This window comes from Eschrichtius robustus, chromosome 6 (assembly GCF_028021215.1).
Source record: "Eschrichtius robustus isolate mEscRob2 chromosome 6, mEscRob2.pri, whole genome shotgun sequence".
Lineage (NCBI taxonomy): Eukaryota > Metazoa > Chordata > Mammalia > Artiodactyla > Eschrichtiidae > Eschrichtius > Eschrichtius robustus.
Genome location: NC_090829.1, coordinates 74481078 through 74586635, shown reverse-complemented (window position 1 = coordinate 74586635; position 105558 = coordinate 74481078). Strand labels below are relative to the sequence as shown.

The following is a 105558-nucleotide window of genomic DNA, read 5'->3' as shown; positions in this document are numbered from 1 at the left end:
CACTCCTGCTCCAGGGCAAAAGTCAGGAAGGAGCAGACTTAGGATGCCTTTCCTGCTTATGAGCACCAGTCCTGGTCCTGTTTTAGAAAGCTGTATTATCCTGCCAGCTTCAAAAACTAGGAAGAAATTCCCCCAACATGCATCCTGAACAAAGATCCCAAAACAGGAGAGAGGGAGGTGCTCTGCTTTCCACATTCCACACTGAAGGAGCTGTGGCATCACAGTTCTCCACCCACACCATCCTGTGTCTCCCCTTTTGAGCTTCTATTTCCTCTGCTGGGAAAATGCTTCCTTCCCTCTTTGCTGGGGTAACCATTTCAAGAATCAGTTCAGACATGACTGATGCCTTCCTTCATCTCTCACAGATCCTCTCCTTAGAGGTTCCTGGTTCCTTCAAGCTCTCATTACATCCTGGGTTGACCTCTAACATGGTCCCTACCATATGACATTCAAATTATTAGTAGATGAGTTTCCCTAATATGACCATGAGCTCTTCAAGGACAGGGCAGGGCCCAAGGGCAAGGACCATGTCTCAGTCATTTTTGAATTCACAGCATGCATGGCAGTGCCGAGCACACAGTGGACACTCAGTATATACCACTTATTGAACTGCACTGAACACTGGTGGATTAGTCAGCTCAGGCTGCCATAACAAAATACCACAGACCGGGTGACTTAAACAATGGAAATTTATTTTCTGGAGGCTGGAAATCCACGATCGAGGTGCCAACAAGGTTGGTTTCTACTGAGGCCTCTCTCCTTGGCTTGCAGATGGCTACCTTCTGGCTGTGTCTTCACATGGCCTTTTCCTCTGGGCTCCCATGGAGAGACAGATCTGGTATATCATCCATTTTCTTTTTCCCCACATCTCTTTAGCATATACTAAATTCTCACAAATATTTAGTTCTATCTCTGGGCTCCCTAGTCTGATGCATAAATTTGTCCATTTAATGTACTACACTGTTTGAACTATTGTAGGTTTATATTAGCTTTTACTATCTAGTAGAGTTAGTCCCACCTCACTGCCTTCTTCAGAAGTTTCCTGGCTGTCCAAGTTTGTTCATTATTCATGTGAACTTTAAAACCAGCTTATTCCATATCCTCTTCCACCAAATCTCGGTGATTTTATTCATCATGTTAAATTTATAGATTAGTTTAAGGGCCTTTATATTTTATGATGTTAAGTCTTCCTATCCAAGTTCATGGCATGCCTTTATATTTGTTCAAGTTTATTTTGTATCCTTTAGTAATATTTTAGTTTTCTTCAATAAGTATTTCACATTCTTGTTTTGTTGGTAACTAGGTTTTTTTTTTTCCTCTTTTGTTTCTAATGTAAACGGGAGTTCCCCATCTCCATACCTGTTAACTGCTTGCTGTTTGTATACATGAAGATTTTTGATTCTGTATATTTATTTTGTACCCAGACATTGTATGAAATTCTCTTATTGTTTGTAATATAATTTATTTGGGTGCACTAGATGTGTAATCATATTGTCTGAATATAATGATAACTTTACCTTCTTTCCTATTTTATATCTGTTAATTTCCTTTTGAATACTTGCTTGGGCTAATACCTCAAGAACAATATTAAATGATAGTGACAATAGTGTCATCATCTTATTTGCAACTTTAATGAGATTGTTTCTAGTATTCATTAGGCATGATGCTGACTTTTGAGTTGAGATAGATACGTTGTATTATGATAAGGAAGGACCTGTCTTTTCTCGTTTTCTTAAGAGTTTTATTAAGAATATATGTTGAATTTTATCAAATGCCTTTTCAGCATTTATGAAGAAAATCATTAGGATTTTTTCCTCCTTTATTAATATAGGTGACTAAACTTTCTGAAACTTAATCATGCTTTTATGCTGGAAATATACAATGTCATTTTTTTAGGTATAATTGACATATAACATTAGATTTATTTCAGGTGTAAAATATAATGATTTGATTTTTGTATATATTGCAAAATGATCACCACAATAAGTCTCATTAACATCTGGCACCATACATTAGTTACAAAAATTTTTTTTTTCTTGTGAAAGGGACTTTTAAGATCTATTCTCTTAGCAACTTTTAAGGATGCAATACAGTACTATTAACTATAGTCACCTTGTTGTACATTATATCCCCATGACTTAACTATTTTATAAGTGGAAGTTTGTACCTTTGACTCCCTTCACCCATTTCTCTCACTCCCCAGCCCCAGCTCTGGCAACCACTAGTCTGTCACTGTATCTATGAACTTGGTTTTGTTGCTATTGTTGTTTTAAATTCCACATGTAAGTGATATCATATGGTATTTGGCTTTCTCTGACTTATTTCACTTAGCATAATACCCTCTAGGTCCATCCATGTTGTCACAAATGGCAAGATTTCATTTTTCTTATGGCTGAAGAGTATTCCATTGTGTGTGTGAGTGTGTGTGTGTGTACCATATCTTCTTTATCCATTAATCCATTGATGGACACTTGGGTTGTTTCCGTGTCTTGGCTATTGAAAATAATGCTACAATGAACATGAGGGGGCAGATATCTTTTTGAACTAGTGTTTTTGTTTGCTTCAAATAAATACCTAGAAGTAGAATTGCTGGATCATATGGTAGTTCTTTTTTAATTTTTTGAGGAACCTCCGTACTGCTTGCCATACTTGTTGCACCAGTTTACATTCCCACCAACAGGGCACAAGGGTTCCTTTTTCTCCATATCCTCACCAACATTTGTTATTTCTTTCCTTTTTGATAATAGCCATTCTAACAAGTATAAGGTGATATCTCATTATGGTTTGGATTTGCATTTCCCTGATGATTAGTGATATTAAGCATCTTTTCATGTACTTGTTGTCTCATCCTCTTCTCATAAGGATGCCAGTCTTATTTGATTAGTGTCCCACTCTTATGACCCCATCTAACCTTAATTAGCTTCTTAAAGGTCCTATCTCCAAAGTCACATTGAGGGCTAGGGTTTCAACCTATGAATTTTGGGAGCACATAATTCAGTCCATTAAGCTAGTGAACTTGAATTTAGAAAGTAGGGGGTCAGGTATTGACTTTACCTGAACCTAATTGACTGCTTTTGGGCAGCAAGTCCATTATCCTCTAGGAGCCTCAACTTCATCTGTAACATGTGGCCAATTTTATGGGGCTTTTGAGAGGCTGAAATGAGATCATGGCTGGAGGACATTTTATGGACTATAAGTTCCTACACAATAATAATGATAATTATTTCTACTAATATATCATCTTGCAGTTTACAATGTGATTTTTTTAAATTAATTAATTTATTTGGCTGCATCAGGTCTTAGTTGCGGCACACGGGATCTTTTTGTTGCAGTGTGCCGGCTCTTCATTGCAGCGCGCGGGCTTCTCTAGTTGTGGTGCACAGGTTCTAGAGAGCGCGGGCTTAGTTGCCCCATGGCATGTAGGATCTTAGTTCCCTGACCAGGGATCAAACCCTTGTCCCCTGCATTAGAAGGCAGATTCTTAACCACTGGAAGTCCCTACAATGTGATTTAAAATGCATTGTATCATTCAACATAACATGCAAGGAATTATTATTGTCATTATTACTACATGACTACCTAAAAGGGAAATTTGTTTAAAATTCATACCCACTCTTGCAGAAAAGATTCAAGGCAGCTCATGATGAAAACACTCATATTTAAGAGGGAATTACCGGGACTTCCTTGGTGGCGCAGTGGTTAAGAATCTGCCTGCCAATGCAGGGGACACGGGTTCGAGCCCTGGTCCAGGAAGATCCCACGTGACGCACAACAGCTAAGCCCATGTGCCACAACTACTGAGCCTGTGCTCTAGAGCCTGCGAGCCACAACTACTGAGCCCACGTGCCACAACTACTGAAGCCAGTGCGCCTACAGCCCGTGCTCCACACCAAGAGGAGCCACTGCAGTGAGAAGCCTGCGCACCGCAACAAAGAGTAGCCCCCACTCGCCACAACTACAGAAAGCCTGCGTGGCAATGAAGACCCAACTCAGCCAAAAACAAATTAATTAATTAATTAATTAATTTTAAAAAAAGAGGGCGTTACCTGTTACTTCTCACAGAGGTTGCAGAAAAGGCCCAGGAAGCTGTTGATGAAATGAATGACCACCAGGAGAATCTGGAGGAGGCTGATGCACAGAAGGGCGGAGAAGAAGCACACGTGCCAAATGACAGCTTTAGAAGGCTCCAGGCAGACAGAGTTCCAGAGTGAATGGTCATACAAATAATTCCTATCCCCAAAAATAAGGAGACCAGGGGTTGGAATAAGTAAGAAAATCCCAGCAACCTTGTTAGAAACCTGGGTTCTCCCTCAGCTCTGGTCGTAGGACTAGACTTTTGAGGGTGACTATTGTTGTATTTGCAATTTTCTGAGCATCAGAGAAGCAAGATGCTAGAACGCATGACTAAAAGGAGTTTGTAGTCCATTTGTGTGTCTTTCTTTCTCTGAAGAGACTGCAAATCCAAGTTTCCATCCATTTACCTGTTATGCAGGTCTTTGAATGGGTAACCATGTTTCCAAGCCTGTGTCTGATTGAACGGTGAAACATCGAACATGCAAAAAGGACCATCTTTCAGGGCTACTCCAGAAGTGATAAAGCAAATCAAGGCTCCAAGAAAAGCCAGGCCACTTGACAGCAGAGCAGTAAGCATCTGCAGAAGGAGAGAAGAAACAGTGAGCCTGAGAGGGGGTCGTGACTTGTGGGCTGATCTGGACAAATCTAACTTCTCTGGTGCTCAGGCCTTCCCCAGTCATGGGGATGATCCTACCCACAGCACCTCCTTTAAAGCATAGTGAAGGTAGGGCTGGCTGATGAGGGGTCACTGGGTAGAGCCAGGAAGGGGTAGGAAAGAAGGAATGGAGAAGGGGGAGACACTGGCACCTGGTCCCAGCAGCAGGTTCAGCCTGATTCAGCAGGCTCTTCAGAGCTTCTCAGCAGATTGGCATCAAAAACTTTGTCACTCAGACTGCAGTCAGTCTCTGGCTTAAAGGATCAGACTGGTTATCGCAAGCCCCCCTCTGACCCTTTTAAAAGAAAGCTGTATTTTTTCAAAAGTTCCAAGCTGCCATCCCTGATTCCTCTCTTTCTCAGATCAAGCATGAAAGGAAGGAAGGGAGGAAGAGGGGAAAGAAGGAAGAAAAGGAGGGAGGGAGGGAGGTAGGGAGGCAGAGACAGAGAGAAATTACAGTCAACTCTGAAATGACTCTAGTTCTGTCATTGTACTTTTCTAGTCTGTGCACCACTCATTTCCTTCCCAAAAGACAGCAATGTGTTTATTTCCTTGGCAGGATTCTAACTTCCAGATTGGTTTCTTTCTCAGGATACTAGATTTTTTTTTCTCCTTCCCCCAAAACACATATTTTAAAATTTTAAATAAAACATATATGTGTGTGTGTGTGTGTGTGTGTGTGTGTGTGTGTGTGTATATATATATATATATATATATATATATATATATATATATATATATACATATACACAGTTTTTATACAGAATCAGAGTCATTTTCCCACTGATGTCAAACTGGTTTAGAACTCGAGAGGGGCCGCAGAAAGCTGTGTAGTAAGTTTTGACTCTAAGTTAAAAGATTCAAGATGAATTAGTCTGACATAAGCCTAGGACAGAGGTTCTCAAAATGTGGTCCCTGTCCCAGCAACATCACATCACCTGGAAACTTGTTAGAAATGTAAATTTCCCCCCCCTCCCCATCTTGCTCCACCCCAGACCTACAGAGTCAGAAACTCTGGGGGTGGGGTCCAGCAATCTGTGTTTTAACAAACGCCGCAGGGATTCTGATGCACACATTCAAGTCTGAGAACCACTTGCCTAGGGGAAAACCAGACATGACTGAGAACAGATAGTGAATGAAATGTGTGGGTGTTTATATTTAATTCTTTAACATATAATTCTGAATCAGCAGGGTTCCCACCCAACATGTGGGCTGTAGATATCAAAGCAGGATGCAGAGTTACTGTAAAAAGACCACAAATTCATGTGTCTGAGACTGAATGAGCAATATATCTTATACATTTATGTACTGAGATTTTTCAAATATATATATAGATGTTGCTGTAATTAATAAAGTGCAAATTTATTCTGGGCCTCAGCTTCATTACCTGTAAAATGGAGAGGTTAGACTAGAATCTAGTCATCAGATGTTCTCTGGAGAATCTTTCAGCTCCAAGAAAAATTAAGAAAAATAGCCAGGAAATTTTCTATCAATGACACATGACTACAATGTACATAACTCATGTCCATATTGTTCAATAGGCTAAAACTAATAAGAATAGTTCATGTATAGCTGAATCGCTTTGCTATATAGCAGAAATTAACAGGACGTTGTAAACTATACATCAATAAAATAAAAAAGAACAATTCCTCACATGTGTGTAGACATTTATGGTTCATTAAGCACTTCCTCCCTGGACTTGATCCTGTTAACTTTCATTTTACAGAAGGATCTGAGATACAGAAAACTTGTCCAAAAGCTTAGGGTTTTTAGACCCTTAGAGAGGTACGGTCAGGACCTGACTTCAAAGCCCAAGACTTCAAAGCCCAAGACTGAAATTGTCTCTTTATCACTCTGCCTCTAAAGTAATAGAATGTGGGGACATTCTAGGTATTAGAAGAGTGGAATCGGATGCTTACACTTCGGCAGGGCCCACTCTTACTGAAGCAGCCATATCTCCAGCCCGTCAAGGAGATGAGGGTAGCTGCAGTGAGAACCTGGGGGAAGAGGGAAGAGTGTTAAAAAGAGACTGGGTAATTTACATCTCTAGCTGCCACCTGTGGCTGTTGAAATAGAGTGGTTAGACATCTCACATGGACTTAATTACCCTACCTTTCCCAGAGGGCTTGGCGTAGACTGTCGAGACCCAGTTTTGGATGACTAGCCTGATGTGACTCTATGGATGGCAACGTTCACACCAAGCCTGCCTAGTCCAAAATTCAGCAACATTTGACCAGTCTTCCTAGAGACTTCTATCCCTTGGAGCTGCTATAGACCCCACAGTCAGCTTATTAGTTCAAGCTTTTTGTCAAGGAATCAAAACACTCCCCCCACCCCCACCTCGCTGCTCCACCCCTAAGGGGCACTTTGGGAGTTCACACCCAGGGAACCCCAGACACTTACCATGAGGCCTCCTCCCCAGAGCCCAGAGCCCAGCATGGCATGCCTGCCAATGAGGCCCCTCAACAGGTAGGTCACATCCCAGTTAGGAAAGAGGAGCACTGTGTTGGCTGCAGCAGCAAACAGGGCTGTAGTCCCGAGGCTCAGCCCCAGTATTTGGGAGCAGGTCCGTGAGCATGCCATCACACAGAGAGAGGACAGTGTCCTGGAACCAATGGAAAGAGGGTCATGGTAGCTCTGTTACTGGGAGCTGGTGGGTAGGGGAAACCCCAGGAGCATAGGGTGGGGAGGGGGAAATAGACCAGAGGCACTGTCACCTCCTAGGGTCAGATCAAGAAGAGCCAAAGAACTTGCTTAAAAACTCTGCATATTATAAATATTTCCCAATGGATGGGATTAATTGCTCCATTTTCTGCCAGCTCCCACTCACACGCACACACGCACACACACACGCACACACACACACATACACACACTCCTCATCCCATCATAATTTGCTTGTACCTCTATTAAAGCCAGTGATTATTTCTACTTGATACAGAAAAACAAAATTTTAAAGGTGTCATCCTCTTGCTTTAAAACACGTCATTTTAAAGATGTCTGCTGTTACCACTTCCATTCAACATTGTACAGGAGGTCCTTTCCAGTGCAATAAGAAAATAAAAAGCAGCAAAAAGCCACAGGTATGAAAGAAAGAAGTAAGAATATCATTATTCACAGTAACATGATTATCTGTGTAGAAAATTGTAAGGAATCTATCAAAAAGTTAATAGGTGAGTTTAGCAAGGTTACCGAATAAAAAATTAAATATACAAAAATTCTATTGTATTTCTATATACAAACAATGATAAATTATAAAAGTTAAAAAACAATATCATTTACAATAGCATAAAAATAGAAAATACTTATGGATAAATTTAACAAAATCTGTGCAAGACCTGTACACTAAAAATTATAAAACATTACTGAGAAAAATTAAAGAAGACCCAAATAAATGGAGAGATATACCATGTTCATGAATCAAAAGGCTCAATATCAGTGCAATCTCAGTCAAAATCCTAGCAGCGTTCTGTCGTAGAAACTGACAAGCTGAATCTAAATTTACATGGAAATGCAAAAGACCTAGATTTTTCAAAACAATTTGGAAAAGAAGACCAAAGTTGCAGGGCTTACATCATGTGATGTTAAGACATTACAAAGCTACAGTAATCAAGACAGCGAAGTAATGGTGTATACAGACATGCAGACCACTGGAACAGACTAGAGAATTCAGAAATAGAGCTATACAAATAGGATCAAATGATTTTTGAAAAAGATGGTATTTTAGTGGGAAAAGGAGAGTTTCTTCAACAAATGATGCTGGAACAATCCATATGCAAAACAAAAATATATACTTTGCCTATTACTGCAAACACTATTCAATAATTAACTTGAAATGGACCATGGATCTAAACCGAATAAAAATTTTACAAGAAAACAACAGAGAAAATCATTGGGATTTTCGGTTAGATAAAGATTTATTATATAGAATACAAAGTACAACCTATAAAAAGTGATGAACTAAACTACTTCAAAATTAAAATTTTGCTCTTCAAAAGACACCGTTAAGGAAATGAAGAGACAAAACACAGGCTGGGAGTAAATATTCACAATATATATTTTGTAAATATGTATGTGAATGTGACCACATATACATCTGACAAAGGATTTGTATCTAGAATACATAAAGAATTCTTAAGACTCTACCATAAGAAGACAAACAACTGAGGGACTTCACTGGCGGTGCAGCGGTTAAGACTCCACAATCCCAGTGCAGGGGGCCCAGGTTCAATCCCTGGTCAGGGAACTAGATCTCACATGCATGCTGCAACTAAGGAACCTGCGAGCTGTGACTAAGGAGCACGCCTGCCGCAACTAAGACCCAGCGCAACCAAATAAATAAAATAATGTAAAAAAAAAAAAAAAAGAAGGCAAACAATGGTTTTTAAAAACGGGAAAACGATGTGAACAGACTCTTCATTTCATCTCACAAAAGAAAAGCTATATGGATGACAACTAAGAACACGAAAAGACACTCAACATCATTAACATAGGGGAGTGCAAATTAAAACCAAAATAAGATCCTACTACATACCCACTGGAATTGTTACAGTTAAAAAGTTGGACTATACCAAGTGTTGGTGAGGATGTGGAACAACTAGAAGTCTCATAGATATGTGATGAGAATGCAAATGGTACAGCCACTTTGGAAATAAGCTTGGCAGTTTCTTAAACAGTCACTTACCAAATGATCAAGTAATTCCACTTCTATATATTTATCCAAGAGACATGAAAACACATGTTCACACAAAGACTTGTACTTGAATGTCCATAGGAGCTTTATTCATAATAACTAAAAATTAGAAACATGGAAACAACCTAAGTGTCCACCAACAGATGAATGAGTGAACAAAATATATATATACATACATATATACATATATATATATATATATATATATATGTATATATATATATATATGTGCAATGGAATATTATTCAGCCATAAAAAGAATGAAGTTCTGTTACATGCTGCAACATGAATGAAGCACGACAACATTATGCTAAATGAAATAAGCCAGACACTAAAGGACAAATATGTATGATTCTACTTATATGAAATGTCCAGAATAGGCAAATTCACAGAAACAGAAAGTAGATTAGAGGTTACTAGGGACTGAGGGGAAGGGGGAATGGGGAGTTATTGTTTAATGTTTACAGAGTTTCTGTTTGGGGGTAATGAAAAAGTTTTGGAAACAGGTAATGGTAATATATAGTTACACAACATTGTGAATGTAATTAATGCCACTGAGTTGTACACTTTAATATGGTTAAAATAACAAGCTTTAAGTTATATATATTTTACCACAATAAAAAATCAATTAAAAATGAGAAATACAAAAAAGTGAGAAATAACTCAAATGTTCATCAATAGGTGAATAGATAAACTGTGGTATATCCATACAATGAGTACTACTACTAGGCAATAAAAAACAATAAACTACTGATACATGCAACAACATGGATGAATCTCAACATCATGCTAAATGAAAGAAGCCAGAAACAAAAGACTACTCACTGTATGATTCTGTTTATATGAAATTATAAACACTAGAAAAGGCAGAACTAGTGACAGGAAGCAGATCAGTGGTTGCCAGGGGCTGAGAATAGAAGAGGGGATTAATGTAAGTACATAAGGAAACTTTTTGAGGTGATAAAAATGTTCTATACCTAGATTCTGATGAATATACAACTATATGTATATTGACAAAACTCATCAAACTACTCTTAAAATTGGTGAATTTTATTGTATTTTAATTATATATCAATAAAATTGATTACAAATTAAAATGTCATGTCTCGATAGGTTGTAAAATGCCTCCTCCACACCTTTACTTATAGCCATTTCTCCCTTTTAAATTTTCACTGATCTGTGAACTTTTTCTTTTTTAATATGAATTAGAATAGGACTAGTAATATTTGGGTAGACTCATGTCAGTGTGGATCTGAAAAAAATCAGTACCATGACATCCCCAAGAAGTGGTTTGTTGCCACTTTGCAATTCAGTTACATGTCTGGCTCAGCTTAAGGCTCTTGACGCTCCCCTCCTAACACACAGCTTTGCCCATAACCAGAAAATATGTATAGATCAAAGCCGCCACCTCAATCTCTCTTTTACAAATATACATACACCTACATATATAATGAAATATTTCAGAGTTAAAGAATTAAGCATAATGTATATAATATATTTGCTCTTGCTAGTTGTGTGGAATAATTGAACAACACCTATGTAAACACAACTGGTTTACAAAATAGATTCTTACCACTAACACTATTGAAGCCCCAGGTGTGCCCTCTCTATCATCTTCCTGTACTCCTTCCTGGGAACGACTATCCTAAATTTCGATTTTATCATACATTTTTAAAAACGGTTTTACAATTTATGAACTTAATTAAAAAACAAACAAACTTGATTAGCCTAGGTTTTTTTTGTTTGTCCAGACTTCAGCTTATATAGAGACTGGTGTTAGACACAGCACTGAGCAGGCCATTTGGTTGGGGCAGGAAAGGGGGTGCTCTTGTCCTGCCCGCCCCTACCCCCTTTCCCCAGCCTCCTCAGCCCTTGGTGACATTTGCTTACCTAATCTCAGAGCCCAAACTCATCTCAGCTGCTCCTCCCAGCAGGGAACTTTCTGACGCAATTGCTAATATTTTAGTGGGATGAGTTGCCTCCACCGTGTGCCCTCTCCACAGGGTATTTGCTCTCTAAGCCATGTTTCTGAAACGGTGAATAAAATAACTCATTCCTGATGAAAGGGAGTTCGGGTCTCTGTGGAGGGGGGCACACGCTGGAGGAGTTGGGGGTAGGATATGGAGGAAGAGTGGCCCTTACTCCAAGGATACAAGGGGCCTGGAGGGAAGAGGGGGCACCAGGAATCAGGAGGGTTGGTCTGTCCCTTCCCCTGCCCCCTCCCCCAGGGGCCCACCACAGAGACCTCTTTTCCTGAAGTGTCCTCCAAGCCGGTATGGTACCGGCTGCTTCCTCCACAGGTCCTCAGGGTGAGAAGCCTGCTCCGCTGTCAGCGGGCCGGGCATCTGTATGATAACAACACCCCCAAACAGGTTGTGATGCAGCCTCCCTCCCCAGACCTTCCTGCCATTGAGACCTGAGCTCTCAGTGTGTGTCCAGGGTGTTAGCAAGTAACGACTTTAACCCACATGCCTCTCAGATGACTGACATTTTGTCAGGGGCCCAAGAAAGGACTGGTGTGTGGTTGGACATTGAGGCACACTCTAGACCACCGGCTGGAAGAACCTTTTGTTCAGGAATGCCTTCAGCCTCCTTTGAATCGTTCCACCTATGAGTAAGGCCTGTCTAGACAATAGATCACCGACATGAACCTCCCCACCCCGACAATCTCTTCTTTGGAAATTATTCTTATCAGGAAAGAGTTTTAGAAGGGAGACTAAAAGATATGAACGTGCAGAGGGAAAACTAAGTTGAGCATGGCCTTTGGGATGAGTGGGATTCAGAGAATCCTGGCTGTCCTACTAATCTGCTAAAAGCACTTGCTGTGCTGCTGCATCCAAGAGGGCTGTGGCTCAGTTGGAGTTTCACTTCCTCCCCTTGATTTGTTCCCCTAGAAATCACAACATTCTGAGAAATGCTTCCACAAATGTGAGCCAGGAGATTAGCAAAGAGTTTGGCTAATTTGATATCTGAAGAGACAAGCAGGATCATAAGGTAAAACCTTACAACCAGGCTTTAAGGGGGCCCTGTTCTAACCTGAGATCCTGGCTGGGTGAACAAATCATTACCTAGATGTCTGGGCAACAGTTTAAGTGATCAGCTGAGTCATATAGAGGAAGAGACTTTAAATTCTGTGTGTCTCTCTACCTAACTCATCACCTAGCCAGACCTTTATCATTCTTTCATCAGTCAAATATTTATTGTGACCACTATCTGCCAGGCACTATTCACTCTGGTGAACCAGAGACAGACTCTTCTCTTGAGGAACTTAAAGTCTGGTGGGGACACTAACCAGGCAATGAGCAAGTGTGGAGCAGAACGGTCCAGCTGAAGGTGTGATGGAAGCACTGGAGGATTGCCTAATCCTATCTGCAGAAGCAAGGCGGAGCCTCCTGGAAGGAGTGTTGTCCGAGCTAAAACCTGACAACAAGGCATTAGACGGGCAAAGTTGGGAAGGGAAAAGTATTCTAAGCATCTGTAAAGGCCTGAAGTTGATAGACTGAGGCAAAGAGATGTTAAACAAATTTCCTGAAGTCACACAGCTGCTCGGTGGCTGAGCCAGATCTCCTTTGAGTTGGAAGTTTGTGCTCTTAACTGCTAGACCAAACTATTCCCTGGCCATCCCCTCACTGGGCCCTTCCATTTCTGCTTACCTGCATCCGGTGGCAAGAATCAGGATGGGAGAGAAAGAACCTGGAGAAGGGCTCTGTGTTCAGAGTGGGCCTGAACTCCTGTGGCCTCAGCTGGAACTCCTGCAGGTTTGGACGGGAGGCTTCTCTTTCAGGACTCCTACAGAGGGCCAGAGAGGCGCTATTTATATGTGGAAGTCACTCAGGCGTGTGTGTGTGTGTGTGTGTGTGTGTGTGGGCATGCATGCCCGCACACTGCTGCCCACAGGCCTGCAACAAAGGAGCTTTCCTCTTCCTGAAGAGCCCTCTCCTGATGACCCACCATCTACTCATTTTCATGTGACCCTAAGAAAGGAACCAGGAAGCATGGCCTCGTGAGCTAAAATGCCATGAGTCAGAGGATGCACCCATGAGAAATACCTTATCCTCCTTTCTTTCCCAAGCAGCAGCACTTTTTCACACACTACCAGCCCGTATCTGTTTCGCTCATTGCAGAGTTTGGGCTCTTTGGAAAAACAGCACCAAGCAGGGCAGCCATCATTTTTTCCTTATCATCTTCCTTATTTTGCTCTTAGCTGTGGTCCCTTTAATAGCTTTCTAACTTTTTTGTTCAAGCTCTAGGCCACCATCATCTGTACCACCATTTTAATGATACTGAAATGAGAGTGTCTGCTGTAAGATAAGCCATTGAGCTGGGAACAGAAATACCTTCTAAAATCTGAGCATTCTGTCATCTGGCATTCTGTCATCAAATCATTCTAATTGCCTAACTATGAAATGTTCTAACAGACACTGCAAATAAAATCCTTTTTGCTAAGCTGAGAAGAAAAGAGAGGACTAACCCAGGAGAGGCATCTTGTATCTTATTTAATTCTCAGAATAAACTTGTGAGGTAGGCATTATTTTATAAATGATAAACCAAGGCCCAGATTATTACCGAGGCTCAGTGAACTACCTAAGTTCACATAGCTAATAGGTATTTGTAGCAGAAGTTGAGACCCAGGTCTCTTAGGTGCCAAAGCACCATAGTACTGCCTCCAAAAAGATAGTTGGAATCTGGGTTGGGAAAAAAAAAATCTCAAGCATCAATATGTGGGGCTGTAGAGTGTAGAGTTAGATGACATAGGATCATTTTCCTTCAACTTCACTCACTGTTACTCTGAGCAAGTCAAATTTCTCTGGGCTATAATCTCTTTAGCTGCATGATGAAGCTAACCTAGTATTTATTTTACTTGCTTTAGGTCTGTTGTAAGGATCTAATGAGATAGTTTGTAAATGTGTTTTATAAGGTGAATAAATGTTTCTTCTTAATATAAAGCTTGTGAGCCCTCGCCTAGTAGCCTCTATCAAAATTCAATTCTCTGGGGAGATACAAGAATTCATTTGGGCTCTAAATGATTCCCTTTTATGATGAAAATGAAAACTGGATCCTATTTTTTTTTTTGAATTTCATTTTATTTTTTATACAGCAGGTTCTTATTAGTCACCCATTTTATACACATCAGTGTATACATGTCAATCCCAATTGCCCAATTCATACCACCACCACCACCACCCGCCCCCGCCGCTTTCCCCCCTTGGTGTCCATGTTTGTTCTCTACATCTGTGTCTCAATTTCTGCCCTGCAAACCAGTTCATCTGTACCATTTTTCTAGGTTCCACATATATGCGTTAATATACGATATTTGTTTTTCTCTTTCTGACTTACTTCACTCTGTATGACAGTCTCCAGATCCATCCACGTCTCTACAAATGACCCAATTTCGTTCCTTTTTGTGACTGAGTAATATTCCATTGTATATATGTACCACAACTTCTTTATCCATTCATCTGTCGATGAGCATTTAGGCTGCTTCCATGACCTGGCTATTGTAAATAGTGCTGCAATGAACATTGGGGTGCATGTGTCTTTTTGAATTACAGTTTTCTCTGGGTATATGCCCAGTAGTGGGTCATATGGTAATTCTATATTTAGTTTTTTAAGGAACCTCCATACTGTTCTCTATAGTGGCTGTATCAATTTACATTCCCACCAACAGTGCAAGAGGGTTCCCTTTTCTCCACACCCTCTCCAGCATTTGTTGTTTGTAGATTTTCTGATGATGCCCATTCTAACTGGTGTGAGGTGATACCTCATTGTACTGGATCCTATTTAATGAACTTTTCAATAGTGGCTTACCAGCTTTTGTGTCAGGAACATATACATCTGCATACATAGAAATTTCACACATAGAAAGCAGCTCACATACAGTTTAAAAGAATATTAATAACATAATTATTCCTTCTCATATATATGCATCAAGGGTTTTCTCAGTATTGTTTGCATCATTAGTAAAATCTCTGTGCACAGAGATGATGTGTGTTACTCCATCCAGTGCATGAATTAATTCATTAATCAAGTGATTCCTGAATTCCTACCATGTTCTAAGCTCTATGCTAGATTCTGAGTCTACAGAGCAGAATAAGATACAGCAGCCTCTACCCTCAAGGATCTCACAGTTGTGGGGAAGAGGCATATAAACAGCAGAGGTAAATAAAAATGCAGTGGGAAGTGGGCAAAGATTTTTTTAAACAAGACACAAAAAGCAGGGACCATAAAGAAAAAGATTGATAAATGGAACTTAAAATCAAGAACCACTCTTCATCAAAAGACATTGAGGGCTTCCCTGGTGGCGCAGTGGTTGAGAATCTGCCTGCTAATGCAAGGGACACGGGTTCAAGCCCTGGTCTGGGAAGATCCCACATGCCGCGGAGCAGCTAGGCCCGTGAGCCACAATTACTGAGCCTGCACGTCTGGAGCCTGTGCTCCACAAGAGAGGCCGCGATAGTGAGAGGCCTGCGCACCGCGATGAAGAGTGGCCCCCGCTTGCCACAACTAGAGAAAGCCCTCGCACAGAAACGAAGACCCAACACAGCCCAAAAAAAAAAAAAAAAAAAAGACATTGAGAGTGAAAAAGCAAACTATAGACAGGAGAAAACATTCATAATACATATATCTGACAAGTGTCTCATGCCTGGAATTATGAATGCCTACAAACCAGTGAAGAAGAAGACAAAGAACCAGTAAAAACTGGGCAAAACAACATGAGCAGTCACTTCTCAAATGGTCAGTAAGTATATGAAAAGCTCTAACTCGTCATGAAAATGCAAATTAAAACCACAGTGAAATACTACCAAACACATAACCGAATGGCTTAAATTAAAAATGTTGATGAGAATGTAAAGCAATTGGAACATCGCTGGTGGGAGTGTAAATTAGTAGGACCCCTTTGGTTAAATGTTTGGCAATATCATTTACCCAAATTAAATACTCACCTACACTATGACCCAGCAATTCCAATCTGAGGTATAACCCAGCAAAGGAAAATGATGGAATTTGGCTTTAACACCTTCAAGTGCCACACTTAGTTGGGGCTGGTGAGGGCAACATTAAGTCCTTGTTCCTTAGGGTAAATTTGTGACAATTAATTCAATGATTAATTTGATGAACAAGAGCCTTCTTTTAGAAACTATATGCTTGCAATAAAGTTTTACTAAGTAAGGTCAGCTTAGGTCAAATTCTTCATTCCCCTGTGGTAAGCCCTCTATAGTCACAGAGGCCTGGTCACTGCCATGAAAGAACTAAACATTACCTTCTTACAGATATGTTAATAATATTAGAATTTGGCTCTATTGGAGACACAGCTACTAGTTATCACTTGGTTGGTGATATTTCTAGGGGAAAGTAAATGGGAGTCTACGGTGGGCACAAATTAAGAATGGGGCCTGGGTGGGAAAACAATTTGCCTAATGCCATAAAAGGCTTCCCAAGGCCGAAAGGCTTGCGAAAACAGGATAGACAGATGTCCCATTCTGGGGGATATTGAGAGGTCTGGAGGTGGGATTTGAGCAAGGAATAGAGGAAGTTGAGAAAATGGAATTCACTGGTAGAGGGAAAGGGAAAAGATAACGACAATCAGGCCAGTGTTTCCCAAGTAAGACTGACAGACTAATCAGCTTCCTCGTGGGTGGGCTTCAACTTTGACTGACAGCTGACTAAACAAGAGAGCACATTTTCCTCAATTGGAGAGAGAAAAAAAGGAAGATAACTGATGCTGAAAGAGCTGCCATTTATACCAGTCCACTGAAGAGGAAGTTTGGGGTTTTTTCCTTTTTTCTTCATTAGTATAAAAATATCACAAACTTCAACCCACTCAAATTAGGCTTCCATCTCCAACATCCCATTGAAACTGTTCTTGGTCTCCAATGATTTCTTGTGTCTAATGAACACTTGGCCCCTAGGCAGAATTAGATAGTTGGCCACTAGATGCTTTTTGAACATTCTCACTCTTGGCTCCCTTGACAACCCACTCTGGTGTTTCTTCTCCCTCACTGGCCTCACCTCCTAGACGGGGCCTCTTCATGTTGGTCATCTCCAGGCCTGGGTTCTGGGCCCCCTTCTTTAACATTCTTCTGAGTGACCTCATTCTTTCTCATGGCACTGAACTCCATCTATAGCGCTGATGATTTCTCAAATCTCTAAGTCCAGTTCACCTCTCTTCCTAGCTTCAGAATCACGTGTCCAACTTGCTATACTACACCTGCACTTGGAAGTGCTGCAATTAACACATCCAAAATGATTTCTATCCCACCAAATCTGCTTGATCCCCCAGTCTTCCTGCCTCAGGAATGATACTACTACCTATCCACTGCATGAAACTTGAGTCATTCTTGATTTCTCCTTCCCTCATTGCCCCACATCTAATCCAACAGTTAAGTCTCTAAATTTCTACCTTAAAATGCATCTCTAATCTGTATACTACTTCCCAGTTCCATTGCCATGACGCTGATCCAGGCAATTTCTGTTTTGTACCCTGATCATTGCAATAGTCTTTACTCTTGCTCTTTTGCAATCCACCCTCCACACAACAATGGCTTCTTGTTATACTCTATATGAACACTATATGAACTCCTTACCGGGCCTAATAAGGTGTTGTATGATCTGACTTTTACACATTTTATGCCACTCCCTTTGCTCACTACATGCAAGACACATTGGCCTTCTCTCAATACCTCGGATACATCAAAAACTTTCCTGCTCCACAGCCTTTGCATTTGCTGTTCTCCTTGGAACTTTTCCTCCTACTCTTAGCATGGGCCACCTTCTTTTCATCCTTCAGGTGTCAGCCTAAATGTTAACTCCCCAACATCCTAGTTAAAGCAGAATTCTCTACTGGCTCCTTTTCCAGTTTTGTTCATAGTGTTTGAATCAAATCTGTATTTTTTCATTTGTTTACTGTCTGTATTCCTAACTAAAAAGAAAGTTCTTTGCGGGCAGGGGCTGTGTCTGTTTTGCTCATCACGATCTCTCATAACTCCTGGTTTTTCTCCCATTAATTTAGTAATTACTTTTTTTCCTTCACTTGAGTCCTTAGTCACTCATTAGTCACTGCTGGTCTGAAAGACTAGACTCTGCTTGAACTGCCAATATGTCAAATACAGAATCTTACTTTCCGTACAAGGCTAGCTAACCCAGTGATTTCACGAATAGTTCAACCAACATTTATAGAGCATTTATCATGAACGTTCAACATGTTAACTGAGAGCAGAGAAGAAGCTAACAAACATTACCCTTGACAACCGGACTATGAACTAACCTTTGTCAATAAATACTACAGTGTGCTAAACATGAGAATATGAGAGCAAGCAAACCTGAATTGTATTAACAAAAGTAGTATCCAGAGTCTTACCTCACAAAAACAATAATGCAAGAAAACTAATACTGAAAAGTTTTTGATTTTATTTCCAAGATCAAATATTACAACAGGACATTTACATGTATTTATAAAAAAATGCAGCAGTTGAATTTATAGATCAGAGGTTTCCTTGAGTTTGGTCCCTCTCTCAGCACAGTGAGCTGATGTCTTCAAAAGACTTCCCTCCCTCCCCAACCCCAAATGTCCCACCGCCCCCCTCCCCAATTCAAGTTGCAGTATCAATATAAAGCAACTGGGTACAACACAGCAAGAATATTCACAATTTGGTACAGCCAAAACCAGAGGATCACCAACTGAGAGAAAGATCCTCATTTTAGAAATTATTTACCTATAGACTATGTGTATCTATAGATATATCACACCCAGTTATCTAAGATTTCCCTGGTTTTAGAGCAAGTGGAAGTTCCATTGAGTCTTAGCCAGCAGTTACAGCTCTGCTTTGTCTAACGGCTTGTTTTTCTCCTCCTACAAGTTTAGATTTTCTACGGCCTCCATATGTCTTCAAATTTAAGGCTTTCCCTAGCACCTTTATTATCACTTACTAGAAATACAGGAGGGTCTATAGTGTGTCTTGAACAAAAAAATTTAGTGGATGATCCAGTTGCCCCTTTCTCACAGGTCCCAAAGCCTTCTTCCCACTCTTGAGAAGAACCGCAGAAACAAACATGTCGTAGCACCACGGGATTAAAGCCCAGAAAACTGAGAACTATACATATGTGCATTTTAGGGAGCACTTGCCAGAAACATTACAATAGAAGCACTGTCTCTGTCCATTATCTTCTTGGATTCAATAACAAAGTTACACTACAGATTAAATTTAGAGCCTGTCCTGCATTAAGAATGCAAATCTCACTAAGACCACCACTTTATCCAGAATAAGGTGAGTACACAAACATCCCAGGGAATTTCTAAACACTGTGAGAAACTGCTTGAGAACACTAAAGCAAATACCCTAAGTTGACTTCACTCAAGCCCCCAACCCACCCCCATCCCTATCCCCAAATTTCATTCCTTGGTTAAACTTCTCTGAATAAGATGCGAAGTGCGGTTTGGAAAATGACATGGAAAATGTTTAAAAAACACAGTCAGTGAAGACATGCCAGAACTGGACATCCCAAATGATTCAGAACGCATTGTTCAAACTAAACTCATACAAAGCATGCACAGAAGCCTAAAAACACTCCTGAGTGTTTCCATGGAACAATCAATACCTACTTTGTTTCTTAAAGGGTTAAAAAAAAAAAAGACACCAGATGCTTAGAAGTTGTTAACAATCAAAAGGAAAACCATTCTAGAAAGAAAGATTCTTAAGAGTGAATAAAATTGTGTCTAAAATTCATGCCAAAGCTTGGCTGGAAGCCCCTCAAAGTCTAAGTATTGTGTTAGCATCAACTGGTACTCATTTCTCTACATTTAAGACTAGAGGATTATCTCATAGCTTTACTGTCTGTTTCCCAGCAAGTTTTAAATACCCTTTCCAAACCAAAGTGACAAACCTAGGAAAGTAACAAGGCCCAAGTCCCCCAACAGGTAAGATAAACAGCCCCTACAAACTTCCTACTCATTAACTGAAAAGCAGAGGTCACATACTCCTTTCATTCTAATTAGCATGTAAAAGGGGATTTTCTGGTGGCAATGGTCACTCCACGTGAGGTTTAACTTACAGGGCAATAAATTATCAAAAAGCTACTGTTAAGAGCATCTGATTATCAGTGTCAAAAACCTATTTATATTTTGAATCACACCATTTATTGATATTTTCCATTATTAAGAACACAGAAGCTTTGAGAAAAGCATACTATAAAGCCATTTTGTTGAAAACAGAAAGATATCCAACTGAGCATCAACATTCCAATGTCATTAACTGAAATATATCCTGGTGACATGTACTTAAAGTCAGTGACCTTGACAGAGGGGAAAAAAAGCACAATGGCAGGGAATGGTTCCAGATCAAGAATTTCTCCCTTATCAGATAAGATGCCCATATTGAGTCTATGAAAAAAGCAAATAGAAAAGATTTTAAGGAAGGGAGAATTCAATTCCAGGTCCGAATTTTATCTAATTATTTGAAATGTTTCCCATTTTATTTACCATGTCTAATAAATGAGTGATTCATGGTGGCCCAGTTAGATTAACAACTTCTTTTAATGGAGATAAAATTTTTCTTATGTTAAGTCCAGCTTATTCTTCCAATTTGTAAACCCAAGTGACCTTATAAGGGATATAAAATCTTAGGGCATTTTGATCTCTGTAGAGGAAATACTATTAGGCAAACAACAAAAACTTGCTGTCTGTTGCAAGAGAATTAAGTACAACAAGGCAGCTTTCCATATTTATAGATTAATACGTGATTGTTCTTAGGCAAAATACTACCATCGGTATTTGTATCTCTAATCCTACAAATAAATCTGGTTATCTTTTGAAAATACAGAAATGCTAAATTATGTTTTATTAAAGTAGTTCATATTAGATTGCTCAACTCTACTTTGAGATCATATGTCAAAGCAAGGCCTGTACCAAAAACTATCACGTTTATGAGAATGACTGAGATTCTAAGCAATACAACTGCATTCCATAGGCCAAAAAAGGGCAGAGGGGTATCATGGAGCTAGCTATTCTATATTTGGAATAAGGATTCTTAGGTAGAGAGAAAATGAGTTATAAAAATGATGTTTGCCTCAAATTCTTTCCTTGTATATTAATTTATGAAAAAATGAAAAATGTTACATATTAAAATTTAGAAATGGAATTTCTTAAACACAGCCAATTTTCATTGAAAATCATGACATTTTCTGAGAACAGATGTCAAAAATCAAGAGAATGGAAAAGTAAAATAGAAAATTATATTAAAAGATTTTCTAATTTAAGGGTCTCATTACATCCAATAATTTAACCACGAGATCACTTCATGGGAAAACTACCAAGGTCATCATAATCTCTATTAAAAAAAGCTAGATTCTAAGCTGTCTCTCTAGCAGGATTGATACACAGGTGAATCAAAGACCAAAATAGCCATCACTGAAATACTGAATTTCTACATGTCAGGAGAAATCAATGTCAGGCTTGGTGTTCTCTGTTGGTTATTTTCAGTACTAAAGAACATTCTTACCACCATTCTAAAATGTGTACAGTGCAGTACTAAGCTGCATGGTGAGGCAGTAACTAAAATGCTAAGCAAGGCAAATCAATGAAGTTGAATATTCATAGTACACAGCTGTCTTTAAGTGGTCCTATTGGAAAACTGCCATGTTCACCAGAAGGGTGGGTTCTTCTTACTCTCATTTAGTTTTACACAAGACATTACTTATTCATCAACCCCCATCCCATGATTTACTATTGAGTAGTACTACTGAATACTATTTACTCTCTCTCTTTGGCCCTAAATGAAAGAGGGCCAGAGAGAGAGAGAATGACACCATGGAGATACACTCTATGGGATAAGAAATATTTTAAAAAGTCGACCTAATTGCATCTTGAAACACTTGTTTCTGTCAAAACCAAGTGTGAATTCTACAGCTTACACAAGTCAATTTCATAACAACTGCTCAGCCAGTAAAGTGCTTTGTTTAAGCACACATACAAAATAAAATTTAACTCTGGTGTCAGTGAAATATTTGGTTCTCATTACATTTTAGTCATACTCAACACTGATTAGGAACACAGCATTAAGTTTTAAAAGTAATGAATTATGTTTAAAAGATCATTACTAGATCTGTAACTATTATACTCTCCTTTTTGGAGATTACAGTCATCACAGTAGGGTAGATCAAGTTACTGGGCAAATGAAACCTGGACACAGAAAAAAAAAAGCAAGAACTGATTAACAAGTATACTTTTAATTACTCTAGGGATAATATATAAAATAAAGGTAAGAGACTAAAAGCATTAAATTTTGGAGTGGAAAGGAGTCAGAGATAATCTAATTCAGTGGTCTACAATCTGTAGGTTCCAAGAGTTTCTGCAAAAGGTCTGCAATTCCATATGCACATTTACATTTTCTCCACTTATGGAATTAATGATATTTATACTTAACCCCACAACTCCCCACCACTGCTGAATTTTAAAATTACAAGCCCTTTTACTTGAACAGACTAAGAATTACTGATCTAGTCCAATTCTCTGTTAATTAGAAGCAGAGCTGTTACCCAAGTACACTTATTGCCTCCATATAGTGCCCTTTCTGCATATCATATATAATATATTGTACTATACATTTAATTTGTACCTGGGTATAGAAATTAAATCTTTCCTTCACTTTTCAGTAGCAAGTGGCTCCCTCTGGTATTTTCCTAAGTATCCAAGTGAGATCCCTGCTAGCTAAAATCTTTAATCCTGGGATCAATAATTCTTTCCTACTTGGGTACTAGTTATGCCTTACTGTTAAAACATCATGCCCTAAATCTAGTAGTTACAAAAGCTGGAACTAAAGAATACAGGTAAGTCAAAAGAAAATCTGAGCCACAGTGTTTGCCACTTTCCAGTTTTATTTTCCTAACTAAAGCCTACACTATTCTTTACCCTTTCTAAACTTCTAGTGTAATTATGGTTCAGTCTCAGAAAGGTAAGCATTTACATATTCTCCTATTATCTCAAGTGTAGTGTGTCTCTCCAACTGGATAAAACAGGCAGGAACCAGATCTTGGATTTCAAGATTTTTCCAACTTTGATTAAGGACTCAAATAATTGTTAACTTATAGAATCAAGGAAGTAGAATTTTATAGGAGATTTTAAAATATACACATAGAAGTTTCAATAATCTAATACAGATGGGATATAGAAAAGATAATTGTATCTTTTCTGAGAAATGGTTAAAAATTTGATAAAATTCTTTTTTATCCTTTCCATTTTTTCTTGGCAAATAATGCCACAGTTATTTTCCTCTTACATTTTCATCACTGCATCATTTTAAAAAAGCAATCAGTAATCTGCCCCTCAAAATAATGGTGTAAATAAGAATTTATAGGCATAGCACAAATCTCACAAGCTTTAAGGAAAAAAATCAAATGATAACTTACAGAGCCAAACAATGGGAAGATAACCTTTTGAGCAAATTGATTCCTATTGCAGGAGACTACAGCATGGGAGTGAAAAGAGCATGAATGCCAATTTTGATTTTGCCACTTACTTACTAGCTGTGACATCCTGAGCAAGTTCTCTGAACTTCAATTTTCTTCCTTATCTATAAAATGGGGAAAATATCCATTTGGTAGAGTTCTTAGGGAGATTAAAGGAGAAAATGCACATAAAGTACTTCACACATGTTAGTTACTCAAAATTAGTTCCCTGTTCTTCCCTCATTTGGCTGTTCTCTTCTCTGGTTCCTTCCTAAATCAAATTCGAAAGACTTCCTGTTACTTTTCCCTCTTTATATTTGTCTCCTGTCATTTACTCTCAAAGTCTATCTTGTTCTTTTCCTCCCTACCTTTTAAGATCTCTTTCAAGCTGTTTCCAATACCTACAAGGAATGACTATTTTTACCTATCTTACTAACTTCATTTTATCTATTCAATAAAACCTCTCCTCCAAAGAGCTAAGGAATTTGCAGAAGAAATAAGACATACTACCTAAGTGGATTAAGTTCTTGAACAAAGCACAATCCATACTCTTCCTGTGTACAATCCATAATGCCTCCCCCATGGGCCTCTATGTCAAGGCCAGGATAATTACACTCCTGCCTCAAAATAAAATAAAATCCTCTAATCTTGTACTCTAAACACTCCAGTTTTATCTAAGTTGGATCAGTATCTCATGCCCTACCTCTTTGATATGCTTACTTATATCACTTTGATGTGGTCATCTCACAGTAATTGAAGTTGAAAAAGTCACTTTGGTTTCTCATAAATGGATATGCCAGGGCTGAGCTTATCAGAAAGAACTACATCCTATCATTAACAAACACGTTGTCTCAAGTTCTCTAGATATGTTTTATAAAGAGAAACTAGTAGGTAAAAGAATGAAACAGAATCCTATGGGGAAAATTCTTGACTTCATATTTTTGACAGATTTGGACTTTAGCTGTGACTTTGCTGAGTGGAGATAGGTGCCATGACAGCACCAAAGCTGAGCATAACCTTATTTCTTACCCTGTGCCTCCCTGAATTTCTAGATTTCTGACCTTGTCTACAACCAACAATTTTTTTACCCTCTAATGCACCTTTTGTATATAACTCTTTTCTTCAGATAGCAAGTATATTATCCAATTTCAGAGATACAACTGAGGAATTAACATGAAAACCATGCCTCCTCACTAAATCAGAAGCTGCTAGTTAGCCTCGAGAGCCTATGAAAAAAACACCAAAGTGGTATTACTCAGTCACCAATCTAAAGAGAGAACTTTGACTCAAGGTATAAATGAAATTGTAATTATATAAATATATTTATAAATATTTATACAATTATATACTTATACATAAGCACTTACACAGATTTAGAAAAAAATGTAAGAACATTAATTCAATAGGACTCACTGAAGAATAAACAGAATTTTCCATGATTTCCTTGAGGAGATACATAACTCATTCTTTAGAGAGGGTCCCTCAAAGTCCAACCATTAGAAACCGTATTCTCTAATTGTGTACTAGCAACAAGAAGCATGTGTTTTGTTTTTTTTTTTAATCCCTTAGTTGCCAAGAGAGTGATCTTAAAGTCGATGGGAACCTAAAGGTCTCTGAGCAATAGCAATTTATGTTCCTCAAGCAGAAGAATCAGTCAATCTAAACCCCAATGGACAAAATACGTTCATTCTGTATTATGGTTTTATAACAAGTTAAAGTTCTGATTTTGCCACCAGAGTTACTACTACCCCTTCAGAGGACTCTAAAGCTCAAAATAAGAATTGAGCATAATGTGAAGCTGATAAGTCAAATCATATTATATAGATTCAAGATGGTCTCTTCTAAATAATACTGAAAAAAGTGTTCATCAACTACAATTTGAATGTGGCTTTTGTTGGCAGAAAACACCCACATCTGAAGATTACTGGTAATCTTCCCCACCTCCCTTACTAAATGTTGTCTTATGAATTGATTTGAAAGGTCTTCCACTTAGAGAGGTTTTCAGTTTTGATACCTTTTGCAAGAAACAGCATGAGGAATTAGGCTCATTCAGTCACCGGAGCCTTTTAGAGACTGTTCCAACCAAGGGTAAAAAATGAATCATTATTTCTAACCAAAGGAACATGGTTAGCAACTCTCAGCTGCATCTTTTCTTTTTCCCCTGGGGCATACATTAAGTATGCCTTAAAGTAATAGGACAATCAATAACCATAGTGGTTACAACTACAAGCCACTGTACTCATGATTATTGAACATCTGCCTTCCTATAGATCACTTGTGGACCCAAACAATGGAAGGGCCAAAGGAACTATTATGCTGTACTGGCAAAAACAGCAAGCACCTTCCTATCCCAGTCACCACAATATGCTCACGAAATGTCCATTCCAGGACTAGCAGGATCAAGATAGTTTATAGAGTAATAAAGAAAGCTGTCTCAGGCTAGGATATTGAAAGCCACCCCATGCTACTCACCCTAGTTTAACATTCTTTCCGTCAATAACACATATCATGGAAACAATTCTAGCTGGGAAGATGGGAATCCTTTGAAAAAAATTTTAAATATGATGAGCAATAATTATAAAGGACGCTTTTTCCATGTAAACAAAACCCTGGACACTGTTACACAATATTTCCTACATGAATAATAAAACAAAACATGTGTTAGAGAATTTCTTCTCCCTACTAAACATGGGGCTTACAAAAAAAGGAGGCTGTTCTTATTCTGAATCTAGCCATTCCTTTACCAAAGGAGTCTGAGGAGTAACATTATCATTTGATCCCCAAAAAGTGCCGTGTAAGAGACCACTTATTGGAACATACATTTCCTGCTGCCAGTACTAGGAGGTCTTATCCTAACACTTCCATTTGGTCACCAGATTAGGTAAGAAAGAGAGAGAAAAGTAGGAAAAAGAAGAAAATGGGAGAAGAGAGAAAAAGAGAGGTGGGGTGGGGTGTGTGAGACTGATTATAGGAGAGAACAAGAAATAAAAGAGAAGGCAGGTGACTTGCTTGCCCAACTTTGGCTCTATGGTCCTATGAGCCAAAATACATACTCAGTGACATGGTATCTCACAGAAAAAGGGAAAAAAAGGGGTAAGCTGAGAGAGGTCAGGCCATGATGTTAATTTCTTTCCTGTACAAAGACAGTCTCTTGAGGACAAAGGCCTGCCTCCTGTAATGTAATATCATAGTCCAGATGAGAGAGTTTCCTTCGAGGGAAGTTGGTGAGAAGTTCAAAACGTTCATTTGGATATCCTTTAGATTGGACATGCTTCACCAAAGCCTATGAAAAATAACAGAAAGACAAAGCTGTTAGACGGAAACAAAAAGAAAGAGCATACTGAAGAATTAAAAATATAACATTCATTTTTAAATCAGATAAAAGTTTAAGTTATTCTTTCAGATAATTGAAGCTTACTCTTATGGAAGGGCCAATATAACCCTTTGGATGGGGAGATACTAAACCTGCACCCAATAATTTAGAGCCATTAAGTGATACTGAAATATACAGGGTTATTACTGTCTCTCCAATAAACAAACCCAATTTCTTCCCTGGTGGTGCAGTGGTTAAGAATCTTCCTGCCAATGCAGGGGACATGGGTTCGAGCCCTGGTCCAGAAGATCCCACATGCCACGGAGCAACTAAACCTGTGCGCCACAATTACTGTGCTCTAGAGCCCGCGAGCCACAACTACTGAGCCCTCGTGCCACAACAACTGAAGCCGTGTGCCTAGAGCCTGTGTTCCGCAACAAGAGAATCCACCACAATGAGAAGCCCACGCACCACAATGAAGAGTAGCCCCCACTTGCCACAACTAGAGAAAGCCTGTGCAGCAATGAAGACCCAAAGCAGCCAAAAATAAATAAGTACATAAAAATAAAGTTCCCTTTAAAAAAAAAAACAAAAAACTATTGTCCTCATTTTTAAACATTTTATCAGTTTTCCTTCTTTCTATTTATCAGGGAAGATATGTCCTTCATCCTATCTTGTCACCTGTGCACTGAATCCCTTCTTGCCATCTCAGAAACTGTGCCACCACAGAATACCACTCTTTTATGGGTATCTTCAACATCTTCTCTGCAGATACTTCCCATCAGACTTAAACATGCTCAGTCTCTCCTTCGATCATCTTTTCCCCTCTGATTACTGCCCACTCCCCACTCTAGCTTCACAACCAACCTTCTCAAAAAAGTGGTCTATACTTGTTCTATTCATTGTCTCATCTCCCATTCCTTTCCAATTACTAGACTAGGGAGATAGTCTGGGTATTAGCACCAGAGGCCAGAGCCTACTTGCATTCAAGTCACAGTCTTCAAGACTCTAATTATTTTTAGCCACAGCAAATGGCCAGGTATGAACACCTGACCCGAGGAGGATCCATTCATAGGCTAATCTAAGCAAGTCAGACTCATTCTCTTTTCTAGAAGTTGAAAAACACGGAGGGAGGGCCCATCAGCTGCAGACTCTAGAGGAAAAGGCCCTCAAAGCACCGGTATGATGGACTATGTACAAGCTGTTTTGCAAACAAAAGCCACCAGAATACAGAGAGAAGAATGGTATGAAGCAGAGAATCACAAGGGGAAAACCCAGCAGGCCCCACAAGAGAAACACACAGGAAAATAGTCTTGGTTCCTAACTATTTTGCAGTTCCAGCTACTAGGAAACCCAGGAGGCCCATCTACAGTCTTCAAATAACCCCACTCCCCTTTTCCAGGTAATAATTTCAGTTGGGTTTCTATTACATGCAGCCATGGAACAGAAAGGCCTTGACTACAACAGACTATGTGAGTTGCCCAAGATAATTTGGGAAGGAAATAAAGCAGTTAGAATTAAGATTCACCACAGTGAAGTTTTCAGTTAGAGGTCACACCTAACACCTCTTTCAAAGAATCATCAAGCTAATTACGCCAATTAGTTTCTCTGCTTCAAGTAAATGCTTCCAATTAGATATACTTACTAGTAGTTTAGCTTGCTCTGGAAGAGTGATTTGTTCCCTTTTTCCATCTGGATACCGCAACATCAGCTGTGCTTTTGGTCCTAAAGGAAGGGTTTAAAAAATATATATATAGATATAGCTGCTTAAGACAGAAGACTAATTTAAACAAATAAACAAATCCCTTCAGTAATATTCAAGTTTTAAGTAAAGGAAATCTAAAATGTAACCCACCATTTACATCAATGCCCTCCACTATTCCATCTGATTTTTCAGGTGACATCTCCAATATTTCTGAATCCATCGCTGGCAATCCTTGGTGGTTTGTGGCTGTTCCAGGCTCAGTTCTGGCAGGGGGCTCAGTCAGTGACCTTCTGTTCTCCTCTTTTCTATGCCCCAAATCTTTGTGGGGAGACTTTCTAGACTTGGCAAGATTCTCTATCTCCTCCTCCTCATCAGAGCCACAAACAGATATGAACTCCTCACTGCCAGAAAAAAGTTCAGATTCAGATTCTTCATCTGAGCGGCTATCCTGTTTTGTCTGTGTGGAATCAAAATGTGTCTCTTGCAAGGAGGCTCTGATGGCAGCTTCTAGCTGGCTGTCTTCACTTGCATCTATAAGACTCTCCTGCAAGATGCAGTCATAAAACATGGGTAGAAAGAAAAAGAAAACAGTTAAACCAAAAAATAATCAAGTCAAATAGGGCACAGGAAATGTAACAGCTTGCCATTATTATTTTCTGCTGGATGTATCTCTTCTATTAAATTTTAAGCTATTTGAGGGCAACAACTTTGTCTTACACAGCCAAGTTGGAATGGAATTTTAAAAACAAAAATAAAAACTGTCATACCATCTGGCACAATGATTGCAAGCGCAAGATTTGGTGGGAGGGGGAGGAGTCAAGAAAACAATTTATTCCTTGCCCAGAACAAGACATGAGTTAAGGTTTCAAATATAAAACCAAAACATCAGTATTTAAAACGACTAAACACAGAGAAAGATGTCTATCTTTCTTACCATTGTATACTTCAACTAGCACTGCTTTGGCGCACAGAAGGATATCAATAAATCAATAACTCAGTAATGATCATTTTGCAAAAAATCTAACGGTCAGATCTTTAACATTCAAAACAAAACACCGCAAAAAAAATATGAAAAAACAACTATATTTTCCCAAGCTTAATTTCAATGAAGGTTTTCACTGTGATCATAAAAAGCAATTTTCAATAGCTTTTGCCTTGGAAAAGTTCTAATGTCACAGGTTTCACTAAACTTATTGAGTCACAAGATATGAATTGCTTGAATGGAACTTATTTAGATCCTAACTCAAACAAACTATACAAAAAAAATTTTTTATGACAACCAAAAATTGAACACTGGATACCTTATAATATAAAGGAACTACTCTTAATTTTTTTGAGGTTAATGGTACTGTGACTGTTTTTAAAAAATAAAAAGAAACTTTATCTTTTAAAGATACATGCCAAAGTATTAATGAATGAAACAATGAATTCTGAGATTTGCTGCAAAATAATGCACAAAGGATGGGGTATAACTGAAATAAGACTGGCCACATGTTGTTAATTACTGAAATCAGTTAATGGATACACAGAAGCTCAATAAATTCCTTGTACTTAAAAATTTTCCACCATAAAAAGTTTAGGTTGCTAACAAAAAACTAAAGGAGGCTCAATTTGGCTTTCCCTATCTGCCAATCATATAGCAAAAAACCTTTTTTAAATTTTAAAGAAACTTAAGGCTAATTTACCACCAAAGGAAAAAAAAAAAATAAAGCAAGTAGATGTGCCCATGTGACCTGCAACGGCTTAGGTGAACTGTAGGTTTATAATAATGATATTGCACAATGTGTAGCTTGAGTTTTAAAGATTGCTGCCATGGTAGACACTGCTGGCTTCCTACCCAACATTTTTTCTCCTCTGAATCCTTACTTACAGAATCCTAATTATGTCTATAAATGAAATATGTCCCACTAAAAAATTCCATTTACCAGTTTCCCTTGCAGCTAAAAAAAATTGTGGAATGGAACTAAAGCAGGACTTACAGAGAAAGTACAGAACTAGATGCCTACATTAGAAAAGAAAGTCTCAAATTAATAACTAAGTTTCCATCTTAAATTAAAAAGTACCCCATATGAAAAAAATTAAATTAAATCCAAACTATGCAGAAGGAAAAAGGACAGAAATCAACCAGTAACTTAGGAAACAAAAGAAAAATCAATGAAACCAAAAGCTGGGTTTTTAAAAAGTCAATAAACTTTTAAAAAATCAATAAGCCTCTAGTCAGACTGTCAGGGGAAAAAAAGCCACAAATTACCAGTTACAGGACTGGAAGAAGGGCCATCCCTACAGATACCACAGTCATTGAAGGAATAATAAATACAATGAACAACTTTACATCTTTGACGCTTTAGGTAAAATGGACAAATCCCTGGAAAGACACAACCTACTAAAGCTCATTAAAGAAGAAATAGATACCCAAATAGTCCTATATCTATCAATGAAATTGAATTTGTAGTTTAAAACTTCCTACAAAGAAAACTCTATGCCCAGGTGGCTTCACTTGTAAATGTCATCAATTATTAAGGAAGAAATAATACCAACTCTACACAAACTCTTCCAGAAAACCAAAGAGGAAGAAATACTTCCTAGTTCATTGTGAGGCCAGCATTAACCTGATACCAAAGCCAGACAAAGATCAAGCTCTTACATGGAAAACAAAAGACAAAAAAAAAACAACAACTATAAACCAATAACCCTCATAAACAGAGATACAAAAATTCTTGACAAAATTTTAGTAAATCAAACTTAACAATATATAAAAAAGCAATGCATCATAACCAAGTGGGTTTTAGCCCAGGAATGTAAGGTTGGTTTAACATTAGAAAACCAACCAATAGAATTCACTAAAAAAGAAAACCATATTATCATTTCAATAGATACAAAAAATCATATGACAAAAACCTCTCATAAAAACTCAGCAAACGGGCTTCCCTGGTGGCGCAGTGGTTGAGAGTCTGCCTGCCGATGCAGGGGACGCGGGTTCGGGCCCTGGTCTGGGAGGATCCCGCGTGCCGCGGAGCGGCTGAGCCCGTGAGCCACAGCTGCTGAGCCTGCGCGTCTGGAGCCTGTGCTCCGCAGCGGGAGAGGCCGCGACGGGGAGAGGCCCGCGCACCGCGATGAAGAGTGGCCCCCGCTTGCCGCAACTGGAGAAAGCCCTCGCACAGAAACGAAGACCCAACACAGCCAAAAAAATAAAAAAAAAAAAAACTCAGCAAACCAGGAGTAAAAGGAAACTTCCTCAATCTGATAAAGTATATATATAAGAAACATATAGCTAACATCAAACTTATTGGTCAAAGACTGAATAATTTCACCCCAACACCAGAAACAAGTTAAGGATGTCTAATCTCACTACTTCGATTTAACTTTGTACTGGAAAGAAAAAGAAAAAGAAATAAAAGGAATAGAGATTGTAAAGGAAGAAGTACATCAGTCTTTATTTGCTGACAACATGACCATCTATATAGAAAATTCTAAGAAATCTACAAAAAAGTTACTAGACCTAATAAGTGACTGTAGCAAGGCTGCAGGCTACAAGGTCAATATACAAAAGCTACCAAACATTGCAGAGAGAAATTCAAGGCTTAAATAAATGGAAAGATATATGTCATGTCCATGGATATGAAGACTCAATGCTGTTAAGATGTCAATTCTCTCCAAAATGATTCATAGAGCTAATGTAATTCCAATCAAAGTCCCAGCAGCTTTCCTTGTAGAAAGTGACAAGCTGATTCTAAAACTTATACTGAAATGCAAAGGACCTGAAATAGCCAAAACAACTATGAAGAAGAACAAAGTTGAAGGGCTTACACCAGGCAATTTCAAGACTTATTACAAAGCTATAGTAATCATTAAGACAGTAAAATAATGACATAAAGGTAGACAAATCAATCACTGGAAAGAATAGATGCCATAAACCCACACATACATGATCAATTTCTGACAAAGGTACTAGGTTCAATGGGAAAAGGATAATCTTTACAACAAATGGTGCTGGGACAAGCATACAGGCACAGGCAAACAAACAAAAAACCCCAACTCAACCCCACCCTAATACCATATACAAAAATTAATTCAAAGTGGATCACAGACTGAAGAGCTAAAACTATAAAAAATATGGGATAAAATCTTGGGTTAGGCTAAGAGTTCTCAAATAAGACACAAAAAGCACGAAGTATAAAAGAAAGTTGAGAGGAGCTTCAATACGGCAGAAGAGTAAGACGTGGAGATCACCTTCCACCCCACAAATACATCAGAAATACATCTACATGTGGAAAAACTCCTACAGAACACCTACTGAACGCTGGTAGAAGACCTCAGACCTCCCAAAAGGCAAGAAACTCCCCACGTACCTTAGTAGGGCAAAAGAAAAAAGAAAAAACAGAGACAAAAGAATAGGGACAGTACCTGCACCTCTGGGAGGGAGCTGTGAAGGAGGAAAGGTTTCCACACACTAGAAAACCCCTTTGTGTGCGGAGACTGAGGGTGGCGGAGGGGGGAAGCTTCGGAGCCACGGAGGAGAGCGCAGCAACAGCGGTGCAGAGGGCAAAGCAGAGAGGTTCCCACACAGAGGATCGGTGCCGAACAGCACTCACCAGCCCAAGAGGCTTGGCTGCTCACCCGCCGGGGTGGGCGGGGGCTGGGAGATGAGGCTCCGGCTTCAGTCGGATCCCAGGGAGAGGACTGGGGTTGGCCGCGTGAACACAGCCTGAAGGGGGCTAGTGTGCCACGGCTAGCCAGGAGGGAGTCTGGGAAAAGGTCTGGAACTGCAGAAGAGGCAAGAGACTTTTTCTTGCCTCTGTTTCCTGGTGCATGAGGAGAGGGGATTAAGAGCACTGCTTAAAGGAGCTCGAGACGGGCGAAAGCCACGGCTATCAGTGCAGACCCCAGAGACGGGCATGAGATGCTAAGGCTGCTGCTGTAGCCACCAAGAAGCCTGTGTGCAGGCACAGGTCACCATCCACACCTCCCCTCCTGGGAGCCGGTGCAGCCCGCCACTGCCAGGGTCCCGTGATCCAGGGACAGCTTCCCCGGGAGAATGCATGGCGCACCCGTATCAGCTGCTCCTTTAACCCCGTCCTGTCTGAGCGAAGAACAGATGCCCTCAGGCAACCTACATGCAGAGGCGGGGCCAAATCTAAAGCTGAACCCTGGGAGCTATGCGAACAAAGAAGAGAAAGGGAAATCTCTCCCAGGAGCCTCAGGAGCAGCGGATTAAATCTCCACAGTCAACTTCATGTACCCTGCATCTCTGGAATACCTGAATAGACAAGAAATCATCCCAAATTGAGGAGATGGACTTTGGGGGCAACGATATATATATATTTTTCCCCTTTTTCTCTTCTTGTGAGTATGTATGTGTATGCTTCTGTATGTGGTTTTGTCTGTATAGCTTTGCTTTTACCACTTGTCCAAGGGTTCTGTCTGGGTGTTTTTTGTTTTTTGTTAGTATAGTTTTCAGTGCTTGTTATCATTAGTGGATTTGTTTTTTGGTTTGGTTGTTCTTTCTTTCTTTTCTTTTCTTTCCTTTCCCTTCCTCCCTCCCTCCCTCCTTTCCTTCCTTCCTTCCTCCCTCCCTCCCTCCCTTTCTCTCTTTCTCTCTCTCTCTTTCTTTCTCCCTTTTATTCTGAGCCATGTGGATGACAGGCTCTTGGTGCTCCAGCCAGGCGTCAGGGCTGTGCCTCTGAGATGGGAGAGCCAAATTCAGGACATTGGTCCACCAGAGACCTCCCAGCCCCACGTAATACCAAATGGCGAAAATCTCCCAGAGATCTCCATCTCAACACCAAGACCCAGCTCCACTCAACGACCAGCAAGCTACAGTGTTGGACACCCTATGCAAAACAACTAGCAAGACAGGAACAGAACCCCACCCATTAGCAGAGAGGCTGCCTAAAATCATAATAAGGTCACAGACACTCCAAAACACAGCAGCAGACGTGCACCTGCCCACCAGAAAGACAAGATCCAGCCTCATCCACCAGAATATAGGCACTAGTTGCCTCCACCAGGAAGGCTACACAACCCACTGAACCAACCTTAGCCACTGGGGGCAGACACCAAAAACAAGGGGAACTACGAACCTGCAGCCTGAGAAAAGGAGACCCCAAGCACAGTAAGTTAAGCAAAATGAGAAAACAAAGAAACACACAGCAGATGAAGGAGCAAGGTAAAAACTCACGAGACCTAACAAATGAAGAGGAAATAGGCATTCTACCTGGAAAAGAATTCATAATAATGATAGTAAAGATGATCCAAACTCTTGGAAATAGAATGGAGAAAATACAACAAACATTTAACAAGGACCTAGAAGAACTAAAGAGCAAACGAACAATCATGAACAACACAAAAAATGAAATTAAAAATTCTCTAGAAGGGATCAATAGCAGAATAACTGAGGCAGAAGAACGGAGAAGTGACCTGGAAGATAAAATAGTGGAAATAACTACTGCAGCACGGAATAAAGAAAAAAGAATGAAAAGAATTGAGGGCAGTCTCAGAGACCACTGGGACAATATTAAACACACCAACATTCGAATTATAGGGGTCCCAGAAGAAGAAGAGAAAAAGAAAGGGACTGAGAAAATATCTGAAGAGATTATAGTTGAAAACATCCCTAATATGGGTAAGGAATTAATTAATCAAGTCCAGGAAGCACAGAGAGTCCCATACAGGATAAATCCAAGGAGAAACATGCCAAGACACATATTAATCAAACTATCAAAAATTAAATACAAAGAAAAAATATTAAAAGCAGCAAGGGAAAAACAACAAATAACATACAAGGGAATCCCCATAAGGTTAACAGCTGATCTTTCAGGAGAAACTCTGCAAGCCAAAAGGGAGTGGCAGTACATATTTAAAGTGATGAAACGGAAAAACCTACAACCAAGATTACTCTACCCAGCAAGGATCTCATTCAGATTTGATGGAGAAATTAAAACCTTTACAGACAAGCAAAAGCTAAGAGAATTCAGCACAACCAAACCAGCGCTACAACAAATGCTAAAGGAACTTCTTTAGGCAGGAAACACAAGAGAAGGAAAAGACCTACAAAAACAAACTCAAACAATTAGAAAAATGGTAATAGGAACATACATATAGATAATTTACCTTAAATGTAATGGATTAAATGCTCCAACCAAAAGACATAGACTGGCTGAATGGATACAAAAACAAGACCCATATATATGCTGTCTACAAGAGACCCACTTCAGACCTAGGGACACATACAGACTGAAAGTGAGGGGATGGAAAAAGATATTCCATGCAAATGGAAATCAAAAGAAAGCTGGAGTAGCAATTCTCGTATCAGACAAAATAGACTTTAAAACAAAGACTATTACAAGAGACAAAGAAGGACACTACATAATGATCAAGGGATCAATCCAAGAAGATATAACAATTGTAAATATTTATGCACCCAACATAGGAGCACCTCAAAACATAAGGCAAATACTAACAGCCATAAAAGGGGAAATCGACAGTAACGCAATCACAGTAGGGGACTTCAACACCCCACTTTCACCAATGGACAGATCATCCAAAATGAAAATAAACAAGGAAACACAAGCTTTAAATGATACATTAAACAAGATGGACTTAATTGATATTTATAGGACATTCCATCCAAAAACAGAAGATTACACTTTCTTCTCAAGTGCACATGGAACATTCTCCAGAATAGATCACATCTTGGATCACAAATCAAGCCACAGTAAATTTAAGAAATTGAAATCATATCAAGCATCTTTCTGACCACGACACTATGAGATGAGAAATGAATTACAGGGAAAAAAAACGTAAAAAACACAAACACATGGAGGCTAAACAATACGTTACTAAATAACTAAGAGATCACTGAAGAAATCAAAGAGAAAATAAAAACATACCTAGAGACAACTGACAATGAAAACACGATGATCCAAAACCTATGGGATGCAGCAAAAGCAGTTCTAAGAGGGAAGTTTATAGCTATACAAGCCTACCTCAAGAAACAAGAAAAATCTCAAATAAAAAATCTAACCTTACACCTAAAGGAACTAGAGAAAGAAGAACAAACAAAACCCAAAGTTAGTGGAAGGAAAGAAATCATAAAGATCAGAGCAGAAGTAAATGAAATAGAAAACAAGAAAACAATAGCAAAGATCAATAAAACTAAAAGCTGGTTCTTTCAGAAGATAAACAAAATTGATAAACCATTAGCCAGACTCATCACAAAAAAGAGGGAGAGGACTCAAATCAATAAAATTAGAAATGAAAACGGAGAAGTTACAACAGACACCACAGAAATACAAAGCATCCTAAGAGACTACTACAAGCAACTCTATGCCAATAAAATGGGCAACGTGGAAGAAATGGACCAATTCTTAGAACGGTATAACCTTCCAAGACTGAACCAGGAAGAAATAGAAAATATGAACAGACCAATCACAAGTTATGAAATTGAAACTGTGATTAAAAATCTTCCAACAAACAAAAGTCCAGGACCAGATGGCTTCACAGGTGAATTCTATCAAACATTTAGAGAAGAGCTAACACCCATCCTTCTCAAACTGTGGAGGAAGGAACACTCCCAAACTCATTCTACGAGGCCACCATCACCCTGATACCAAAACCAGATAAAGATACTACAAAAAAGAGAGAAAATTACAGACCAATATCACTGATGAATATAGATGCAAAAATCCTCAACAAAATACTAGCAAATAGAATCCAACAACACATTAAAAGGATCACACACCATGATCAAGTGGGATTTATCCCAGGGATGCAAGGATTCTTCAATATACCTAAATCAATCAATGTGATAAACCCTATTAACAAATTGAAGAATAAAAACCATATGATCATCTCAATAGATGCAGAAAAAGCTTCTGACAAAATTCAACACCCATTTATGATAAAAACTCTCCAGAAAGTGGGCATAGAGGGAATCTACCTCAACATAATACAGGCCATATACGACAAACCCACCGCAAACATCATTCTCAATGGTGAAAAACTGAAAGCATTTCCTCTAGATCAGGAACAAGACAAGGATGTCCACTCTCACCACTGTTATTCAACATGGTTTTGGAAGTCCTAGCCATGGCAATCAGAGAAGAAAAAGAAATAAAAGGAATACAAATTGGAAAAGAAGAAGTAAAACTGTCACTGTTTGCAGATGACATGATACTATACTAAGAGAATCTTAAAGGTGCTACCAGAAAACTACTAGAGCTAACCAATGAATTTGGTAAAGCTGCAGGATACAAAATTAATGCACAGAACTCTCTTGCATTCCTATACACTAATGATGAAATATCTGAAAGAGAAATTAAGGAAACACTCCCATTTACCACTGCAACAAAAAGAATTAAATACGTCGGAATAAAAAAAACCTAAGGAGACAAAAGACCTGTATGCAGAAAACTATCAGACACTGATGAAAGAAATTAAAGATGATACCAACAGATGGAGAGACATACCATGTTCTTGGGTTGGAAGAATCAATATTGTGAAAATGACTATACTACCCAAAGCAATATACAGAATCAATGCAATCCCTATCAAATTACCAATGGCATTTTTTACAGAACTAGAACAAAAACTCTTAAAACGTGTATGGAGACACAAAAGACCCCGAATAGCCAAAGCAGTCTTGAGGGAAAAAAACGAAGCTGGAGGAATCAGACTCCCTGACTTCAAACTATACTACAAAGCTACAGTAATCAAGACAATATGGTACTGGCACAAAAACAGAAACATAGATCAATGGAACAAGATAGAAAGCCCAGAGATAAACCCATGCACATATGGTCAACTAATCTATAACAAAGGAGGCAAAGATATATAATGGAGAAAAGACAGTCTCTTCAATAAGTGGTGCTGGGAAAACTGGACACCTACATGTAAAAGAATGAAATTAGAACACTCCCTAACACCATACACAAAAATAAATTTGAAATGGATTAGAGACCTACATGTAAGACCGGACACTATAAAACTCTTAGGGGAAAACATAGGAAGAACACCCTTTGACATAAATCACAGCAAGATCTTTCTTGATCCACCTCCTAGAGTAATGGAAATAAAAGCAAAAATAAACAAATGGGACCTAATGAAACTTCAAAGCTTTTGCACAGCAAAGGAAACCATAAATAAGATGAAAAGACAACCCTCAGAATGGGAGGAAGTATTTGCAAACGAATCAAGGGACAAAGGATTAATCTCCAAAATATATAAACAGCTCATGCAGCTCAATATTAAAGAAACAAACAACCCAATCCAAAAATGGGCAGAAGACCTATATACACATTTCTCCAAAGAAGATGGACAGATGGTCAAGAAGCACATGAAAAGCTGCTCAACATCACTAATTATTAGAGAACTGCAAATCAAAACTACAATGAGGTATCACCTCACTCCTGTTAGAATGGGCATCATCAGAAAATCTACAAACAACAAATGCTGGAGAGGGTGTGGAGAAAAGGGAACCCTCTTGCACTGTTGGTGGGAATGTAAATTGATACAGCCACTATGGAGAACAGTATGGAGGTTCCTTAAAAAACTAAAAATAGAATTACCATATGATCCAGCAATCCCACTACTGGGCATATACCCAGAGAAAACCACAATTCAAAAAGACACATGCACCCCAATGTTCACTGCAGCACTATTTACAATAGCCAGGTCATGGAAGCAACCTAAATGCCCATTGACAGATGAATGGATAAAGAAGATGTGGTACATATATACAACGGAATATTACTCAGCCATAAAAGGGAACAAAATTGGGTCATTTGTAGAGACGTGGATGGATCTAGAGACTGTCATGCAAGTCAGCAAGAGAAAAACAAATATCGTATATTAACACATATATGTGGGAATCTAGAAAAATGGTACAGATGAACCGGTTTGCAGGGCATAAATTGAGACACAGATGTAGAGAACAAACCTATGGACACCAAGGGGGGAAAGCGGCAGGGGGTGGTGGTGGGGGTGGTGGTGTGATGAACTGGGCAATTGGGATTGACATGTATACACTGATGTGTATATAACTGATGACTAATAAGGACCTGCTGTATAAAAAAAAAAAATTAAATTTTAAAAAAAGTCATGTACCACAATGTTCATAAAAAAAAAGAAAATAACTATACTACCCAAAGTAATCTACAGATTCAATGCAATCCCTATCAAACTACCAATGGCATTTTTAACAGAACTAGAACAAAAAATTTCACAATTTGTATGGAAACAGAAATGACCCGGAATAGCCAAAGCAATCTGGAGAAAGAAAAACGGAGCTGGAGGAATCAGGCTCCCTGACTTCAGACTATACTACAAAGCTACAGTCATCGAGACAGTATGGCACTGGCACAAAAACAGAAATATAGATCAATGGAACAGTATAGAAAGCCCAGAGATAAACCCACGCATATATGGTCACTTTATCTTTGATACAGGAGGCAAGAATATACAATGGAGAAAAGACAGCCTCTTCAATAAGTGGTGCTGGGAAAACTGGACACCTATATGTAAAAGAATGAAATTAGAACACTCCCTAACACCATACACAAAAATAAACTCAAAATGGATTAAAGACCTAAATGTAAGGTCAGACACTATCAAACTCTTAGAGGAAAACATAGGCAGAACACTCTATGACATAAATCACAGCAAGATCCTTTTTGACCCACCTCCTAGAGAAATGGAAATAAAAACAAAAATAAACAAATGGGACCTAATGAAACTTAAAAGCTTTTGCACAGCAAAGGAAACCATAAACAAGATGAAAAGACAATCCTCAGAATGGGAGAAAATATTTGCAAATGAAGCAACTGACAAAGGATTAATCTCCAAAATTTACTAGCAGCTCATGCAGCTCAATATCAAAAAAACAAACAACCCAATCCAGAAATGGGTAGAAGACCTAAATAGACATTTCTCCAAAGAAGATATACAGATTGCCAACAAACACATGAAAGAATGCTCAACATCATTAATCATTAGAGAAATGCAAATCAAAAATATAATGTGATATCACCTCACACCAGTCAGAATGGCCATCATCAAAAAATCTACAAACAGAGTTACAGAAAGATAGACAAGATGAAAAGGCAGAGGGCTATGTACCAGATGAAGGAACAAGAAAAGACCCCACAAAAACAACTAAATGAAGTGGAGATAGGCAACCTTCCAGAAAAAGAATTCAGAATAATGATAGTGAAGATGATCCAGGACCTCGGAATAAGAATGGAAGCAAAGATTGAGAAGATGCAAGAAATGATTAACAAAGACCTAGAAGAATTAAAGAACAAACAAACAGAGATGACCAATACAATAACTGAAATGAAAACTACACTAGAAGGAATCAATAGCAGAATAACTGAGGCAGAAGAACGGATAAGTGACCTGGAAGACAGAATGGTGGAATTCACTGCTGCGGAACAGACTAAAGAAAAAAGAATGAAAAGAAATGAAGACAGCTTAAGAGACCTCTGGGACAACATTAAACGCAACAACATTCGCATTATAGGGGTCCCAGAAGGAGAAGAGAGAGAGAAAGGGCCAGAGAAAATATTTGAAGAGATTATAGTCAAAAACTTCCCTTACATGGGAAAGGAAATAGCCACACAAGTCCAGGAAGCGCAGAGAGTCCCATACAGGATAAACCCAAGGAGAAACACGCCGAGACACATAGTAATCAAAGTGGCAAAAATTAAAGACAAAGAAAAATTATTGAAAGCAGCAAGGGAAAAACGACAAATAACATACAAGGGAACTCCCATAAGCTTAACAGCTGATTTCTCAGCAGAAACTCTGCAAGCCAGAAGGGAGTGGCATGATATACTTAAAGTGATGAAAGGGAAGAACCTACAACCAAGATTACTCTACCCGGCAAGGATCTCATTTAGATTTGATGGAGAAATCAAAAGCTTTACAGACAAGCAAAAGCTAAGAGAATTCAGCACCACCAAACCAGCTCTACAACAAATGCTAAAGGAACTTCTCTAAGTGGGAAACACAAGAGAAGGAAAGGACCTACAAAAACAAACCCAAAACAATTAAGAAAATGGTCATAGGAACATACATATCGATAATTACCTTAAACATGAATGGATTAAATGCCCCAACCAAAAGACATAGACTGGCTGAATGGATACAAAAACAAGACCCGTATATATGCTGTCTACAAGAGACCCACTTTAGACCTAGGGACACATACAGACTGAAAGTGAGGGGATGGAAAAAGATATTCCATGCAAATGGAAATCAAAAGAAAGCTGGAGTAGCTATACTCATATCAGATAAAATAGACTATAAAATAAAGAATGTTACAAGAGACAAGGAAGGACACTACATAATGATCAAGGGATCAATCCAAGAAGAAGATATAACAATTATAAATATATATGCACCCAACATAGGAGCACCTCAATACATAAGGCAACTGCTAACAGCTATAAAAGAGGAAATTGACAGTAACACAATCATAGTGGGGGACTTTAACACCTCACTTACACCAATGGACAGATCATCCAAAATGAAAATAAATAAGGAAACAGAAGCTTTAAATGACACAATAGACCAGATAGATTTTAATTGATATATATAGGACATTCCATCCAAAAACAGCAGATTACACGTTCTTCTCAAGTGCGCACGGAACATTCTCCAGGATAGATCACATCTTGGGTCACAAATCAAGCCTCAGTAAATTTAAGAAAATTGAAATCATATCAAGCCTCTTTTCTGACCACAACGCTATGAGATTAGAAATGAATTACAGGGAAAAAAACGTAAAAAAGACAAACACATGGAGGCTAAACAATACGTTACTAAATAACCAAGAGATCACTGAAGAAATCAAAGAGGAAATCAAAAAATACCTAGAGACAAATGACAATGAAAACACGACGACCCAAAACCTATGGGATGCAGCGAAAGCAGTTCTAAGAGGGAAGTTTATAGCTATACAAGCCTACCTCAAGAAACAAGAAAAATCTCAAGTAAACAATCTAACCTTACGCCTAAAGAAACTAGAGAAAGAAGAACAAACAAAACCCAAAGTTAGCAGAAGGAAAGAAATCTTAAAGATCAGAGCAGAAATAAATGAAATAGAAACAAAGAAAACAATAGCAAAGATCAATAAAACTAAAAGTTGGTTCTTTGAGAAGATAAACAAAATCAATAAGCCATTAGCCAGACTCATAAAGAAAAAGAGGGAGAGGACTCAAATCAATAAAATCAGAAATGAAAAAGGAGAAGTTACAACAGACACCGCAGAAATACAAAGCATCCTAAGAGACTACTACAAGCAACTTTATGCCAATAAAATGGACAACCTGGAAGAAATGGACACATTTTTAGAAAGGTATAACCTTCCAAGACTGAACCAGGAAGAAACAGAAAATATGAACAGACCAGTCACAAGTAATGAAATTGAAACTGTGATTAAAAATCTTCCAACAAACAAAAGTCCAGGACCAGATGGCTTCACAGGTGAATTCTATCAAACATTTAGAGAAGAGCTAACACCTATCCTTCTCAAACTCTTCCAAAAAATTGCAGAGGAAGGAACACTCCCAAACTCATTCTATGAGGCCACCATCACCCTGATACCAAAACCAGACAAAGACACTATAAAAAAAGAAAATTACAGACCAATATCACTGATGAATATAGATGCAAAAATCCTCAACAAAATACTAGCAAACAGAATCCAACAGCACATTAAAAGGATCATACACCATGATCAAGTGGGGTTTATCCCAGGAATGCAAGGATTCTTCAATACATGCAAATCAATCAATGTGATACACCATATTAACAAATTGAAGAATAAAAACCATATGATCATCTCAATAGATGCAGAAAAAGCTTTTGACAAAATTCAACACCCATTTCTGATAAAAACTCTCCAGAAAGTGGGCATAGAGGGAACCTACCTCAACATAATAAAGGTTATATATGACAAACCCAGAGCAAACATCATTCTCAATGGTGAAAAACTGAAAGCATTTCCTCTAAGATCAGGAACAAGACAAGGATGTCCACTCTCACCACTATTATTCAACATAGTTCTGGAAGTCCTAGCCACGGCAATCAGAGAAGAACAAGAAATAAAAGGAATACAAATTGGAAAAGAAGAAGTAAAACTGCCACTGTTTGCGGATGACATGATACTATACATAGAGAATCCTAAAACTGCCACCAGAAAACTGCTAGAGCTAATTAATGAATATGGTAAAGTTGCAGGATACAAAATTAATGCACAGAAATCTCTTGCATTCCTATACACTAATGATGAAAAATGTGAAAGAGAAATTATGGCAACACTCCCATTTACCATTGCAACAAAAAGAATAAAATACCTAGGAATAAACCTACCTAGGGAGACAAAAGACCTGTATGCAGAAAACTATAAGACACTGATGAAAGAAATTAAAGATGATACCAACAGATGGAGAGATATACCATGTTCTTGGATTGGAAGAATCAACATTGTGAAAATGAGTATACTACCCAAAGCAATCTACAGATTCAATGCAATCCCTATCAAATTACCAATGGCATTTTTTACGGAGCTAGAACAAATCATCTTAAAATTTGTATGGAGACACAAAAGACCCCGAATAGCCAAAGCAGTCTTGAGGCAAAAAAATGGAGCTGGAGGAATCAGACTCCCTGACTTCAGACTATACTACAAAGCTACAGTAATCAAGACAATATGGTACTGGCACAAAAACAGAAACATAGATCAATGGAACAAGATAGAAAGCCCAGAGATTAACCCACGCACCTATGGTCAACTAATCTATGACAAAGGAGGCAAAGATATACAATGGAGAAAAGACAGTCTCTTCAATAAGTGGTGCTGGGAAAACTGGACAGCTACATGTAAAAGAATGAAATTAGAACACTCCCTAACACCATACACAAAAATAAACTCAAAATGGATTCGAGACCTAAATATAAGACTGGACACTATAAAACTCTTAGAGGAAAACATAGGAAGAACACTCTTTGACATAAACCACAGCAAGATCTTTTGTGATCCATCTCCTAGAGTAATGGAAATAAAACCAAAAATAAACAAATGGGACCTAATGAAAGTTCAAAGCTTTTGCACAGCAAAGGAAACCATAAACAAGACGAAAAGACAACCCTCAGAATGGGAGAAAATATTTGCAAACAAATCAACGGACAAAGGATTAATCTCCAAAATATATAAACAGCTCATTCAGCTCAATATTAAAGAAACAAACACCCCAATCCAAAAATGGGCAGAAGACCTAAATAGACATTTCTCCAAAGAAGACATACAGACGGCCACGAAGCACATGAAAAGATGCTCAACATCACTAATTATTAGAGAAATGCAAATCAAAACTACAATGAGGTATCACCTCACTCCTGTTAGAACAGGCATCATCAGAAAATCTACAAACAACAAATGCTGGAGAGGGTGTGGAGAAAAGGGAACCCTCTTGCATTGCTGGTGGGAATGTAAATTGATACAGCCACTATGGAGAACAATATGGAGGTTCCTTAAAAAACTAAAAATAGAATTACCATATGACCCAGCAATCCCACTACTGGGCATATACCCAGAGAAAACCATAATTCAAAAAGACACATGCACCCAAATGTTCATTGCAGCACTATTTACAATAGCCAGGTCATGGAAGCAACCTAAATGCCCATCAACAGACGAATGGATAAAGAAGATGTGGCACATATATACAATGGAATATTACTCAGCCATAAAAAGGAACGAAATTGAGTCATTTGTTGAGAAGTGGATGGATCTAGAGACTGTCATACAGAGTGAAGTAAGTCAGAAAGAGAAAAACAAATATCGTATATTAATGCATGTATGTGGAACCTAGAAAAATGGTACAGATGAGCCGGTTTGCAGGGCAGAAGTTGAGACACAGATGTAGAGAATGGACATATGGACACCAAGGGGGGAAAACTGCGGTGGGGTGGGGATGGTGGTGTGCTGAATTGGGCGATTGGGATTGACATGTATACACTGATGTGTATAAAATTGATGCCTAATAAGAACCTGCAGTATAAAAAAACAAACAAACAAAACAACTAATACTAAACTTTCATTGGGTTATTTGTATGGAAATATGTTAATATAAATGTTTCAGACATTACATGAAATTTCTAAAAATCTTATATTTGTATTTGTATGGAAATATGTATGGAAATATGTTAATATAAATGTTTCAGACATTACATGAAATTTCTAAAAATCTTATATGTTCTGGTATAATGTTGTAAGTAACAATCCTAGTTATTACTTTAAAATGTATATCTCAGAAATAACTAATTTTCTTGTCAACTGCATTATTATGAACTTTCATCAGATGTTTAACTGTGGTCATTTTTAAGTCTTTTGTCATTTACAGACAGTTCTGGGTGTACTCTGATGCTTTTGCAAATATGTTCCTATAAAAGGCTTTCATCTTCAAGAAATTCATGGAAAAGACTCTGACAAGTAAAGGTTTCTGGTAACTGACTATCCTGCTGTCCTGCTGCTGAACTGAATGAATAAGCATTTTCAGAACTCTAATGAAAAACTGATGAACTCATAAAAGTGCTAACAAAAGATCAAGATGAAAAAAAATTAATTACATGGGACTGAGTGAACTGATGAGGATGAGTATAATTTTTGTGACTTTCTGTCTGAATTAAAAAAAAAAAAATCCCACAAGGACTCAGAGGCAAAGAATATACAAATCAATTTTCACTGCAAAGTAAAGGAGCTGTTACAGAGGAGGATTACTGGACTGAATGTCACTATTATGACATCGTATGAGTGTGTTTCATGTTTGGTAATTGCAATCATTGTTGCTTTTGTTGTGGTCATTCATGTACAATGCTTGGTGTCAGTCTATTTATCTCTTGTAAAAATAAAATACAGTGTGTGTGTGTGAAAAAAAAAATCTACAAACAATAAATGTTGGAGAGGGTGTGGAGAAAAGGGAACCCCCATACACTGTTGGTGGGAATGTAAATTGATACAGCCACTATGGAGAACAGTATGGTTCCTTAAAAAAACTAAAAATAGAACTACCACATGACCCACCAATTGCACTACTGGGCATTTACCCCGAGAAAACCATAATTCAAAAAGAGTCATGTACCACAATGTTCATTGCAGCTCTATTTACAATAGCCAGGACATGGAAGCAACCTAAGTGTGCATCGACAGATGACTGGATAAAGAAGATGTGGCACATATATACAATGGAATATTACTCAGCCATAAAAAGAAACAAAATTGAGTTATTTTTAGCGAGGTGGATGGACCTAGAGTCTGTCATACAGAGTGAAGTAAGTCAGAAAGAGAAAAACAAATACCGTATGCTAACATATATATATGGAATCTAAAAAGAAAAAAAAAAATGGTCATGAAGAACCCAGGGAAAGATGGAAATAAAGACGCAGACCTACTAGAGAATGGACTTGAGGACACGGGGAACAGGAAGGGTAAGCTGGGACAAAGTGAGAGAGTGGTAGTTTATATATGGACATATAAACACTACCAAATGTAAAATAGATAGCTAGTGGGAAGCAGTCACATAGCACAGGGAAATCAGCTCAGTGCTTCGTGACCAGCTAGAACGGTGGGATAGGGAGGGTGGGAGGGAGACGCAAGAGGGAAGACATATGGGGATATATGTATACGTATAAGTGATTCACTTTGTTATAAAGCAGAAACTAATACACCATTGTAAAGCAATTATACTCCAATAAAAATGTTAAAATAAAAAAGAAAGTTGATAAATTGGATTTCATCAACATTTTAAAATTTGCTCTTCAAAAACACCATCATGAAATGAATAAGCAAGCAACAAACTGAAAAAAAATATCTGCAAACCATATATCCAACAAAGGACTTATATGTAAGTCCTTACAACTCAATAAAAAGATATACAACCCAGGGGCCTTCCCTGGCGGTCCAGTGGTTAAGACTCCGTGCTTCCACTGCAGGGGGCACGGGTTTCATCCCTGGTCAGGGAACTAAGATTCCACATGCTGCGCAGCACGGCCCCCCCACCCCCGCCGCCACAAAAAAAAAGATATACAACCCAGTAAGAAAAAAATGAGCCTGAGATCTGAATAGGCTCTTTACAAAAAGAGAGACAGTAAAAAAGCACATGAAAAGATGCTCATATCAAAACTTGTCAAATTGCAAATTTTAAATATACTCAGTTACTACACATTAATTATACTTCAACAAAGCTATGAAATTTTTCAAAATAAATTTAAATAGCACTCACAAGAAAGCAAACAGATATGCTCACGTGACATGCAATGGCTTGGACTGACTACAGACAATAACACTGTGTATCATGAAGGCTGATTTTAAAGAATGACATTATGATGGACTCTGTTAGTTTCCTATTTCACATCCAGTCTTCTTTGCTTCCTTATTAAAAGAACCTCAACTGTGTACAAGAAAATGTGCCCAGCTAAAACAAGCAGAACTCTTATCTGTGGCTGTTTTACCTTTGGAATAGAGACACCACCCCCTTCCTCCTTGTCCATGCTGAAGACGGGAGCACAGCATCTGTACTGTGACCATGAGGACAAAAGCCAATACTAAGGATAGAGGGGGGAAAAGAAGGGGAGGAACCTGGTTCCTTGATGACATCCACATGAGTCAAGTCCTAGACTGCTTGCCTCTGAACTTCTTGTTGAGAAAAGATGTCTTCCTTGTTTAAGCCATTATTTGTTGCTGTGTCTCTTGTACATAGTTGATCAAAATTTGTTACATTCAGAGAATTTAGTTCAGAAGTGGGGTCTGAGGTACTAGTCACCCAAATAAGCCCTATGTAACTGTCCAATTTTATGGTCCCACTCTTTTCCTTACTAAGTCCCTTAACTTTTATAAGAGATCTAGTGAGATTTTAAACTCAATTTATGTTGTTAATTCATCAACTCACAAGCTCAGGCTCTGGTTTTTGACAGTATCAGCCTATGACTGCAAAAGATGAGAAAACTCTCTTCGGGAAATCACAGAAACTTCCTAGGTTTTTTAATGCCTTAAGAAAGAATTCTACTTACGTAAAATTTCTGAGTAATGGAGGGGGGGAAGAAAAGAATTCTATACAAACCCTTGGCAAGCACCCATAGCCTCTCTTTAAATGGGCACTTTATTCTAGGTAATAACTTAAGGAACTGTTTCATCACTGCATGATATTGGACTGCTAAAGTCACATCCTCTGTAACTAATTTTATCCTCACTGCCATCAAACCCAAACAGTTCCTACAATCAATGTGAGATTCCCACATCTTTGAAGGTCTCCTACTTGCAACTAATCTTGCTATCAATTATCAAATAGGTCTGCCTAGTAATAGCATATTATAGAAATTAAATATAGAAATAATCTTTGGGTGGGCCTGAGACCCAGGTCCTAAAGGTATGTAATCAGCAATAATGCCCAATTACACCATGAGAGTTGTTCTAGCAAAAATACCATTTCCGCTGCTGCTTAGACCTGGATTCCAACAGTCCAAGCAGTGCTGCCCCTGAAGAAGTGGGTTTCTCTGTTACCAGGCTTGCTGGTCAGTCTTCCTGCTCACTGCTACATAGTCACATTGTTTACTTCTAAATCCAGGTCTTAGGTCACATGCCTGATCCTAGGAGATGGGAAGTATGAATCCTGTAATTTCATTGAGAAGAGAGAACCCTTACGTAGGAAACTATCAAAATGTAAGATGTTGTGCAGCCACAAATTGTAACTGTCCACCACTTACATTATTATCTTTACCATCTTAACCTCAAACATTTTACACAAGACACTTCTATACAGTGACAGTTAACTGCCCATCACCACTTTTTAGTCATACTTACTGAACGGGCACATTTTTTGGGGGGACTGCTAGAAAGTCCATCCAGTTGCCCGTGTTCACCCAGAAATCCTGTTACTTGGTCCAAGAAAGAAGATACGTCTAACTGGTGCCACTCTACTAGCTTCTGACCTAAAGATTAAAAACCAGGATATAGAAATAAAATCAACACTCTTTCTGAATTCTCACTAAGTATTTCTTTCAGCATATACATAATTAAAATTTACTGGGAACATATTCCCACCCAACACCAGCTTAAGTTACATAGTGTCTTCATAACCTAGGGAATACATTAATTATAACCAACCTAAGAGATTCCCAGCCATCATGATGGAGGAACTACTTTATCTACTGATATCATTTATTGCCATTTAGGAAGAAGAGATTCAGAGAAAGCAATACCTATATAAAACTCAATCAATGAATAATAAACCCAGCTCTACCCTCTGCTTCTTTGGTGGGATTACAACCAGTACCTGAACAATCTTAACATTTTAGTGACCTAAGGGGATTCCTTAAAAATCATAAGGAAGATAAACAGTTATTCTTTGAAAGAACAGAACTGCACAAATATAAAATACTACCATCTCCCAAAGTTGCTGGAAACATATTCCCTAAATACACACATCAATAGATGTTTAAATAAGTGTAAAGGGCATGAACAAGAACCCTTCAACTAAATTACTACAAACAATTTTGAAACTGGACCCAGTCAAATATTAAAGATTTTTTAGGTAACTGAAAGTTAAATAATAGGTTAAAGACTATAAGCTGAAATAACCCTTACCTGTCCGTGGATCCAAGATGGAAACATAGGGGAAATCCCCTAGCTTATAAAACTGTATGTATCTCTGACCTTCCTCACTGTCATGATAAACCTGTTAAATCATTGATATTAAAAAAAAAAAAAATCAGCCTCTTAAAAAAGTACTAACTATATCCTTGTTATATACCAACAGCAATTAAAGAGAAAATGAAGGTCACCTAGTGTGAACTCCCTCCACTTCCTGCCCTCAGTCACTTCTGAAACTTATATAAATATAGCAATCCATTCTTCCTCCTTTCCCAGCTCAAAAGAGGTATTGCTCTTCCTTTTCAAGTTATCTGTCCACCTATTTCATTCCTGACTCTCAACCACATATATCTTAATAAATCACAATATATTAAGATTATAAGCTCAAGTGCATAGCATACTGCTAGGCAAAGAGATGCTCAATCAACAGTCGCTGAATAAAAGGTTACCATTCAGAAAAAAATTTACTGAATTTAGGGGCCTGTAAAACATGAACAGGCAAATTACTAACATTAATAGCATGTCTTAGAGTGGGGAAAAGATTAAGTTCATTCAGAAGTATTTATTTTATAAAAAAAATTTTTTTGGCTGTGCCACGCAGCATACAGAATCTTAGTTCCCTGACCAGGGATCAAACCGGTGCCCCCTGTGGAAGCACAGAGTCCTAACCACTGGACCTCCAGGGAATTCCCTATAATTTTTCATAATATAAACAATTGGAGCACAATCATCTACCCTTAGCTTGGTAATTTATATAAAAAGAAACCAGAGCCAGTAAGACTAAATGACAAGTTTAAGGACATACAATTAAAGACTATCAAACTCAAGCTAAAATCCACATCTTAGTCAAATGTTTTTTGATTACTTCAAGATCTTCTACAGTCCCACTATCAATTATAGTAGCCACTAGAACATGTGCTACTAAAGGATTTGAAATGTGACTAGTCCTAACAGCTGTACTGTAAGTGTAAAATACATACCAGATCCTGAAGGCTTAACACCAAAAAACAAAACAAAACACCTCATCATTATTTTAATATTAGTTTTATATTAGAGATATTGATTTTTAAAATATATAAAAATCAATCGCCTGTTTCTTTTGAACTTTTTAAATGTGGCTACTAGAAAATTTTAAATCACATTACACTTCTATTGAACAGTACAGCTGCACACTCTATCAAGACGTTCAAACTCTTCTGAGATGTGAATACTATATGGTTTACGCGGCTTGGTTCCTTTTTTCCTCCTTCCCTTCATTGCTGCCCTTTCACTTATCCTTACTATTTCAGCCATTATGGGTGGTTTTACTTTTTCATATGTCAAAATTTAACTCAGTTATGAATTTGTTCCAGTTTATAACCCAATTCCTCTTCCCCAACATCCCATGTACCAAAGTAAAATACTACAAAATTTTTAATTAACTCTCCCCACCTGCCAGAAAATGAAATGTTCTCGGATAATATTCTTCACAGCTTCATTGCTCCATACATCACGGTTGAGGCACTGGCATGCAAAGTCTTGTACATTCTGAATGTTTATCATCAGCCACTTATTCTGCATCTGGCCACACTCTTTGGCCTGTAAGAGTAAAGTTACATAACAATTGTTAGAAACATTTTCTACTTGGTAACTGGTATGTTTCAGAATTCAGAAGCTGTCCTTTTTCCATATAAATACTAAGTTTTTTTCCCCAGGTATGGCATCTATAGCTTTCAGTGTCTAAACATTAATTACAGGCTTCCCTGGTGGTTCGGTGGTTAAGAATCCACCTGCCAACGCAAGGGACACGGGTTCATGCCCTGGTCTGGGAAGATCCCACATGCCGCGAAGCAACTAAGCCCGCGAGCCACAACTACTGAGCCCATGTGCCAAAACTACTGAAGCCTGCACACCTAGAGCCCGTGCTCCACAACAAGAGAAGCCACTGCAATGAGAAGACCACGCACTGCAACAAAGAGTAGTCCCCGCTCGCCACAACTAGAGAAAGCCCGCGCGCAGCAACGAAGACCCAAAGCAGCCAAAAATAAAATAAATTTTTAAAATTAAAAAAAAACATTATTTTTTAATAATTACATTATTTTGCTTATATGTATATAGTTATACTGTCCATTTGCAAGCATTTTTCAAAGTTAAATGAACTGTTTTCCTTTTATTCACTGTTATTTGTTACAGTAGCTGGATTTTTATTGTACATGTAAACATCTTTACCTGAAAAAGATTCCACAAACAAGGGCAACAAGTCACATAATTCTATTGTGCTGTCAATCCCTATCCACAAATATATCTCTCTTTTTTAATAGTTGTAACTAGTATGTGCATATTAGTTTATGTTGTTTTATTTTCTTCAACATCATTTTCTATAAACATTTCCAAATATATTCATCTCGATTATTAGGCATGTGGTATTTCATAGAATCATTCTAAATCTTTCAGTAAAAGCTGCTGAGGATTTTTTCTCTCAGGGTTGTTTTCCTAGGAGTGTATTTCAAAATTGAGATTTCAGATCAAAGAATGTTTCAGAATAATCTCCAAAAGACTCCCCAATTTATAGTACAAATATCAATCATGAGTGCATGAGTGTGCACTTTCTTTTTTGCCTCACATTTCCTCATCACCATAATGACCTAAGAAATATTGCTGAACTGGAAAAGAATGGCAGAAAAGCAAATGAACAAATGCTACCTCAAACCTTTGCATAGAAACAATGAAATGAAAGCCATAGTTTTGAATAATTTTGTCCTGGAACAATATTTTTTCCAAATCAGTTTGACATGGGAAAATCTTAAGAATCAATTAACTCAGGTTAACAATAATTGAAGAACATACATCATTTTGGAGGTACTGGAGAATATAAGACTAAGAATATCTTTTGTTTTATAACAAAGTTTACACAATCTTACAAAAATTGTTATCCTATTTTTCTGTACAAATCCCCCAGAGAAAATAATTTTATAATATTCATTACTGATTCCACAGGTGAAAAACCCAAGTTCTAAAAGGAAGTAGCCCTATATTGAGCCAGAAAGCTACAATTAACTGGTCAAAAGCTTATTTTTAAGTATACAAATTTAATAAAATAACTCTCTGCTTCTAGAAAGTAATAGTATTCCACTTAATTCCTTGCCTATAGTAAGCACATAGATTTGATAAATGGGAGATAAATGAGTAATTATATTGCTTTAACTGAAGAAAAAGTATTTGAGAACAAAGAAAAAAAATAACACACTCTAGAGAGACAGATTGAAGAGTACATAATCCCTATAATAAGGTAAATTTATTAAGTCTGCCTCAACTACAACACTGACCAAAAAAAAGTATAACGAACTTCCCTGGTGGTCCCATGGCTAAGACTCCACACTCCCAACGCAGGGGGCCCAGGTTCGATCCCTGGTCAGGGAAGTAGATCACACATGCTGCAACTAAAGATCCTGCAAGCCGCAACTAAAGATCCCGCATGCTGCCACAATGATCCCACATGCCGCAACTAAGACCCGGCGCAGCCAAATAAATAAATAAATATTTTTTAAAAAAAGTATAACACTGAAAAATAATAAAAGTCCAGAATTCAAAAACAATGGAGAGTCATTTGCTATTGTTTTTAAAAATTCATTTATTTACATTCACACTTTCATTCATTCAGATTCATTCTTGACAAATATTTGAGGATCTACCATGTTTCAGGTACAGTTACAGATGCTGGATTTATAGCAGTTACCAAAACAAAAATCCCTGCCTTCATGAAGTTTACATTGGGAGAAACCTTATACAAGCAAAAGAAACTGGAAGATGTTGTTAAGCAAGTACTTCTAATATAAATCAAAACTACAATGAGGTACCACCTCACACCAGTCAAAATGACCACATTAAAAAATCTACAAATCTGGACAGGGTGTGGAGAAAAGGGAACCCTCCTACACTGTTGGCGGGAAGGTAAACTGGTGCAGCCACTATGGAAGACAGTATGTAGGTTCCTTAAAAAACTAAAAATAGAGCTACCATATGATCCAGCAATCCCACTCCTGGGCATATATCCCAATAAAACTATAATTCAAAAAGATATATGCACCCGTATGTTCACAGCAGCACTATTCACAATAGCCAAGACATGGAAACAAGCTAAATGTCCATCAACAGGTGAATGGATAAAGAAGATGTGGTACATATATACAATGGAATACTACTCAGCCATAAAAAAGAACGAAATAATGCCATTTACAGCAACATGGATGCAACTAGTGATTATCATACTAAGTGAAATAAGTCCAATAGAGAAAGACAAATACCATATGATATCACTTATATGTGGAATCTAAAATATGACACAAATGACCTAATCTAGGAAACAGAAAACAGACTCACAGACATAGAGAACAGACTTGTGGTTGCCAAGGGGGAGAGGGGGTGAGGGAGGGATGGACTGTGAGTTTGGGATTAGCAGATGCAAACTATTATATATAGAATGGATAAACAATAAGGTCCTACTGTATAGCACAGGGAACTATATTCAATATCCTGTGATAAACCATAATAGAAAAGAATATGAAAAAGAATGTACATACATGTATAACTGAATCACTTTGCTGTACAGCAGAAATTAACACAACATTATAAATCAACTATACTTCAATTAATTAAAAAAAAAAAAAAGAAATTACTTCTAGAAAGAAGGGCTCCAAAAAAGACACAAATTTCATGCAAAGCAACAATGTTTGGAGGGAACATAAGAGAATCTTATATAATCTCACTAAGTATACTAGTTATATGAGTCAAGGACAAGAGGTGAGAGTGGGCCATGGGACAAATGATGAACCTTTCCTCTTGGAATTCATTAGGTTGTTCTGAATCAACATTCAAAAGCCATTATAGAGAAACCCAAGAGCAAGTGTGGCTATACCAAATAGAGAGGTATGTGACAAGGACTATCTGTGATAATGGGAGAACAGTGAGAGACTAACATCTCTCCCAGTCCCAAACAGATCAGGAAAGTATGAAAAGAGGATACAGAGGAAAAAATAATTTGCTTGAATAAATATATATGCATAAAGTCAAAAAGGAAATATATTAAAATATGCACAATACTTTCTTATGTAAATGGAAACTACTATTATTTTTCCTTGTTTTTTTCCTATAATTTTTGCCTAATTTGAATAAAAATATAAGCTATATATAAAGTTTATTTAGAAAAACTTTATCTTACGTATTTTGTTACTGAATCAGTTCTTTACATTTTAACTAAAATGTTTTTACTTGCATTTATAGCAAGTACTTTTGAAATTAACAAAGTACTCTTAGTAGGACTAGGTGCATGTGCAATTGAATGGCAATTTTTATATTTTATTTTTATTTTTTATAAATTTATTTTATTTATTTATTTTTGGCTGCATTGCCTCTTTGTTGCTGCACGTGGGCTTTCTCTAGTTGCGGTGAGCGGGGGCTACTCTTCGTTGTGGTGAGCAGCCTCCTCATTAAGGTGGCTTCTCTTGTTGCGGAGCACAAGCTCTAGGCACACAGGCTTCAGTAGTTGTGGCTTGCAGGCTCTATAGCGCAGGCTCAGTAGTTGTGGAGCATGGGCTTAGTTGTTCCGTGGCATGTGGGATCTTCCCGGACCAGGGCTTGAACCTGCATCCCCTGCACTGGCAGGCGGATTCTTAACCACTGCACCACCAGGGAAGCCCTGAATGGCAATTTTAACAAATAAACATGTATTTCTTATGAAAATAAGGAATATTATGGAAATTGTTCTGATTCGTTCTGTACAATATACTCTAGATTATGCCACTCAATCATTTAACAAAGATTTAATGAGGGGCAACTGTGTGCCAGACACCCCTCTATGCACTGTGAATATACAACAATAAATAAAACAAAATTCCTGTGTTCATGGAACTTACATGCTAATGGGAAATAAGAAAACCTAAGAAATGTTCCCTTGCCCGGGTCAGGTTATTCATCCTAAATCCCTTGCTCACTCAGCTCCAGCTACACTGGTTTCCTTGGCTGTACCAGAAATATGCCCAAGCTCTTTCCAACACCAGTGCCTTTACACTTAACTGTTTTTCTGCTCTTCCCGAAGACCCTTCTATGGTTTACATTCCCTCACTTCTTTCAGGTTTCTACTCAAATCTCATTCTTTCAGAAATATATCCCCATCTTCCTATCTGAATCAGTCCTCTCTCATCACAATTATAAATGTATGTGAAACCTATGAAATCAACCTTGCTTTTCATTTGCCTGTAAGAACACATGCACCTTAATGTCCCCAAACAGAACAGTCCTCTCTTTGTCCCTTATTCTATTTTATTCTTTCTCCCAGCAACTACTGTAACCTGAAATTTCTCTGTGTGTCAAACACATACATAAAAAAATATATACATATATATACACTAAATGTTATATAGGTATTGTTTTTTATTTGCTGGTAGCCTGTTTCTCCCTCTAGATTATAAATTTTTTGATGGCAAAGGACTTTGTATAAGTTGTTTACCACAACCTCCCTGTGGCAGAAACTGCTTGTAGGTAACAAATACCCATTTTTCCCTTCTCCTTAATAGAATCTCCAAAGAAAAAGAAATAAAAGGAATACAAATTGGAAAAGAAGAAGTAAAACTGTCACTGTTTGCAGATGACATGATACTATACATAGAGAATCCTAAAGATGCCACCAGAAAACTACTAGAGCTAATCAATGAATTTGGTAAAGTTGCAGGATACAAAATTAATGCACAAAAATCTCTTGCATTCCTATACACTAATGATGAAAAATCTGAAAGAGAAATTAAGGAAACACTCCCATTTACCATTGCAACAAAAAGAATAAAATACCTAGGAATAAACCTACCTAGGGAGACAAAAGACCTGTATGCAGAAAACTATCAGACACTGATGAAAGAAATTAAAGATGATACCAACAGATGGAGAGATATACCATGTTCTTGCATTGGAACAATCAATATTGTGCAAATGACTATACTACCCAAAGCAATCTACAGATTCAATGCAATCCCTATCAAATTACCAATGGCATTTTTTATGGAACTAGAACAAAAAATCTTAAAATTTGTATGGAGACACAAAAGACCCCAAATAGCCAAAGCAGTCTTGAGGGAAGAAAACAGAGCTAGAGGAATCAGACTCCCTGACTTCAGACTTTACTATAAAGCTACAGTAATCAAGACAATACGGTACTGGCACAAAAACAGAAATATAGATCAATGGAACAAGATAGAAAGCCCAGAGATAAACCCACGCACCTATGGTCAACTAATCTATGACAAAGGAGACAAGGATATACAATGGAGAAAAGAGTCTCTTCAATAAGTGGTGCTGGGGGCTTCCCTAGTGGCGCAGCGTTTGAGAATCTGCCTGCCAATGCAGGGGACACGGGTTCGAGCCCTGGTCTGGGAAGATCCCACATGCCGCAGAGCAGCTAGGCCCGTGAGCCACAATTACTGAGCCTGTGCATCTGGAGCCTGTGCTCCGCAACACGAGAGGCCGCAACAGTGAGAGGCTGGCGCACCGCAATGAAGAGCGGCCCCCACTTGCCACAACTAGAGAAAGCTCTCGCACAGAAACGAAGACCCAACACAGCCATAAATAAATAAATAAATAAATAAAAATTTAAAAAAAAAAGAATGCTCCTTTATTCATAAAAAAAAAAAATAAGTGGTGCTGGGAAAACTGGACAGCTACTTGTAAAAGAATGAAATTAGAACACTCCCTAACACCATACACAAAAATAAACTCAAAATGGATTAGAGACCTAAATGTAAGACCGGACGCTAAAAACTCTTAGAGGAAAACATAGGAAGAACACTCTTTGACATAAATCACAGCAAGATCTTTTTTGATCCACCTCCTAGAGTAATGGAAATAAAAGCAAAAATAAACAAATGGGACCTAATGAAACTTCAAAGCTTTTGCACAGCAAAGGAAACCATAAACAAGACAAAAAGACAACCCTCCGAATGGGAGAAAATATTTGCAAACGAATCAACGGACAAAGGATTAATCTCCAAAATATATAAACAGCTCATGCAGCTCAATATTAAAAAAACAAACAACCCAATCCAAAAGTGGGCAGAAGACCTAAATAGATATTTCTCCAAAGAAGACGGACAGATGGCCAAGAAGCACATGAAAAGCTGCTCAACATCACTAATTGTTGAGAAATGCAAATTTAGAGAAATGTAAATCAAAACTACAATGAGGTATCACCTCACACCAGTTAGAACGGGCATCATTGGAAAATCTACAAACAACAAATGCTGGAGAGGTTGTGGAGAAAAGGGAACCCTCTTGCACTGTTGGTGGGAATGTAAATTGATACAGCCACTATGGAGAACAGTATGGAGGTTCCTTAAAAAACTAAAAATAGAATTACCATATGATCCAGCAATCCCACTACTGGGCATATACCCAGAGAAAACCACAATTCAAAAAGACACATGCACCCCAATGTTCACTGCAGCACTATTTACAATAGCCAGGTCATGGAAGCAACCTAAATGCCCATCGACAGACGAATGGATAAAGAAGAGGTGGTACATATATACAATGGAATATTACTCAGCCATAAAAAGGAACGAAATTGAGTCATTTGTTGAGACGTGGATGGACCTAGAGACTGTCATACAGAGTGAAGTAAGTCAGAAAGAGAAAAACAAATAACGCATATTAATGCATGTATGTTGAACCTAGAAAAATGGTACAGACGAACTGGTTTGCAGGGCAGAAGTTGAGACACAGATGTAGAGAACAAACGTATGGACACCAAGGAGGGAAAACCGCGGTAGGGTGGGGATGGTGGTGTGCTGAATTGGGCGATTCGGATTGACATGTATACACTGATGTGTATAAAACTGATGCCTAATAAGAACCTGTCGTATAAAAAACCAAACAAACAATCAAAAAGCAACTAACACGAAACTTTCTTTGGGTTATTTGTATGGAAATATGTTAATATAAATGTTTCAGACATTACATGAAATTTCTAAAAATCTTGTATGTTCTGGTATAATGTTATAAGTCATAATTCTAGTTATTACTTTAAAATGTATATCTCAGAAATAAAAACAAACAAACAAACAACAAAAAAAAACAAAAAGACACATGCACCCCAATGTTCATTGCAGCACTATTTACAATAGCCAGGTCATGGAAGCAACCTAAATGCCCATCAACAGACGAATGGATAAAGAAGATGTGGTACATATGTACAATGGAATATTACTCAGCCATAAAAAGGAACAAAATTGGGTCATTTGTTGAGATGTGGATGGATCTAGAGACTGTCATACAGAGTGAAGTAAGTCAGAAAGAGAAAAACAAATATCGTATATTAACACATGTATGTGGAATCTAGAAAAATGGTACAGATGAACTGGTTTGCAGGGCAGAAAATGAGACACAGATGTAGAGAACAAACATATGGACACAAAGCAGGGAAAGCGGCGGGGGGGTGGTGGTGGTGGTGTGATGAGTTGGGCGATTGGGATTGACATGTATACACTGATGTGTATAAAATTGATGACTAATAAGAACCTGCTGTATAAAAAAATAAATAAAATAAAATTCAAAAATTAAAAAAAAAAAAAAGAATCTCCAATTTTCAGCTAAGCATCTTGACTTCCTAGTGTCCTCTGCAACTAGGTGTGGCCACATTGCTAAGTTCTGTTACCAAGTCCAGGCTCGCTCTGCTCGCTGCACGACAGGCCAATAAATCCAGAGATGAGGTGTTGAGGCAAGGGACTTTATTCGGAAAGCTGGTGGACCATGAGGACAGCAGACTACTGTCTCAAAAGAACCACCTTATCGTGGTTTGGATGCCACTTTCTTTTATAGAACAGAAAGGGGGAGGAGATGAGGAAGTAAAGTAAAAAGACCGTTAAGTTTTGCAAATATCCCCTGGAATAGCCAGCCTTGGGGAGGGGATGTGTTAATTTCTTCTTTCTTGCAGCCATCCACAGGTGGACAGGGTTAGGATGCTTCCCTGAACAAAGGCACTTTGGTTTAACTTTCAGACAGAGGGGCAGGGTTCCCTGAGGCAGGCCATTATATATAGACAGTATCCTTTTAGTGAACAAAAGCAGCAGAAAGCAATGGTTAAAGTAAAAGAAACAGATTCAACATGTAGTCAGATTTGGCTCTTCCCTGTTACAGTTCTGGTCAATGGAATGTGAGAAGTGATGTGTATGACCTCTAGGTTGTGCCTTTAAAGGGAAAAGGTGTACCCTTCTCGGTCACTCCCTTCCTTCATGCTAACTGGAAAGCAAACATGGTAGTAAGCCACCTTGAATCATGTAGACAAGGGCAAGCAAGACCTCACACAATAGGACAGAAAAAACTGCATTCGTAATAACTTCATAGAGCAGAACCATCCTAACAGCATGGACTTCTATCTTGTTTAAGTTAATGTTTGTTTTATTCCTGGTCTCTCTCACACATAGTTAAATCTTTATCCCAATACACATAATCCCACCCCCTAGAACAAGGCCTTGTAACAGGAGGCCTCGCTAAATATTTACTGAATGAACAAGTGAACTAATCAATCTCTCATCTGGTTAGCATGAGCCAGAACCCCTGAACATGGTCTACCTCTAGTTACATTAAGAAATAAGAAAGTCTATGAGCTTCCCTGGTGGCACAGCGGTTAAGAATCCACCTGCCAATGCAGGGGACATGGGTTCGAGCCCTGGTCTGGGAAGATCCCACATGCCGCGGAGCAACTATGCCCATGCTCCACAACTACTGAGCCTGCGCTCTAGAGCCTGCGAGCCACAACTACTGAGCCCATGTGCCACAACTACTGAAGACCGTGCACCTACAGCCGTGCTCCACAACAAGAGAAGCCACTGCACTGTAACAAAGATTAGCCCCTGTGTGCAGCAACGAAGACCCAACGCAGCCAAAAATAAAATAAATTTAATTTAATTAAAAAAAAAAAAAGAAAGAAAGAAGGAAGTCTAGTTTCTACACCTATAAAACTGTGGCTCAGATCTACATCTAATTCAAACCTGTGGGTCCTGCCTGAGCAGCCAAACTATTCCTTTAATTTTTAATATTCACCTCTCTAAGTTTCAATGACTTAATTTTGCATATTACTTCCCTAATTTCTATAAAACTAATGGGTATATCATTAGTCATAATGAAATGCCTACTTTTTCTGGGAATGTTTATATCATTTAAAGGCTTGTAAATGATAAAGTTGAGTATTATCAGTGAAAAAAATGAAGATTGTTGAAAACAACATAGGTCACAAAATTCAAAGAAAAAAGGTGACACAACTTAACAAAATGAATCAAACTTCAGATGACAGTATCAAAAAAGATTCACATTTTCCCTTAATAACAAGCCGCAGAGTAACTGCTTTTTATGAGCCCAAAGTGACCAAATTAAAACAAGCTCAGAGTTATTTAGTTAAGCCCCAGAGCAACACAAAAGCTAATGAAAATAGAAAGCACATCAAAACAAACTCAGATCCTTTTTGTCTTACATATTGTGCTATTCTGTCAATGGTTATATTATCACCATAACAGTAGAAAGGATAGGCAGTTACCATGTTAAAGATCATGAACGAAAGATGAAGAAAACTGAGGAGACATCTAACCTGACATCTTTGACCTGATAAATGAACACCAGACTCCCTGAACTTTATTTACACAACAAAAAGAAACACATTTAATCAAATCTCCATCATCTGGATTTTGTTACACGCGGCCAAACACTTTCAGGTTTTACAATTCAGAAAATTAAAGAATTCAGAAAGAAAAAGCTTACAGTTAAATTTCTTAACCTAAATATTTCATTTAGGCTACTTTAAGAGTATCTCTAAGGACAAAATTTTTTTTTAAAAACAATCAAAATTCACTTCTAAATATGTAGCTACTAACGTCATTTTTACAGTTATTGTTTGGCCTACTTTATCCTAACAGAAAAGACTTACCTGAAATGTCAGTGATTTACATCTACAGAAATGCTCTTCTGATTCAAAAGAGCGTTAACATGATAGTCAACACACAAAAGCAAGTTGTTTGAACACCTCAACAGAAGAATGTTTAAAATCCTAACTAAACGCATTCATTTACCAAATACCATGTTCCTATTAAATGCTAGAGACTGGGTCCCAAGGATCACCAAAATAAAAAGAAACATGGTTCCCCTGCCCTCAGTAAGCGTATAATTTAGCAGACAATCATATAAACCTGCTCCGGAAAGTTTTCCTTTGGCTTCAGCTAAATTAAAACAAGAACTAAGGGAGAACATACTCCGCAACCACAGAGACATTCTTTTAAAACACACTAGGATCCTCATAAAAAATATGGGTAAAAGATACCTACAAACAACTCACAAATGGTCAAAACAGACACACACACAATATTCTCAGTAGTAATTAAGAATATATAAACTTTTAAGAAATATAAATCAATGTAACCTTCTAGGTATCTCATACTTACTAAGATGCCAATTCTCTACATGCTGAAAACTTTTTTTTGCTCTTAGAAAGAAAAACGCCACTAAAAATGCAAAAAGATTCATAGCTCAGGCTTAGAATCTCCAACAACTTACTGTTTCAAAGCTGCCTTTATGCATCAAATCAATGGGTGGCCGGAACAGATCTGCAAGGGTAGTTAGTTTCTTGTCTATTGCTCCTCCATTTCTTAATTCCTGTTCTTGCCGAACTGCAACACAGGAGGATGAGAAAGTTTCAATTAGCCATAAAATAAAAGTCATGAATCTTGCAATTAAAAAAAAATGTATCAGTTGCAAGAACTAACGAACAATGTGCTTGACCTCAAATGCAAATGCAAAGATCTAAGGCTGACTCTGAAAAAAAATACAAAGTCAGGTGGGGAGGGAGTCTTAAGACTTGGTGCTCTCTATCCAAAGGTAAGGATAAAAGTGGAAATTATGTAAGAGTCGCTTATTCAAAATATTTCCTTCACATACTCAAAACTAACTTTAGCACAGGAGAAAACTTTCATCTTCATTTATCTATTTCTGAAACTCATCCTAATTTATCTAGCTACATTCTAGTTGTTTCTAGCTACAGTCCCAATCTTGAAAGATTATGGCAGTGAGAGAGAATGACTACTGCTGTCATCTTCTCCTGGAAGGGCACAGGATTCCCTGGATGACCTGAGTCAGTCTGGATTCCATGTCAACTCTCGAGTTACAAGACCTATCTGTGCTTCAATGAGCTCATTATAAATTATTACAAAATCAAATATGGTTCAAGAGTTTCTCATATATTCTCTAAACATAGCTGTCTTTTCTCTAGGATCCCATTGCTAAATCAGTATTAAGTCCACTAAAAGGAGAAGGCCAAGACTCTCATTCTTATTCAACAGAAAGATATAAACCTATTCCAAACAACTGTTGCCAAAATGTTAATAGCGGCTGCTTTGGGTAGTATGGCCTTTTCTTCTTCTATTTTCCAATCCCTACAATAACCATTTTCATTGTGGTCATTCCTTTAACTGACATATATCAGGATCCTGAGGAAAATCAGTTTTTTATTTTATTATAGTCAGCATTTAAGTGCTCATTCAGAAACAGATTAAGTTTGTAAGTTACCATATTTCTCACATTATATCCACCTCTCTTATTCTTCTATAACCAAGTAGGTTGGAATCTGGAACAATTCAGCTCAAGGGGGAGTTAATAACAATCACAGACTGAATTCATAATTCAGTTTTTAAATAAGATGAATCCTCAAAGTTATTAGGCCTAATATTAATCATCTTCTTAAGAAAAAAAATTATATAAAACAAACTAGGACCTTGACCTGAAGGGGAGTGTGTGGGTGCTTTTCCACCTTGCGGTTTTAATCTGTGGGAGAGGAGACAGGGGAGAAAGACAATGAGAGAGGGAGAGGGCGGGAAAAAGAGATGATAAACTGGTTCATAGATGCTTACTAGTTTCAGTTTGGAAATCCCGGAAACCATCAAATATTGAACGTGCAGGCCGTCGTCTTTTAGGAGCTATAGGAGGAAAAAATGGAATTGATACAAAAAGTTAAACATTAATTTTGTAACAATTCTAAAAATGTCCTTATCTATAGCAATTTCTTATTTTAAGACACTCAGATTCATAATGGTGCCCTCCTTCAAAATATAAAATACTTCAAAAACCTTCAAGGCATTCATATATAATTAACCATCTTCAGCCCAATCATATTTTACAAAAAAGAAAATTAAGGCCCAGTTAAAAAACTTGGCCAAACTTGTGTAAAAAGATAGGAAGAAAGATTTTGAGGATGACTTCCCATGGCAATGAAGCTACACACATGCTGCAAATACATAATTCAGGTTAGCCTAAATGATCTGCCTACCCTTTAGTATTAATACTTGAGTAAGTTCTAAACCATAATATTTAAGAACTACCTCTTAGTAAGTGGATACACATGCAGAATTATAAACACCAAAAAACTAATTTTGGAGGAAAAATTTTTCCTACAGTTACAGAAAAATGAACAGAACCAACGTCCTTTGATACCTTTGTATAGCGCCTATTACCCAGTCCTTAAGTACTGTACAGATAAAGCTGAAAAAGCAATCATCAAGACGTTATCTTCCTCTATGTTCTTAAACATAAAAATTTTACCAGGTCTTAAATGGGAAAAGAATCTGAAAAAGAATAGGTATATGTATTACCGCATTACTTTGCTGTACACCTGAAACTAACACAACACTGTAAACCAACTATACTCCAATAAAAAAAAAAAGTTATGTCATTTATATACATTACAGTAAATAAGGACATTTAATGATTCTTTCAATATGGGTAACAGTTATTCAGCTGGTTTATGGCAAGCCCCAGGAGCACTGTCAGCATGTAACCAGAACAATGCTACACATTAACAGATGATGATTGCATAGTAAGATTAGACAGAAACTATAAAAGTCCCCCATCCCATGTCAAAGCATCTTTCCCAGCAGCCTGTGTTTGCCATTAAATAGGGTAATTCTTTTAAGCTAAGAATTACTGAGTAAAAAACAAAACAAAAAAATAACAAAAGAATGCAGAACCATATGTTAAAAAAATCCCACATTTGCTTAAAGCATTATCAGGTCAGTATATCATTTATGCACATATGTGTATCAGTATTTATATTAAAGAATCAATATTATCTCTAGGAAAAGGAAATTTGGTAAAAATCAGAGACTTCCATATTTTAGCTTTGTACTGAATTTCAAAATTTAAATTGAATTTTACATATAAATTGTTTTATTTAAATAAATTATATAAATTATTAATTTTAAATTTTATTATTTAAACTTTTAAAATTTAAATATTGCATTATTTTTCCTCCCTCCCTTTATAAACAAGAAGCAAGAAATGTTATTCTTTTCAATCTTGGAACTATTTTTAATCAAGAGTCAAGAGTCATGTATCTTAAATGTACATGTTTCCAGCAGCAATAATATTTTTTTTAACATCTTTATTGGAGTATAATTGCGTTACAATGGTGTGTTAGTTTCTGCTTTAGAACAAAGTGAATCAGTTATACATATACATATGTTCCCATATGTCTTCCCTCTTGCATCTCCCTCCCTCCCACCCTCCCTATCCCACCCCTCTAGGTGGTCACAAAGCACCGAACTGATCTCCCTGTGCTATGCGGTTGCTTCCCACTAGCTACCTATTTTACGTTTGGTAGTGTATATATGTCCATGCCACTCTCTCACTTTGTCACAGCTTACCCTTCCCCCTCCCCATATCCTCAAGTCCATTCTCTAGAAGGTCTGTGTCTTTATTCCCGTCTCACCACTAGGTTCTTCATGACCTTTTTTTTTTTTTCTTAGATTCCATATATATGTGTTAGCATACTGTATTTGTTTTTCTCTTTCTGACTTACTTCACTCTGTATGACAGACTCTAACTCCATCCACCTCACTACAAATAACTCAATTTTGTTTCTTTTTATGGCTGAGTAATATTCCATTGTATATATGTAGCAGCAATAATATTAACTGCTCAAATAATGCTTTCTTAAAACTCATTATCAGATATTATTTAACCATAACAATTAAGAAAGTAAGGTTATCTCAGGATAAGACATAAAACAGCTGCCTAAGAAAGCATATTATTATTGGGGAGGTAGTACATAGTACATAAAAGGTACTTTTCTTCTACTTTTATTTTATTTTATTTTATTTTATTTTTTTTTTAAGTAAATACTTGAAAGCAAATATTTATTAACTTTTTTGGAACAATTCCTAACAGTTCAACATGTAAAGAAAAGAAAAAAAAGGCCAGCACTATTGCAGAACAAGTCAAGAAAAATAAGCCTGAAATGGTCTACATATAACAGAAAACTTTCTTCTGGGCTGCTATAGATGCTCTGTACTGTAAACATCACTCGTCTTGGTCTTCTACTTTTAAACTGCCAAAGGCAGGCCAGTCAATATCTACATTCTTCACACACACACACACACACACACACACACTCTGTCTCTCTCTCTCTCTCACTCCCCGCCCCCACCCCACCCCCCCAATTTAGCCCTTCTCTATTATACACTTGATCTCCTGGAGATTCATACTAGCTCCTCTTACTGCTAGCTTTCCAATCACTCTCTTTTATTTCTTGGGCTCGTGACCTGCTCCCATTTGTTTCCCCCTTATATATCCTAAGTCTAACCAAGAATCTCTCCTCAAGCCACAACACCTCTAGCTCTAGGATCATTATTACTCCTGCCTGCCTCTTCAATATGTGGTTTCCTCACTCTTCCAAACCATATGCTATAAGTAAACATCAGTCCTCTGTACTCTCACTCCACTGCCCACGTAATAGGAGTGCTGGTCACTGAGGTCAAAGAGACTAAGCTACAAAGAGCTAAAAGAGATTCAAAAAGGAGCCTCATAGTCAGAATAGGGGAGGAACAGAGAACAAAAATTTAATGAGCAGAGCGGCACTGTTTCACATTTTCACAAATCTCTGTTAATAACTGGTATAAGAGAAGACACCTGAATTTTTAGATCTGCTTCTGCATTCAATCTGCTGCTATTCCTTTAGTTCATGTATACGAAGAAAATTAAAATTCAACTTCACACAGACATGTAGTTGTAAAAGGGAAGAGTATTTTAATAGTGTTTTAAGATAATTGTGAACATTCTCCCCTGCTACCACACCAAAGCTCAACCAGTGGTAATTTCTTAAAGGTTGGTTGCAACATGGAATCTGAAATCTTATCAATGAACTTTTCATACTCTGCTCCATTAAAATCCATTGGTCTTATGTGGTAGGCAGGCTCTGTGATGGCTCCCGATTATCCCTATCTCCCGGTATTCATAACCTGTGTGTGAACATCTTGAGTATGGGCAGGATCAAACAGAATGTGGCAGAGGTGATGGGATGTCACTTCCAACAGTTAGGTTAGAAAAAGATAGTGGCTGGAGCTCTAGTGGTGCAATCTGTTAGCGCATGGTACTTATACAAAAAGATGGTGGCTTCCATCCATCCTGGGCTGCCCTCTCTGGCTCTCTCATTTGCTCTGCAGTAAGGAACTGATGTCTCCAGCCAACCAGCAGCCACGTGAGTAAACTAAGATCTTCCTCTAGTCACGCTCTGAGATGATTGTAGCCCTGGCTGACACCTTGATTATACCCTGTGAGAGACCCCAAACAGAGGCACTCAACTAAGCCACACCTGGATTCCTGACCCACAGAAATGGTGATACAACAAATGTTTGTTGCTTCAGGAAGCTAAATTTTGAAGCGATCTGTTAAACAGCAATAGATATATAATCTATATTGCATACATAGATACTTACATATAGATCCGAATAGATCTTTCACCCATGCACAATTTTGTAATATTGTGCTTTGGTCATTTGAAAATACTTGTTCACTGAGTCATGCAAATATTCCAAATACTGACCATTTCATCATACGATATTAAAAAAAAAAAAATCACCAACTGTTAATGTCACTGCTAACCTCATCAGAAAGCCTTTAAGTACTGGGAAGCTATCAAGCTCACAATCATGCACATAAACTTTCTAAAATTCTAAGTTCTGCCTGAAGGCCTTTTTTTCTTTTCTTAAATCACTGGCAACAAATAATGTCAGTTGTTTGCCTTAAAGCAGTTAACAGGCTTTGTTCACATTCAAGAAAATGTTTGCCAAATGCTTAAGTCTAAATAACTATAGTTTGTCAGTAATCTTTCAAGAAAAATGTTCCATAAAAAAAGCAGCTAGTTTTGCTTTCAACTCAAACTGTACAAGTGTTTCACCTTAAAGTAACCAGAGTACTTCAGTATGCAGAAGTGCTTTATGCACACATCCTATTTCATCAAACAGAATAGTTTAAAAATGTGGATCTAGAGCAAATGAAATTAATTTTTATTGCTTTTGCTTTTTTTTTTTTTTTTTAAACTGCACGTGTGTGTCAGTGAAGAATTCAACAAATAGTAGCAGTTTGGTGCCACTGTCCTGATTCAATTAAGATGCAGCAGTATGACCCATCACTGCTTCTGAATTATCAGCCCAAATGTCAACACAGTGAAAAAGGCAAATAACTTGTTAGTATTATTATGAAAACAGTTTTGATCTTACAGACCCACTGAAAGGGCATCAGGGACTCCCAGACCACACTTTGAGAATCACACTTTAAATCAATACTATCCCTGGGACTTCCCTGGTGGTCCAGTGGTTAAGACTCCGCTCTCCCAATGCAGAGAACATGGGTTTGATCCCTGGTCAAGGAACTAAGATCCCACATACCGCCACTAGAGAGCCCGCGCGCCACAACTACTAAGCCCGCATGCTCTAGAGCCTGCACGCCACACAAAGACCCAGCGCAGCCAAAATTAATTAATTAATTATTTATTTATTTAAAAATCGATACTATCCCAAAGAAGAAAATAGTTCTCCAAAAACCTTTTCAAAGTTATAATAAGGTCTAATAATGAAAGTTAGGACTGACTCCCTAACTGTATAAAGTCATTCTCACCCCCCTCACCAAACCAGATGTAGAAGGAAGAAAGTGGAGTTTCAAATGGGGACTCTTTTGCCTCTGTTAAACAGTAAAATAGCACAGAACCCATTTGCTGTAGTCTTCCCCACTCAAAGATCTTGCCTTTATTCCTTGCAATAAAGGAAAGATAAAGCTTCCAAGGGCATTCCTCAGCTCCAAAATCTGTAACATTTATATGAAAAAAAAAAAACATGAACAATGCTTTATTACCTCTGGTATATTAAAGGCACAATGACTAGCTAAATTGAACAGTTCAGAAAGCACACATTATATTTCAATATTCAGACCATATCGTTTTCTTCCTCCCATCTTTATTTCTGAATCTGGAAAGTATATTCTTTATTCCTTTCCACAGTAAACTCCAAAGCTGCCAAGTTAAAAATCAACCTTAAAACTCTCAACTAAGTTGCTTTTTCAAATCAAAAGATATGGTTTATGTAATTTTCTTCATCCTTTTCTTACAATTTATTTCTTCTTTATTTTAGTTTACCTACAAAACTTTTTATAGGCCTATTTCTCTGCACTGCTGTTCTCAATATATACAATATACATTTCTATGTCTCTGTCTACCCAACCAAACCATAACTTTATCTGCTGGGTTCTTTTTTTTTTTTGCCCATGCCGCATGACATGTGGGATCTTAGTTCCCCAGCCAGGGATTGAACCCGTGCCCATTGCACTGGAAACGCAGAGTCTTAACCACTGGACCGCCAGAGAAGTCCCCTATCTTCTGTTTTTTAATATACCTATTAATGACTAAAATATCTGGCTCACAAAAGGTAAATAAGTGCTTATTAAAATAAAACTATAAATTTTCTCTAAATTTGATTAAATGTTCCATTTTCTACTATCTTCTCTATGCACCCCAGACTGATACCACAATTTTTTGCATGGATTAGGGATTACTTCCTCCTTTTTTCAATACAAGAACAGCACTTCTAGAAATTAAAAAAGAGTGAAGGTACAGCATATCAAGACAGTAAGGATATGGCAGTCAAGTGGGTACCCAAAAAACAAAAAATAATCAGTCTTTTATCTAATGATAGATTTGTTTCCATTTTAAGGCAGCAGTTCTTTTTGCTTATTTTCCTCCTTTTGGCCTTCTGCAACAACTATCAACTTTTTAATCTGGCTCACTCCTCGGAAAGAGCCAACTGTGCAACTTTCCTAAGGGGAGTACAGAATTACAAGATAAGAATCAACTCTACTTGAAGTAACAATCTCTGAGCAAGCCTTCATATCTTTTGATAGCTTCATTAAAATCCTGAAGACAACAGTAAAGTCAAATAAAGCTAAGGAAAAAAGGTAAACTTACCACCAAACAAAGGTTCTGGTTCCACCAAGATTTCCTGCTTTTGAGGAATTGGGGCACGGACTTCCTCTCTATTAAAAAAAAAAAAAAAAAGTGGGAAAATATCCAAATGAAAAGTGTTTTCTGCTACCTATTCTTACTGTAACTATTCTGTACATATTCAAATTAACAAATAAAATGAACAACAGATTTAGTGACTTTTAGGAACCACATTAAATTATGATAAATGATTGTCAGATGATTTCCATATAGAGATGAACTGGAATAAAGTACCTGGCATAGATAGTGCAAATGGGTTTATAAAGAAAGAGAACAAACAGAAAAATAAAAAATATTTCTCCTTTCCTCTAAGTTCCCTGCCCTAAATTCTTCAGAAAAAAAAGAAGATAGGAAATTTACAAACACACACACACACAAAATTCAGGCAAAAAATTAATGGAAAATATGAGCTTAATAAAAGCAATATTACATCAACACTATATCAAATAATAGATAATTAAATCACAGATATATTAAAATAAGCTTAAACAGGCAGTTAATTTTATGCTAGTTATGAAGTTGGCTAACAAAGGTAGTACCATTGGATTACTTATTAAATAGACACTAACATATATAAAACAGAAAAAATACTCTTTTAAAAGCTAAAAACTCTTCAAAGTTTACCTCCAGAGGGTTTACTAATAATCCATCTCTTCCAGTGAACAATACTCATTTAAAATATGCTGTAAAAATGGTGTGTATCCCTTTATATATCAGTTTAATTATTTTAGTTTTAACTCAAATACGAAACTCTGCTGATTAATGCTCATAGCAAGTAAGAGTAAGTTTCAAATTTAATATGCTCCCCTTATAATAAATATTAATTTACATTAGGCCTAATGTTTTTCATTCAGGTGTTTCTAATAGTAATAACTGAGCTTAAGGCCCTGTTTTTGACACCTAAAAGTTGAAACTTCAAAATATACTTTATTTAATACAGTATCAATACTCATTTGTCAACAAAAACTAACATTCTGTAATCAAAGAACAACTAGTTAGACAAAGAAATCTACAATAAGCCAAATGAGTAAAGGATAAAGGATAATTCAAAATTATGTTAAGCACTCTTTCCTACTGGATTTCAGTCACTGCTCACATACAGAACTGCAATACTGCAATACAGACAATGCGTCTCTAAGAGGAAGCTCTATTAAATCTCTTTCACCAAAGAGAAATAGGCCATTATCTTAGCAAAACTAAAAACTTCTAACACATCTTTTACCTGAATAGATCTTTCCATTATTGGTATAATTCACTTTACAGTGTGTGTGTGTGTGTGTGTGTGTGTGTGTGTATGTATATACAAAGTTATCTCAATCTAAGGCAATTTAATTACTCAAGAAACAAGCCTTAATCTGATGAAATACATCAATTAGGGTGATGGCTTAATTAGTAGTCCCTATACAGAAAGACTTGATTACTACATGTTTGAGGTCATCTATTCCAAGATTGCTAGCTACCCAACAAAATGGAAGAATGGAACAGAAGGTGAACTGTAAAGAAAGAAAATTATAGTTTAGGAAGTAGGTGACACTATCAAATGTTAATCAATTAGTAATACAAATAATCTAAGTCAAATTATAATGTAACTCAGCAGGAAAAGACATTCATTAATCAAAACTATTTTTAAGTACAATTAAGAAAACATGTTTTAAACAGTGAGGACTGATATGTCCCCCCAAATCAGCTATGAATACATGTTATTCAAGTGAATGTAAACTAAATCATGTTTTCATATTGATTTCCATTAAAGATTTGAGTTATGTTGGTGGAGAATGGGCTATAAAACTTGAAATACACAGTCAACATCGATAGGAAAAAACTGATATAAAATACAAATAATAACCTCTAGAGTTCACACTTTGTGGGGAAACAATATTACTCTAGAATCTGGAACTAGATTAAAAAAAAGAGGCAATCATGTCCTGAATGTTTATTTGGCTTTTTAAATCTAATTTAGTAAAAATAAAATCCATGTTTTTGCCTATTCCTATTTAAGGGGATTCTTCTTATTTAGTATCTCATGTTGTAAACACTGAAGAGTTATAAATGGCTATGAGTATTAAAGTCTTATTTAAGGATCTTTGAAATTTTGACTCAAAAATCAATGTTTTTCATTCAAGTAGCATTCATCTCTCATATTTTCCAAAGACTACTAGAATTTTGCCTAACAGATATTCATTTCAAACTCTCACTGGTATCAAATGTAAAGGGCAGAAAACACCAAATGTATTTATCATCTGTTACTATCCTCTATATATTACAGTTCTATATGCTGAAGGTGCCTCTAAAGATTAGCGACATGTAGTTATTTAAGGCATAAATTTTCTTCAAAAATTTTTCATGACAACTCAAAACTTTCCTGGGACAATGTAGGAAAATCCAGAATTGGGAAATCTGAGCTTTATTGGGCTTTCCTTCCATATCTGCTACTTAATTGTTGTATAGCTTGGGGAAATGGCTATCCTTCTGCTTCCTCTGTAAAATGTGGATAATAATGCCAGCCTATAGGGTTCTTCTGAGGATTAAATAATGGACTTGACAGTGCTGTAGAGAACTTAAAGCATATAAGTATAAAAATTTTCACCTGACACTTTCAGATGCTTTCAACTTTTAATTTGTTCAAAACAGAAAATTAACCTAACGTGTAAAAATGTAACTGCTCAATTTTGGCAGGGGGTAGCTCCCAATAATAAATAATAAATTCATACTCTGTGTGTGGTCTGACAGTGGAGACACTTGCTGAACTGGTACTTGGCTCTTCAGCGATTCCTCCACCATCCAAAAACATAGTGACTGCCATCTCCAGATTATTGTTGCAGGCTTCAAGCATATGTTTCCCTACACTTTCACTTGCACCTGAAATAGTATAAAAACAAGAAAAAAGTTTAAAAAAAGACACCTTCTTACATTCAGTTCACATTAGACTACAGAATTCCCAAGCAAATAGTACTTTTCCCTCTTTAGAATGAATGATTTTTAAAACAAAAACTGTTTACTTCTATGCTTGTTGGCTGATTACTGTGAAATATACAGAGCTAGAAAAGAAAGCAGCAGCATTAAAAATAGTAGTCTTCCTTCATAATAAAACAAAAACTAAATAAAGCATTTATTTGCCATTTCTTTATATGGGCCGACTATATATTTGTTAATAAACTGAAAAAGAAAATGAAAGACTACACTCTAGAAAGTTAGAAATACTTTGTTAGAAAGAATGCATTCAGTTACCAATTTCTACTTCTATAAGAAAGGAAACACTTTAATAACAATGGGAGAGAAGGGAGATGGGACTTTTTGCCAAAGATATAACTAAGTCAAAATTTGGTAAGAAATGTCAATCTTCATCATTTAAAACTGGCCCTATCACACACTCACTTGTACAGTAAAGCAAGCATAATCTGTTTGATGCAATGTAAACTGGTGAAGCCCGTTAACAAATCAATTTTATAACATGTATCAAGAAACACAATGATTGTTACTTTCTTGACCCAGTAATTTGGGCATGTGGTCTAAATAAATCTACATAAATCTATATAAAGTCTAAATAAATCTACGTAAATTTAGTCTAAATAAACCTATATAAAACACCTGCATAAACATGTCTATACACGTGTCCAGTATAGCTTTAGTTAAAATTGAAAAATTATAGATAACATAAATGTCTAATAGTAGTAGAGTCTAAATTGTAAATCTAGTTGGTGGGACATTTTGTGGGCATTAAAAAGCATCTCAGGTCACAAGAAACTATATTCAATATCCTGTAATAAACCACAATGAAAAAGAAAAAAAAATAAAAAGGGAAAAAAAAAAAAAACCATCTTAGGCTTTCCACTTGGGATGACCTTCCTTCTACCTGAACTGTGTCCCTTAAGAGTCTCCTGCAGTGAAGGCTGTGGGTGTGTGTGTGGTTTTTTGTTTGTTTTTTGTGTTTTTTTTGGTCTGAGAACACCTTTATTTTGCTATTGTTCCTGAAAGACAGTTTCATCACTGGATATTCTTTTTTAAGGCTGACGGCTATTTTCTCTCAGTACACTGAAGATAGCATTCCAGTGTCTTCTGTTGTTGCTTCTGAGAAGTAAGTTGCCAGACTAAAGAAAAACATTTTTAGAGCAATCTGTTGTTTCTCTCTAGTTGCTTTTAAGACCTTCTCTGCCTTTGGTCTTCTGCAGTTTCACTCTATTTCCTGGGGCTGATTTTATTTATCCTCCTTGGGATTCACTGGACTTCCACCATAAGGACTGTTTTCTTTTATCAGTTCTGAAAAACTCTCAGACATTTCTATTTAAAAATTACCACACAAGCTTTAAATGATACATTAAACAAGATGGACTTAATTGATATTTATAGGACATTCCATCCAGAAACAACAGGATACACTGTCTTCTCAAGTGCTCATGGAACATTCCCCAGGATAGAGCTTATCCTGGGTCACAATTCAAGCCTTGGTAAATTTAAGAAAATTGAAATTGTATCAAGTATCTTTTCCGACCACAACGCTATGAGACTAGACATCAATTACAGGAAAAAAAATCTGTGGAAAATACAAACACATGGAGGCTAAACAGTACACTACTAAATAACCAAGAGATCACTGAGGAAATCAAAAAATACCTAGAAACAAATGAAAATGAAAACACAACGACCCACAACCTATGGGATGCAGCAAAAGCAGTTCTAAGAGGGAAGTTTATAGCAATACAATCTTACCTCAAGAAACAAGAAACATCTCAAATAAACAACCTAACCTTACACCTAAAGCAATTAGAGAAAAGAAGAACAAAAAACCCCCAAAGGTAGCAGAAGGAAAGAAATCATAAAGATCAGATCAGAAATAAATGAAAAAGAAATGAAGGAAACAACAGCTAAGATCAATAAAACTAAAAGCTGGTTCTTTGAGAAGATAAAATTGATAAACTACTAGCCAGACTCATCAAGAAAAAAAGGGAGAAGGCTCAAATCAATAGAATTAGAAGTGAAAAAGGAGAAGTAACAACTGACACTGCAGAAATACAAAAGATCATGAGAGATTACTACAAGCAACTATATGCCAATAAAATGGCCAACCTGGAAGAAAAGGACAAATTCTTAGAAATGCACAACCTTCCGAGACTGGACCAGGAAGAAATAGAAAATATAAACAGACCAATCACAAGGACTGAAATTGAAACTGTGATTACAAATCTTCCAACAAACAAAAGTCCAGGACCAGATGGATTCACAGGCAAATTCTATCAAACATTTAGAGAAGAGCTAACACCTGTCCTTCTCAAACTCTTCCAAAATATAGCACAGGGAGGAACACTCCCAAACTCATTCTACGAGGCCACCATCACCCTGATACCAAAACCAGACAAAGAGGTCACAAAAAAAGAAAACTACAGGCCAATATCACTGATGAACATAGATGCAAAAATCCTCAACAAAATACTAGCAAACAGAATCTAACAGCACATTAAAAGGATCATACACCATGATCAAGTGGGGTTTATCCCAGGAATGCAAGGATTCTTCAATATACGCAAATCAATCAATGTGATACACCATACTAACAAATTGAAGGAGAAAAACCATATGATCATCTCAACAGATGCAGAAAAAGCTTTCAACAAAATTCAACACCTATTTATGAAAAAACCCTCCAGAAAGTAGGCATAGAGGGAACTTACCTCAACATAATAAAGGCCATATATGACAAACCCACAGCTAACATCGTTCTCAAAGGTGAAAAACTGAAACCATTTCCACTAAGATCAGGAACAAGACAAGGCTGCCCACTCTCACCACTATTATTCAATATAGTTTTGGAAGTTTTAGCCATAGCAATCAGAGAAGAAAAAGAAATAAAAGGAATCCAAATCAGAAAAGAAGAAGTAAAACTGTCACTGTTTGCAGATGACATGATACTACACAGAGAATCCCAAAGATGCTACCAGAAAACTACTAGAGCTAATCAATGAATTTGGTAAAGTAGCAGGATATAAAATTAATGCACAGAAATCTCTAGCATTCCTATATACTAATGATGAAAAATCTGAAAGAGAAATTAAGGAAACACTCCCATTTACCACTGGAACAAAAAGAATAAAATACCTAAGAATAAACCTAACTAAGGAGACAAAAGACCTGTATGCAGAAAACTATAAGACACTGAGGAAAGAAATTAAAGATGATACAAACAGATGGAGAGATATACCATGTTCTTAGATTGGAAGAATCAACACTGTGAAAATGACTATACTACCCAAAGCAATCTACAGATTCAATGCAATCCCTATCAAACTACCAATGGCATTTTTCAAAGAACTAGAACAAAGAAATTTCACAGTTTGTATGGAAACACAAAAGACTCCGAATAGCCAAAGCAATCTTGAGAAAGAAAAACGGAGCTAGAAGAATCAGGCTCCCTGCCTTCAAACTATACTACAAGGCTACCGTAATCAAGAAAGTATGGTACTGGCACAAAAACAGAAATATATATCAATGGAACAGGATAGAAAGCCCAGAGATAAACCCACATGCATATGGTCACCTTATCTTTGATAAAGGAGGCAAGAATATACAGTGGAGAAAAGACAGCCTCTTTAATAAGTGGTGCTGGGGAAACTGGACACCTACATATAAAAGAATGAAATTAGAATACTCCCTAAAACCATACACAAAAATAAACTCAAAATGGATTAAAGACCTAATGTAAGGCCAGACACTATAAAACTCTTAGAGGAAAACATAGGCAGAACACTCTATGACATACATCACATCAAGATCCTTTCTGACCCACCTCCTAGAAAAATGTAAATAAAAACAAAAATAAATGAATGGAACCTAATGAAACTTAAAAGCTTTTGCACAGGAAAGGAAACCATAAACAAGATGAAAAGCCAACTCTCAGAATGGGAGAAAATATTTGCAAATGAAGCAATTGACAAAGGATTAATCTCCAAAATATACAGGCAGCTCATGCAGCTCAGTATCAAAAAAAAAAACCAAACAACCCAATCCAAAAATGGGCAGAAGACCTAAATAGACATTTCTCCAAAGAAGATATACAGATTGCCAACAAACACATGAAAGGATGCTCAACATCACTAATCATTAGAGAGATGCAAATCAAAACTACAATAAGGTATCACCTCACACGGGTCAGAATGGCCATCATCAAAAAATCTACAAACGATAAATGCTGGAGAGGGTGCGGAGAAAAGGGAACCCTCTTGCACTGCTTGTGGGAATGTAAACTGACACAACCACTATGGAGAACAGTATGGAGGTTCCTTAAAAAACTAAAAATAGAACTACCATATGACCCAGCAATCCCACTACTGGGCATACACCCTGAGAAAACCATAATTCAAAAAGAGTCATGTACCACAATGTTCATTGCAGCTCTATTTACAATAGCCAGGACATGGAACCAACCTAAGTGTCCATCTACAGATGACTGGATAAAGAAGATGTGGCACATATATACAATGGAATATTACTCAGCCATAAAAAGAAACGAAATTGAGGTATTTGTAGTGAGGTGGATGGAGTTAGTCTGTCATACAGAGTGAAGTCAGTCAGAAAGAGAAAAACAAATACCATATGCTAACACATATATATGGAATCTAAAAAAAAAAAACTGCTCTGAAGAACCTAGGGCCAGGACAGGAATAAAGATGCAGACGTAGAGAATGGACTTGAGGACACGGGAAAGGCGAAGGTTAAGCTGGGACGAAGTGAGAGAGTGGCATGGACATATATACACTACCAAATGTAAAAGGGACAGCTAGTGGGAAGCAGCCGCATAGCACAGGGAAATCAGCTCAGTGCTTTGTGACCACCTAGAGGGGTGGGATAGGGAGGGTGGGAGGAAGACGCAAGAAGGAGGAGATATGTGGATATATGTATACATATAGCTGATTCACTTTGTTATACAGCAGAAACTAACACACCACTGTAAAGCAATTATACTCCAAGAAAAATGTTAAAAATACATAAATAAATAAATAAATAAATAAATAAATAAATAAATAAATAAATAAATAAAAATTACCTTACTCCTCCATTCACACTTATGTCCTTCTGGAACTCCAATTAGATGTATGTTAGAACTCTTCATTCTATGCTGTGCCAATTTGTTTTTTACCTGTTCATGAGCTTTTAATTTTAGTTAATTTTTTATAACTAGAAGTTCTGGGGGTTTTGTTTCCTAATCTGCCTGGTCATGTTTCAGAGACCCTTACTTCATACTCATATTTCTTTTCATTTCATCTAATATATTAATCAAACTTACTGGAATTATTAAGACAAAATATAAAATTTCTGCAGTCTCTAGAGGTCACTGTCTCGTTTCTGCTGGCTCTTGCACACTATGCAATGTTTTTTTGTGCACTTTGTGATTTTTTTTTTGACTATGATCTTAAGTGGCTTGGAATTTTAATCTGTAGATTTTTGAAGGCTGGGTTGAAGGTACATCCCTCCTAAGAGAAGATAACTTGATAGATTTTGTAAGGTACCTGAAGGCACCACCAAACAGAGACTATTTAAAATACATTCTTGGGGCTTCCCTGGTGGCACAGTGGTTAAGAATCCGCCTGCCAATGCAGGGGACACGGGTTCGAGCCCTGGTCCGGGAAGATCCCACATGCCGCGGAGCAACTAAGCCTGTGAGCCACAACTACTGAGCCTGCACTCTAGAACTTGCTCGCCACAACTACTGAAGCCCTCGCGCCTAGAGCCCGTGCTCCACAAGAGAAGCCACCGCAATGAGAAGCCTGTGCACCGCAACGAAGAGTAGCCCCCACTTGCCGCAACTAGAGAAAGCCTGTGAGCAGCAACGAAGACCCAATGCAGCCAAAAATAATAAAGTAAATACTAAATGTTAGTTCTTAAAAAAGTTTTTTTTAAATAAAATAAAATACATTCTTGACTTGAAGTTTTATGAAACCCCACATGGGAAATGTGACCCTGTAAGGACCCTTGTTATAAATTCTCAGAGAAGATTTCTCCTGCCACTCCCCAAATGCCAAGGTCCCAGCTTCATGTATGGGAGGGTTCTCCTTTCAGATTCCTCTCCTTAGGAAGGCTGCAAGCTTGTTTCCTGTGCCCTCTGACGCCATCAAAAGAGAAGTTCAAAGCCATCCAGTTAGGGCAGCTTCAACGAGGGTGAAAGCTTACTTAAAACCTCGCTAACATCTCATTTCCAATTTCATTTCATTTTTAGCTTCTGAATATTCTTTACTTTCTCACCAGCCCAATGATACATTTTATGAGATTTTTAAAAATATTTTATTCAGGATTTTCCTTCTCACTTGGGAGGGTTACTCATGGTATCTCTCTAGTTTAGTCCTACTGCCAGAAATGAACTGCTGACTCTGCTCTTAATATCTTTCATTTGTTTTCTTTTATCTACTATTATCTCTAAGGCTTTAAATCAAGTCCTTAATTCTTCTTACCTGGATTACTACAATAGGCTCCTAACTGATCATCATTCTATCTTCCACCTTGCTGCTGAAGTTATGTTCCAAAATACAAGTGTGATTATCACACACAAATACAAACACACACACACAGTTTAAATTCTTTAATGGCTCTCTGACACCCACAGTATAAATTCCAAAGTTCTTATGATCTGGCAAGTCCTCTGTGATCAGACCTCAGCTTATCTCTCTGGCTTTTCCTCTTCTCTTCTCCGTCCTATGCAATTCAGTACAGTCACACCAAATTACACACTTGGAAAGCCCTTATTCTCCTTATCTCCCCCTTCGTCTAGTTCATGCATGCTCAAGAATCACCATAAGTGTTACTTTTTTCAATTCCTGTGCTAAGCATTCTCTACACTACCTCCTCCCCACTCCCACCACTGTGATACTCTTCTATTACATACATGGACATACTACTAAGCAGTAAATACTTGTTTACTTTCTAGCTCCTCCAAAAGAGCAGGAGCTTCTTGAACACAGGGGTTGATTTTTTTCTTGGTACCCTAGCATCTAACGTCATGTTCGCTTGCATGTGATCAATATCTAATAAACTGACTTAAAACTATCTCATAGTACTTCAGTTAACCAGTTAGTACACTGGGGAAAGAAAGGCCAGACTTCAGCCAAAACAACCCTTCTATATCCTTTGAATTTTTTTCCTCTTGGCTGCGCCACACGTTTGTGGGATCATAGTTCCCCGACCAGGGATTGAATCCCGGCCCTGGCAGCGAAAGCGCCGAGTCCTAACCACTGGACCACCAGGGAATTCCCCTATCCTTTGAATTTTAAACCGCATATATTTATATTTTAAATTTCATTTACAAAGCAATATGGTTACACTGTGGAAATCACAAATAGCAAATGGGTATTTAGGATAAATGAACTTAAGATAAAATGTCCAGTGAAAGCATCACATACAAATTTTAAATGTGCTATATCTCAAACAACATAAAGTGAAAATCACATGCTCCAAAAAACTGTTAGATGATACTGAGCAGCTACAGCTTTGTCAGAAAGCTGACAAAGAGATATCTAAATGCTAGTAAAAAACAAAAAAAGAACAAAATTATTTCATGGAACATGACTGGAAAAAAGCATTAATATACAATATTGTGATTTAATGTTAAATCAATAAATAACATTATAAAAAAGCATCAATCATTTCACTTAAATCTCTAGAAATTTACATATTTATGTCAGTCAAAAATCTTTTTTGGGAACTGGACAAATACAGAATTGCCTTTTATTTGGGGTGTGCCTTATATCTGGGTATATATGGTAATTTAAGTTACATAGGGCCAGGGATGTTTTTTCTTTAAAAGGGCTTCATATATTACTCAAAATTGAGAAACTTTCCTCCACTATTCTCTTTTCAACTGCAAACAGCCCATCAGTCAACCAACAAATCCTACAGCTTCCATCTAATTAACAACACCCCTATCCATACTGTTCTATGTTCACTGCTATACTCTTTGTTCAGGCCTTCAACATCTCTTACATGAACTATCACATTTCTTTGCTCTTGGTCATGCTCCTATTGATATACCTTCTATATTGCAAAAGAATGTAAATTTGATTGTCTCCCCTGTTTCAACAGTTCTGCACTGCTGACTGGAAAACTTTTCATCTCTCTTGAGCTGCACACAAGACTTGGCCCTTATAAACCGCTCCTATTTTATACCCTTCTGCTTTCATCTCACCTCTGTACCATTCCCTCCAGATGCAGGTGTTTTTGTAACCTAGGCAGATCACTTGGTGGTACTTTACAATGCCATGCCTCTGTATGATATGGAGAGTGACAGCAGTAAAATCAGTCCCCTCATTCTTCTTCTCGTTTTTTTTTTTTTTTTTTTTTTTTTTTTTTTATTTTTGGCTGCGTTGGGGTTGGGTCCTCGTTGCTGCATGCGGGCTTTCTCTAGTTGCTGTGCATGGGCTTCTCATCGCAGTGGCTTCTCTCTCCAGATCACGGGCTCTAGGTGTGCAGGCTTCAGCAGTTGTGGCGCACGGGCTCAGCTGCTCTGCAGCATGTGGGATCTTCCCGGACCAGGGCTTGAACCCGTGTCCCCTGCATCGGCAGGCGGATTCTTAACCACTGCACCACCAGGGAAGTCCCAGTCCCCTCATTTTTCTTGACAACACACCAAATACCCACCTGTTAAGTTGTGGACCTTCCCCCTCTCTCCTCACCCTAAAGTAGATACAGGAATAGATACTACTTTTCCACAGGGCCTTATCTCTATCCTTGTCTCTGCTAGCTCTTCTACCTTACAGACTTTAAAAACTCACTGAACTGGCCAGTTCTCACTTTTCTCAAACCAGTTCTCTCTCCATAAGTCCTCAGTCAAGCTGAACCAAAAGTTCTCAAATTCTATACTATATATAAAATAAGCAACAAGGTCCTACTGTATAGCGTAAGGAACTATATTCAATATCTTGTAATAAACTATAATGGAAAAGAATAAGAAAAAGAATATATATATATGTATGTATAACTGAATCACTTTGCTGTACACCAGAAACTAACACAACATTGTAAAAACTAACTATACTTCAATAAAAATAAAATAATTAAAAAAAAATGTTCTCAAGTTCTAGTATATACAGACTTATATTCTCACCATTAGGAAACACTTTAAAAAAGTGAAGTCTCGGACTTCCCTGGTGGTGCAGTGGTTAAGGATCCGCCTGCCAATGCAGGGGACATGGGTCCGAGCCCTGGTCCGGGAAGATCCCACATGCTGCGGAGCAACTAAGCCCAGGTGCCACAACCACTGAGCCTGCACTCTAGAGGCCACAAGCCACAACTACTGAGCCCGCGTGCCACAACTACTAAGTCCATGCGCCTAGAGCATGTGCTCTGCAACAAAAGAAGCCACCACAATGAGAAGCCCGTGCACAGCAACGAAGAGTAGCCCCTGCTTGCCGCAACTAGAGAAGGCCCGCACGCAGCAACAAAGACCCAACACAGCCAAAAAAAAAAAAAAAAGTGAAATCTCAAAATAAAAACAAATTCAACTTTTTGAGGGAAAGGAGGAGTTCAAATATCCCAGTAGCCAACTGTATGTTAGGTAATTAAATACAAACTCTTGGGGCAAAAACAGTACAAATTTGATGAAAACTTTCTATATCATTACTCATAAAACCTGAGGCTTTGTTTCAGTGTTTTTCTAATATTTTTACACTGTGTCTAGTTATACTGGTTACATTACTATATTTCTTAAATGCTAGTCTAAAAGTTCAGTGTCTATTGTACTCCACCATTTTAATTTATCTACACAGCAGCTTCTGAAAATTAAAAGGTTCCTGTATGTAAACTACTCTGGCTGCTTATTCCAGCAAGAGATGCATGAACTATTATCTTTGCCACATAATAAACCCTAAAACTAGCTTCTGAATGACATCTACTGATCTTTTTCTTTTCAGAGAATTAAATGCCTGAGTTTATACCATTTTGGCTCTTGTCTCTCTAGGTGCTCACCACACTGCACTAAAGCACCACAAAAGGCACAAAGAACATGCTGGGACTTCCCTGGTGGCGTAGTGGTTAAGACTCCGTGCACTCCCAGTGCAGGGGGCCCAGGTTCGATCCCTGGCCGGGAAACTAGATCCCACGTGCATGCCACAACTAAGAGTTCACATGCCACAACTAAGGAGCCCATGTGCTGCAACAAAGGAGCCAGCGAGCCACAACTAAGGAGCCCATGTGCTGCAACTGAGGAGCTCGCCTGCTGCAACTAAGACCTAGTACAACCAAATAAATAAATAAATATTTAAAAAAAAAAAAAAAAAAGAACATGCTGATGGGGGATCGAAACTCCCTTCTGCTATAATAGCAACCAATCCCGGCTGCTTCACTCCTTTTGAAATTTGTTCATAAGGAAATTCAACTTAAAAATGACCACTGCTGGGAATTCCCTGGCAGTCCAGTGGTTAGGACTTGGCCCTTTCACTGCAAGGGCCTGGGTTCAATCCCTGGTGGGGGAACTAAGTTCCTGCAAGTGGCCCCCCAAAAAAAGAGCTGATGTAGAAACACAGGAAAATGTAATAAAAGTATAGGTGAGTATTTCAGAGATCTACTGAACTATAGATTAAAATAGAATTTAGTAAAAGGGATTATACCGAGAATGACTTTAAGACAAAAATAAAGCTATAATAAAGGAAATAATAACTGTGATATTTTGGGGGGCAGAAGGTGTCAACACTCGAGACTCAGAATTGCTTTTTTTAACATCTTTATTGGAGTATAATTGCTTTACAATGGTGTGTTAGCTTCTGCTGTATAACAAAGTGAGAACTGCCATTCTTATCTATAATCCTCACTTAACCATTTAGTGCTAGAATCTAAACTATAGACAGCATATCATATATCTTTTGACAATCTGACAGGATAACTTCCATCACTGGAGCTTGTCAGTATAGTGACCTAAGAGCTTTCCATAAAAGGGGTCTCTACTTATGAGATTTTTTAAAAAAGAAGCACATGCTAAATTCTGGCAAGACTGAAGAAGGCAGTATTAGAGAGGGCCCCAAGAAGCAAAGTACACCATTCACTTTCTTAAATAAAGCCAAATTATCTGAGCCATCTGTGCTTGTATAATCAGGCATTCTTAGTTTATCACTTGTTGTATCACTTAGTGTATCTTTTTTTTTTTTTAAATGTAGATCCTGCCCCCACTCCAATTGGAAGGGTCTGGGTAGGGCCCAGGAATATGCCATTTTTTAAAACATTTATTTATTTATTTGGTTGCGCTGGGTCTTAGTTGCAGCAGGAGGGCTCCTTAGTTGTGGTTTGTGGGCTCCTTTGTTATGGCTCACTGGCTCCTGAGTTGCGGCACACGGGCTCCTTAGTTGTGGCATGTGAACTCTTAGTTGCAGCATGCATGTGGGATCTAGTTCCCTGACCAGGGATCGAACCCGGACCCCTTGCATTGGGAGCACAGAGTCTTAACCACTGCGCCACCAGGGAGGTCCCAAGTGTATCATTTTAGAAACAGAAGATAACTGAAGGATAATTAAAGGTTCCAGTGGTTCTCAATGTCAGGAAGTAGTAGAGACATCTAGAAATGTGAGACACCATTTTTGGTGTTTCATGATTAGGGGATGGGAGCACTACTGGCATTTAGTGGAGAGAAGCCAGGGGTGCCTTAGTAGGTTGGAAAACGTCTCCCCTCCCCTAAAGACTTCTCACACCTTCATTTCAGACTTCTGGCCTCCAGAACTGAGAGAATAACTGTGTTAAGCACTGCAGTTTGTGGTAATTTGTTACAGCAGCCACAGGAGACTCATACAAGCGCTAAATCTTCTGCAAGGAACGGAACAGTCCTACAGAACAAGAAACTGTCCTAGCCAAAATGCCAACAACACTTCCACTTAGCTAAACAGAGGAATAGAAGGTTAACTGAGAGGGCAAAGGAAAAGTAAGGAGGGCTAAATGATATAGAGGACAGGAACAGTGATAAACAAATTTAAACAAGTTACAAGTTTTACCTATATACTTAGAGGTAATAACAATTTTTGATGAGTCAGCCGTAAAAAAATTTGAAATTCTCTCTTATTATATTCAGAATGAAGAACAAATCTTTTTTAAAAGGGGGAGGGGGGCCTTTAAAAGAAACTTGCAGATTTAAAATACCTGTAAACCTGTTCATGGGCTTATTTTGAGGTCTCAATATTATAGGTAGCAGCAGGATAGCTTAATCTAACCCAGTGTCTTAGTTTGTTCGGGCTGCTCTAACAAAACTACCATAGACTGGGTGGCTTAAACAACGAACATTTATCTCTCACAGTTCTGGAGCTTGGGAAGTCAAAGATCAGGCTCCAGCAGATTTGGTGTGTGGTACAGGCCCACTTCCTGGTTGATAAGACAGTTGTCTTTTCCGTGTGTACTCACATGGAGGAAGGGGCCAGATAGCTCTCTGGGGTCTCCTTTTAAGTATACTAATCCCATTCATAAGGACTCCACCCTCATGACCTAACCACCTCCCAAAGGCCCCACCTCCTAATACCATCACACTGGGGGCTCAGGATTTCAAAATACGAATTTTGGGAAGGACACAAAAATTCAGTCCATAACACCCCATAATCCATATCTATGGCAGAAGTCCCACTTGACTGTTTCTCACCACATGCACTTTTTATTTATCCATTACCTTTTCTTCCATCTACTTTAGCTTGCTAATGGCACCAAAGGCATTAACCCAGCTTGTGGCACCCAATTTATCAGTGGCCATCTCCTTGCTGCTGCCTCTTAGTTCACACTCTTTCTCCTTTAATAACTTCATATAGAAAATAGCCCCAAACCTGTAATGCAGTCTATGTTTCCACCACAGCTGGAAAGAAGAATCAAGAGACATTTCAAACTTTAGTAGTCCTTTATACCTATTCTCTACACTATTTTCAATGCCAAAAGAACAGTCTCTTCACTATTATCAAGGAACCTAAGTATGGTAGTCACAGAGATTTTTTTTAAAAAGAAAAAAAATCCCTCTACAGACCCTTTCTTGCCCCACAGGGATAGAGCACAGAAATGACAGGGACACAAAGTGGTTACTTTTTGGTTCTACACTTCCCCTAGAAATGATAATAAAGCCAGCCAGACTATCCACCAAGGAAATGAGAGTCGGTGACAGTTGCAAGACGTAAGATCAAAGTTCAACCTCCTCACTGGTCTCCCATCCTGGAGTTTTTAAGTATTGAGGAATAGAAAATATTTTTTTAAATATTTATATACAAGCACTATGGAGAACACTATGGAAGTTCCTTAAAAAACTAAAAATAGAACTACCATATGATCCAGCAATCCCACTCCTGGGCATATATCCGGATAAAACCATAATTTGAAAGGATACATGCACCCCACTGTTCATTGCAGCACTATTGACAATAGCCAAGACAGGGAAGCAACCTAAATGTCCATAAACAGAGGAACGGATACAGAAAATGTGGTATATATACACAATGGAATATTACTCAGCCATAAAAAAGGATGAAATAATGCCATTTGCAGCAACATGGATGGACCTAGAGATTACACACCAAGTGAAGTAAGTCAGACAGAGAAAGACAAAATGCAAAATGGTGTATGTATCAATAGTAACTTAGGAAAATAGTATGACATTTTTTAAAGTTACACACCTATCATATGATCCCACTCCTAATTATTTATCCAAAGGAAATGAAAACATACATTCACACACTTGTACACTAATGTTTTTGGCAGCTTTATTTATAATCTCCCAAACAAGAAACAACAAAATTATCCATTCATTTAATGAATGGATAAACAAATTGTAGTATATCCATACAATGGTATATTATTCACCAATAAAAAGGAACTACTCATACCACAACATCATGAATGAATCTCAAACGCAGTATGCTAAGTAAAAGAAGCCAGACTCAAAAGAAGCCTGACTGCATACTGTGATTCCATTTATATGACATTCTGGAAAAGAAAAACAATAGACAAAAAGATTAGGCTACAGGTGAGAGAAGGGACTGACTACAAAGGGACAGGGGGAAATTTTTGAGGATAGAACTGTCCTGCATCTTGGGGACTTCCCTGGTGGTGCAGTGGTTAAGAATCTGCCTGCCAATACAGGGGATACGTGTTCGATCCCTGGTCCAGGAAGATCCCACATGCTGCGGAGCAACTAAGCCCGTGTGCCCTACCTACTGAGCCTGAGCTCTAGAGCCTGCGAGCCACAACTGCTGAGCCCACGTGCCGCAACTACTGAAGCCTGCGCACCTAGAGCCCGAGCTCCGCAACAAGAGAAGCCACCGCAATGAGAAGCCCACGCACCGCAACGAAGAGTAGCCACCGCTCGCCACAACAAGAGAAAGCCCGCACACAGCAAGACCCAACGCAGCCAAAAATAAATAAATAAATAAATAAATAAATTTATTAAAAAAAAAAAAAAGAACCATTCTGCATCTTTATTGTGGTTTTACGACTGCATGCACTTATGAAAACTTTAACTCTACACTAAAAATGTTACATTTTACTGTATGCAAATTATACCCTTTATTTTAACAGAATTTGGGTTTATATTTTGTATGTGTTCTTTTTATTTCATTTTTTTAAACACTTAATTTTTATTGCATTATTACTAAAGCACTGGTCTATGGGGAATTCCCTCCTTTCACTGCTGAGGGCCCGGGTTCGATCCCTGGTCGGGGAACTAAGATCCCACAAGCCACGTGTGGCGTAGCCAAAAAAAAAAAAAGAAAAATTAAAGTATTGGTCTATGAAGATTTTTTTTTAAAGGGGTCGGGGGGGGGGGGCGGTCCTTTCCTACGAATAAATTTGAGAAGCACTGACCTAAGACATATAACCCTAAATCACTTTACTTCTCTGGGCCTTCAATTTCTCATTTTAACTCAGAAATGGGTCAATATGGTTTCTAAGATGTCTTCCAACCCTAACCAAGAAAAATCTGTGAATATTCAATGATTTCTGGTTTCCTAAAGTGCCTACATAATATCTGACATATTACCCTACTCCTAATGTTTAAAGTACCATCACATTCTCCTGGTTTTCCTCCTACATCTTTGGTTTCTTCCGATCCTTCTCTGTACTTTCTTCTTTACCGTCTGTTAGATGTTAGTGTTCCTTCAGCTTTGTGTCCTGGAACAAAGGACACATCCACTTTTATAGCTTCAACTGCCATCAATATGACTCATCAGATGTCACTCTTCTTTCTAGACCCAAATATTCATTTCCCTACTGAACAGCTCCATTTGGAAGTCCCACAGGCAGCAACTTACCTAAGCTGAACTAATCATCTCCCCAAACCTCTGCTACTATTCCATACCTTCACAAATTGTACTATTATAAACTTAGACGTCCAAAACAGAATCCTAAGCTTCATTCTGACTCCTCTGAATTCTTCCCTTACCTTTCAGAGTCCACTTCTCTGCCACTAACTTATTTCAGGACACCAGCATCTTCAATTATTGCAACAGTCTTCTACTGATGTCTATGCCTACCTCTTCTCCCCTATGGCCAAGCAGCTCTTTCTGAAAAAACCAAATATGACTGTGTCACTCCTCTAATTAAAACTTTTCACTGACTCCCCATTACATTCAGAATAAAGCCAAGATTTCTTAACATGAGTTACAAGGCCCTTCCTAATCTGGTACCCTCTTATCTCTTCAGCCCCATTTATTGCATCTCACACAAGCTATGTTCTCTTCATTTGGAATTATCATCAATTCCCTCAACCTACTGTCTCTCCTTTCTTGTCTCCATATGTATGCCTGTCCCTCTTTCCTCCAGGTCTCTGCACATGTTTCTCCTGTCAGAAACAGCTCTCCTCCAGGTTTTAGCTAAGAAATTATTTCTTCTGGGAAGCTTTTCTTGACCTCCCTCATTTGTGCTACCGTAACAGCTCCTTACCATTATCCCAATGTATTACAATACCCATTTATGTGTCTGTATTCCCATTAACCTTTAAGCTTTTTGAGGACAGACACCATGTCTTGCTCATGGTAGTATCCCCAAGATCTGAACCATGCCTGGCACATAGTAGTCTATTAATAAATACTGAGTTTACTAGTAAGAGTCTACTCACAACTCAAAAAAATTTATTCCCTCCCTAAATTTCTGCTCAAACTTCATTAACACTCTTTGAAATAGTTCTTAAAATTCCAGAAGAGTTTTCTTTCAATATCTAGAACACTTGCAACTACCTTTCTTGACATAGAGAACTTAAATACACTTTAATACTAACCCAAGAAAAATGTATTGTAGAAAGAATATGAATGGAAGTTGACCACAAATCCAAATACTACCAACACCAAGAGTTTCTAATTTAACAAATATGCATTCATTCAACAATTTTAAAAAAGATTAAACTAAAGGGGTTCTATAATTTCATTAAGTTTGTGAATGCCTACTATACACAAAGCTTTATGGAATGCTACACTAGCAACCACTTGTACTCTTCTCAGCCTCACTTTCTATTCCCTCACTTTTTGGCCTTACCTTCTGATTGTGTATTTATTTCTACCTATTCTATAGCATCTATATCTCCCTCATCTCATGAATTATTCTGATTACACCTATGCATTTTGTATATGTGTGGCTGGATGTCAGTCCAAGTTGGTGTTAATGGGATACTGCTGTGGTTCAAAACATTTTTAAAAACTGCTCTTTTGGAATTACCTTCAGATCCAGTGGCACATTCTTTCCTCAGGTTTTGAGAACTGATATAACTTCTAAAAGTAGTCAGCAGTCTAAGCCATGTATGAGAGTATCAAGGGAGATCAAACTGAGTAATACTGTAAAATGTGGTAGACTATAAAATAACAGGACTGGTTTTCTATGTAGCTTGAAATAATGCTAATGGCATCAACGGTAAAGGTACATAGCTTCTCAGTGTGACCACTTCAAAGACCATCACTTCCCTTGGCTATCTGCTTATCAAAGGGTTTAATCATAGGAAAAATGTTTATGATGTAACGTTAATTGAAAATTTCAGAATTCTAAATTATGTACATTATGATCCACAATGTAAAAATAATTTTAAAGTAATTTAAAAAATAAAAATAAGTATGTAAACAAGAACTGGAAGATAATATGTGAAATAAATAATATTGCTATTGTGAGAATGAACTAGTGTTTCTTTTTTCAAAATTATTTCATGTTGTGATATCTTTTTAATGTTTTTTAAAAGTCAGAGTCATTACTTCATACTCACATATCATAGAGAGAGAGTGTGAGAGAGATCTGTTCTATTTAGTGAGAAATAAAAGTTAAAATTCTTTCAATTTTCTCTACTTCTAAATGCCACAGAAAAGGTAAGACTCACATTTTTGAAAATGCATTGCTTTTACCACAATGTTGGGCTTCCAAGTAAGTAAAATCTTTTTGAAATGAGAGCATAAACTCTTAAGGTCAGTTTCATTCATCTAGCAATAAATAAATTTCAAATACCTTTCTGTCATAAATACTACAATTTAAAATATTAGTGGGGACTTCCCTGGTGGTCCAGTGGTTAAGACTCTGCGCTTCCATTGCAGGGGGCACGGGTTCCATCCCTGGTCGGGGAATTAAGATCCCATATGCCGCGCGGCCAAAAAAAAAAAAAATATATATATATACACACACACACATACACACACACACAAATTTTTTTAGGATATATTAAAGGGAGTAAAGGGGTCAATCATGTGTTTCTAATATTTAATTACTATCTTGTAAAAAAGTTATTATAAATCCATAATACATTAAGAACAATCTAATAAGGTATTTTCGCTTTTACAGACCTCCAGATACCACTGTCTACTGAGGGTCTCCAACTTGATTCAGGAATAGAAGGGCCTGTGACCAGGAAACAAGCCATGAAGACTAGCTGACAGAAACAGAATTAAAGCAATTAAGTGAGTCACTTCATCTCACCACATTTTGGGTTTTGTCTACACATACCAAAAATGTTGCATTAGAAGAAATAATTTGAGACTAAAACAATCTGAGTTCCTAAAGTGGTAGTTAGTATAAAAAACTGGAATGAAATAGGTGGCATCTTAAACCACCTCTAGAAAATCTAAAGAAAAGATAATGATAATCACTTCTATATGTAATTCACTACAAAGATTTTTCTATATAAACATAATACAGCAATAATTTTCTGATTTTCCCAATGATCTGCTTAGACACTGGGAAATGCATTACATCTCTAATATAATAGTCCAATCACAATTTTTAAATATTAAGAAAAGTTATCATTCCATTTCTCATCCCAATTTTGTTACAAATTTTACTTTATCAACTTTGACTTGATGTTTCATGCCCACAAGCTAGACAATGCATCAAAAATATGGTTATCGCTGCAAAGTAAAAAATAAAACTAGCTTTAACTATTAAAACGACAACTCGCAACAACCGGTAGTGGTTAAAACATAAAATTTCACTTAACCAGATCTTGCACGTCAAACTCTGGATACATTCAAAATGGAAATGTTCTCTGCATCTAACAAACTACCAAATAAAGTATAGATCTGCTAACATTCTGACCTCCTTACAAAACGACAAACTAGAACGGCAAAATTACACTCAGGCACATGTAGTACTCTTCTCTCAAATCACTCCAAGGAGAACTTCATCATTTGCTCCGCCCTCTAATAACTCATGCAAAAAAAGTTCAGCACCATCACAGAGAACAAGACAGAGAGAATTCATAGAATGGCTTAGGGCCTTTCCTCCAGGCAGTAAGAGGATCTGCGTCTGCCCTTCGCAGGGGTCCAAAGGAAAAGAAAAACCGAGGGTTTGGGGGATACTGACATCCAGAAACTGATTTTGTCTCAAAGAAGTTTCTGCCATCATTCCTATTTTATCAGCAGGAGGCCCTGGCGCCATCGTCTCAGTCTTTATTATTTTTTAATGGGGAGGTGGGAAACGCCACCGAGGATTCCTCCAGGCCTTTCCTATTAAGGTCTGGGGGGGGGGGTTCCCCCTCATTCTTCTCTTAAAACCTCAGTCTGGAGGGTACTCCTCAGCACCCCCCCCTTTCTGGCGGCCTATCCCCCGAGATCGGTAAAGGCGCTGCCGAACCCACCAGCCTCGCCGTTAAGGCGGGAGGGCCCGAACACGCCAGGGCCACAGCGATGGCTCCGAGGGGCCCAGAAAGGGGAAGGGCAGGCCAGGCACGGGGGGGGGAGAATGACCTGGCCAAGGAGAAAAGGAATAAGGAGGTGAGGGGATGCGCTGCACCCCAAGGCTGCACAGAGAAGAGGCGATGATGATGAAGGAGGAGGGCGGTGGCCCGGGTGCGGCCCCCCACCTCTCCCGCCCCCAGGTCCCCGGGCCGGCGGGGGAGGATGAGCTCGGCCCATTCCCCGGGTCTGGGCTGAAAGGGGGTGGGGAGGTTTCCCTCCACACTGCGAGAAGACCAAGAACGAGGGTATGGGGTGCGCGGGGGTGAGGGGGTGTCTCCCGCCTGAACCCGGAGACCCGACGCCGTCGTTGCCTCTTCCTCAGGAGGGAGGACGAGAGCTGTGGGTAAAGCCCGAGGGAGGAATGCATGAAGGTAAAGGGAAGCCCAGGGCAGACCGGCCGCCCGCTCCAGACCCCACTCTCCACCTTCCGGTAACCGCGTCTCTTACCGGTGATGGCGGTGAACTGCTGAATTAACCCCTTCAGCGCCGAGGACGCCGCGGAGCCCCCGTGGGCAGCCATCTTACCGCCGCCGCCGCTGCCGCCGAACAACAACACAGACACACACGGAACACCCTCCCCCACCTCGCCGCACGGTTTGCGCAGGCTCATTGACCGCCCCCAAGCTCCGCCCCGCCCGCCCAGGCCCCCCGCGGCGGCCTGCGCAGGCGCACTTCCAGATCGGTCCGGGAGAGCTTTCTGATCCCCGGGTTGGCTGCTCGGTTGCTGTCCGCCACCGCATCCTTCATTGCAACCTCTGGTGCCTTCCTCTCCAAGCTCCAAGGCCAGTCTCAGAGACGCGATATTGCTTCCTAAGTTTCCGAAGGGCTTGGTAGGTAGTAGGCTCTTTGCGTTTCAGCTTCACAAGCTTTATTAACCGACCCAACTGCCGATGACAGTATATTTTTTGTTTTTGCAACTCCAGAGCCCTCTGCTAGGTTTCCTGCAACTCCTATCAAAATACAAATCCTACATCGTTGCACTAAAGCGACTTTCGCACCTGCTCCCCAGCCTCTAAACTAATTGATTAGTGCGGCAGCCCATGCAACAGAAGTAAAATACCAGAACCCGTGGTCCAGTCCACTTTCCTTCAATAAATTTGCAACACATCTCCCCTCAAGGTCTCAGTTTCCTCACCTATAAAATGAGAAGGTGTCATTTATGTAAGGAAAAAAAATGTGTATATGTATATACAGTATAGGAAAGAAATGTATAGAAAGGCCACTGGAAAGGTGTCCTCAAAACGATAATGGTTACCTCTAAGAGAGGGGAGCAATGGGGGGCATGGTGAAAGCGGACTTTGAGGGGTTTTTTATCCTTTATTTTTAAACAGAGGTAATATTAGTATGTTAACTATATGATTTAAAGTACTTTAAAAAACAATTACAGGATTACACTCAAATCTGGTGATCCCCCCACCTTGAACATAAAGAGACTCAGTTTAGGTTCTAGCCTCCCACCTCCCACCTACATATTTTGCATCTACACAGAAAAATGGCCCAATAAAAGATGAGATGAGTCATCTGGAGAATTGACCCATCCTGAGAGTCTGTAGATGTGCTATTGGGATGAATTAAAAAATAACCAAGTTAAATCAAAGTAACCATAGAGTTATATGATTGGTGTATAAGAAAGCAGACTCCTAACCAAGAGTATTGTCGGTTAAATGACAACCTCCTAGGTTGCTGCAGTTTTCTAGATGGGTTGAGGAAGCCCAGGAACCAGTTGTAGATTTGGGAAGCTGTTTGGTTCACATTGACACAAAGGTGCAAAAATGGAGGTGAAAACCAGAGCAAGAAACAGTGTGACCTCTTCCTTCCTAAAGGCCTTAATCCTAAAGTCTGTGTCACTATAGCCAACCATGCAAAATGGGGTTCCAAATAAAATAGTCTCTCTGCAAAAACTAGATGCAGTTATTTCTGTACCTCCATTAAATGGAGAGACTAACAATGAGATCTGTAGGTTTATTTCCAAGGTCTTAGGGTTCAGATATAGTGATGTCATTTTTAGATTAATCTTCTGAAAAACTGGTAAAGATCGTGGTATCCACAACTCTAGAAAAGATTTTGTAGAAATTAAAATGTAAGCTAAAAGAAAAGGAGGCAGGAAACTAATAACAAAACCTTGAAAATAAGTTTTGGATTGTTAAAGAATATGAAAGAGGGACTTCCCTGGTGGTGCAGTGGTTAAGAATACACCTGCCAGTGCAGGGGACATGGGTTCGAGCCCTGGTCCAGGAGGATCCCACGTGCTGCAGAGCAGCTGGGCCCATGAGCCACAACTACTGAGCCTGCATGCCACAGCTGCTGAAGCCTGCACGCCTAGAGCCTGTGCTCCGCAACAAAAGAAGCCACCGCAATGAGAAGCCCGTGCACCGCCACAAAGAGTAGCCCCCGCTCTCCACAACTAGAGAAAGCCCGTGGGCAGCAACGAAGACCCAACACAGCCAAAAATAAATAAATAAATTTATTAAAAAAGAAAAGAATATGAAAGACCTTTAGAATCACAAGAAAATATATTTATATATATCCCCCAAATCATGGAAAATATGTTCTTTAAAAAACATGGATTATCCTCAGAAAACTGAACTGCAAAAGTATTATACATTGAATGACGGAAAATTAAAGTTTTAGATGACAAAGAGCAAATACCCAAAGCTAAACGTCAGTTACTATTTGAATTCTTTCACCAAATTACACTAGGATTTTGTTTTTATTTTTAGGTCTGGTTTTAAGAGTCCCTGTCACAAATCAATTTGTACCATGTTACTGTAATTGAAGGGAATGACAGTAAATGAGCTAGAGGGGATATTCAAGATAATCTGATTCAACACTTCTATTTTATCACTACTCTCCTGAGAGAGAGTTTGAAAGAGTTGCTCAAGGTCACACAATGGTGGGGTAGAGACTGGAATCCAAATCCCTTGAATCCTAAATGTACTATACTTTGATTGTAAACTAAAATGACAATATTTCTTTTATTTAAAAACCAGATAATTAGATTATGTAGCTTAAAAAAATCCAACTATATGCTGTTGAAACAAGATATACCTAAAACATAAGGATAAAGAAAAATTAAGGGAAAAGTAAAAAAGACATGCAGAAGTACTATTAAGGAAATGAAAGGTGGAGTAGCTATATTCATTTCAGACAAAATAGGCTTTAAAGCAAAATGTATCATTAGAGATAAAGAGACGTCACTATATAATGACAAAAAGAACAAATCACCAGGAAGATAAAACAATTCTAAATCTGTATGCATCTAGTAACATGATCTCAAGTGTGTATAAAGAAAAATTAATTTTTAAAGAAGAAATGACAAACATACAATTAAACAACCCCCATCTCTCCGGCAAAAGTAGGAGAGATACAGAAAATACTTATTCTATTCAAGCACCTGTGGAACAAAATAAAAATTGACCACAAAGCAATTCTCAACAAATGCCAAAGAATCATGATGATATAGAACATGTTCTCTAAATATTGATCAGTTAAAAATTAGAAGTTAGTTTTAAAAGAATAACTTTTAAAAAACTCACATACTTGGAAATTAAAAACAAACTTCTAAATAAGTCATGGACCAAAGACAAAATAAAAGTGGTGTATCATTCAGGGTTCCAACAGATAACAAATGGTCACTCAATTTTTAAAAAAACAAATTTTAAAGATGTGGGCAGGATATATGGGAATCAAGGGACAATGGAGGATCTGGGACTAGCAACAGTGGAACAGTCACAACCTCTAGGTCCAAAGGGACAGGAGATAGAGGAGTTACTGGAATACCAAAAGAGAATCTTATTTGCAGAACAGGCCATCTTTTAAGAAGCAGTGACCTTCTGTCAAGGGATGTAACCAGCAATCTCACAGAGAAGAAACCAGGAAAATAAATACCCTGACTTCGTTTTCCTTCTCCTCTACCATCTCTTGCCAGGAATTCCCACTAGCAGAACCCAGCTGGAAGACAGAGGACACAGCAACCTGTGGGACAGAGAGCAGGGTGGAGAGGGGAGGAAGTGAGTGGGTCTGGAGGGGCAAAGGGAAATTGATAGAAACAAATGGAAAGTGAGAAATATTTGAAACTGAATTGTCATGGAAATACATATCAGAATTTGTGGAATGCAGTTTTAACAGTACCTAAAGGAAAAGTTTATAACCTTAACTGGTTATATTAGAGAAGGCTAGAAAATGAACAGCTCAATAACTAATCAAGAAGTTAATAAAGAAACAGCAGAGTTAACCTAGGGAAATTTGAAGGGGAAAACGCAGAAATCAATATAATAGAAAACAAAATACAAAAGCTGGTTCTCTGAAATAACAAGTAAAATTTAAATCCTTTTACAAATTAGATTAACAAAAAAGGGAACATAGCAGATACAGCAGTGATTTTTAAACTAAGAGAATATTATGAACATTGTGCCAATAAATTAGAAAACAGATAAATGACAGTTTCCTGGAAAAATAAAATTTACCAAAATTGACTCAACTATGAGTAGACTTATGACAATTAACAAAATTGACTTCACCACACAAATAAACAACCAGGCCCAGATGACTTTACAGGTGACTTCTACCAAGAAAAAAGAAAAAGAAGAAAAAGAAAAGAAACAGATGATCCCAAACTTATGCAAATTATTCCAGAAAAAGAAACAAAAGGGACAAATAGCTCTTTCTGAAAACAAAGCAGTAAATGAAAGCTCAGCCTCACTTATGGTTAACTGAGATAAAAATGTTATACTGAACCAAAATTTAGAAATCCAATAACACACACACATATGTACGTACATGTACACATTTATTTTTTAATCGGATTTATTCAGGAATGCAGGTATAATTTTACAGTAAAAAGATCTTTCAGTGCAATCACGATAGTAGAATAAATTAAATATGAGAAACCATTTGATCCATGTGATTAGATACAGAAAAACATTGATATAAATCAATATCCTTTCACAAAACAAAACTAAAAAAAAATCCTTAATGCTCTAGGTAGAGAAAAAAAACTTGCTTAACCTAATAAAGTATATTTACTAAAAACACAGAGTAAACAGCTTTATAGTTAATAATAAAACATTTAAAGTCAAAAACAAGATAAGTATGCACTCTATCACTATTTCTATTCAGTGATATACTAGAAATCCTAGCCTTAGCAGTAAGACAAGAAAGAATACATTAAACTTTTTTAAAGAAGAAAAAAATTGTTATTATATACTCTATGACTATTTACATAGACAATCTAAGCAAACTGACAGACAAATTTTTGAACCAATAAAAGAGTTCAGGGACATTTCTGGATATAAAACTAAAATGCATATTTTAAAACTGTATTCCTAAAGATGAGCAGCAAATAGTTTGGAACTGTAATTTTTAAAATATCCCATTCACGGGACTTCCCTGGTGGCGCAGTGGTTAAGAATCCACCTGCCAATGCAAGGGACATGGCTTCGAACCCTGGTCCGGGAAGATCCCACATGCCGCGGATCAACTAAGCCCGTGCGCCACAACTACTGAGCCTGCGATCTAGAGCCCGCGTGCCACAACTACTGAAGCCCACAAGCCTAGCGCCCGTGCTCCCCAATGAGAGAAGCCACCGCAATGAGAAGCATGTGCACCACAACGAAGAGCAGCCCCTGCTCACCGCAGCTAGAGAAAGCCCGCACGCAGCAACAAAGACCCAACGCAGCCAAAAGCAAATTAAAAAAAAAAAAAAATCCCATTCGCAATAGCAACTAAAAATATAAAATACGTTAAGTATAGATCAAGAAAAATTCACAAGGTCTTATAAAGAAAATAATAAACTTTATTGATAGGCATTAAATGAAGAAGTCTACTATATTCAAGTATAGGAAGACCCACTGTTATAAAGATGCCAATTTTCTATACGTTAATCAATAAATTCAATGTAATTCCAGTCAAAATCCCACAGGATTTCTCCAGTATTTTAATAAGGTGATTTTAAAATTCAAAAACAAAGGATCAACAATAGTCAAGACACTTTTAAAGTAGAAGAACAAGGTGGAAGTTTTGCCTATGAGGTATCAAGAATTATTATAAAGGTACAGTAACTAAGACTGTGTGGTATTGGTGGGGAATAGACAAATAGAGTACAGAATAGAGAGTCCACACACAGACACAAACGTATATGGACACTGTGACAGAAGCAACATTACAGATCAGTGAGGGAAAGATGGACTAAACAGTCAATGACCCTGGGACCAAATAAAATTAGATCCTAACCCTATATCAGATACAAAAATAAATTATAGATTTATTCAAGATCTAAGTAAGAAGAGCAAAACTTTGCAATTTTCATAATAGCATATGTATAGGGGCTTCTCTTAATGACTTTAAGTCAAACTGCTTTGCACAACTCAAGGAGGGGATGCCATGCACTTAGTGCTCCAGGGAGTGCCATTCACATAGGCCAGAAGGTGATTGGAAAGCCCTGAAGTTGTGGATCAGGAGGTTCTGATCAAGGAAGGGAAAAAATTTCTTAAAGAAAACATAAAATCACAAACCATAAAGGCAAAAAAGTGATGAATTTGACTACATTAAAACTAGAAATGTCTGTAATGTAAGGGATGAGATCTGAACCCAAACAAAAGGAGCTGACAAGAAGGTTGAGGAGTGGTGTATACTGCAACTATAAAAAGAAAATCCAAAGAATAAAAATATCTAGTTATTTTTTTCATCTTTCAGGTAGGCTGAGTGTTACTGCCACCAAAAAAGGTATATTACGTTGTGGGACAGGCATTAAGTATTATGTATTCTATCAGGAAATCCCTACTCAGCTGGCTTAAATAATAAAAGTTAGGGCAGTGTCTATGCCCAGTACCACAGGGCTCCAGGTCTGCTTCTCTCTTGACTTTCCCTCATCTGTCTGAGCTTTGTCTTAAGCTGTTAGCAGGAAAGCTGCAGCAGTTCCAAACATCACATCCAGATACAGTAACATCCAGAGGAAGAAGAGCCAACTTACCTCTTCTGCCTTTTCTTTTCTTTTTTTAATTGAGAAAGGAAACATTTCCTAGAAGTCCCTTGAGAGACTTTCCTTCAAAATTCATCGGTCTGAACTGAGTCACAATTCTGTTCCTGAAGCTGTCCCTGCCAAGGGATATGACATAAATATAACTGGTTTAGTAAAGCATATGGCTTTGTGGAGGAAGGTGGACACCTCCCTAAAGTCTGGTGCTTTTAGGAAGAAGGAGGGGAACGGGTGTTAATTAGGCAACTGTCAGAATCTGCTCCATTCACAAAGCTTCACTCTGAGCATGATGAAATATTCCTCTACTTCCTTTGTTCTGATTTTACCTTTTACCTAGAATCCTCCTGAGTGATACTTAAACTTTCCAGGTTCCTTCATACCAGGAGAGTGGTGTAGGAATATGTTGGTCATTGGGAACTTCTGTCTCTCAATATGAGATTTAAAAACTGGTATTTTGGTTTAGGGTTAGAGTTTTCTGTTCCTATGTTTTTTGCTATTTCCAGAATGTTATGTAAATAGAATATACCGGGTGGAGCCTTTTGAGTCTGGCTTCTTGCACTTAGCATAATGCATTTAAAATTCATGTTGTTGCCTGTATCAGTATTTCATTCCTTTTTATTGCTGAATAGAATTCAATTGTAAGCATGTACCACAATCATTTTAGCACTCATCAGTTGAAGGGCATTTGGGTTGTTTCCAGCTAGGAGCCATTATGAATAAAACTACTATCAACTCATGTACAAGTTTTTGTGTGAACTTAAGTTTTCACTTCTCTTGGGAAAATACCTGGGTGTAGAATTGCTGGATTGTGTAGTGAATGTTTGACTTTATAAGAAGCTGATAAACTGTCCAGGGATTTTTAAATTTCATTTTGGGGAAGATGTCTGGCAATCATCACCTCAACCGAGAGATCAAAGTTAATTAATATTATTAAGAATGGGGCAGCCTGATATTTTATATTCCTAATGTGATATGTAGGAAATACACAGCATCACCTATGACACATTCTTGGCAAAATTGTTAATCAAACTTCCAGGCCTAATTTCCAGACTACAAGAAAGATCAAGAAATAAGTTAAAGGACTGTATAAGGAAGCACTTAGGCAAATCCGGAATATGGGCATTCACAAGACAACCATACCGGTCTCTTCAAAATGTCGATGTCATGGGCGGGGGCAGGCAGGTAGTGGAAGAGGGAGAAGGCAAGGGGATTGTTCTAGATGAAAAGGGAGTGAAAGGAAACCACCAAAATCAATGCCTTCATTGGATCCTAGTTATAAAAAAACAAAAAACAAAAAGAAAACAGCTATAAAAACCTTTTTTTTGGACTTCCCTGGTGGTCTAGTGGTTAAAACTCTGCACTTCCACTGCAGGGAGCTCGGGTTCCATCCCTGGTTGGGGAAGATGCCGCATGCCACACAGCTCAGCCAAAAAGTAAAATAAAATAAGTTTAAGGCATCTTTGGGAAATAAAGGTAGAGATATTTTTTTAAAAGAAAACTTTTTTTTTGCAAACTGAAAATTTTAATATGGACTCAATATGTGATGACATTAGGCAATTATTAATTTTCTTAGATGAGATAACATTGTAGTTACGAAAAAGTGTTTTTATTTCTCAGAGATGCATTCTAACATATTTAGGGGTAAAATATTATGATGTCTGCAATTTACTTTTAAATGGTTCAGCAAATTTAAAACTATAACAGAGCTATGATAAAATGTTAACAATTGTTGAATCTAGGTAGTAGTATACAGGTGTTCTTTCAAATTTTCTGTATGTTTAAAACATATGAAATACCTGAAAAAATCTAATTATTGTATTTTTTATTTCTATAAGCTCTATTTATATTTCAAATCTGGTTAGGTTTTGTTTTTTTTTTCTTGGCCACGCCATGCAGCTTGTGGGATTCCCAGCTCCCCGACCAGGGATGGAACTCAGGGCCCTGGTAATGAAAGTGCCGAGTTCCAACCAGTGGACCGCCAGGGAATTCCCAGTTAGGTATTTTTTAAAAAAAGCATTTCTTGTTCCTTGCAGGTGCTTTCAAGCTAGTATTTTATTTCTCTAAACATGATAATCATAGTTATTTTTTAATCCTTGTCTGGTAATTCCAATATCTGAAGACTTTGCACGTCTGTTCATTCTGTCTGTAATTTATCCTGCTTCTCATCCACCGTGACTGGATTTCTCTGTGTGTGCTTAGATTTTTTTTTTTTTTTTTTTTTTTTACTGTGAGGTGCTTATTTTTTGCAAAATGACTTATGGGAATTCTTTGAAGTTTAAGATGAAATCATATTTCTCTAAAGAAAATTTACCTTTGTTCCTGCCAACCATTTAGGGGCACTACTATAAAAAATTAATAAATAGAAACCTCAATTCAATAAGAATCTGGAGACCAGAAGGGGGAGCTCTCATTCACTGTGTCCATAGCAGAGCCCAACAGGAAGAGGAAAGATTTCTCTCCTAGCGACGACTCAGCCAATGAAAACCCATGGACTCCTTGTTTACTCTAGCCCTCCCAACTTCCTTTTCCTCTCTGTAAAAGCTTTTCCTTCCCTTGCTGTGTGGGAACTTACACATGGCTCACCATGGTTGTAGACCCCCAATTGCAGTTCTCTGGTGATCCTGAATAAACCCATCTTTGCTGGAGAAACATCTGGCAGTCTATTTGCTTCATGTCAACACTACCATGCCAGGAACAATTTGTAACTCTTTTTTTTTTTTAAATAAATTTATTTATTTTATTTATTTATTTTTGGCTGCGTTGGGTCTTCGTTGCTGCGTGTGGGCTTTCTCTAGTTGCGGCGAACAGGGACTACTCTTCATTGCAGTGCGCGGGCTTCTCACTGCAGTGGCTTCTCTTGTTGTGGAGCATGGGCTCTAGGTGCACGGGCTTCAGTAGTTGTGGCTCACAGGCTCTAGAGCACAGGCTCAGTAGTTGTGGCGCACGGGCTTAGTTGCTCCATGGCATGTGGGATCTTCCCGGACCAGGGCTCGAACCCGTGTTCCCTGCATTGGCAGGCGGGTTCTCAACCACTGCTCCACCAGGGAAGCCCCAGGAACAATTTAAACTAAGGTCATGAGGCTTTCTGAACCATGTAGATGATATGAATTGGGGCTGCTAATCAACATGTGAGAGCAGGCCTGGGGCTATGGCTTCTCAGACGCAGCTCCCACCCCCCATCACCCATCATTGAGGCAAACTTCCACGCAGCCCCATGGTGACAGGGGCTGGAAGGGTTATTTACTTCTGGTTCTCCCTCATCAGAGAGGTCCTATTGTTATGGGAGTGTTTTATATCGTACTCCTGGGCTGAATTGTGTCACCTTCAGATTTGCGTGTTGGAAGTCTAACACCAAGCACCTTAGAATGTGACTGCATTTGGAGATAGGGACTTTAAAGAGACGTTTAGTTAAAACTAAGTCCTTAGGGTGGCTGTAATACAATCTGCCTGGTGTCTTTATTAAGAGGAAATGTGGACACAAAAGAAGACACCAGGGATGCACGTGCACAGAGGAAAGACCATGTGAAGACACAGAGAAAAGGTGGCCAACTATAAGCCAAGGAGAGAGGCCTCAGAATTAAACCAAACCTATGGGCACCTTGATCTTAGACTTCTAGCCTCCAGAACTGCGGGAAAAATAAACTTCTGTTGTTTAAACCACCCAGTCTGTGGCATTTTGTTATGGAAGGCCGAGCAAACTAATACCACTTCCCATGTTGCATGACCCTGACCTTTGACTTCTTTACTCTAGACCCCAAGCGGCTGTGAAAATTGCAGCTCATGTTTGCCAGATCTGGCATATGCCCTCAAAGAGAGGAGACTTCAGTGCTCCCTTTTCCTTTCTGAGATTCCACATTCTCTTTGGCTTTGGCCCAGTAATTCCTTACTATCTTGTCATCTCTTTGTTGGTTTTAAGAAGTTTTGTTTGTTTTAAAATAGTATCCAGCATTTTTAGTCATTTTCTGTGGGACAGTCTGTCCAAACACCTCCCTCTGCAGATCAGGTTTGATGGAGCTGCAGCTCCATTGTGGGGAGGAGTTAATGTACTAAAAATGTCAACAGTACCAATAATGGAAGGCTTCAAGAAGGAAAGGGGGAAAGAGAGGGAGGCAAGTGGACAAAGAGGGAGGGGAGAGAGTGGCAGAGAAGGAGAGAGAGATGAAAGAAAAGCAAGAAATAATAGATCAGATGTCAAAAGAGGGAAGGAGATGAAAAAGAGGGAAAAGTGAAGGACAACCTCAAGTCTTCAAGTTTGGGAGGAGAAAGAATGGTGATTTCTATCAAGAAGTGTAGAATAGAAGTGAATTTTCCAAGAATGACCATGAGTACTGTTTAGAGTGATAGTAAGACTTCAAAGGGTAAGACAGGAATAACATTTTCAGTCAGATGACAGTTACCACATGGTAAGTATAAATCTTAGTGTACAAACTCACGTAACGAGAAATGCAATTTTATTTTTTCCATAACTCAGTTTAACTTTTATTATTTCCAGACCAGGGAATATTTATGTGGTCTAGGGGTTGGGTAGCCATCATTTAATCTCCCAAACATATTGCCCACACCCTGAGGTTGTTTGTGGTTTTGTTTATCCTGTTTCCTACTTTTGTCATTGGCATTAGTTAGGAAAAGCTATCAATAACAAAGCTTGACTACAAGTGACTTAACTAATAGCAAGTTGTTCCTCTTACATAACAAGATGTCCAGGGGTAAGCAGGCTGGTACTGGTTCAGTGAAGTCAGGGCTGATAACGCTTAGCTTCTGCATTAATAGCTGTAGGTTCTCTTTGTGAATTTAGGAATTGTCCATTTTTACCACAAAGTAGTAGTGGTGGGGGGCAGGGAGAGAAATATTTGCACTTCCCTAAACTCTTAGCAGCAATCTTAAGGTCCTAAATAATTCCTCTTCTGGGTGCCAGGGGCTAGACAGTACTGTAGAGACTAGCTTCATCCTCCAAAACTCAGTTTCTCACCACCTATCCAGGCCACCAATTTTACAGCAGATTAAGAGGTACACCAGTTCTGGAAGGGTTTTGAGTGCCTCTCTACTTTGGCAACTGGGGTTAGTGCCATTGAAATTACTATTCCTTTCCTAAAAAGAGGCTCAGTCTTTTAGAAATTCACCCTGGGACAAGGGCATTATAATAACTGTAATAGTTTCCTAGGGCTGCTGCAGCAAATTACCACAAAGTGGGAGGCTTAAAACAACAGGAATTTATTCTCTCACAGTTTTGGAGGCTAGAAGTCCAAGATGTCAGCAGGACCATGCTCTCTTGAAGACTCTAAGGCAGAATTTAGTCCTTGCTTATCTCTTAGCTTCTGGTTTCACCAGCAATCCTTGGCACTTGGTTTAGAGCTGTGTAACTCCAGTGTCTGTCTCTGCCATCACACAGCGTTCTTCTGTGTGCCTCTGCATTTTCAAATGGCCGTTTTCTTGTAAAGAAACCAGTGATATTGGATTAGGGCCTTGAAATAATCCAGTATGACCTCATCTTAACTAATTATATCTGCAATGACCCTATTTCCAAATAAGGTCACATCCTGAGGTACTGGGGGTTAGGACTTCAACATATATGTATCTTTTAGGGGCATGTAATTCAATCCATAACAA

The 105558-nt window shown here is 38.1% G+C and overlaps 2 protein-coding genes and 1 pseudogene across 6 annotated transcripts; 1 reads left to right on the top strand and 2 right to left on the bottom strand.

The window, feature by feature from the left end:
- Positions 1–727: 727 nt before the first annotated feature.
- TM4SF19 (transmembrane 4 L six family member 19) lies at positions 728–13294 on the bottom strand. Of its 5 annotated transcripts, none has more exons than XM_068546520.1 (9): positions 13076–13294; positions 11668–11767; positions 10248–10329; positions 9414–9521; positions 7133–7334; positions 6649–6726; positions 4482–4651; positions 4047–4230; positions 728–811 (listed from the first exon to the last, which is right to left on the bottom strand). In XM_068546520.1, the coding sequence occupies exons 5-8, from the start codon at positions 7310–7312 to the stop codon at positions 4050–4052; spliced, it is 609 nt and encodes a 202-aa protein (XP_068402621.1). In that variant the 5' UTR covers positions 7313–7334; positions 9414–9521; positions 10248–10329; positions 11668–11767; positions 13076–13294; the 3' UTR covers positions 728–811; positions 4047–4049. The 5 variants fall into 5 exon arrangements, with proteins under 5 accessions (XP_068402621.1, XP_068402618.1, XP_068402622.1 ...); XM_068546517.1 differs by having other exon boundaries at positions 775–816; XM_068546521.1 differs by lacking the exon at positions 11668–11767 and having other exon boundaries at positions 775–816.
- Positions 13295–19011: 5717 nt separating this feature from the next.
- Positions 19012–93548, bottom strand: UBXN7 (UBX domain protein 7). The gene is made up of 11 exons (XM_068546516.1): positions 93423–93548; positions 73566–73713; positions 70819–70886; positions 64442–64507; positions 63093–63205; positions 51960–52106; positions 50523–50613; positions 49740–49867; positions 29030–29423; positions 28820–28899; positions 19012–27144 (listed from the first exon to the last, which is right to left on the bottom strand). Exons 1-11 carry the CDS (start codon positions 93493–93495, stop codon positions 26983–26985), a joined length of 1470 nt encoding a protein of 489 aa, XP_068402617.1. The 5' UTR covers positions 93496–93548; the 3' UTR covers positions 19012–26982.
- Positions 92701–93450, top strand: LOC137766365 (uncharacterized; annotated as a pseudogene).
- Positions 93549–105558: the final 12010 nt, after the last annotated feature.

Excerpts from the sequence above, each read along its gene's own strand:
- UBXN7 (XM_068546516.1), bottom strand. The coding sequence starts at position 93,495 with ATGGCTGCCCACGGGGGCTCCGCGGCGTCCTCGGCGCTGAAGGGGTTA. Across the intron at positions 52,107-63,092 it reads ATAAAGGCAGCTTTGAAACA|GCCAAAGAGTGTGGCCAGAT; the intron begins GTAAGTTGTTGG and ends TTACTCTTACAG. Across the intron at positions 29,424-49,739 it reads CCAAAAAATGTGCCCGTTCA|GAGAGTCTTATAGATGCAAG; the intron begins GTAAGTATGACT and ends TGCATCTTGCAG.
- TM4SF19 (XM_068546520.1), bottom strand. The coding sequence starts at position 7,312 with ATGGCATGCTCACGGACCTGCTCCCAAATACTGGGGCTGAGCCTCGGG. Across the intron at positions 4,652-6,648 it reads AGAGTGGGCCCTGCCGAAGT|ATGCTTACTGCTCTGCTGTC; the intron begins GTAAGCATCCGA and ends CTCCTTCTGCAG. Across the intron at positions 4,231-4,481 it reads TTCAAAGACCTGCATAACAG|GAATTATTTGTATGACCATT; the intron begins GTAAATGGATGG and ends TTTTGGGGATAG.